General features: G+C 28.1%; 9 protein-coding genes across 9 annotated transcripts; 2 read left to right on the top strand and 7 right to left on the bottom strand.

Annotated features, from left to right (window-relative positions):
- Nucleotides 1-272: 272 nt before the first annotated feature.
- LOC103571442 (nucleolar complex protein 4 homolog) lies at nt 273-2,740 on the top strand. The gene is made up of 4 exons (XM_008549609.3): nt 273-442; nt 551-653; nt 787-1,612; nt 1,687-2,740. The coding sequence occupies exons 1-4, from the start codon at nt 299-301 to the stop codon at nt 2,171-2,173; spliced, it is 1,560 nt and encodes a 519-aa protein (XP_008547831.1). The 5' UTR covers nt 273-298; the 3' UTR covers nt 2,174-2,740.
- A 63-nt stretch (nt 2,741-2,803) lies between these two features.
- LOC103571461 (probable serine/threonine-protein kinase mps1) lies at nt 2,804-9,633 on the bottom strand. Its single transcript, XM_053740558.1, has 3 exons — nt 8,124-9,633; nt 4,884-6,423; nt 2,804-2,981 (listed from the first exon to the last, which is right to left on the bottom strand). The coding sequence occupies exons 1-3, from the start codon at nt 9,248-9,250 to the stop codon at nt 2,958-2,960; spliced, it is 2,691 nt and encodes an 896-aa protein (XP_053596533.1). The 5' UTR covers nt 9,251-9,633; the 3' UTR covers nt 2,804-2,957.
- Nucleotides 9,634-10,027: 394 nt separating this feature from the next.
- Nucleotides 10,028-14,533, top strand: LOC103571443 (mitochondrial uncoupling protein Bmcp). Its single transcript, XM_008549610.2, has 7 exons — nt 10,028-10,426; nt 10,503-10,650; nt 11,953-12,232; nt 12,445-12,563; nt 13,991-14,051; nt 14,155-14,241; nt 14,315-14,533. The coding sequence occupies exons 1-7, from the start codon at nt 10,354-10,356 to the stop codon at nt 14,438-14,440; spliced, it is 894 nt and encodes a 297-aa protein (XP_008547832.1). The 5' UTR covers nt 10,028-10,353; the 3' UTR covers nt 14,441-14,533.
- Nucleotides 14,534-14,625: 92 nt separating this feature from the next.
- Nucleotides 14,626-24,235, bottom strand: LOC103571444 (protein FAN). The gene is made up of 16 exons (XM_008549612.3): nt 23,960-24,235; nt 23,647-23,880; nt 22,372-22,564; nt 22,074-22,259; nt 21,928-21,999; nt 21,628-21,836; nt 21,393-21,555; nt 19,755-19,909; nt 19,327-19,505; nt 19,120-19,251; nt 17,836-18,036; nt 16,766-17,033; nt 16,466-16,696; nt 15,247-15,335; nt 14,907-15,158; nt 14,626-14,814 (listed from the first exon to the last, which is right to left on the bottom strand). Exons 1-16 carry the CDS (start codon nt 23,971-23,973, stop codon nt 14,720-14,722), a joined length of 2,673 nt encoding a protein of 890 aa, XP_008547834.1. The 5' UTR covers nt 23,974-24,235; the 3' UTR covers nt 14,626-14,719.
- A 1,557-nt stretch (nt 24,236-25,792) lies between these two features.
- LOC103571445 (phosphatidylserine decarboxylase proenzyme, mitochondrial) lies at nt 25,793-27,323 on the bottom strand. The gene has a single exon (XM_008549613.3). The coding sequence runs from the start codon at nt 27,184-27,186 to the stop codon at nt 25,945-25,947; it is 1,242 nt and encodes a 413-aa protein (XP_008547835.1). The 5' UTR covers nt 27,187-27,323; the 3' UTR covers nt 25,793-25,944.
- A 912-nt stretch (nt 27,324-28,235) lies between these two features.
- LOC103571446 (outer mitochondrial transmembrane helix translocase) lies at nt 28,236-32,371 on the bottom strand. Its single transcript, XM_008549614.3, has 6 exons — nt 31,817-32,371; nt 30,870-31,112; nt 30,425-30,626; nt 28,994-29,190; nt 28,726-28,904; nt 28,236-28,654 (listed from the first exon to the last, which is right to left on the bottom strand). Exons 1-6 carry the CDS (start codon nt 31,970-31,972, stop codon nt 28,489-28,491), a joined length of 1,143 nt encoding a protein of 380 aa, XP_008547836.1. The 5' UTR covers nt 31,973-32,371; the 3' UTR covers nt 28,236-28,488.
- Nucleotides 32,372-43,618: 11,247 nt separating this feature from the next.
- On the bottom strand, nt 43,619-46,721 carry LOC103571447 (uncharacterized). Its single transcript, XM_008549615.3, has 3 exons — nt 46,516-46,721; nt 45,562-45,747; nt 43,619-44,378 (listed from the first exon to the last, which is right to left on the bottom strand). The coding sequence occupies exons 1-3, from the start codon at nt 46,574-46,576 to the stop codon at nt 44,164-44,166; spliced, it is 462 nt and encodes a 153-aa protein (XP_008547837.1). The 5' UTR covers nt 46,577-46,721; the 3' UTR covers nt 43,619-44,163.
- Nucleotides 46,722-65,213: 18,492 nt separating this feature from the next.
- Nucleotides 65,214-71,106, bottom strand: LOC103571450 (adenosine deaminase 2). The gene is made up of 3 exons (XM_008549616.3): nt 70,627-71,106; nt 67,981-68,572; nt 65,214-66,011 (listed from the first exon to the last, which is right to left on the bottom strand). Exons 1-3 carry the CDS (start codon nt 70,838-70,840, stop codon nt 65,303-65,305), a joined length of 1,515 nt encoding a protein of 504 aa, XP_008547838.1. The 5' UTR covers nt 70,841-71,106; the 3' UTR covers nt 65,214-65,302.
- A 23,084-nt stretch (nt 71,107-94,190) lies between these two features.
- On the bottom strand, nt 94,191-101,572 carry LOC103571451 (serine protease inhibitor 42Dd). Its single transcript, XM_008549617.3, has 8 exons — nt 101,376-101,572; nt 101,087-101,306; nt 97,635-97,714; nt 97,345-97,527; nt 97,049-97,259; nt 95,314-95,513; nt 94,896-95,229; nt 94,191-94,804 (listed from the first exon to the last, which is right to left on the bottom strand). Exons 1-8 carry the CDS (start codon nt 101,442-101,444, stop codon nt 94,668-94,670), a joined length of 1,434 nt encoding a protein of 477 aa, XP_008547839.1. The 5' UTR covers nt 101,445-101,572; the 3' UTR covers nt 94,191-94,667.
- Nucleotides 101,573-115,606: the final 14,034 nt, after the last annotated feature.

Genomic DNA, 115,606 nt, shown 5'->3' with positions numbered 1-115,606 from the left:
TGTATTAATTATTAAAACAAAAAATTAATAGAATTATTTTTCATTATAATCAATTTTTATTAATAAATTAATTTACTCTAAAAATATATTTTTAAAAAATAAAATTAAAACTTTGCGTATTTAAATTGTGCGCGCATGTGCAAATGAAATATATATATCTATAGGTATATATAATTGTAAATTGGTCTTAAAGTTAGCTTTAGAATTTCTTTTTTTGAGCGACTGTACAGTTTGGGGAGACAAAAATTTAAGATTGAGTTTTTTTTTTACAGTCCTTTTTGAAAACGAGACGAGCACAATGGCTGCAATCGAGACAACAGATCCCGGTGATAATTCACAGTTTCACAAAATGTCAGCAAAGCAACTTAGACACAAAGCACAAGAATTTTTAAGCTCGAGAAAATATGCAAATAATCTTGTTGACATAATCAGCCAGTGGGAAGTAAGTTTAATTTATTTAAAATATATATTTTTTTATGTAAGGTTATGTTTTATACTTTTTATTTTATATATTTGTGTCTATAATTTATTTTTTTCCATTTCTTTTTAGAATTCTTGTAATTTGTGTATCATGACTCTGGAGACAATTTTTATAGAGGTTTTAAGACGAGGCGATATGTACTTGGAAAGAACAATAGCACTTACTATTTCCGGTAAATATAAATTCAATTAGCTATATTTAACATCACTGTATCTTCAAGCTGAAATTTATTTCCTGTGTCAGCACAAGATAAATTTATTTAAAATATATCTTATAATACTTTTTATTTATTTATTTTTTAATAGAACCAAGTCCTGAAGTTAGATATATAAATTGGTTAAGAGATTGCTATGAAGAAATTTGGGTTAAAATATTATCATGCTTTGAAAGTGATAAAATATCAACACAAACTCAAGCTCTTACAACAGCTATAAAATTAATGGCAGAAGAAGGAAAATATCCAATAGATGTACCAGAAAGTCACGGATATATATTTCCAGTACATCGATTAAAATCAATTCTTATGACGCTATTGTCACCTGATCGAGATAATTCAAATATAATATCAAAATTTGAAGAAATAATCGGATACAAAGATGCATTATATTATGTATTAAAAACTCTTCCATCACTAACTCCTAAAAGACAACCACGTAAATTATTTATTAAAAACCTTTTAGAACTCATTAATAGATTGCCATTAACAAAAGAAAATGAATACTATGCAAGAAACGAAAACCAAGAATTACTTTGTTATTTACCCAATTCATCAGCAAGTTTTACATGGGATCAATCATCCGCAAGAAAATCTTTAAATAAAGTTTGGGCGTGTGTAATGCATTGGGAACTAACACCTCAGCTACACAAATTACTTTTAATCGTTCTTCTTGAACGGGTAATCTATCATTTAGAAAAACCTATACTGTTAACTGATTTTCTTATGGATTCACTAGATGCTGATGGCCCAATTGGAGTTCTTGCACTTAAAGGGGTTTATATACTTGTCACAAAGCATAATCTTGAGTATCCTAATATTTTTACTAAACTTTACGCCATGTTTGAGCCTGAAATTTTTCACACCAAGTATAAAGCTCGATTATTTTACCTCTCGGATTTATTTTTAAGTTCTACGTAAGTTATAAAAATAACTTTTATTATTTACATAAATTTAGCTAAAAATTTATTTATTTATTTAATTATTTCAGACATTTACCAGAAGCACTGGTAGCAGCTTTTATAAAACGTTTGGCTCGTTTAACTCTTGTTGCACCTCCAGAAGATATTCTTATTATTTTACTATTTATTGGTAATCTTTTATTACGACATCCTGGTCTAAAATGTCTAATAGATCATCCTGAAGGAGGTGAATTATCTGAAAATCCCGGCGTAGGAGATCCTTTTCTTATGGAAGAACGCGATCCCCTTCAAAGTAACGCTCTGTTCAGTAGCTTGTGGGAAATTCGTGCTTTACAAAATCATATTTTACCAAGTATAGTAACAGCTGCAAGATTTATTCGTAATCCTCTGCCTTCTATTGAATATGATATGGCTGCTGCATTAGAAAAAACCGGTCAAAACATTTTTAACAAAGAAATTAAAGATACTGTAAAAGATATTATGTTAACATTTGAACGACCGAATTCTATGTCATTACCAAAAGGAGAAAGATTATTTCAATATTGGCAATTATAAAATGCGCATTGAGTGATTGTTTTATCTATAACAAATTATTATTATTCATAATAATATAACGAAATAATTATTCTAACGGGTACTCATTGGATCGATATCCAAACGCATGATCGGTAGAATGCGTTTTTAATGTTTATTGAGTTACTGATGGCTAGAGTAATCATGCTCGTTTCAATAGTACTCGTTAGCAGTATTTAAAAAATAACTGATTCATTTTTTTTTTCAAATCTATCTTCAGTAACTTAAGAAAGTTAACTATTATTTTTTTTTTTTAATTTATGCGGCTGTGAATCATTCGTTATGACGTTTGAAAATTAATAACGCATTGAAAATTATGAGCCACAAAAAAAAATCATTTTCAGTTTTGTTTCAATTGTTTTATTTTCTAATTGAGTTATTTAATTATAAAAAATATATGTATCTTTAGAAATAAGTATGTTAATTGATATATTTAATTAGATAATTTGCGACTATTGATATAAATATTATATTTGTTTGCTTTTGTTGTTTGTAAAAACATTTATATTCACGTATAACAGATAATAAACAGTTTAATTTAATAACTAATTTATTTAAATATTTATTTTAAAATTATTGTGAAATTATAAAATACGTATAAATTTTTTTTTTCTATATTATTTTATTAAATTAAATTAAGTTTAAGTATAAAATTGATGGAATAAATTTATCATCTATAAAATAGCGACGTTTAATTGTATTTTTTTAAGCATTCATAGAGATAAGTTCTTATATATACAATCGGGCTCGTAGATACGTTTTTGATTCAAACATTCCTTTTTTCCATGAGCTGTAAATATAAATAAAAATTAATTAATAATTCAATTGATGGTATATTGTGTGACAAGGGATGAAACAAGACGATTTAAGTTTCAGTGTCAGCAGCCAGTCAGAGACAAGTTAATTTAAGACTAATGGTACAATGGACTATTAGTGTAAGCGTAAATTGTTATTTGTTATTTATGATGAAGTAAAACAATGAATACTATTTATTTTTTACTCTGATTTTTATGAAACTTAATCACAAAATTAGAAATGTCACTTAGGTAAATAAAATTAGTAAAAAGTTTCTAATAATCAAATGAAAAGTACCAGAGCTAAAATCAAGAGAGACACTAGTTTTCAGCGAGTAGAAACATTAATTGTTTCTTTCCAAAGGACGCAAAAAATATGTTCTGCCTGCTAACTGAAGACATTCGCTAATGACGACACGTGTTTTAGATCCAAGATAAAATATCCCTCGACGTTCTAATTAGCAAATTGTCTAACTGATTATTTTTCATAGGTGACTCTGTGCAATTTTCAGATACTAAGTCTGAGAAAATATCAGTTGAGTAACCTTAACAAAAATACAATACATAAACTAGGTATGGAATTGATTTTTAGATGAAAAAAAATTTTTAACTTCTTTTTTTTCGCATAAATGAAGGTTTTTCTGAAATGGAGTTAGATAATTTGCTAATTAGAACGTTGCTCTGATAAAAACGTATTATTGCATTATTTGGAAAATTGTTTAATTTTTAATTATTTTTCAGTTTACAGCAGACGCAGTGCAATGAATACTAAAATAAAATATATGTTTATATGAATGTAACTTCTGAAGTTACTTATACAATTTTATTAGGAATGTAAAATCGTTCCCTAGTTATATATAAGTATTGAAGTAAATATTTAAATTAATTTATGTATAAAAAAGTAAGATAAAGGGTCTTTCGGGATAGGAATTTAAAATAGTGAAAAACTGTAAAACTTGAACTAATTAAAAATAAAAATAATAGTATATTGTGTGACAAGGGATAAAACAAAATGATTTTAGACTAGGACGCAGTCTGAAATCGTGTTTTATCCTGAGTCACACACTATATTTTTCATGATTACCTGTATCGGAACTTGAAGATTCAGTGTCAGCAGCCAATAAGAAACAAGTTAATTTCAAGCCGATGATGCGGAGAACTGTTAGAGAATAAGAAATATGTGATTTACAGTCACTTATTAAATAGTAAATAATACAAAAATATTATTTGTACTTATTTTTTAGTAATTTTATTTGTTTAATTAAAACTGTCACTTAAAAAATGAAATGAATAAACTGAAGTGACAAGTAAACAAATGAGAGTAATAAGGCTGCAAATGAGCATTAAATATATCTAGCACAGGGCAGAAACATAGTATATTACACACCTAGGGAAGTAAAGTAAGAAATGTCTCAGATCACATGTAATTGTTAGCAGAGGCGAAGCCGAGTTTGTCCCGCTATGCAAAACGAAGTTGCCGCTTTCCGCCTCCGTCAACGAAAAAATTCTGTTTCTTCCTAAGGGAAGAAATGCGCATGTTTCTGCCCGCTATGAAGAGATTTGTGAATTACGAATTCGCTAGCAGTTGTTTGCAGCATCGGCTTGAAATTAGCTTGTTTCGACGGACTGTAGAGACACTGAAACTTCAAGTTTCGATCCTGGTATCATGAAAAATATTTTTCAGTTTACACGGGAAAAAAATCCTATTTTGTCAGGGATATTTTCTTGGGCTGAAAACAAAGTGGACTCGCTAATATTTGACCGTGGCATTGAGCTGAAATCATCCTGTTTCAAGTGGCTGTAAAGATACTGAAACTTGAAGTTTTTATGCTGGTATCATAAAAATAATTTTTTATACAATAAATAATAATAATAATAAAATAAAATTTTTAATTTACCTCAATAAATTGACGCCATTCATTTTCATCTAAAGACTGTTTTATTTTTAATATAATATTTGATGGAATGTTCGGTGAAGAATTGTTATTATTTGTTATTGGTATATAAGGCAGATTTATTAAATCTGCGACTGACGGCCTGTCTTTTGGATTGTAAGTTAAACATTTTTTTATAACGTCTATTAGAATAGAAGGTATGGGCTCGGAATTGGGTGGTAATTTAAATGATATTTTAGTTGAAGGATTTGTTATAGCACCAATTTTAGCCCAATTTTGACGTATATGTTGAAAAGGTGTATACCCGTATACTAAAGAGTATAAAATGCATCCGAGAGACCAAACATCAGATTTATAACTGATTTTATACTTGCTATTTTGATTTGATGTATCATCGACATCCATCAATGCTTCAGGGCTTATGTAATTTAGCGTACCGACAGTTACATTTTTTACAACTGATGTCATATCACCATGAACTGTCGAAGCAATGCCAAAATCAATTAGCTTTAATCTACCCCGCACTAATAAAAAATTAGCTGGTTTTAAATCTGAATGTATAACACCATGATCGTGAATGTACTTGACAGCAGTTAACATTTCAGTCCAATAATACAGTATCATTGTAACAGGTAATTTTTTTTCAGCACATATTGTTTTTATAAATTTACTTAAATCTGTGTCACCCATCTCCAAAACAACGTAGATCGTTTGGCCAATAATTTCATAATCGTACATTTGTACAATACAAGGTGCTTGAAGTTTACACAGCATATTTATTTCTTGTATTGAACTTTGCATATTTTCTTTGTCCATTCGTGATAGATCTACGACTTTAATGGCTCTTAATTCAAATGATTTTAGATCTTGTACACGATAAACATTTCCACTCATTCCTTGACCCAAGAAACCTAAAATCATATATTCTCTATTTTTAACAGTAATCGTTTTTCCGTGCTGAGATTTTTTTGTACTTGAAGGAACTGATACTTGAATTTTAACATTTTCTACAGAATCGGAATTTTTGTTAAAGTTTTCTCGAATTGGAGCAGATTCATGCCCAGCTGCTGCATACTTATTCGCTTGACTATCTGAACTTTGTTTTGCTAATGTATTTTTTAATTCATTTCGATGGGTTTCAGCTTCATACTCAGTACATGATGCATGATTTATTTTATATTTTTCAGCTACATTTTCCCCTGTTGTATTTCTTCGTTCAATAATGGGCGTTTCAGAACTATGTTCTGCCATTGTTCTTCTGGTTTCAATAAGATGTTTTTCAGAACCGTAATCTGATAATTGAGGCTTTGATTCAGCTCGACTCGGTAGAGTTTCCCGCGCTGGTGGCTGTCTATTTTCTTTCAGATCTTTAATGGATGGAACGTGTGACTTTTCAGACATAGCTTTTAAATGATCACGATTTTGATTATCCAAGTCATGATTATTTCCATGTGTTTGTAAATTTTTTACTGGTGCTCGATAATCTGATGTTTCTGTTAACGGTCTTCTTACTCCTTTTACTGAAGATTCAGTATTTCTGTACCTATTTAAAATAATAAATATTAAAAACTATATACTAAATAATAATAATTAAAAATTATTTATCTACAATTGGTAAATTGCTAAATTTGAATAACTAGTTATAAATTAAGCGAACCGATCTTTGTTCATGGTGGCCACAAAGAAATGATTTCAAAATTCTCTGATATTTCCCGGTTTTTTAGTAAAGTTTTTCACATTTTTCCTTGATTCAGAAATTTAATTCGCATCATTAAGATATTCAAAGTTTTTATTATATTTTCATGGTCAATAATTATAATTGAATTTGATGAATAAATCATGCGAGAAAGCAAAAAAAAAAAGTCAAAATAATTTAACATGGCCTACTTTTGATTATTCGATGTTAAAAATATGTAAGTTACAATATTTAATAAGAAATTTTATGATTCAAATAAATTAAAAATATACCAGCCACAAAAATTGAGAGATATTAAAAAAATTCACAATCTTTAAGTGATTTTCAACGGCTGTAACTCAAAGGAAAATGGTCGTACAACAAAAACAAAAAAGAGAAATTTTAACTTCAAGTGTCTAGTTTTGAAATTTTTTCACTATGCATGGTTTCGGAGTAATCAAAAATGATCGAAAAAAATTTATTGAAGCCGGTAAACCGTTTTTAAGACAAGCAAAATTTGTCAATTTTTTTTTTTTTTTTCGATGGTTTTCTCAGAAATATTCAGGGACCGTGCATAATGAAAAGATTGAAAGACTAGGGTTACATTTTGCCTTCTTTGTTTTTGTTGTATGACCATTTTCTTTCAAGTTACAGCCTGTTCAAAATCACTTAAAACTTTTGAATTTTTTTAATATATCTTAATTTTTGTGATTAGTATATTATTGAAAAATATTTTAATTTTTAACTGCCGCAATTAAATTCCCAAATACTTTTTAAAATTCCCTGACATTTCCATGATATTTCTCGGTTGCATTAAATTCCCCGATAATTCCCGGTTTGTGGCCACCCTGTTGTTTAGACTGGTTTTTTATTTTATAATTTACAATACAAAATTTTGTATTATCAATTATAGCTTCCAAAATTCAAAAATTATAATTAGAAAATAATCCGTAGTGAAAATTTTTCTTTGAAAAAAATTTGATAATCTCATAGCAATGAATTATTTGCATCGTTTTGCTCACAGTAAGCATGTAGCATCTGGTATCTTAAATTATTGTTTATAATACAAGAGTCTTATAACTTAAATTATCACAGTACGTTAATTTGTTCATTATAAATAAAAATAAAACTATTATTTATTTGTCATAATATTATTAATAACTTCAGATAAAAAAGTATTGCAATACATTTTTATGAAAGTGGTAAAGCTTCATATAAACTTTGTAATAACTAGTATATATTTAATTAGTTAGATACTAAATAATAAATTAATTAAGTATCCAACTAATTAATTACGTACTCGTTATTATAAAGTTTAACACTTTCATATACATAAATGTATTGTCATATTTTTTTTTACTTATTTTTCTTAAGATACTGATAATACTACAAATAATGACAGACAAACAATAATTTTATTATTATTATTATAATCTGAAGATGCCGCAGGCTTACTGAGTGCGAAACGTCGTACTGTAAATTAAAAAATAAGACCAGTCTAAACAAGGATCAGTCAGACTGATAATTACTAATTTAAATAATGATAATAATATAAAAATATAAACTACCATTTTGAATCTCGTTGTGTGGCAATTGATTGTCCTGGAGTATGACCAGAATTAAGAAGTCTACTTTGGGACGGTGTATTTATCATATTATTTTGTGACCAATGTGAAAAAATAGTTGCTGGTGTTTGTATGTGAGATGAATTAACATAATCTCCAGTTGTTTTATTTTGTGGTGTTTGAAATATATTTCTGTGTGATACAGATGGTACTGGCCTTTGACTACCAACTGGAGGATTATGTTTCAAAGGAGTTTTTGATGCTAAATGATTTGTAGAAACATTTTGAGGCTGATTAGCAGTCGAGTGACGTTCTAAAGTAGAATTATGTTCTGTTTTATAACCCGTTGTACCATAAGTATGTCTTTCATGAGTAGAATGAACATTACTGGTGGGTTCAGATTTAAAACTAGGCTGTTTAATCATGTAAGTTGAACTCGATAGAATAGAATCAGATTTGGTGATTGTCGTTGCTCCAGATATTTGAGCTGGTGATATTGTAGACAATATACTTGACTGTTTGTTAATTTGATTATCTAATTGAATATGAGATGATGAAGCTATTGAACCAATTTCTATTTTAGCTACATCTGATGCTAAATTGCTGATAGACGATTGTTTAGATAATTTTAAATCATCATTATTTTCATTAGAGTATTTATAATCTTGGTGGATTCTATCATGATTTTGTCGATTGATACTAGAACTTTGAGATGTTAGAATAAAATCTGGAACACTTGCCATTGAATTTATAAGTGAACTATGACCAACTTGTAATTTTTCAACTTTATTAACATTGGATTCATATATATTTTTATTAGATTCTGATAATCTTTCAGACTTTAAACAATAGTTTGATTCTGGATCGTTAACCATCTCAGGTTCATCTGATGGTAAATTATGACAATCATCAAATTCCGATTCTTCAACATCTTCATCAAAATGTTTACTTTTTTCTTCACTGTCATCATTATCATCTTCATCATCGTCATCATAATTTCCACACATTTTAATTAACTCTTTTATTTTAACTGGTTCTGATTTACATCTAGATATACTTTGATGACTTACAGTACCTCCATGTGAGTTATTTTGTGCACTCAATGGGTCATTTTTAAATTCTTGACTCATATTTACGTCACCCTGGTTAATTTACAGTATATATTATTTTAAAAAATATCAACTGTTATTTTACAATAAAATTTATCACTATATTAATCGTAATACTGTTTGTAAATTTATAAATATTGATAAGTAGTCGCGTATAAAAATTAAATAAAACACTTTCTCTTGTCTTTGTTCAGCAAGATGCATCTTTTATATACCACCTGTCCTTCCATATAAACTACGTGTTCACCATATTTTTATATATATTCAATTCATAATTAATATAAATAATTATAAATACAAATTAACACTTTTTACAATAATTTAAAATTTAAAAATTCTTTTAATATCTTCATATAAACATTGTTGTTATTATGACAACATTGAAACCTACGACGGCTGTATTTATGTACATTTATCTACCGGTTCTTTTTCGTCTTCTGTATAGAAATTTAAATTCTTAAAATCAATTTTGATTGGTTTATTTTTAAAATAGACGGCGCAGTTATCGACTTCATGATCCTGAAGTTAGCAGACAATTAAAAATTTTCAGATTATCTTTTAAACAAATTAATTTCAAAAAATTTGAAAATATGCACATGTAAAAAACTAAAAAAACTCCAAGTGTAATTTTTTAAAATGTTTTTTTTTTTTTTTTATAATTTATTGTTTTTAAAAAAATTCAAAAATTTTTAGATGTCGGCTAACTTCAGTGTCATTCGACCTTCAAGGACAATTTTCATGATTTCGCGTAATAAAGATCTGCCAAAAATATATGAGAAATAATTTTTTAAACGCACCTGTCGTCTCAAATGACAAAAAACTGTCCACCTTTTTAGAATAGTGTAAATAATATTAACTATATCATAAAAATTTGTTATTTATTTCTTTTTGTCATTTTGACAGTTTAAATTAATTATATAAATAAGTTTATCATGATTAATTATTTATGAAAGTATAATAATATTTATAAAAATTTAAATCAATAATGTTGAGAAAAGTATGCAATCGGTAGCTAACCTAAAAACTCAATCTCTTTTTACAAGCGTGTATATAAAGTACTTAAAATAAATAAATTTATTTATTTTTTAAATTTGAAAATTAAATTTAGTAAATTATTAATTGTGATGGGCGAAAATAAACCAGTTGGTATAAAACCTTTTATATATGGGGGCTTAGCTTCAATTATTGCTGAATTAGGTACTGTTTAAAAAAATGTTAAATAAATTTTATTAATTTTTTATTGCTTAAGTTTTTATTATTTTTTTTTTCGCAGGTACATTCCCATTAGACACAACAAAAACTCGATTACAAATTCAAGGGCAAAAACTTGATAAGACACATGCTAATTTAAAATATTCTGGTATGGTTGATGCATTATTGCAAATGGTCAAACATGAAGGGTTCCGTTCATTATATTGTGGGTAAGTTATTTTTTTTACATTTAAATAATAAATTATTTACTTTTCTTGCACTGAAGAAAGTAAATTTTTAGTAAAAATAAAAATTTATGTGATAAAAACAATGAAAATTTAAAAATAGTCTGATGGAAAGTCTTGATATTGTTATGATACTGAAGTTAACTATGATCCTGAAGTTAACAGACGATTAGCAATTTTCGGATTTTTTTTAACGTCAATTATGAAAAAAAAAAATAAAATAAAAAAATGTACTTGTAAATAATTAAAAAAACTATATGTGAAATTATTTTTAATATTTTTTTTTTTATAATTTGTCGTTTTAAAAAAATTTTAAAAATTATTAGACGTCGGCTAGCTTCAGTATCATAAGTCTAATTATTTTTGAATTTTTTTTCAAACAAATTATAAAAATAAAAATATTTGAGAAAAATTGCACCTATAGCTTTTTCAATTTTCTACATGTGCATATGTTTTTTTTTTTTTTTTTTTGTAATTCATTTGTTAAAAAAAAAAATCCGAAAATTGTTTATTGTCTGTTCCCTTTTTAAAAATATTGATTGAAAAGAAGAAAAAATGATGAAATTCGAATTCTTTTTAATAATTTAAATTCTTTTGTTTGTATATATAGATATACAGTTTGCATGGAGAGACCGCTTCTCAATATTTTTCAATCAGTATTTTTAACCAGGCTTAACTTCGAAATCATGATATTGTTTTGTATTTTTTATTCATTAATTAAAAATAAAAATAACAATATCAGAACGATAGTGGCTGCTTACTCGCAATTATAAATAAAAATCCATAGAATGATAACATCTGTGATGATGCTCATCTTGATCTGCGACAAAATGAAAAATAATAAATTAATTAATAAAGCAAATGATTTTTGCTTAAAATCCATGGTCTAAAGTGATAATTGTGGTCTATAGTAGTTTGTAAAGTGATGAAATAAATGATTTATCAATATGTACAAACTTGATCACAGCTAATATTCCTGTACTTGACTCTACTCTTAATGAATTCCTGTCCAACTTTTCTCCGACCGTAAGTTAATCCCACTCTTCATCAGACGTTTATTAAAATCTTATTCAGGTGCACTTTTTATTATTTTATTTATTTATTTTATTTTTTTAATTAAGTGAAAGCAATAATAGTTATTAATTAAGTTTACCAACTAATTATAACTATTTTTGGTTTCACTTAAATTTAATTATTCATTTTTATTTAACTTTTGTAGTTGGTTAGTATTTTATTTAAAATAGATTTGAATTTTTAAAAATAACTACTTTTTTTTAATTACGGTAGGATCAGTTCGGCAATTTTAAGACAAGCGACTTATGGAACAATAAAATTTGGAACATACTATACGCTTAAACAAATGGCAGCAGACAAATGGGGAACTGATAAGTTAGTTCTTATAAATGTTATTTGTGCAGCAATAGCAGGCTCGATATCCAGCGCTATTGCTAATCCAACTGATGTGGTGAAAGTTCGTATGCAAGTGAATGGTAATCAGCGAAATCTATCTTTATACGGTTGCTTCCATGATGTATACCGGCATGAAGGTGTACGCGGTTTATGGAGGGTAAAAGCTTTTGCTGTATTTTATAATTATGCATGCATAAAAAATTATTATTTCAAATTATCCTACTAACTTTATCCCTCGCATAGAATATTCCTATTTTAATATAATAATATTTAAAGAATATAAAATATTACTTTGTATAGTTTTAATTATAAAAAAAAGAATATTAAAATTTAACATAAGTTAATTATTATGCAATTAATATTTAATAGGGAGTTGGACCTACTGCTCAAAGAGCAGCAATTATTGCGGCGGTGGAATTGCCCATTTATGACTTAACAAAGTTTTGGTTGATACCTCATATTGGTGATTCTGTCAGCAATCACTTTCTGTGAGTAATATTACATTTTACTAACTGTAGTTATTTATTATTAAGTAAAAGAAATTTAATTTAATTTATCACTAGTACGTAGCTAATTATTTGTAATCATATTCATTGTATTTTTAATTAATACTTACAATATTTTTTTTCATTAGTGTAAATACTTTATGGGAGGCGAAAAGGCTTTTTCTTATTTTTTGTAAATCGCAAAAAATTAATAATTTATAAACTAGCAATAAAGTAAAGCAAAAGCAAAAACAGTGATAGTATGGGATATGATAATTTGTACATGGCACTAATAGTTGTTTATACAAGTGGAATAAATTAATCATGTTAAATGACTGAGTGAATGTTAAATAAATGTCTTTTGATCAGTTTTTATTCTAACTGGATTTTCAAGTCGGTTTTGATTTAAACTTAGTTTTCACTGGTCTTGAATGTTATTAACTAAAAAATAACACTTAAAAGTCAAAATAATAGTTTCAATTCTTTACCGAATAGTTGCTAATTTTTTTTTTTTATTTATTTAACGCCAAAGGGCAATGTACAATAACAATTACATACGATATAAAAGAAGAGTAACAGGCGGAATAACGCTTTAAGCGATGGATTGTAATATAGAAATAAAAAAAATAATGAAGACAAAAAGATTGAACGTGGAGGAGTTCATGGTTAGTCGTTGTATTCTAGTACTAGCTTTTTGACAGACGTTCCAAAGGATGAGTAGGGACGACCAAAGAAGTTCATATTCGAGCAGACAGTATTGACCGAATTAAATATTCTGTTGATAGGCCCAAAACGGACAGTTTTTGAAGGATTTTCTAGTATTTAGTAGCCGGCTATGTCGTAGGCTCGTTTGGGGCAGATAAATTCAAAACGTTCAAGTATTTCTAGAGAGTCAATGTACCCGTTGATTACTTTGTAGAAGAACGAAATGTCGTTAACTTGCCTTAAATTCGCTAATTAATTGATGTGAAGGTACTCATATATTGCGTCGGTATCCAAGTCATGGCCTATCTGTCGTAAAAAGTAGGATAGGAACTTGTAGAATCTGCGTTGGATTTTTTCAAGCCTAGTAACCAGCGTTTCGGTATGGGGTGTTCGGATTTATTGTTTATTTCATAATTTGTAATTTCCAATATTTTTTAAAAATTAAGCAATTTTAAAAAATTTTTAAAATTAATAGTAGAATAATTACGCTCGGATTTCTTGTGAGAGTAAAATATATATATATATATATATATACATTTTGGTATGGAAGAAAGTAACTTTTATTGCCTAATAAATAATTTAAAATGAAGAAACAAATGAAAACTAATTTTTTAGAGATTTAGTAAAAAAAATTCGACGTCCGGATTTGAAATTTTATTTGATTTGTTCGGTTTTTAAAATGACTGTAGATTTGAAAATCAAAATTATTTAAATTATATTTTCAGTTCGAGTTTCACAGCCAGTACAGCAAGTGCGATAGCTTCAACACCCATTGATGTTATTCGAGTAAGTTTTCAATAATTAATTTTTTTACACTTTGAATTCATGCATAAAAAAAAAGTGAATACAAATTTTATACTTGAATATAACAAATTTGTATTTATTTTAGACACGACTAATGAATCAAAGACGATCACGTAAAACCATTGAAACATCACCTCATATATATAAAGGCAGTATAGATTGTTTTATAAAGGTAAAAGTATATATTGATATCAAAAGTAAGTTTTTCATACATTTACTAATAATAAATAATTAAAATTTTCTAGACATGTAAAAATGAAGGTTTTTTCGCACTATACAAAGGTTTTGTGCCAACATTTTTACGAATGGGTCCGTGGAATATTATATTTTTTATAACTTACGAACAATTAAAAAAATTGCCACTGTTTTGAAATAAAAAATTAAAAAACAAATTGTACCTGTATAGATAGAAAAATTATATAATTAAGTTTTAAATTAATAAACTATTCTTTAATGCGATACTTGATAATACATACATATATATATTTTTTTTGCTAATAGTGATGAAACAAATCATATAAGATTAATTATTTTAAATATAGTTAATTTTATTAATATAGTGTACAAATAATATAATATATTAACGTAAGTAGAAAAATTATATGAGGAAAAAGATTAACAATTTAAAATTTTTTCATAATTAACTTTTATCACTGATGACAATTCCAAATAATTATTTTTTTATCATTGCCGCCAGTTATCACAAATTTGTTGTCTAGTGTTACGATTATTGCTGTTAATAGTCCTAAAAATAAAATTTATACATTAATTTTACTAATACTAAGTTGATTATTAATACTTATATAGTATAAAAATATATTTATTTATTTTGCGGACCGTTGTGACATTGTAATTTTGATCGGAATGAAGCTCCATGTGAATCCCAAAGTGTTAGATGACCGTGATCATCACCAACTAATAATAATGAACCATTCCAACCTAAAGCCATTGGTTCATTATCTAATGATGTACTGTATATTCTTGTACTTGTTTGAATATCAAATACATTTATTAATTTATCACTTGCACATGATATTATATTTTTACATTCTGAATCAAATGTCATTGCATTTATTTTCGATTCGTGTCCTTAAAAAATATTTTATTTTAGTATCAATTTAAACTTTTTTTTTGTTTTTTTTTTATTAAATTATTTAGAGGCAAATTTTTTTTTTACCTTTTACCATAAAATATAAATTGTACGTATCCATATTCCATATAAAAATTTCACCGTCCTCTGTACCTGATACCAATAATTTTTCATCTCTATAATTATAAAGAATAATTCTTTTGAGTACAAGTAATCTATTTGAGATATTTATTCAATAATAATAATAATAACAATAATAATAATAATAATAATAATAATAATAATAATAATAATATTCATAATAATAACGTATAAAAAAGTTGATTTCAAAAATGTTGTAAAAAGCTACATAATAATGAAATTTTAATATTAAGACAATTCTAAAATTGAGTTGATCATTTTTGAAACTTTAATAAAATTATGTACCTAAAGATCGGAACGTTTTTCGCGCAATGAAAATGATAACTATGTAATTTGACTGCTTAAGGGGTAGTTGAGAGAAGACTACAATTTTCAGCTGATATACTAGCGCCTCTGCAAAACATTTCAAAAATATAGATCTAGTAGATGTTTAAAATTTCATTTTGTTTTTTTATTTTCGTTCTGCAAAAAAAGTTCCAATCTTCAGGTACATATAAAATTAAAGAGTCAAATAATTTTCAACCTCTTGATCTCATTCTTGAGCAGTTCGATAAGTAAAAAAAAAAAAAAACGTTCAGAATGAGTTTTAAAGTTTTTTTTTAACGTTCTTTAAACTAGCAATATTCTTAAATTGAATTATGTTTGCTTAAATAATTATGAAAATTTTGCCAAAAAGTACTTGAAAATTTTTTTAAAATAATGAACTTGAAGTTCAGAATTATCTCAAATTTTAAAATTCACTATTATGAACTTTTTTAAATCCCAAGTAGCAGACTTGCCTTTGAGACATATATAAGATATTAGCTTTTAGGCTTCTTTTTGACATCGATAGGGCACCAATATGTTGACAAAACAATCAGAAATAGATGTCACCGAAAAAATGTCTACTGAAAAGACTTAACACAAGTGACGACAAAAAGTAAATTACAAATAATAGTAAAATAAGTTATCTAAATGACGTTTTAATTGAAATAAGACAGGAAAAACAACACAACTCGTCTCTGTTTCTGGAACCAACATTTGCATGTCGTATTTGTACCAAAAAAGGTCACTTTGAGATAAAAAAAAGTTTGTCTTATCTTTTTAAAAGACATCTTAAAGTTGTCTCTATGCTACTTAGGATGGGAATAATAATAATAATAATAATAATAATAATAATAATTACTTTGAAATACTTAAGCAAGTAACTTTTGAATCATGATCAAGTTGAGCTATCAAAGACTCCTGTGGTTTAATTTTTTTACCAGATTCATAACTATGCCATATTTTAACTGTGCAATCCCAAGACCCAGAGATAAAAATATTTCTTGTAAGACTTTGTTCTAACGATGATACGGCATCTTCATGTCCTGTTAGTACATCAATTATTTTCCCAAACTCTACATCATAAAATATCCTGTAATAATTTCAATATGATTAAATACTAATATCATTAATAATTAGATTAAAATTAATTATTACTCACAGTGTATTATCCCATGAACCAACAACTAATATGTTCTGTTCATTTTTAGTTTTATAGAAAATACATGACGATAATGGTAAATTTGACAATGATATGCTTCGTGTTAATTTTTTGTTTTTTATTGAATAAATTTTCAATACACCATCATGTCCAACGGATGCCATATTATCTTGGTCGTTCATAAAAGTTATATTTGATATTATATCTTTGTGAGACGGAATCACAATATATTGCTCTAATGACAAATTATTTTTTTCTTCTTTATTTTCTGCAACAAAAAAAAATATTTTTTAAAAATGTGAAAGTAATTTGTATTTACAAATTATTCATATTAAATTGAGTATTAATATTCGGGTTGAGTAATTCACATTCACAAATTTTCGAGTTGTCCGAAAAATTCAAATTATTTATTAGTGGCGTGTTGCTTGCCCTCGGCGGCTATTCAAAACGGAGCCGATTAATACCGAAAGAAATCGATTGTCAATTTGAAAATAAAAAATTATTCAATTCTGAATATTCACGAATAAGTTTTTTTATATTTACATATAATGCACGAAAATATCATCATTTGACACAATGATCAAGTCGTCGTTATCGATAATTCATTATTTTTTTTTATTGATCTAAAAAAAAATATCTCACGTTTATCTAAAAAATATATGACTTTGATATATATATATATATATATATATATATATATATATATATATATATATATATATATATATATATATATATATATATATATATATATATATATATGATATATATATAAAACTCGGGTTATTATTCGAACGGGAAATTAAAAATCTCGTTTATTTTCGAAATTTTTCGGACTTATTCCGAGCAGCCCAGAGCAAATAACCGAAAATACGCTGTCGGAAAAATGTGGAATTTTTTAAAAAACAATTTCAGATTTTCGTTAAAAATAAATAAAACTCAACAACAAATATATAAATTAGATATTCTAAATCCAAAATCAATGTTCTAATTCAAACTTGGCAAATACTCGCGATTTTTCAAATAATCACTCTTAAAATTTTTATTATAAAATTAATTATTTTTTTTACCATTGGAAAGAACTGATTGACTTAACAATAAGTCAGATGATAGATTAATCGTATTAATAAGCCGTTTTGGATGAGGTAAAGTAAAAATTTGTTTAGGAATTTGTCCAAACTCCATAATTTGTACTTCCAGAGCATGACGATCATTAATGTCTTGAATTGTATCTAAATCTACAGCTCCTTCGTAACACAGATGAAAAAATACTGAAATATAAAATGATATAAATATAAATATTCATTATATATTAGGGGGATTAAAAAAATAACAACTTTTTTTTCTTCGCGGAAATAGGTTTAAAAGTTTCATTTAGATGTAAAAAGACGCCTGTGAAAATTAGAGCACTTAATATTAACATTGAGAGGTTCCGCATTGCACTTTTCTATTTTCCATAAGAATAACATGGAAAAGTTTTTTTCTGCGTCTTCTGATTTTTATAACTAGCTAACGATGCATCATACAAAAAATAGCAGCAGGCATATTTTTGTAGGAAATTGAATGTTCTACAAAAAAAAGTCTCTTATCATTTTTTGATGAATCTAATTTTTCCAAAGTTATTTGAGGTTGAAGTCGAATTTACATTAAATTTTGAGATCTTTTTACTTTTCCGACGAAACTATCAGACTTATCACAAAATATTATAGTACCTTTTTTGTAGGCATCTTTATTTCCTACAAATTATTACTCAAAAAGTTTTTTCGAATTCCGCATTGTTTTCTAGTTATTTTTATTTGAATGTCTCATAAAAAAAATAATTTTCTGATCGATTTTAAGAGCTTGACATTAAAATAAAAATAACTAGAAAACAATGCGGAATTCAAAGTAACTTTATTGATAATAATTTTTAGGGAATAAAATTTTCTACAAAAAAAGTTCTGTAATATTTTGTGATAAGTCTGATAGTTTAGCTGGAAAAGTAAAAATATCTCAAAATTTGATATAAATTTCATTTCAATCACAAATAATTTTTTAAAAAATGGATTTATAAAAAAATGATAGAAGACTTTTTTTTAAAGCATTCGATTCCCTACAAATTTATGCCTGATGATTATTTTTATGATGCAATTTTAGCTAGTTATAAAAATCAAAAGACGCAAAAAAAATTTTTCCATGTTAATCTTATGGAAAATAGAAAAGTGCAATGCGGAACCTCTTAATGTTAATATTAAGAGCTCTAATTTTCAGAGGCGTCTTTTTATATTTAAATGAAACTTTTGAACCTGTTTCCGAGAAAAAAAAAATTCGTTATTTTTTTAAACACCCTATTATATATATATTATTATTTTTACCATTATCAGCTTTTTCAGCTTCTATGCCTCTTTGCTTGTATCCAAAAATTAAATCAATCCAGTGATGAAGATTTTGTGATACCCAATCACTTTCTAAAGCATTTCTTAATTTTGTAACAAAATCACTAGGTCCTATGAATATTATTTAATATTTTTTTTAATTTCATTTAAAAAAAAAAATGTTTTGGTTACAAAAAAAAATTTTACCTTCTGCCCAAGGTGGTAGCAGTACATCAGCAACTTTAGTCCCATCATGACGAAATCCAAAATCAATAGCATAATTATTTACGAGAAAATCACCATTGTTGGTAGGATCATAAAATTCCGGAACAAGTTCTTTGAAGTCAGACATATTTGCCAATACGTTTTTCCACACGTCCGCTACACTGTCAGGTGTTTTTTTCTTGTTAACGAGCGTAACAACAAATTGATTCTGCAGAGTTAATGAAGCAACCACAGATAGATTTGTTGAAAACATTATTATAACTTTTCACCATCTATTTTTTTTTGTTCATTCATTTACTCTTTCTACTCTCGTATTTATCTTTTTTATTTTTTTTTATAATTCATACCAAGCGCAAGCAGAAAAGTATAAAATATGTTTTGTTTGTTTATTTACTAAAAAATTTACTTACTTATTAAACATTCGATCAGGATGATCAAATCTACCGTTTTGAAGACACAACATATATTGGGGATATTTTCTTACTAAATAAAATAATACAAATCCAGGTGCGCTGTAGTGAGATCCATACAAAAACTTTTTACTAGACATTTCTTGATATCGTTCCTAAAAAATATAATTAACAAATATCATTCTTATTATTCATTAATTAAAAGATATGATCAACCTTCAGACCCTACGTGACTATCTTAGTATCACTTTTTCATTAAAACTTTACCAATTTACTCAGTGATATTTTTTCAATTTTGTTACTATTAAAGTTCAATAAGAAAAATCTCATCATTTGTCCGACAAACTTATTGATTTTGTTAACTTTACAATCACGAAATATTTAAAAAAATCACTAGATTTCCTCAATATCTAATCTCAAAATATTACAAAATTTTAATACGCTTATTATTTCAGAATTCCATACAAATAAAAAAAACGCTTAAGCGGCATCAAAAAAATTGTTGACTTTGTTATATTATTAATAAATAATTGGTTATCATGCCACCTCATGTTAATTTAAATCCAATAAAAAATTAACAATTTTGTTTTGTGCAGCTTTGCAAACACAAAAACAAGTATAAGAACATTTTTTAGTTTGAAATTTAAATATAATTAGAACTATTTATGAAATCTTTGACCACCAAACTGTATTTATATGCCTGCATTTACTGAGTTTAGAAAAATGTTTTTTGATTTTATTTCCTTGAATAAAAGATAAATTGATAAATTTATGATTGTATCTCATATTCTATTATTGTGTTATATATTGTATTTTATTATTGTCATGTACGCTGTATATATATATATATATCACATATAATGTAAATTGATGAGTTTAATTATTGAAAAAAGTATTATTTAAATTGTATAAAGGAACATAAGAACAAAATGTATGTTATATTACATATTTTTGCTTTTGATGGCCGCAAGAAGTCATGACTTCATAGCCAAACAAATTATATTATTTCCCTGATTAAAAACTTCTATTGAAACTAATGAACTCCGATTGAATGTCTATCGGATTTCGATCGGAATTCAGCGGTTTCAATCGGAATTTCTAATTAGGGCTATCTATCTATCCATTTATAAAACTCGATATAGAACTAATTGTCTTATAAAAACCCTAAATTTCGAAAAGATACAAATTTAAGTCAAGACCTTTCAACGGATACCAAATTTAATTACTTTTATCATAAAGAAATTAAACTGATTAAATTTTTTCTTATTCTCTCAATAACGCAGTTGAGAATTTTTTAGATTTATAAGGATTAACTGCCGTGAAAGTTGAATAAAATTTATCGATATTACATGATTATGGATTTTTCATATTAAAGATGTAAAAAATTGAAGCATAATCTTAAATAAAAATACAATGTGATTATTTAAAAATATATGTTCTATGTGATCAATCAAGATATTGAATTGTATTTTAATTCAAAAAATAAAGTACTAACTGTAAATAAAATAAAATGAAAAAATACCCTATGACTTTAATTTTTATGACACTTATGGCTTGGAAATTATTGAAACTAATTTACTTCAAATTAAATGGGAAATTTTAAACAGTGACTATAAATAAATATTATTATTAATTTACTTTTAATCGCTCTAGTCTAGTTGGTTCTAAGGCTCCAATCGGTTTTGTTAGATCACGATAATTTTTTGGATCATTGAGATCTAAAGTAGATGATGAATAATCCTGTATAATCCATGGCATTACTGGATATTGCGTTAAATCATGAAATGTTCGATCAGCTAAACTATAAAAATAAACTATTTAAAATTTATTTATTAATAAATTTATCACTAATTTTTTTGTCATTGCAAATTACCTATTTATATATAGAAGATAATCATAATTAGATAAAGCTCCATTTTGCCATTGTATTGTCATTTGATTTTGTGGCACTATTTCAAGTTTAAGCTCGGGTTGATTTATCAAACTCTCATAAAGTTTATCACGATCATCTTGATTCTTTACTGATAAAAACAAATATTCAACTTTATTCTCCGGTGGTTTTGTCCACTTTATTTCTAAGCCCTGTAATATTAAAAATATTTTTTATTCACTTTTTTTTCTTTCACTCATTAATTTTCTAAACAAAAAAATCAGTTGATAATTAGGTTCTTACAATCGGACGTAATAAAAATCTTCTCTTTAAAATATTTTTAACATTTTTTATATTTATTTTTAAAACTGCATGCTAAAAAAGAAAAAAAAAATAAATTTATAAAATTAAAAAGCTTGATTGCTGATTTTTAAAAAATTTATAAAAACCTGATCTAAATTATTGTATGGTTGAAAATAAATTCGAGAATTAGTTATTAAAACTCTCCCGGGGTTAATAATTAATGGTAATACTTTACTAGCTTGTACTTCAAATACAACTTGCTCGTATAAATCTTCAAGCCAAGAAGTATCAAATTTAAATCTTGACTGTCTTGAATGTACGATAGTCATTATCTGAAGATAATAATTTTTAGTGATAAGTTGTAAAATAATTTTATATCAAAAATATATAAATATATATTATTTAAATTACTTTCAATTTATATTAATTAAATAATTTAATTACCATAGCATTTTGTTCAGCTGTTGGAAGTGTTGAAGCTCGTAAAAGCTGCATGATATGTGGAAGACAATCATCTGGATTTGCATAATTGAACGATAATAAAAAATTTACTTTTTTATGAATAAATTTATAAGGTTCCAAACGATTGCCTTTAAGCATTTCTGCATATTGTTTACAGATAATAGTTAATACATTTCTAGAATTATTGAAAATAAAACAATAATTATTATTAAACTAACAATGAGAAAAAAATTTTAATTAACTAAAAATAAGAACCGGAATCAAGTCTTTCCTCATTTTATTATTAATTGACTAAATTTTTTTAAAAATAAATTTATGAATTCAGCGGCTGTATTTAAAAAAATTTAAAAGATTTAGAAACTTAGAAAGGGTGAGTCACATTAGAAAATTTATTTTAGAGTTAGAGGTAATTTTAATTCGTCACTTGGTCTAATAAAAAAAAAAAATTGTACGTTTTATATTTCAAAATCTTTCTGCTTGTTTGGATAATTTATAATCGTATTATTAAGAATATTAAAAAAATTTTTAATTAATTTTAATAATTTATTATAATTATATCAAATTTTTACTTTCATTTAATATATCGGATTTGAGTAAGAATATGAACATCCGTTTTAATAAAATATATTTTTGTAAAAAAATGATAATGGAGGTAAAAAAAATAATAATTGATTGGAGTGAATAAACATTTCACGTCAGGAAAAAAGTGAATCTGAGAGATTTAAAATTTAAACACCAAAAAAAACATCGTGATAATCAATAATCTATCCACTCGAAGACAAATAGCTGATCTGATCTTCTTCTATAAAATCATCAATGGATTGATCGATTCGCCTGATATACTAGGAGACTTTGGTATTGTCTGTAATAAACCGTGTCTCAGGAGCAATCGAATAATTAACACGCTAAGATCTAATAAAAACTACGTAATTAATGAACCGTACAACAGAATAGCTATCCAAGTCAACGAGTTCGATTCAGACATGAATTTTTTTGGTGGATATATCAGTTTTTCACTGAAATATTAAAAATCTTCTGAATAATTAATCAAGTTTTTTCTTTCCTCAGTCAAAAAATTCAAAGTTGAATTATAATTGAATATGTTTCTCTTTTCAAATCATAGTTTTCCTTATATTTGAATCTGAATATTTTGTAACCAGTTGTATATAGCCGATTGGCGTATGTTATTAATAAATAAATTAATGGAAATAAAATAAATAAATAATAAATTTTGGATAAGAGAAAAAAAATATTAACCCAGATTCATTTTCGTCATCTTTAGCACTTTCAACTGATATGATTTCTTTCATTTGGAGTTTTATAAGCGGTTCATTAATATCTTTATTAACAAATACTAATGATTTTGAACATAATTTCAATCGTCCATCCATCCAATCATGTTTTTCATTATCCGAAAATTCATTTAATTTCATACGCACACTGTAATCTTCAAAAAATATTTCACCTGGTTCCAAAAGGAGCATTGTAAATCTAAAATATTATTTTAAATCAGTATATTTATAAAGTTATTTTCTAAACAAATAAAAAATTTTAATTTGTTAAAATTTACCGTTCTTTATCCATTGTTAATTAAAATTATGTATTTATTAGTTTTGGTAACCTTAATAAAGTGAATCGTTTGATGTATTTCACTACCAAACTATTAGTTAAATAATTCACTTTAGTTTATTTTATGAAATAATTTATTTAGCATAAAATAAAAAGAGATTTATGTTCAATTATTTACAATTACAAAGTAAATAAAATAAAAAACTTTAGTCAATACTACAATATATGACAGCTGTTGACTCTTTTTTTTACTATTTTCAAATTGAGATTGAGAATCACTGATACATGAATCACCGTTTACTTTTTTTTAAGGGAATCGTAATTATACTTACTAAATTATTTATTATGTGGTTTATTAAACAATAGATTTATAAGTAATTATTTATGATAATGAATATATCGTTTAAAAGATGCTTTTTAAAGCAATTGCGATATAAACCCTGATTAAGAAAAATGATTCAATCCATGCTAAGTGTATATCTATGTATTAGTCAATTCAAATTGTTTTAAATCATTTCAAATTATTTTGAATTATTTCAAATCAAAAAGTAAATTTTTATAGGAAATAAATAAAGTTCTCATCATATTATTTTTTTTATTATCGATTTTAATTTGCTTATAAACTATATGTTGAATTGATAGATTTTAGATGAAAAAAAAAATTTACTTTTTGTTGAAAAATTTTAAACTTTTTCCAAAAAAAATTCCAATTCAAATTGAAAAAAAAAAAAAAAAAAGGAAAGTTGAAGTTATTGTTTTGGGTTCGATTTTCGAAAATAGAGTTTTCATTAGACGTTAAAATTTTAAGGCCCTCAAAAATTCTAATTATTTGCAAGATGTCTTAGTATACTGAAGAAAGTTTATGAGAGTTTAGATTTTTTTTAAATTTAAGTTTAATCAATCGAGTTAATTTCTTCCTTTCTTTTTTGTAAAATTCTTTTTCACTAATTGGTTTAAAAATTTAAACGGGTTCAGCCTTGAAATGGCGCAAAGGCCATTGAAATCGGTTTGTGGTTAAGAGTTATCAAGGACGATAAATTTGAAAAATAATAACTTTTCTCGAATAACTCGTAATGTACTTATTTTAATGTTTTAAACATTATTAAATATCTTTAATTTTTACATGAGAACAATAATTTTATAAATTTAAAATACGGGTTCAATAATAAATGATTCTAGTTATAGTAAGAGAATAAATTATATTTTAAAATAATTTTATGATTATATATACCTGAGTCAAAAAACAAATTCTAGTTTGTACCTCAAAAAATTCAATTCCTTTGATTTTTTATTTACCGGACGAAAAATGATACGATATTGGCACTCTAAATCCTCAGTGAGAATTATGAGGTCTAAATGCAAACTCTTCATCGGTTTTAAATTCTAACGAAGCTCTCAAAATCCTTAAAAAATAAATTATCGCTTTCTGGACTCAGAAAATATTTGAGTTGAAAAGAAAATCTAAGTACTTACAAAAATTTATATGTCAAACAAAATAAATTTATTATTATTATTATTATTATTATTATTATTATTATTATTATTATTATTCGTCTTTATATATTCCTGTACAAATTTTTAATAGGTCTCAAAAAAAAAAATTTTTTTTTTAAATTTCTTAAATAAAATATCCAACATTTTGTCTTCAATAAATTTTTTTATTTTCATTGAAAAAATGTATACTAAATTTTCTTTCGGTTAACTATTTTCTCATAGTAACTATTATATTTTTTTTTGAATAAATATAAATAAAAATAAATATTTATTTTCATTTGTTATACTTTATAGAGGTTCTGGTAATTTGTCTGCAAATTTTTAATAAATTAGTCTAAAGTATTTATTTCGGAAATAGAATTTTAATGACTGTGAAAATATACTAGCTTACATTTACACTGAACATACACTTTACACTGTTTTATTTTTGTACTTAATTATTTCTCTTATGATAGACATACTTTTTTATGAATCATACGAAAAATCATAGTTTTATTTACATTTGAATCGAATAAATTTTAGAGCCTCTGCAGTACATTGTTTAAAATTAAATGAAATATTAATTGTTCGACACTTAATTGGTGATTTCGTTAATGCTTCGCCCATTTTAATTACCTGACCTTCTGTTACAGAAAATTTAACATCTTTAGGAGCTTCAAATAAAAGCACTATTGTTGATCCTAATCTAAATTCGCCAAATAGTTCACCCTTGTTAATATTCACAGAATTAAAACATAACTCTTGCCAACTTTCCTCTTCTTTCCCGTTTTTTCTATTTGTCTTAAGAGTATTATCACAATACACCCTTACAGAACCTACATTAGTTGCACCAACGGCAGCATATGCCATAAAACCTCCTGCCCAATCACCTATGTAAACGGCTCTCTCGTTGATTTCGAAAAGATTTGGCAACCAATTAACTACTTTCGGATTCACACTGAGCAATTCACCTTGAAAATGACGGCGAATTTTTATTTTCCAGTCAGTTGCACTATGAAATCGATGATAATCTCCAGGTGCCAAGTATACTGTTAACTGGTATAATGAATTTTTCGGATTTTTCAAAAGCAACTTTGCGAAATGATCATTATTATCATAAGTAAGTTTTTCCTCTTCCTCAAATAATTTTAGGTTCTTTTCACCCAAAAAATTTTGGAGATTATAGGTAACTCCTTTAACTTTGTCCAACTTTGAACATAAGACGGGTCCTAAGTACAATACTGTTCCATCTGCAGGAGAAACAATATTTGTATTTGTAGCAATAGGCCTTGAACTTGGTTTCAGTGGCCTTACAAAAAAATCGGCCAAACTAGGAAATAACAGAAGATCACAATCAATTTCATCTAAATTTACATTGAACAATTTAGCGTACGTATTGTATAAAAAAGGACGCAATCTCAGAGGCAGCTCTATTTCTGCTAACCATCCAAATATTCGGCTTGTAGCTCTCAAAGGTAACAAATAATAGCACTGAATTATTAAGTCATTGACTGTATCAGTCACCACATTAGAATAAGCAAAATTTCCTTGCCTCTTAGCATGACTCCACCGCCAAATGGTAACGACTGATATCCCAATTCCGATAGGCACAATAATCTTCCAGTTTTTTGCAATTTTAAACGATATATCAGATTTTCTACTGAAAGTAGAATTTTTAGTATTATCAGCATAACCGCATCGAGAAGGAATCAACCTTATATGCCGAGAGAATTTTGAAAATTTAAAAAATGACATTTAGTAACAGGACAATTTTGTTCAAACAAATGAAAATCACTTTTATTGGAAAGCTCTATTTCATAACCTCCAAAGTTATCAATTGTCGCACGTCGTACACAACAATTTCATAACCAAAGTATTTATTGTCGTCTCAGTAAGAGAATGGACCTCGGAAATTGCCCCCATTACTGAACATTTATGAACTGCGCATGCGCACAGAAAAATCAGAGAACATTTAGTACATAAAACATCCATAGTGGGAGTAAAAACCGATGACACCCGAAGTTCATTCTCTTGTTGGAATGACAATATTTCTTACGAAAAACAGTGAGAGAACCTGCATAGGTTACGTCCTTTGAGAAATTAAGGCCTAAATCTGGAGCTGTGAATTTTTTTATACCAGTTTAGACCTCAATTAGGTTAAAATCGCCGACAACTACAACATTGAGGCTTAAACTGGAATTTCTTTCCACACAGTTCTCAATCTCCAAAGTCCAGCTTGTCCCTTAAATACCTCACGTAGTATTTTGAGGTTCGAACTGGAATTTGTTTTTTTGATTCGAGATAGTATCCACTAAGTTAATTTCCCTGATTAAACAACTGAATTCAAAATTTTAATTCTGTTATATTCTGTCGAATTCTGTAAAACAGAGTTCAACTTAATTAAAAATTTGAATTTGTATCAAACAGAATAAAACCGATCTAAAAATTTCAAATTCAGTTTAACTCGGATTCAGAACCAAAAATTAGAGAATTATTTTCGAATTAATCAGAATTAAATCGAATAGAATTATTTAAATTCGTTTTAATTTGGACAAATTCTGGTTTTCCTGCTGAATTAGACAGAATTCATTTTTAAGTTAAATACCGAATTAACAGAATTTATCTGAATTAAATAGAATTAAAAATTTAATTGTTTAATTCGATAGAATTCAGTTGTTTAATTAGGGTTGTATTTACTAGTGTAAATGCTGGTAATCAGGTAACGATACTAAAAAAAAAAATCTTTCAGTTATTTCAATTACTTTTTTTAATGTACTATTTATTTACAGTTTCGTATTTATACATACGTAGTTTTTTTACGACCTTAATTTACAATCGAATAACAATCTGAATTGTTAATAATTGATTGGTAAGTGTAGATATCTTAGTTATTTGCAGAAAAAAACAATTAATGTCATAAGTAAAAAAAATGATGCATTCAAACATGTATATATATATAAAAAAAAAAAGAACAAAAATGTTTAAAAATTTTTACAATAGTATATTTAAAGTTTTAAACATTTTTTTAAACGTTTTTATTATAATAGATTAAAGTATTTAGTCTAAATCTAATCTAGCCATACTATTTAAGCTACCTGTTTGTACTTTCGACATTCTCATTTTTTTAAACGCAGTAACTAAATCTTCGTGCATTATTGGTCGCAATGTATCGTGATATTCTTCATCATTGCTATTAGTATTGGCCAACATTTCTGATAGTGAGCTGAAAATATATTATTTTTAAATAAAATATACTTGTATTATAATTTATTTAAATAAAAATTATTGTATTACTTGGGATGATCGCGTGAATAATCACGAACTCGATATAATGATGCAGTTCGACACATTTCATGTAAGTCAGAACCAGAAAATCCTTCTGTTAATTTAGATAATGTTTGTATATCTACATCTTCATCAGTAGGTTCAGCTCTTAAAATAAGTCTTAGCACTTCTGTACGTTGTTCTTCAGTCTATTAAAATATATTTTAAAATAAATTAATAAATAGATTAAGCAAATAGTATGGAAGTAAACAATAAAAGAAAAAAAAATAATACTAACTGGTAGACCAACGTGAAAGGTTGCGGGCATTCGTCTAAGTATAGCACGGTCCAAGTCTTGTGGTCGATTAGTTGCTCCCATAATAATTACAGTACACGAAGGATCAGTTATTAATCCATCCCATAATGACATAAACTGTGCTTTCATCATAGCAGTTGCTTCATGATCTTGAGAATTACGGACTCGCAGAAATGAATCTTTAAATATTTATAATTTACATTTAATAAATTATTTATCGTAATAAAATAATCATTTTTTAGTCATTTATATCTCTACTAAAAACAGGTAGAAATACCTCAATTATAATTTTGCCATCAGATTCTCACCATTAAATATTTTTTACTCAATTTTCTCTTTACCAAATATTGTATGTCCCTGCAACTAGCCAACAAAACTAGCAGATCAGTCTAAAGGGTATTCCAAAACTTTTTGACGTGTCCGTACCAAACATGGTTTTTTCTAGTCATGACTTCGGACCCGAATTGAACGGAAAATTTGCTATGATTTATATTTTTCAAAAATTATAAAAGTCAGCGACAAAGTTTAACAAATACTTTTTTTTAAATAATTTAAAAAAATTATGTGTTTCCATACTTCATCTGATCTTGGACCCAATATCTTTAGCTCACGTCGACTTAGGTACTTGAAATTTTGTGGACTTTTTCAGAAATCCTATAGACCGAAAAAAAAAAATTTGAAATGCCAGCGATAGAATCTTTTGAAAAAATGACAGATTTGACAAATATTACTCGATTTTGGATCCGATAACAAATATTGTTACTATCATAATACAACTCTACCAAATAATATCACTGCCTCACTACATCTGTATTACAAAAACACTCCCATGACTACATCTATAACTACGTATATAGAAGTATTTTTTTCTGTTAGGAATATGATAAAGCAGTAATATTATTTGGTAGAATTTTAATAGTATATTTTGTGGTAAAGAATGAGACAAGACAATTTTAGACGAATGCAAAGTTGACTGAGATCATAATAAGTCTGAAATGATATTTTATCCCGTGCCGCTTTCTCTATTTTTTCTAATTACCTGCATTGAAATATAGAGTTTTGATATTTAGAGCCAGTCGAAACGAGACAATTGAAGACTAATTAAATTAATAATAATTTGGTGGGTTAGAATTATATATGATTATATTGATAAGGTTTAGAATACACAAATGCGATTCTTATAAAGCTGAAATAGTCAACTAATTTACCAGGTAGAAGCTAGATATTTTCTGCCTTAGGAAAAAACTGATGTTCCTACTGGCTAAAGAAATATCGAAATTAGTAGCTCCACTGTAGATTATATAAAAAAATATTTATTGGTGGAAATATGATGACGCCGTTGTAAATTGGATATAACTATTTATGACAAAGATATAATTACATCTTGATCAAATCTAATTATTTAAAACTTACCAATTTCATCAATAAAAATTATACACGGTTGTAACTTAACAGCTAAAGAAAATACAGCATTAGTTAATTTTTGGCTTTCTCCATACCATTTGTCAGTAAGCATGCTTACATCTAAATTTATAAAACAAGTGCCACTTTCACGTGCTGTTGCTTTAGCAATCATTGTTTTTCCACATCCAGGTGGCCCATGTAAAAGTACACCCTGTCAATAAATTTGAATTTTTATTTAATTATCAGGAATTAAAAAAGATTGAAAAATAAATATTTGTTCCCATATAAAAAATTTCTTTCATCGTGTCATTAATATTTTGACACACATATGATTTTTACCACGATTTTATGCCAACAACTTTTAGTTATCTTGATAATAAATTAAAATTTGAATTAACGATGAAAGAAATTTTTTTTCACGGATTATAACTAATAGTTTTTAAATTTAAATAACCTTAGGTGCTTGTGTCAATTTTGAATCTTCAAATAATTCTTTTCTTCTGATTGGAAGTATTACAGTTTCTTTGAGCTCTTGAATAATTGAATCAAGTCCAGCAATATTATTCCATGATACTGGAATATCTTTGGGGTCGATAAGATGAGTTGCAATCATCATTTCATATTCAGTTAATTGATTTGTATCTATTGACAAACTAACTCCACTTGTTTTAGCTAATTTTTTCAACTGTTCTTTAGCCTGTAATAACAAAAATAATAATAATGAGTGTTAATATATGAGTGTGAATGTAGCAGACATCAGACAAATTTAAAATTAATAGTAAACGGAGTAGATAATTAATAAAATAAATTTTTAAAAAATGCGCATTTAAAAAATTGAAAATTTAATAAGTGCATTTTTTATAAATATTATTTTTTTAATTATTTACTTTATTTGTTTATAATTTTAAATTTCTCTGATGTCTGCTACATTCACTCACGTAAATATAACAGATATACGAGAATTTTGAAATTACATATAAAAAAATTTTAATTGATTATTTCAAAGTTTTAAAAATCGTCAGATGCCCGCTAACTTATGATCCTGAAGTTAACAGACAATTAGTAATTTTCGGATTTTTTTTTTTTCACCAAATTAATTGCAAAAAAACAAAAACTAAAAAAATGCACTTGTAGAAAATAAAAAAAAACTACAAATGCAATTTTTCAATGTTTTTTTTTTCGTTATAATTTATTATTTTCTTTAATTTCAAAATTATTTGACGTTTGCTAACTTCAGTATCATTTACTATCATATAATAATATATAATAGTATATTTAAAAAATAAATAAAATGTGCAGCATAAAAATATCAAGTTAAGGTTATACTAGGAAAAAAAGCTTTTTTTTGACAATTACATAGTAAAGATAATTATATATTACGGTAATTAATTATTATCAAACCTTTTCTTTGGCTTTTCTTTTAGTTTTTGCCATAGGATCTATTTGACTTATAAACCATCTCATACTAAAAAAACCTACTGCAGTAACTAAAGTTAATCTTGCAACTATTGAAAATATTTCGTAACGACTTAACCCTCCACCGTCAGCTAGACTCATTTTATTATTATAATCACTTGTACAGGTATTTTAAAAAAATTTTAAATTATTTAATGATTAGTTTTATATACTAATATTGATTTTACAGTAAGTTGATTAAACATGTGATTATTATAACGTATCAATTGAAGCATTGAGTTTTATACACAATGGTGGGAATCACAGACCGGTAGATAAAGAATTTATTTTTTTATTTATTAACGTTAAGACTTTCACTGAATTTAATATTATTTCTTAAGTATAATTAGTATGTTATAAAAATGTGTTAATAAAAACTATCATCATTAGTGGGTATTTAAATGATAGTATAAAATAATTAATTGAAATTTTTTAACTTTAACATGAGTATAATGCGATGTACACTTGGTAAGAAATCGTAGAGCTTGTGTAAAGTCGTTTTGAATCGATTGTTAAGTAAATCGACTTTGTAAAAATTTAAATCGAGATTTTTACCTATCGATTTCTTGACAACAACTATGGAATATGAGATGCGCGTGCGTCAAACGCGTTCTCCTGGTTTGTTCGGATTCTCCGCTCGGCGCACTGGGGCGCTTGCAATATACCCGGAAAAATTTGAATTCATAATTAAATTTAATTAGTAGAAAAAAAGTAAATTATCAATTAAAAAAAAATGTATTAATTATCAGCGTATTGATTAAAGTGAAATTAGTGTGAAACAAATCTTAGTATTTCAAATCGATCATTAATTAATAGAAATTAATGTTAATTTCGTGTGCGAAAAGAGCGTCAAAGTACCCTGGGTGGCGGGTCCGAACACACCAATAGAAATAAAACAACAAAAAATTTATAATTAATAAATTATTTAAAATATATATATATATATACATGTGTATTTTTTAATATATGTATATACGGGCCGTAGTCCCGTGTCTGCAACCTGTCTTGTAGATTATCTTGCAGTCACGGGCTGTAGCGTGTCTGCAACCTGTCTCATAGTGACTGCAACCAGTCTCGCAACACTGATAATTAATACATTTTTTTTTAAATTGGTAATTTACTTTTTTTCTACTAATTAAATTTAATTATGAATTCAAAATTTCCCGGGTATATTGCAAGCGTCCCAGTGCGCCGAGCGGAGAATCCGAAAAGATCATCAGATATTTGGCGCCATTTTTTAAAATAACATTTTGTGTGATAACATTTTTTGCTTTTTACGCCTTGAAAATAGATTATCCATAATATTTTCTTAAAACGAAAAAGATCATTGTTTAATTATTGAATAATTCTGGTAATAATTTTTTTTTTTAATTTTATTTGTTTTCTAGTGTATAGCCGCAGCAATTACGGCCTTTTACACTTTTTGCCTTTATATCGTAAACTGCTTTACTTCTCCTCCTCTGCCTTCCGTTGTGCGGCTGTGGCCCGACTTGTGCTTATACTGTACTGCATCATTACGGTGATGCCCTGCAACCTCCCTAGTGCAATGGAGGTGCAGTGGCTAGGGATATCACAGAGAAAACTTAGCCAGTACAGTTCGGTTTGGGTGCAGCTCCAGTGATCGGTAAAATGGGAATTTTACCGATCACTGTATCTTCATCCCGCGCCTAGCGATCAGAACCTTCGTTCGAACCCGACGTGTGGCTAAACGGTCACCCAGCCCAGTAGTGATCATGCTCGATGCTACTTAACTTCGGTGATCGCCCGAGCCACGCGCGTGCCGAACGGTTGCCTCAGCCGCCTAATAATTCTAGTAATAATTTGATGGTTAATTTTTTATTTGGTAAAAACACATTTTAAAAGGATATTAATAATGCAAGTAGCGATCGTCGAATTTCCTAGCAGTATTTTTTGAATATTGTCATAGATCGTGTTTCCAATGATTTTAAATGCTTTACAACCTTAATAGCCACTTTAGCTTGATATTGACGGTAATTTGATATTGAAATTACCTGAAATTTGCTGTCAATTTGATAGCAAAAATTGAAACTTAAAATTTGCGGTTAATTTTTCTTCAATTTAAAGGTAATTTTTTACGAAAAAAAAAGTCGGTAATGTTCATTCTTACCATTTCAGAAGGTAAGCAAATTTATATGTAAAATTGTCTAGAATTTCACGGTAAAAAAAACCCTGATAGCCAAGTTGGCCGCAATTTGTCGACAACCTGTCGCAAAGTTGGCCTCAGAAGTTGGCATTTACATAAGTTGACGGCAATTTTCTGAGAATTTGTAGACAACTTCCAACTCGGGTAACTGTTGCTAACAAGTTGACTACAAGTTGCTCAGAAACTTGGTGGCTGGTTACGACAGTAGATTGTCGCAAGTTTCTGAGCAACTTGTGGCCAACTTGTAGTCCACTGTTACACAACCTGAAAGTTACCGACAACTTGTCGTCAAGTTAGTCGCAGCTCATGTACACCAACTTCCTGATCAGAAACTCTGGCTATCAGGGAATACTTAACAACAAATTGGCATAAAATTTGCCTGAAAATTAACTACACCTTTTTGTAGTCAACTTTTGATGTGAATTTGCATCCTAATTCGGGCAGTAAATTTAGATTTATTAGTCATTTATTAGTTTTAACCTGTCAAAAATTGGTGTATCCTGATTATTTATTTGATCACTTGAAGTTAATTAGTAAATCTAATTTATTATTATCAAAAAGCATGAATTTGATTAGTTAGATGATTAATTAAGACACTGTTAAAATCAAAATTCAATAATATTTATCGTTAATGTGGTAAAAAAAATGAAATAATAATTGCCTCTTATAAAAAATAAAAAAAGACCACCGGCGAAACGTAATTGTGTTGATGTTTATTTATTGAATCATGAAGGATTTCTAAAAAAGGTAAATATTGAATAATCTTACTATTTCAAATTGCCTTTATTTCAACTGTGCGTGCTAAAAAAATTTATTTATAAATAAAAAATTAATAAATAATGAATAAATAAATTAATAAATAAAAATTTATTAATAAATAATTTGTTGAAGAATATGATTAAATATTAACTCATCAATTTATATAGACTTCCAATTATAAAAATTTCGCATCAATTTTAAATAACCATTTGTTGTATTTTCTCATTTTATTTAAATATAATCATAATGGAAATGAACCACTAACAGATAGTTTGTTTTCCGACTAAACTTTTATTCTGAGTAAACTTTGGTTTTTTATTTGTAATACAATTACTTTCTTGATTTCTTGAGTGCACCCTCAATACGTCCGCTATAGCTTCAGCTTTATAATATTCCCTGATTAAACAACGGAATTCAACCGAATTCAAAATTTTAATTCTGTTATATTCTGTCGAATTCTACAAAACAGAGTTCAACTGAATTCAAAATTTGAATTTGAATCAAACAGAATAAAACCGATTTAAAAATTTCAAATTCAGTTTAATTCGGATTCAGAATCAGAAATTGAAGAATTATTTTCGAATTAATCAGAATTAAACCGAATTGAATTATTTAAATTCGTTTTAATTTGGACAAATTCTGGTTTTCCTGTCGAATTAGACAGAATTCATTTTTAAGTTAGGTACCGAATTAACAGAATTTATCTGAATTAAATAGAATTAAAAATTTAATTCTGTTTAATTCGATCGAATTCAATTGTTTAATCAGGGTCAGTATGTGTATCAGAGAAAAATTCTTTTAATTCTAATTCTAAACAGTTTTGGAATTTTCTTAAAAGACTATAGTTGAAAAGCATGTAAAAACGGTTAGTATAAAACGAATTATATTTCGATTATCATGGAAACTCTCGAAGAACAATTAATTCCCGAGAAATCACTTATCATTATGAGACGATATCATACATTACAGTTGAGCATCAGATGATTGAAAAAAAGCAAAGACAAAAAAAAATCAGACTTACATGCTTCTTATGTTCGTCCACAACGAAGCACCCTAATGTTCACTGTTTATTACATCTAATAAACGTTTTGTTTTTGAAAGTAAATAAGTATAAGGAAGAATGACAGTTTTATTTTAGTCGATAAGTGGAAAAGGATAGAAGTTAAATTATTTTCAGTAGTGGAAAACGCTATTGGAGATTTCATTGTTACTGATGGCAAAGAGAGAAGAGATCTCAGGAGATCTTGTGTGAAAATCCTAGTACTAGTAGTATTCCTCAATCACATAAATTACTGTCGTAAGGATTGAAAAGGGTAGGTTTAAAGCGAAACCCTGTTGAAAAGAAAAGAAAGTGTACTGCTTTTACTATTTCGCTCAAGTATTTTTCTTCGTATCGTAAGCTCAGAAATAAATACCCAGTGTGAATAAAAATCATTACTTCTTTTTTTATTATAATATTCTATTTTTTTTTAAATTATTATTATTATTATTATTATTATTATTATTATTATTATTATTATTATTATTATTATTATTATTATTTTTACTTCCCATTTTTTTTTCATATTGAAATCTTGTGATGATATTCAGATCAGACTTTTTCAGTTCGTTATTGGAAACTATTCATTATTCATGACATTGATAACAAATAAAGTTTCCACTATAATTTATTGTCGTAAAGCTATGCTCGGTTCAATCTGTTGAAAATAAATAAATCAATCTTTGTTAATATTATTCTTGTTATTATTATATATTATTTTATACAATATTTCACCGTGCTTTATTTAATCATTTTTATCTAAATAATACTGATTAATTGTATCAACTTTTCAGAAATTTTTAGACATATAGGGGAGGGAGGGACAAAACGAGGTAGGGGGGACGGGGAGTACTCCCGAATTTTATAAAAAAACGTTAGTTTTTTTAACATTTCAAAATCACTATTGTAAAATAATTGAGCATGATTTTGAATTATTGTTTACTATTATCGAAAAATTTTGTTTTTGTAAAAAAATAGTACGAAATGAATTTGATTTTTTTTCTTACCAATTTACAATAAAAGAACTCGCAGTGTCAAATTCTTTCAGATGGATTTTAATCATCAAGTGAAAATATTTAAAGTTTAAAAAATTTTGATATTTAATTATCTTTCAATTTTTTCTTAATCTAGTACTTTCAGCAATATATAATTGCTTTTTTTAAACATATCTTCTTTGGCATTGAAACAACTTTTTTCTTTTACTTTGAACTAAAGTAGCACACTTGTTTTTGTGACATCTATAAGATGTCTGTTTTTAGGCTGTTTTATGACATATCGATAAGGCACCAACATGTTGACAAAACGATCAGAAATTTATGTCACCGAAAAAATATCTGCTTAAAAGACTTGTTACAAGTGACGACAAAAAGTAAATAACAAATAATTGTCAAATAAGTCATCATCTAAACGATTTTTTAATTGACGTCCTTTTTAAGACAGAAAACACAACATAAATTTTCTGGCTCCTAGAATCAACATCTGCATGTCTTAAATAAGTATATATGTCTTAAAGGTATAAATATACCAAAACAGGTGACTTTGAGACAAAAAAAAAATTTTAGTACTATTTTAGATAGTTAAAATTAAAAATTTAGTATTGTAGATAGTATCATTAAATTCTCTTCGTGTGAATTTCTTAAGCCTATTTTTCTCCGTGTGGCTCTAATCTAAAAATCAATGTAATAATAAATGGATTAAATATTAAGTTGAAAACGTTTTTTTAAAAATTTCCTTTAAAATGCCATACATTTAAACTACTTTAGTGTAAGATAAAAAGTGAGGGAAGGATTTAAACTCAGTAAAATAGTCGAGAGCTCTGAACCGTCTGTAAAGCACACTCCAAGTTTTTTTGTGCTTGAGATGTGCAATGATAAAAAAACAATCAAGTTTAATTTAATTATTCTTGTTTTAATGAATTAATAATACTTCTAATGCTTTGATTATAAATGAAGTGAACAGAATTATAAACATGAAAAATATTTAAAAAATTACTATAAGAATTTTTTTATTGTTCTGAAAAACACTTTGTTTTATTTTATGAGGACATAAAAATAATATTTCCATTTATCAACTATTTTTATTATATGTACTATTCATATTTTATATTACATGGATAATTAGTTATTTGACTGAAAAAAGTCACTATCAAATAATTGCGATGGATTTAAAATATATTGAATCCAGATTAGAGTCTAATGTAAAATCAGTATACAGTAAAAAAAGCGGTACATATTGCAATGAACTCACACCGGTGTATAGATGCTACTTAGCAGTGATATCCAACCGGTATACCTGCAGAGTAAATTAACTTGGAATGGAGTATAAGAGTGTACGTATAAGTGTTTTAAGATTTACAAAACAGAAAAATAATAATAATAACATTTTATTAAAATTACGCAATTGTTATTAATCGGGATAGAAACAATTTTATTACCTATTATATAAGTTATGTCTCTTTTATTAAACTGAATAAATTGCATAATTTTTCGATCACTTCTGAAATTGACTAAATTTAGAAACAATGTAATAATTATTTTTTGAAAGTAAATTCGATGTATTTAACAGAAAGGAGTAATTATTTTTATTATATTTCTTATGTTTTTCACACGGTAATAATTGATTTGAAGGTGATGAATTAATCATTGATAATTTCATTTTTTGCTGATTTAGTTTGCAATGAGACTTGAATCATAAAAATCAGTTTTCCATATTTTATACAATGATATTAATATATATTGTTGTGAATGAATATTCTTTGGATTTATCTATAAATTGGTAAATTTTTCGAATCATTAATTTTTGCCTTCCGATATTTCAACAATAAATCCACTTTCTTTTAACATTGCTTGACATCTTAACATCATGTTCGGGGTTAAATTTAACACTAATAACCTTACACTGAAAAAAATAATCGTTAACGGTTACTAATTAAAATCGATAGAGGTTACCGATTTTTCTTCGGTAGAGGTTACCGATTTCCAATCAGTAATCTTTACTCATTTTAATCGGTAACCGTTAACGAAAAATCGGTAATCTCTACAGAATAAAGAAAAAAAACTCTGTTATATCAAATACTTGGAGCTAATTATACATAACTTACGTTGCCCCGTATATTTTTGTAAACATTGTTTTTGTCGGTTGAGGCAGCTGATTATATTTTTGGGAAAACAAAAAAAAATGAACAGTTACAAATTTAAATTAGTAATTGTTAGTTGTTTGGCTTAAAAGAAGTCATTCTTATTTATTAAAGTAAAAAGTCATATCACTTTTCATAGCCAGAAATATTCACAAAGTATGGTTGTCATTACTAAAATTGATGATAATAATGATCCATTTTTTGGTAAAATTGTGGACATGGTCAGTGTTAATGATCAAATACTTTTTCTCATGTATTCACTGAAAACAATGTATTTCGATGATCATTATCACGCATTTCGTGTTACCGTCAATGATAAAATGGATTTAGTTAAGAATACAAGTTCCATGTCTAATTTGGTACCTTGTACGTTAGTCAAAAAAACTAATTTATATTTTGTAGCCATTCGGCACTCAGTTTAATATTCTTTTGATTATAATAAAAATTTTAATTACCTTTGAATGAAATTAAAACTTGTTGACATGTCACTTATACTTTAGTTGTAGGCCCCAAAAACTGTTTTTTCGGTAAATTTAATATTAGTAGAGATTACCAATTTTTTGGTAACGGTTACCGATTTTTCGATAACGGTTACTGATTAAAATCAGTAGAGATTACTGATTGGAAATCAGTAATAATTTCTCTTATACTTCTCCTTTCACCCTAAAGTATAGACCTTTTTTAGTCCTATAAATTTACCGCCTATCTTTTAATGTAGCTTGCATTCTAAAAACTAACATTTTACTTCCCTCGTGTAATATATATTCCACGTTTATGCTCTTAACCAGGTGCTCTGATATATATATTTTCATTATTAAATATTTTTTCTTGTGCTGCTTCAACAGATTTGCCTAAATATATATATATATATATATATATATATATATATATATATATATATATATATATATATATATATATGGGTGCTCCAAAAAAAAAAAAAAAAAAAAAACTTTAATTTTTTTTTTCGCGCTTTATCCTCTGAAACGTTAGTGGTTACCGAGAAAAAAATCCCCCCAAAAAAAGGGCTCTCTAGCTAAACTCTAAGAGGTCGCTATTTAAATTTTAATTTCCCATCTGATTAACATGTAAAAATTTATTTTTTCATTAAAAGTGTAATTACTCGTAACCTGCTTAATATTCTCTAAATTTATACATATATCTTCAAAGTTGATTCCCCAAGCTTTCTAAAACCCTATGACAAGTCAAAATTATCGCCAATTGAAGCTAGCGAAAAAAAAAAAATGAAAATTAACAATTTCATTTTGAAAAACAAAATCGATACTTTTCAGATAGCTTCAGTTAGCGTCCTAATTATGATAATTATGACTTGTCATAGGGTTTAGGAAAGCTTGAGAAATCAGCTTTAAAGATCTATATATATATATATACTGTATATATAAATTGGCAAAATATTGAGCAGCTTACGAGTAATTTTGAATGAGAAAATAAAATTATACATGTTAATCAGATAGGAAATTAAAATTAAAATAGCGATCTTAGAGTAAGCTAGTCCATCTTCTGGAAAGATTTTTTTCTCGGCAACCACTAACGTTTTAGGGGGTAAGAGCGAAAAAAAGTTAAAGTCTTTTTTTTGAAGCACCCTAATAAATATTATAGCTTAACATTATCTTTTTGTTTTTATCGTTATTGTGTGTATTGAGTAATAAAAATAAAAATTAATGTCTTAGATTATTCCTTGTAATAATCTTTTCTTAACTTTGTTGGTGAGCTACATTTTTCATAATTTCATAATTCAATGAATGAATTAAATAAATTCATATTTAATTTTTTACAATTTTTTATCACCTTAATAATTTATTAATTTATATATTCAAACTCTATTAATTTTTAAATTTATTTTTATTTACTCAAATATTTTTTTTTTTTGTTATAAATATTTATCTGAGGTTAATTTTAATTAGAAAATTATTTATTAGCATTTTTTCGTTTTCTCTTTTTTTAAATATATAAAGTTAGAGATAGTTAGTTGTACAAATTTGCACCGTCGCGTCGTATTATTCAGCGTGCCATTCATAAAAATAAGTCCGTTTTGTTGCAAGCTTTTAGTTGCAGCACTCTCGACAGATTTGGCATTATTTATTCCTTATTCACTTCTCTTTACATTTCGCTAAAATATTTTTATTTCTTTTTATTATATTATAATTTGAATATATATTCATAAAAAAAAAAAACGTTAATGCCTAATAATCATTATTACTAAAAAAAAAAAAAAATTAATATTAAAAAATTTTTTTCTCTAGAGCTTACAGGAAAATAGCTATTTTAATTCACTTGCAAGCACCAAAGGCTTTTCCTCACTTTATTACTTTAAAAAATGTTTTTTTATTTTTTAAATTCTCGTGAGTATTTGAATATTAATGATACTACAGAGTACTTTTGAAATTAGGTTTTCATCGCGTTTACTTCTAGCGTTACTCGAGTTACTTGAACAAAAAGTTGCCAAATGAATTATATTAAAATTGCATTGTGCGATAAAATAATCAAAAGTTTAATGTGTTAAGGATGAACCAATTTTGTAATGTTTCAAAGTATTAACTAAGCACCTAAAATTATATATATATCTACAGTATATATGTGTATATAAGTTAACCCTTCTGTAGGAACCGCAACGAACTAATTAATCGGGTTATAAAGTAATAACAAGAACAAGCGTAGATAGAGCAATATATACTCTTATCCGTAAAATTAAGTGCAACGGGTCGTGCCAAGACCAGCGATAGCTCATCTTCATCTTCAGCTAGAACAGCTTCAGGGTTTCTCGTCCTATTTCTATCTTACTCATCCCTTAAAATGCTCTTCGGTTTCCGCTTTTATTACTGCCGCTGTGTTGATAGTCGAGTAAACCAGCAAAGACCCTTGGGTATATATTCGTTGACCGCGTTCAAATCTATTTCGACATTAAATATCATTATATTTTGGCATTCAATCATTTTGGACATTTTAATTAACCGTCAAAAAAAATGTTGTCGATCCATGTTTTGATTCAGTTATATTTTTTTTTTTAATTTATATTTCTACTTATATTTAATTATGATTAATAAATATAAAAAGCATTGAAATAATAATAGAAATTAAATCGTGTGATTTTAAATATTTTTTTATTTGATTCTACATAGTTGTAGATACAACATGATGTTGTTGTAATAAAGTAGATTTTATCTTAATTCACACTATGGCTAAAAATGTAAAAAAGTGACTTAAAATAATAGTCTTAATTTCCAGTTAATTAATTTTGAAATTTAAATTGTGTACATAAGGATATGGAATGAAGGAGAAGTAAGGGGAAAGATTGTATTTAGGTCGGTCGTATTTTAACAGAAAGCTGGAAGATCCTTAGTATTAACCGGGTTCATTTAACTAGGGTTCAATTTACACAGAATGCAACATCTAATTAATCCAACTACTTAGAAATATAAGTATCATGTTGTACCATATGATATATACATATATGTATGCAACAACAATGAGTCTAAGGTGATTTAAATCAAAGGTAAAGTTGTGAATAGTCGGTTGTGTATATGTATATAAAATAGCCAAAAGGGCTTAATAATAACGTCTCAAGTTAACTAAAAGGACCCAGTACAAGCATGCATTGGTGGCTTGGGGAGAAGATATAATAGATGAGGAGAAGCCTAAATGGTCCTGGTATTGTTCATGTATACTAGTGTTGCTTCTCTCTACCCTAACATTAATAGTCTCACGTGACGTAATTAACTCGCGACCGCTGAATTTCCGGCATTAACATGATCTACGTCATGGCGATGGGGAGATCACACAAGATTTAGTTTGTTTTGGTATGATAAAAGACCAGAAGTAATACGTTGATAGTTATATAGATATTGTATATTATTAATTAAGAAAAATAATTAAAATTATTTTTATTATTAATACTTGATTTTATAAAATCTTATATACAACAGAAACAGTATAAGTTATTTTCATTATCCAGTTATAAATTATAGAATTAAATAAAAATACCATTTGGCAGCCAGAATGGAAGGTAGATTTTTCGAAAATTTTCAGCACTTTCTTAACTTTTTAACACGTTTAGTTTAAAACTAAGGCGGCCCTTGTTCATTTTTACTAAGGTTGAAGCCAATTTTTGGAGGTCAGTTTTTCAATCCGAGATTCTTAATCCGCGGGCAGTTATAATTTATATTTATCTATTATTAATAAATTTAAATAAGAGATAAGTTAAAGAGGCATATGACACTGGTATAGGGACACAGTTACTAGGTGAAAATATTTGGCCGATAAAAGGCCGAAACAGCTTAATTTGACCAAAATCACGTTAAAACTGGAAATTTTATTGAAAGAGACCGAAAACACGCCGAAAATTTCTTAATTTTATTATATAGGCCAATCGGCCGAAAATTTTTTATTCTTCTTAATATAATTTTTTTTCAATAACATTATCGCGAGTAAAAATCTTTGACCAAAAACAGTATAGTTTTGACAGCTGGATGAAATAAATAAAAAATCAAGTAATTAAAATTTTTTTTATTATAAATAAAATACAAATACAATAAAAAAATTTATTTATACAGAATATAAATAAAACTAAAATATAAAAATTTTTTTTATAATAAATTGATCAAAAAAATATAATTATCATTATAATTTCAATAAAGAAAAAAAAACGGACGGATTTAATATTTGTAAATCTCAATTTAAATATATTGTATAAAATACGACTAAGTAATGGACGGAGTGATTAAATCTAGTATTTACATTTAATATTAAGATTTTAAAAATTTAAGATTCATTAATGACAGAAAGACGATTATAGCAACGTAAAGTAAAATAGATTAAAATAATAATAAAAAAAAGTGATTGTATAAATTATTAAAATGTTCAATGGCTTAGAGATTTATTGTCAGCTTGAAAGCAGTCGTGTAAGAGTAATTCAAGCATGTCGCTGAACTTTTTCATACAGACGGAATATCCTCTTTCAATTTCAGTTTTTATTATTTTGAAATACTTGGCGAGTTTAATAATCGTCTTTCCATCTTTTTATTCATATATTTAAAATCTTATATTGTCCTTTAAGAATAGACGATATAATAATAAGATACTATGAACACTTTTATTGATCGTTACGAGTATCCTACTTTTTTTTTGTTAATATATTTCTATAGAAATATATGTCTACTTGAATTTAAGTTATTAACTTATCTTATAAAGTAAATTGTAATAAAAGTTGATATTACAATGGCTATTGTTAAAGATGACGATAGAGTTGTTGCACCATTACACGAATCATCTGAACAATAACATCGCTGCCAATAAACTCCGTTTTCGTCGACACCCCAATTACAAACACCTGTAACTCCGGTTTCTGCAACTGATGCACATCGTCGGACTACTTGTCTGAATCTTCCATCCCCTGGAATAATTTTTTAATAACTTAATAGTTTTAACAATAACAAAATAATTTAATGTACTGTATTGTAATAAATAAATATTTTCACCAAATATCGCACAATTTACATATACACTGATAGAAGTATTTATTTAAGCCAAATAAAATTTATTAATAGTTAATAAATGGCTTATTTGAATAGAAAAAAATGGCACATGAAGTTAATTAAGTTGGGTTATGACAAATAATTCATAGAACTGTTTGATTTCATTTTTTTAAAGAAAATGATACACACAATTAATTTTAATTGACAATAAAAATTACTATGCAAAATATAGAAAAAAAAATGAAATATTATAATAAATCTTTGTTAACGATCACACTTATTCTATTTGAGGTTATAAACATAAAGTGTCACGGTAGTCAAATATTGCAGTGAAATTCATTCAAATATGAGATTTACTAGCTATTAATAAATCTATATTTGAGCCAAACAAATACTTATTCCAGCCAAATAATTCTGAAAAACTGTTTCAAATAAATACATTTACTACTATCAAATAAATACTTCTATCAGTGTATGCTAAAAATTTTCGGAGTGAGCGCGGATTAAATTCGAAGTAAATCTTCTTAGAGTGAAATTTATTTGATTCCCTCAAGTTCATTTCAACATTAAAATCCCGGTTCGGAGTTGATTTGAACTGAAGGAAAATCCTCGTTCCTCCGAAATTACTCCACTAAAAAAAAATTGTCTATTCACTTCGTATGACAAGTGATTTTTTGTTAGAGCTCTGGGATTCCGAGCTATGGAGTGAATTCAGATTAAAATAAAATCCGTATTCACTCCCGATTTTTTACAGTGTACAATACTCAATGATGTCAACTTTTGACATGTTATATATAATTTCTATGGAGTTCGTAGTTTTCGAAAAGTCACTAAATTAAATTTTTTATTTTTAGTCTTATGTATTATAAACTAAGTAGACGTTCAGTTTTTTAAAGGTTTTAATATTTCAAAGATTATATAAAAAATATTTATAAATTTAAAGAATTTTGTCAGAAAAGTAAATAATTAAATAAGTTAGTGTCAATTAGGTCTTTTACTAGAATATCATAATTTGATATGAGTTATTTTTCTAAAATTTTTGAAACAAAAAAAAATTGTTTTTGTAACTATTGGCGGTAGTGGATAGAAAAATTGACTTACAAATAAATCCCTTAGGACCTTGTCGTACTTCTTTAACGCAAAAAGACCCAGGCATTTTGGATTCCTCATCGTTGCAATCGATTGGAATATGCTTGTTTCTATCAAAGTGTTCATAGGCACCGCACAAATCTTCTCTTTTAGGATCTGTATCGCTACTGCATTGGTAACAACGAACAGCTTCCGTTTCTATAAAATTATTCAATATATGTAACTAAAAAAAATTTCACTTCAAATGTACAATAATTATATGTAAAAAAAAATTAAAATTTATATTATAACAAAGACATCAAACAAGTAATTAGTTGTATAAATAATTAGTACTGCAAGTATAGAGTAAATACATAATTAATCATTTAATAAACATTACACACAAAATTGATAATTAGATTATTAAAAAACAAATATTTAGGCTCTTAACGAGGTAGACAGTCCGTGCTGAATAAATTTTATTTCATTGGTTTTTTTAACTGATAAAACTAAATTATATAAAAACTGAGAATTTAACAAATTCATAGAGATAGATGTAATACAATTATAATTGTAGCTCACGGCTTTATTACTGTACTCATCTATAAATTATATAAATTTAATTACTTCAGATTATTTTTATTGAATATATTTAAAAATACTAAAATAATTATTTAAATTTATTAACTTTATAAATTTCAATTAAAAAGAATTATTATTTTTTTTTTAAATGTTTACTTTTAAATTCAAAATTTTTTAATTAAAATATTAATAGATTACATGCCCACAATATTTATATTAAAATTTAATTTTGTTATAATCGATTCAAAATTTATAAGAAAGTTTGTTTATAAGTTGCGTTAATAAAAATAAAAATAAAAAAATAAACACACCTTTGTGATGGTTTTAGAAATAAAGATGGTGAGCAATGAATGTAATCATATATGCTTAATTATTTTTGTATTAAAAATAAAAATAATATCTTACCAAAAAAAAAATATGCTGTTAGCACGGAAATGAAAAATATAAATTTTGGAGAGTGCACCATGTTGATATGAAATTTATGTTTTTTTTTATTTTAAAGACAGATCAGGCAACAGACTTCCAACACTTGTTGTGCCTTGTGCCTTTACTAACTGTATAAACACCTGACGTCATTACTGGGCGTCGTCTTTATGACTCCCTCGACTGCGATGTCAGGCCGTTCATGCTTTTGTAATAGTCCCGTCATGACTATACTGTAGATATATATTTGATATTTAAACTATTTGAATATAAATTGCTTGGTTGTATTTAATAATATAAAGTTTTTTCACAAATTACATGATATACTCAAAAATTCAATAGAATGTTACTAAAATAACATAAATAAATTATTTTAATATTATTTATATTTTGAACACAATATATGATTTTTATACTTAGTAGTTTAAATTTAAAGCTTAATTTTTTTAAATTTTTAATAGTTTTTATAATTCTTATAATAACACATGGAAAAAAAATGAACTTTAAAAATTAGGGTTTGAAATTATAATCCGGCACCTAGGTGTCAATATTACTGAATTTTAACATTCCAAACAATAAATTTTATAACATGTCACTATGGGTAAATGTACTTTAGAATTCTCCATAATTTGTTAAATCTGTCATATCATTAATTTTTGAAATGATAAAAAATATTTTTTTGTATTTTAGATACTATTCGATTTCTGATACGTCAATAATCAGCCACTTTTTGGTAACACCGCTTATCACGTGGAAAAATTTTAATACACTGTAAAAAATAAGATACTGACATCAAACTTCCTCAAAGTTTGACAAATTTTCTCTTCAGTGAAATCTAATTCGTTTGAACCAACGAAAACTAGTTTATCTCAAGAAAATTATTTTTATTGAATTAAAATCTCTACACGGAGAAAAAAGTATAGTAAAACATACAATACTGTAGTAAAATTCACTAATAGATATGAAAAAATACATTCTGTATTGTATTTATTACTAAACGTTTAGTAAAATTTACTAGTTAGTAATAATTACATAATAAGATATTAAAAATTACTATGCGTAATGTATTTTTTGCTAAGACGATTATATTTTTTACTATTCGTATAGTAAATTTTACTATAAGTACTATTAATAAATACAAATTTAAGAAAGTTAACTTTCTAATACAATATAGGATTTGTTACTATACAAAATATTAAAAATTACTATACGCAATGTATTTTTTGCTAACACGATTATATTTTTTTACTATTTGTATAGTAAATTCTACTATGTATAGATAAAATTAAAAGTTGGTGGGGACAGCATAAACAAATACGTATTACAAGTTCTAAAAGTTTTGTCCAAAGGAGACATCAGATTTAAGCGAAACTTTTGAAACGTTTGACTTGACAACTTCACATGTTTCAATGAAACAAAAGTAGTTTCCTACAATACCGAACGTGTCGTGTCAACCGACGAGTTTCTTGGGGAAAGAATCCAATGAAGTTGTAGGAATAATTTCACGCACTCACATTGAAACCGAAAAATATTCGACAAGAATTTAAATGTGTTCGTTATAAAATATCGAAGTATATTTGAATAAGTCTTTATATTATCGATTCAATAGAAAAATTTATAAATAAAAAGTATAAGGAATTGATGGTGTATATCCATTCAATATGAAAACAAAGTACACTGAGAGAACAATTTATTTGAGCTAAATGAGATTTGTTTGAGGCAAATATATCCCATATTTGAATGGACCCAATTATTGTTGATTTGAGACAAAAATATGGTTCATTTGAATGAAATAATAATTTTTTTATAGTTAACAAATTTGTATTTGATAGCGCCACCAGCCGCAGTGGAATTTTTTTTAACCAAGATTTGTTAACTATAACCAAATATATATTTGAATGAAATAAATGATTTTGTTCAGTCAAATAAATCTATTTAGTTGGCTCAAATAAATTGTTCTTTCAGTGTACTACAAGCACAATTAAACTTAGACTTCCCTACTAGATGCGTACGCTGTGAAAAATTTCCAACAAATTTTACTATGGGCGTATTGTTACACTGGACCATAAGAAAACTGGTACAAAATTTACAAGTATCCCATAGTAAACAGTATGCGCAGACGATACAATTGGGACCTATGCGCATACGTTTACTATGGGACACTTGTAAATTTTGTATCAGTTTTCTTATGGTCCGGGGTTACAATGCACCCATAGTAAAATTTAATGGGAATTTTTCACAGTGTAGTGTAGTGGTAAAACGTCTGACTCTCGTGCGTAGGGTGCTGAGCTCGAATTCTATGGATTTACCAATATTACAATTATTTAATTTTTCACTAAAAACTGTGAGTATCTAAGGATTATTTGTAAAGTATAATCGATATAATTTAATTGTCCCAATAAACACCGCCCGGGTCAAAAATAAATACTTCATTTAGGCTTGGTTTACTGTCGAAATTCGGAGCCGTTTTTCACAAGACAAATCTGACTTTTTCTCGCCTCCGGGCGGAAAGCATCAACTTTCGTCCCGCTGTGCAAAACGAAGTTGCCGCTTTCCACCCCCGTCGACGAGAAAAATAGTATACACTCCTCGGGAAGTAAATACGAAAGCCTCGGCTTCGCCTCAGCCATCAATTACATGTGATCTGAGACATTTCTTACTTTACTTCCCTAGGTGTGTAATACACTGTTTTTACGGAGATATAAAATAAATTGAGTTTTCGTCTTGGTTTAGACTTAACTAGCTTACTTAGTCACAATTCAAGACGAAAAAGTCTAAATCAAGTCGAAAGTAAGATGAATGACTGTCGTGCTCGAAGTGAAGACAAATAAGTTCAAACTAAAATGACAAAGTTCAAAAAGTTAAAAAAAATTTAATTTAAGTCGAAGAAGTCGAGATCTTATCGAAAAATCGTTGGTAAATCGATAACTTCAAAAGAAAATACAGTGAAGCGAACCTGAATCAAGTTTTATTTTCGACCCGGGCGTTTTTAAGTATTTTTTCGGATATTTTAAATATGAAAGCTTTGATTTGAGTCAAAACTCATTTTAATATTTATTTTGATTACTTACATTGATTTCTAACGGAAATCGAGCTCGAAGAGCTCGAAAACAGCGACAAGTCTTGGGTCTGGTTTGCAGGGTCAACCGATGCCCAGATTTTTTCTTTATTGATATGGTTCTGTATATTTTATTAACGTTGTACCAACTATAATAATAGTTTAAATTTATTGATACAATAAATAAAATATCTACTTTTGGAACTCCACTAGTCTATGTAAGTTTTGTCGTTTAGATAAAAGTGCAATTGTTCCCACGGGTAGCTTTTCTACTTATGATCCAGAAGATTTACAAAACGAATGTATAAAATGATAACAAGAAAGTATAGCGTGTAAAAATCTTAACATTAACCTCTTCTATGCTATTGTTAAACCCAAAGGTGACATTTCTTCTACTATATATCAGTCGAATAGTTTTTATCTCATATTTTTATTTGACTATTTTATCGATGATTACTTGTATAAATGTATTTATACAGAGTAGTTATGTAAATATTAAAATATTATGAATTAAATAATTGTAATAAACGTTTATTTTTTTATATTTAGATAAGAAACTTTCATGTTGAACAAAAATTTGTGTAGATTATATCATAGCTTATTTTTTCTAATAATAAAATGCACAATTAATTATGTAATTTTTCGTTGGGATTTTTTTTTAAACATTTAAATTAGTTTTCACAGAGAGAAGTTAATTGTATTATCCACGATACAAAATTTTTAATTTTAACTATCTAAAATAGTAATAGAATTTTTCAGTGTTATAATAATTAGATTAACCATTGAAAATGATAACAGTAATAAATGATGGTGGTGACGATTACGATCAAAGATGCTAATTCTAACTATTAAAGATTATATTTGTTACAACCGAAGATGGTAACTGTTACCATTCCAAGTTGTAAAAATTCTTAAACAAGGAAGGATAAATCGATATAAATTTAAATCCTTTATATATATTCATAATATGCATATGCGTGCATGTATGCGTGGGTATATGTATGCATGTGTGTGTGTGTGCGCGCGTGTGTGCATATGTCGCATGTAGACAAGCTTCAGACTGTAACGTTGATATTTAAATTTTTTATTAGCTAAGATGGTAATCATTATTTGGGCTGATAGTAACTATTACCATCAGATTATTAAGAATTACGATGTTGATAATAGTAGCAATTATTTAAGATAATAAAAGTTACAATTTTTGATTATCATAAATAATTGTAAATTTTACTATATAGATGGTAAATACTACCATTCAGATTATTTATTTAATAATTTAAATGATATTTTCTAATATAAAATTCAGTTCAAAAATTGTATTATAACTCGACGATTTTTGCCCTAAAATTCTCTTTGTGTTGTTAACAATAATTTTTTCATTTTCGAAAAAATTATAACTATCATCATTTTTGATGAAATATTGCATTATTCATTCATTAATTGATTGTATTAATTTTTCATCATCAAAATTACTTATAATATCGTAATGATTAATACAACTGAAAAATCCTTGTCATTAGATATTACTTAAATTTTTTTCCGATAGGTGGAAATAGTAGTAATTTGTACAGTATAGAGATGTCAAGAATTGTTATTATCGATATACACAAATTCAATTTTCGACGTTGTGTTATGAATTTTAGAAAAATTTATTCCAATACTTGTATTCGACGTTTGTATGAAGAGGAAATAAGAGAAATGACATTTGCAAGAAAAAAAATTTAAATAAATAAAAATATACCTGTAATACTTTTATGCGCACATTTTCCCTTGACAATATCCCAGACGTAATCGAGTAGTTGCCTCATGCATCCGATTCGCATCGCGTATTCCAATAAAGCAATCGGCGTCAAGAGTTATAACATACAAGAAAAAAAATCGGTCACGCATGAACATTTGAACCTTTTTTTGTTTTGTTTTTTATTTTTTTAGTTAGAATTTTTTCACTGTCCAATAAAATATCATTGTATTGTTAAATCGAAAAAAATTTTTTTGACGAAGATAAAATATGATTTAATTCATAATATCGACTGTCGTAATACTAAAAAACTTTATGCTTGTAGTAGTTTTATCTGAGATAAAATGAACTAAATAACGATTGCCCAAGCGAGTGGATCGAGGTATTCTCGAGTGGGTGCAAATAAGAGTTGAAAGGGTTTAATAAGAGAAAATCCGTTTTTATCGCTTGTTACGCTAGTTAGTTTCGCGCTCAAGCTTCCACTCGTGCCAATAGGCCAATAGACTCTTTATTCGTATTGAAGCACTTTCCGAATATATCGGTATCAAATAACGATCACCACCAAAGCTAACTATCAATTTACAATTTTATTTTATTGAATTGATCGTAAAATTTTAATCCATTTAAAATTTATGTATTCTTACGGAATTTTATTATCTTATATTAATATGAATAATGAAATGAGATTAGAAAAAACAGAGATATTACACAAAGAAAAAATTATGGAAACCCTTTCCAGTATACGTTTATTAGATGTGTCATTTAATACCATTATACACGAAAAAAAAAAAAACTTTCAGAATTCAGGGGAATTTTAACATTCCACATAATAAATTTATAATACGTGTCGTCAATTTTTCATGTATTAGTAATGATTTTTAAAGTTCAAATAGTAATTTTTCTTGCAAAGATAATAAAATTGTTTGAAATGCTATAGTGTCATAGTAAAGTCGGTCCACATTGATCACCATCCGAAATTCAAATTAACACATGCAATATTTTAGTTTTATGGTTTAAGAGTTTCTTTTTTATATGTTGTAAAGCTTCGAAATGTGAGTTTCCTTCAAATTTTAGTTAAGATAATTTACAACTTAATCCTAAAATCCTCTAAAAAATTATTCCTTAAAGTAAAATTTAAACTTATTTCTCCAGACGATATCGTCCAGTTGTACTGAATTACTTTATTGCCGTTTTCCTTTAGATGCCTTCCGTCCTAATCCTATGTCGATATCATATGATGTTTCCAGTTTTTTCTAAATAATTTCTAGCCTTTCTAATGTCTCACTCTTTCCTCTTGTCTATCCTTTCTCGCAATGTCTCCTCCTACTTTAAGGGTTGTCACTCCTACAATTGCTGATTAGATTACCAATCACAATGTCACTTTTTCCACCTTTTCTAAATAGTAAGATTTTTACATACAGTTCAAGAGTCCTGAGGTTTAAAGGTCTCCCAAGACAAAAATTATAAGACAGTTACCACCAAGAACGCAAACCGTTTAGTTGAGACTTGCCTAGTTCTTATCCTTACCAAAAATTCAAAGCAAATTCTATTTTGAAGTTATTACCGAGTTTGTTCTTTTATTATATTTACTAACTTTTTAATTAATTTTTAGATTTTATAAAATTTTACCAGGCCATTTTCAGTGTAGAATTTTGTCTCGGGTGTACAATTTTTATGCAAACAGATTAGACATCCTATTGCAATCTTTTTTTTTTTTTTTTTTTTTTTTTTATAACTTCGATGAGAATAATATTTATTTTCACCAGTTGGGAATATATGTAACCTGCACGATATGTTCATTAGTAAATCGATATATTATCATAGTACTTTTTGATAATTATTCTGTAAAAGTTACATTAACTTGAGAAATGTATATACAACAAAGTAGTATATGGAACAAGTTTGTGATTAAATCTATCGGTACTATTTTGCATTGAGTCGAAGAAAATAGTTTATTTTTATATTTACAACAAGCGACATTTTTTTCAGTCTGTTGGTTAATATAATCAATATTAATTTTAATAATGTACTAATGCTTCTAAATCAAATTCAAATTCTCATTATGAAACTAATTTTCATTGCAAGTTATACAATACAGCGATATAGTGTATTGTTAATAATTGAATTTATAATACGACTAGCGAATATTTATTTAAAAAATTTTACTTGGATTATTATTATTTATAAACATTATTTACACAGTTGCGTGTGTTTATCTTAAACATTTGATAATTGAATCTGCATTGCGTAGAACGAATTTGTACATATCAAAAAGTTTATTGTTTAAAACAAATTTTGTCTATTTGAGTCGTAAAGATTGGCCCCTAAAAGATCGATTTCATAAAAATTTATTGAACGCGATCGAATCTGGTTTCCGGCAAAAAAGTTTTAGAAGTTTAGTTAAGAATCCACTGGAAAAAGAGAAAAAAGTTGATCGAATAAAAAAAATTTTAAAGTATGATGAAGTAGACGTGATTGATCTTGAATATTTCTATATATTTTTTGCATTTATTCAACTTTTAGCAGTTCTTATATTTGGCATTGAATTTTTGGTTTCATGATATCGGCGTCGAAGGCGTTAAATGATGTTTGTTATTCAAATAGTGGGTTTTTTGTGATTAATGGCTGTTCTATAATAACGCATGATTCTTCATGTTATTTTAAGTAAGTTTTCAGATTTTATGAATTTGGCATTTTTCATTTGCGGTTTATTTTTTAGGTAAATTTTTTTCAAAATCTAGGTATTGTATTTGTCCTCATGGTCGATTTTTCAAGGATTTTTGTCATAACCTATTATAATTGATTGAGTAGAGTTCAAAAATACCATACGTAAAAAAATTTATACATGTATGTATATATATTGAAACGTGATGAAAAATTCGACATCGACTCGTGGTTTGGAAATCGTTGCGCCTACAATTCTTATCAGATTCTAATGAAATTTCCTACACTTATTCTATGTGTAATTATCACGTTTTTGTTCGAAGATGGGCTAAATCAGTTGATTAGTTTAGAAGTTATAGCTGTTTGAAATTTCCATGATTTTTCGAAAAAATCAGTTTTTATCCAAATTCAGGTTCATATAATCTTAAAACTAATACTCGTAGACAATTTTCGTAAAAAGTATCCGAAAGCTTGTCTGATAAGCTATAATTTATCGTCTTAAATTTTATGTTTTCGCCATTTCTTCCAATAATATGTTGGCCTTGAAAGTTTTAATGGAATCAAAAAATTTTGAAAATCTGGTTTTCATTCCTCATAACTTATTTATTTTTCATTATAATCCAACTTCGTCAGTTGAATTTCATTGTGAACAAAATAAGCTGTAAATTCCATAGCTATCTTATATTTTAAAATTATTTCCTTCATTGCTTATGGTGTTTCAAATATCCCTCCATGCCTTATGATTATTACTGGTCTTGTCATTACGATAGCACCCACAGTTCTTATCGGATGTTAATGAAATTTTCTACATTTATTCTATAGGTGATGCTCTTGATCATGTTCGAAGATAGGCTGAATCGGTCGAATAGTTTTGAAACTATAGCTGTTTGAAATTGTCACGATTTTTCGTGAAAATCCGTTTTTAATCACTGTTAAAGTTTATACAACTTTAAAACTAATACTCATAGAAAATTTCCGTTAAAAGTATCTAAAAGTTTGTCTGATAAGCTATAACTTATGACCTTAAACGTCATGTTTTGAATATTTCTTCCAACAATTTGATAGCCTTGAAAATTTTAACGGAATCGAAAAACGTTGAAATTATTGTTTTCATCCCACATAACTTATGCATTTCCAATTATAATTCAATGACGTCAGTTGTATTTTATTGTGAACAACATAACCTGTAAATTTCACGGCTATTTTATACTTTCAAAGTCTATATATGTATCACGCTATCTCAATTCAACGACATTATGACGGTGACCCTTTCCGATTTATGTGATTTTTCCATATGTTTCATACATGCAGAAAGAAGTCTTGAGCTAAATTTTCAGCTTTTCACCTCCATCCCTTCCAGGGTTATTATTTTTGCTTAAAAAGGATATAACTTTGACCATAAGTATAAACTCACGTCATGGGGGCTCAATTTGTTCAATTTTTAAAGCTCTTTCTGAAAAAAAATTCAAAATCAGAAACCAAAAATTTCGTAATGCTTTTTCGGCCATTTTTAGTCAAAAAATTAGTTTTCTGTTCAATAAATAAACATCATCACAATTACGTTTCGCCGGTGGTCTTTCTTTATTTTTTATAGGGTCTTTCATATTTTAGTTAGGGTAAAGGCACCAATTATTGACTCTATAAGAGATACGATTATTATTTCATATTTTTTACAATATTAACGATAAATATTATTGAATTTTGATTTTAACAGTGTCTTTATTAATCTTTTAACAAATCGAATTCATACTTTTTGATAAGAATAAGTAAGATTTACTTATTAAATATAAGTGATGGGATAAATAACCCGAATACACCAATTATTGACAGGTTAAACACTCGACTGATCTATTGACATGCTATGGCTCTAATTATTGAAACCCATAATGCGCATGCGTCATTAATCTGTAGAACTAAAGTAAGGAATAAAGTCTTCGAATAATTTCTAATTTATTAATTAATATTCAACCAATTAGACAAATTTCAATCCCGAAACTATTCAAAATATTTTCTAATCAAACGAAAATTAAATCGATTATTCACTTTTTTTATAACAATTCAGTAGTAAATACATGACAGTGTGGGTTCGCCAGAATTGTCGTTAAGGTTTGTAACAGACTTATGTTTAAAAAAGAGACGTTACGGCGCTGTCTACTAACCTGTCAATATGAGATACAACTTCAATATTACGTACTAATTATTGACATCCACTATTTTAAAATTAAAAATCATAAAATTTACTGTAAATATATCATATTGTTAATTTTTCATATTTTATTTTTTCATAAAAAGAAAGTTGATTTAATTAAATAGAAAACAATAATAAAAAATCATCGTTTTGAAAGACTGACTTTCTAATCAGAATAGTTAAGAAAATTGACGCTTACAAGCCGTTCTGATAGACACAAATAAATTTTATTTTATTTTATTAATAAATATTTGATATTTTTCATTAACAATAATTTTTTTATCAATTTTTTTAATATAAAGATTGTTTAAAAATGCATGCGATTATTATTAATATAGTAGGTAATTAAATATGTCTTAAAATAAAATAGGGTGTCAATAATTGGACTCTTGTCAACAATTGGTGCTTTTACATTATCATGAAAAAATATAATCTTGTAAACTCAATCTTTTACATTGTTGTATTTTTCTTTAATAACTCAATGTAACCATATATCATTGATATATACATAGGAATAAATGCATACTATTTATATATATAAGCAGGTTGTTATTTTCTTAAAGTTTAAAGTCTCCCTTGTTTTATTTAGCATTATTATATACAAAATCTTGTCATTACTTTTATGTAATATTACTTGTTTTCACAAATTAAAAAAAAAATATTTCGAAACCATATGGTGCAGCTTCTATTTAGCAAGAAAGTAAAAAAAAACTTCAATGGCCAAAAAAAAACTTGAATACATTTCACGTGTGCTTGGATAAATTATTCAAAACGGTTTTCTATGATCCACAGTGTTGTTTCTGCTGTCTGGCAGTTGAGATCTATCCTTGTGTATTTTATTTTTCTTTTTTTTTCTCCTCTTTATTTACTTTTTCTTCTTGTTTTTTTGTTCTGTCCGCCACGGAGACTCATTCATCCACCACGTGCGGCTCGAGGTATCCTTCTGTCTCAGCGCCGCGAGCTACGACAGCAGAACCCTGGGGAATTCCTACTTTTCTGACAACCACCGCCACATTTATCCCATCTAGCATTTTCAGACAAGCTTACAAAGGAAGTCAAAATCCAATAATTCCGATAACGCTTTGGGTACTTCATCTATATAGTCTGTATTATATATAGTGTACTGAGTGTATGTTTAAGAGTGTAAGAGTACCATAGAGGGTTGATATCGCTTACGGGCCAATTCACACTCTCTACTTGTTGTATATTTATCAACGCCCGTTATATATTCCATCGTCAGCCCTAAATTTCATATTTAATCTCATTGCCTCGGATATTCAATTATTAAACTCTCGTATTCATCAATTCTCTTTCACATGTTCAATTGTATTTTAATTTATTTTCTTGCATATTTTGATGGTCTACTGTTCTCTAGGCATTTTATGAAGTTTGTAAATGAAGAAGTGATGAGTTTTTACATTAATTTTTTCAAATTTTACTTTTCGTTTTATATTTAATGATTTTAATGATGAAAATTTGTTTTTATGCTCATACTCGGGAAAAAATAGTTCAAATTCACGGAGAATTGATTTTTTCATTATTAAGATCTATGTAGGGAGACCAAAGCACGATGACCCCCCTAAGACTAACTATTTTTTTGGGCTTTTGAGCACCAAGTACAAGTTGTTGTGATCTATCTAGAATAAAGTCATCATAATTTTTCCATGATGTAAAAAAATATAAAAAATCTGACCGATCGATTTCAAAATCGAACCAGATCAACCATATCAATCTAAGATTGAGATGGTTGAGGTAGCAATCGGCACGTTTTATTGATTCTAGAGCTGAATAGATTTTGGAATTGATTATTGATGGTTGAGATGGCATTCGACGCAACTTATAAAGTTTAAAGCTGATTAGATTTTAGAATCAATCCATCGAGCACATTACAAGTTATCCAAAAAAAAAACATTTTTGGAAAAATTTTATTTTTGGAATATCTCCGAATGCACCGTGCCGATCGAGTTCAATTTCTCGCATCTTGCAGGAATTAGTAAGCCGTGATGAATGCCATCTTGAAGATCAAAATCGGTTCATTCGTTCAAAAGTTACAGAATATTTACAACAGACGTACATACAAACTTCTGGTCAAAATTAGATTTTCGAAAATCTAATCGAAACCAATAACTTCCCTTTTTTTTGAAAATTTTCAATTTTTTTAGCGAAAAGTTAAAAAGTTAAGTCGATTAATGGTGTCTATCAAGAGTTATCGTATTTACGAAGTTTCATACGTAACAATTTAGTTTAAACTTATAAGATAACGAATCGACTTAATTCTAGGTTCAAATTGTTCGTTAATAAATTCTTTTTATGCTAGTATACAATTTGACATATTTTGGTGTAATTAAAAGAGAGTAAAATTATTTTTGTGTGATTAAAATAGTCGAAAAACCGGTTATAATGCATTCTCAGCGCGAAAACGATCAGGAATACCCCAGTTCACTCTACGGGCCAGCCCTAAATTTCCCTGTTGTTTTCAAGCTCAAGGAGCTCGAAAGCATTATTGTGAATTTATTTTTGGAACCTTTGAGCTCAGAAGCACTCTTGAATGCGTTTGCTTTTTAAGCTTTTAAAGCTCAAACAAGTTACATTTTATATGAAATTTTGAAATTTTAAGAATCGAAAATAATTAATGAACAAGCGTTTTTTAATTTTTTATCCACGATTATTATATTTAATGAAATCACTGTACTTGGGCAAAAATCAATGTAAATGATCGAAATAAAGATTTAAATGAGTGCTGACTCAAAGCAGAGAGTTGATATATAAAATATCAAAAAATAATGTCAAAAACGGTGTTTTTTCTATTGTTTTTATGAAAACATTATTTAAACTATCAAAAAACTACATTCTATTACGCGGTAGTCAAAAGAGACTATAAACACAGAGCTGGTATGATTTTTGGACCATTTGGTTAATTATATTCTGAGTTATCCGAGAAAAGTGAGGTAAATTGTTATTTATTAAATTTCTCGACGCCGATATCTTTTGAGCTAATCAACCGATTTTGACGTTCAATGTGGCAAAATAGTTTCTTAGGACATCAAAATGTCGGCATCTGATGAAAACTCGATTTTTGAAAATCGGGATGAAAGCTTTCTGAATTTTAAATAATTTACAATTTTTTTAGCGGGAAGTTGAAAATTTAAAAAAACAAAATTTTTCTTGCGCGGAAAAAAAAAATTTAATTTCTACTCGTAAAATATATGTTAACCTGATCATGACATAATTGTTTGATTTAGTGCGTTCGACAGATATCGTTTTCGTCGTCTACTCTGCAAATATGTGGAGTAATTTTCTTTTTAAGCTTCAGAATTTCGAATGATAGACTCGTAAAAAAACATTGTCATAAAATCTTATTAAACTCTATAATATTGTAGGAATTCTTTCGAGTAAATTTAGATCAAAATTTAATTTTGGATTTCCGTCCAATTTTTTATAGTGTAGATCTAAAATTTAAAAAAACTAGATCTATATTGATCTAATCCGATTTTGTTAAATCTAAAATATTTTTTTCCAGGTACATTTATCTTTATTATTATTAGACCTTATCAAATCCATTGACATTCATGTTTTAATAATTGTAGTCTCAAACAAAATTCCAAATTTTTTTTTTATTTCTATTTCTAATTAACTTTAAAACACGTTTAACTAAAGTAAGTGTGTTATTTATCATAAATCAATTATGTTACAGAAAAATAATCTACGTGCACGATAAGATAAGAGATTATAATTTTAATTTACTTTGGAATTTTAATTACTTGTAGGAAATGAGTCATAAATGAAAAGACTTAAATAAGATTTCAAATAATATTAGAATAGTAAACGAGTAAAAAAAAACAATTAATTAATAAAGCAAGTATAAAACATGTTCATTAAGTGGAATCTTTGAATTAATTAAATTTGTTAGGATAGAAGCATTAGATATTGCGTTAAACTAAAAATAATTTACTCCATTAAGGTATTTGAAAGTTTGAATAAAGTATAGCAAATACAATTTTTTTTATTCTTATTATAAGTATGAAGACGAACAACAATAACATTACACTGAGAGAAAAGTGCTTAGTAACCTGAACTATGCAGCGATAGATATAAAAATATAGTCTCCCTAACCAATTTTTATTGTTACTGGAACTATGTACTAGTGTGAATCAGCACGGAAAAATAGTTACATTAACTAAATTTAAGAAACCATTTTTGCCTTATTATGGTCACTACAAAACTTTAATCATTTTAAAACAAGACTTAGTAGTGAACACAATATAATCTTTATCGTTTGCTCAATTAACATAAAATAGATACAGTAACTACGTTAGCTTAGTGACTGTGTGATAGTTGGTAGAAATAATTTTAATAGATGACACAACTAAGAATTTAGTTGTCGTCTCATACAATATCATTTATTTAGTTCCTTTTACTACTAACAAAAGTATCAACCGTACTATTTCATGTTAGTTCTCTAAACAGTCGATTTCTAGTTAATTTAATAATTATAGAATATTTCTGCTGACTAGTAATCAAATTTAAAAAAAAATTCAAAAGAGAATATCGTTATAAATACCATTAATATTTAGTTTCCCTGCCTCTAAATTGCATTCCTAATGCCAAAAGTGCGTATTGCAAAACATAAGCCAAAGAAGCGTATCAAACATTTTTTTTTGCTTATCAGTTCCGAATCGTTAAACATGTGGAGGTCGATTAAAAAAGTGAAAAAAAAAATTTTTTTATACCAAAAGGGCGTGTAAATATTTTTTGTTACTTAGATAATTCCCTCCAAATATGTGGGGCTTTTGAGCCAAAGTCGTAGCGTATTTCGCCGTACTTGAAGTCGTGGCGTATTTTGGCTCAACTCAAACCAAGTTGACTCACAGGTTTCTTTTTATCAGTGTGTGTAGAGAAACTCAAATTTGAAAGCCGTGTTTATAAGTTTTCATAACGTACAAATAAATAACCTTATGAGTTAAAGAGAAACCCTTTATAGCAAAATAATCAAACAAGATGTTTGAATCGAAGCAGTTTTACGATTTTCATATTATAAAATAATTCCAGCTATTAATATTAATCCTACATATATTTTTAAATTATGTGCTGTTTTTGAGAATTATAAATATACAGAAAAAACAGATAATTTGAATCCTGAAATTTTTTTAAAAATCGATTCGGGAAATCAAAATTTTCTTGCCCTAAATAAATAATTATCTTGAAATTTTTATTTTTAATTCAAATATTTTTTCTCAAGTTAACATATTCTTATGCTTAAAGCGAAGAATTTTTACTTGTTTCAAAAGTTTTTATTTCTTAATATTAGATATTTTTTTGAAGTAAGATATATGAGTTTTTGTAACAATCTGCACTTTTTTGTTTGAAGAATATAAAATTTATCGCAATGAGTACTATTATTTAACGCAAGAATTTTTTATGCTACAACCAAAACAAAAAAGTTGCTTAAACTAAGAGATAAATGTCACCAGAACAAAGCAACAACAGCGGGAGTAGTTTGGTGCTCGCCACCAGATCGCGCCCACCTTTTGTATAGTGTCCCTGGTAAGAAACTTATTTCAGAAGTATTATATTCCAAGCTTGAGAACGATCCTGGCATAAATACTTCTCTGTTATCCGACAGAGTGACAAGAATCATTTTTGATTGTAATATAGTATATACTAAATTACATTAAGACATTAATATTTAATATTAATGTTTCCTAAAATAATTTTTGTTATAATAAAAAAATATCAAGTACGTTCAATGTGAAAGAAAAAAAAATTTCTAAATTTGTCACGCAAATATTAGCTAGTAAATAAAAAAAAATCCAGTAATAATGAACCAAAATCTGCAGTACAGATCGCTAAATAATTTTATTTCTTGCAGTACTAAATCATGGAAATGGTAACTATGAATGTTTAGTTACAATAAGTCAAATCAGTACATTCTCAGAAAGTTCGATTTTCTAGTGTGTACATCTAGACACAAATACTTATTCCTACAATTATAAATGATTTGAAGAAATAAGTGTACATTATTAACATCACTATAATTTCATTGCTCATTGGACTAAGAATAAATTATTTACTACAATATAAATTATAGTTATGTTAACTTTATCTTAGTATATGTAACTGAAAATAGTAAGAATGACTATGTAGTCGAAGATTACTTTACTATGGTGTATTAGTTACTGAAACTGATTTAGTTTAGCTGAGTCGTCTGTGAACTACGATTTCTTAGTTCAGAAAACCGATTTTTTCTCTCAGTGTATGTTCAATGAGCGTTAAATTCTTTTTGTATTCACCTATTTAACTCTAATTGTTATATAAATAGAATAATAATATAAATTTGTAAAGAATATTTATACATCAATGAAATTAAAATTCAAAATTCAAAAAGCTAGAGGATAATAAGCTGTGTATCTTTATTTTTATGAAAAGGACAATTTTTTTGTTTGCCTTAAAAAGAAAGAGCTTCTACCACGATTGTTATTTTAATTCGACGTTTTTTTTAGTCATTAGCCCTTCGTTTTTCTTGTGCTTGGTGAATAAGCATTCGTAGACAGCAGATTGCCAGAGTGCAGTAATTCTACTTTATTTCTTTTCTCACCGGTTTTCTTTTTAGCTCTTTACTCTTTTTACTTTATATATATATATATACATTGCTCTTTTCTTACCGTTTTTTTTTTTTTTAGTTTTTTTCGTTTTTACTTTACTTGTCAAGACTTCTACGGAATCTCATTAAAACTATCTGAACATAAATGAAAAATTTTTTGTTTTATTTTCATAGCAGATATTATTCTTTTTTTAATCTTATTTATATGTCAGTAAAATAATAAAAGAACATACACGGAGAAAACGAGTCTCGAAAATATAGTAATAATTACAATATTTTAGTAAAATTTACTAACAGAAATGAATAAATACATTTCATTTTGTAATTATTCCAAAACGTTTAGTAAAATTTACAGTTCAGTAATTATTACAATATGCAGATTTTAAAAATTCCTATACGTAATAGATTTTTTACTATCATGATTGAATTTTTTTTAAACAGAGTTGTAAATTTTATTACATTAATTTTTAATAAATACAATACAACGGAAAGTATATTTTACAAAGCAATATTGTAAATATTACATTTCTGAGATTTGATAAATTATTGAACGGAATATAAATTTTGCTATTCATGAAGTAAAATTTACTACGTGTATTATGAATTTTATTATGCGCATAAGAAATACTACTAAGTACATAGTATACAAAAATTACTAAACGTTTAGTAATTTTGTACTATGTTGAAACCATATCGTTGTAACCCGGCGTGCGCTCCACTCAGTTCTGCCCAAACGGCTTTGGAATAGTGTGTACTGTTAACCTGTCTTCAGGAAGCATAACCTATAAAATTGTATAGTGATTATTTGAGTGAAGGTGAAATATATATGCGTGTGCTTGTGATTAAGAAAAGTGAAAATGGAACTGCCGGTTATAGACGCTCCTTTGGAATCTAACAGCAAAATGTATATTTCTAAGAGATGGTCCTAATTATTATAAGTTATTATTATTTACTTTTTAATATTTATTATATTATTATATATAATCATAATTAATGTCTTTTCCTACAAATACACAACATATTGTACTATGACAATAACTTTTTAAATTAAATGTTTTGTTATAACAATAATAGCAAATTGAATCATTTATTTATCCTTTATAGACTCACTGAATTTTTTATGATGAATAATTTTTAAATTAGATAAATACTTATAAATCTAGTTAACACTAAATTGTCAACTAGTGTACAGTCAACTATGCTCGAATCAATGATTTCAAATTAATTAATTATACTTTAAAAATGTAATTGTTTATAAATCTTTATAATAGTCACATATATATATTTGTTTATAAGTATGAAAAGATTCATGTATTAAGATAAAAAAATGCATTATGCATTTATTAATAATTCGTATAAATATATTATTTTTTACAATCAGTTAATTTTAATTCTTACTTTTCAAATTACGGAAGCTTATTGTAATTATTAATTGCAATTATTCCTAAGCAGGTTTTGTACTATTCCATATTTGGGATGTATATTTTACTAAACAGTATAGTAAATATTCCGATATTCGTACTTTCAAAATTACTAAACGACTTACAATTATTACTAATGAGGTTTTATACTATTTCATATTTGAGATGTATATTTTACTAAGCAGTATAGTAAATATTCCTTTATCCGTATTGTAAAAATTACTAACCACGATAAGTAAAATATACTAATGTGATTAATAATATTTCCTATATTTTCAATAGCGGTTCAACATTACAATCTAAATATAGTAATTTTTACCCATATTTTTTAGTAAAAATTACTATATTTTTTTCTCCGTGTAGGGTTAAAGATAATTTAATAGTATATTGTGTAACAAGGGAGTAAATAAGATGATTTCAGACCAGGGTGAAGTTGGTTTCTCGAACTGTAGTCGAGGGTTGACATCACCAGCAGTCTGAAATCGTTTTTCATCTTGTGTCGCATATTATATACTTTTCATGATTACCTTCATTGGAACAAGTTTCAGTGTCAGCAGTCAGTTTCAAACAAATTAATTTAAGACCAATGGCGTGATCGATACTATTAGCGTAAGCGTAAATTGTGATTTGTAATGTATGATTAAACAGAAACAAAAAATACTATTTATCATTTACAGTCATTTTTGTAAAACTTAATCACAAAGAACTGTCAGTTAGATAAATAAAATTAGTGATAATCAAATAAAAAGTATCAGAGCTAAAGTCAAGCAAAACACTGGCTTTCAGCGGCAGAAACATTAATTATTTCTTTTCAAAAGACATAATAAATTTGTTTCTGTCGACTGACTGGCATAAGCAGCTTACGCATTTGCTATTATTTTTCTGTCGCATTGACCTGAAATTAACTCGTATCGACTGGCTGTACAGACGTTGAAATTCGAAGCTTCGATACTAGTATCATGAAAAGGTTATTCATCAGTCAATAAATATAAACTTTGTTTTTCGATGTTTTAATAAAAAAAATTTTATTTAAAAAAAACATACATTCTAAGAGAGTATTAAAAAATTGTCTATTTTTATTAATTTTATTAAAAGTTAGTTAATAATTTGAATAATTTATGTTATCAAGAAATTCAAACCATTTTCTTGTCCAAATTTCGTAGGCTTTTTGTTTTTCACTAGCACTCATACTACTATAAATTATAGAATTAATAGCTAGTTGTTTTAATGCTCTGATATCTGCATCCCTTGACATCATTCCCACAAAAGCTTCATAAAAATCATAACTGAGTGCTTTTGAGCCCCACAAACCTGGATCGTCATTTGAAATAACAACGGGAAATCCTTCAGCGAAGAGTATACTTGCTGGATGATTCCGGAGATCTCTAACCAATCCTAATACTTGATTTGAAATAGGACAAATTTCAATAGCTATTTTTTTTTCCATTATTATTTTTAAAACTTGTGGATGCTTCAAAAGTGCATAACCATGTCCAATTCGTGTAGTATTTAATAATACAGCGTCCAATAAATTTTTGTCAGATTTTAAACCAAACCAATCTGTTTCACCGGCATGGAAAAAGAAATTTACTTCATTGGTCAAACGTTGAAGTTTATCTACATATAAATTTAGTGGGTTTCCTTTGTCTTCTTGGCCGACGAGATCAAATCCAGCAAAAAAATTCGGAAAAGTTCTTTTCAGTTCAATTGTTATGTTAATATACTCATCCAAATCTGATACAGACATTATTCTTAGTGGTGCAAATATTATTTTTACACCAATGAAATCTGGGTGATCTCTGATAAATCTAAAAAAAAAAAAGTTTTATCAATGGTCGATTGATGTTTATTGTTGAAAAAAATCATTAATAAATGCTGTTTGTGACTATGGTAGTTTTTTTAGTGATTCTATATTAATGATCATTTAATTACTTAATATTAAGAAGTTATTTAGAAATAGCATAAAGAAATAACAAAAAAAAACAACTTTTGTGTACTCTCAAAGCAAATCAATAAAAACTCATTAATAACAAAAATTAATTATAAGTGTCAAATATAATCTTATCTTTTATATTTGTTAATAACATTGTTCTGTTGAACTTCCTCTATAGATTATTGTCAATAAAAAAAATTTTCCATTATACATTTGTATCGGAACTTAAAGTTTTAGAATTTCTACAATCAGTTAAAACAAGTTAATTGCAAGCCACAAGCTACTATTAACGAATGAGTAAATTGGGAATCCCTTCAATTACAAGGCAAGAACTATCATATTTCTATCCATTATAAGTTTAATTAAATGTTTATGTCAGTCCAATTACTTTGTTAATACAAGTAATCATGAAAAATATAGTGTATGAAAAGGAAGAAAAAATAATTTCAGACTTCGGGTGATGTTAACCAAATTCACCATAGTCAGAAAAAAATCTTATTTCAGCCTTTGTTACACATCACATTTATAACTAGTATATTGCATGGCAAGGAACAGTGAGGTTTCAAACCAAGGTGAAGTTAGTCCGAATTAAAGGCGAGAGCAAGAAAAACTATAACTTTTTTTAATTGATTTCATATTATTTTTATATCTTTTCAAATACAACTTACAGTTTTGTTACCCGGAGAGAAAATTATGGTAACAGTTACAATATATTATAGGAATGGTTCCCATACTGCGTGGTAACCGGTTTTTTTCAAATGTTGATTATAGGAACGGCACCCATATATATATTATGGTAATCATTCCTATAATTATGGGTATTATTCTCATATGGTATCGCAATAGTTCCTATGGAATTATGGTAATCATTACTATGTACCTATGGGAATAGTTACCATAATATTATGGGAATGGTTACCATAATATTATGGGAATAGTTACCATAATATTGTAGGAACAGCTACCATAATATTATGGGAATAGTTACCATAATATTATGGTAGTGGTTACTATAATATTATAGGAACAGTTACCATAATATTATGAGAATAGTTACCATAATATTATGGGAATGGTTACCATATTATTATAGGAACCGTTACAATGTAGTTATAGGATTGGTTCCTATTTGCTTATGGGAACTATTCCTATGAGTATGGTAATCATTACCATGATTCTTTCACATGCGATATGGGAACTGTTACCATAATGATAGGAATTGTTCCCATACTTATGGAAACTTTCCCAGAAAGTATGGGTCTATTTCCCATAATCCCAAGTAATCATTACCATAACGGTATGAGACGATATTTCATAAACGTACTAGGAACAGTTACTGTAATTTTTTCTCCGTGTAGTTATTAAAATTAATTTTATCGTTATTAACATATCGTCTCCTTTCTGGGTAAATCTCGTAACTGCAAAATTATAATTTTTTCAGAAATCGATCAAAATATCTATTTTGGTACACGTGCGTTAATAAAAATATTAGAATTCAAAAGTCTCTTGAACATTCTGTTATAATTATTAAAATTTGAAGCTTTTTTTACACAACACTCTGTTTAAAAATGTTGATTGAAAATAATAAAAAATGATCAAATTCGAATACTTTTCAATAATTTCAATTTTTTTGTTTGTATATATACAGTTTGCATGGAGTGACCGCTTCTCAATTCTTTTCAATCAGTATTATTAATCAGAGTACTAAAGTACGTTTTTCACTCATAATTTGAACTATGAAAGTAGTCGTTATGAGGTTTACCCAGAAAAAAGACGATATAGTATAGAGTAAATTGGATATATGATGATATAAATTTTGTTAAAATATATCGAATGATTTTTACCTTTCAGTAACTTCTTTATAAATTCTAACAACGTCAACTGGACTGTATTGAGTTCCATTCAATTCATAAAGCGGTGGTAAAGTTGAGCGTAATTCTAAGTATAGAATATTGTCTTCATATAATTCTTTAAGTCCCTGATAAAAATGATCTTCATAAACTGGTCTGTATGTTAACATTGGTGTTATTAGAATAAATATATTCATGAATTTATTCCATGCAGAATTTACATCAGGATACATAATATCTGGATTATTAGTCATCATTGAAAATTCTTTACGAATTCGTGAATTTATTTCAGTTGCAAAAGTTTCATTTTTACGAAGTTCTTTAAGTAACTGCCAATCACAATCATTTGTAGGTGTATCAAAAAATTTTAATTGTAATTTTTCAGCTTGAGTGCAAATATATAAATTGTCTCGATATGTTACATTGTGGTATAACCAATCATCTGAAACTATAGCTGTATCATGCGCATGAAGTACTGCACCTTTAGGCATTTTTTTTATAATATCAAATAACTTTGATTTCTTGATCTCATTTCGTACTTCAATAAAATTTTTTGCTGGAAAAAATTTAGCGCGACCTTCAAATGCTAAAAAATAATTTTTAAAATATACAAATATAAGATTAAATATTTATTTTATGAAAAAAAAAGAAAAAAAAAAATAAATAAATAAATAAAAAAAAAGAATCTAGTGTTTCAATTAAACATTCATTTTATGAAACACTATAAAAATTTTTTTCGTTATATAAGTAATATTTTCGATTGTATATTCATAAAAATAAATCAAAATTATAATTTATAAGGCATTTGATTGTTTAAATGCCAATATTTATTCCGATATGGTACATGTTTTTATTATGTTCTTGTACAAGCCTTCAGGAAAAATTACGCAACTCATTCCTGTTAGTAAAATTTTTTAGTTCTAAGTTTTGGTAACAAGTTACTGATCTCTTTAAAAAGGCACTAGTATTTTTTCTTTATCATTCTCAAGTGAGCGAACATGGTTATCTTTATTGTACTTTCAAAATAAAGGAAACTTTGCTCACATTTTTCTCTTTAACAAATATAAATTTAAAAAAAGAATAAAAACGTAAATTGTTACATAATAAAGTAATGTATATAGAGATTCGTTTTTTATTTTAGATTTAAAGTTTGTTTGAGAGAAAAACTTGGATCAAAATAACTAGAAACCGGGTTTAAGATTTTTTTCTTGGGGCTTAAATAACTTTCAGTAAAAAAGTTTTTTTTCTGTTCAATAAAAGAGTAATTTATTGATACAAATGGATGAAAAACAAATATTGTATTTAAAATTGAAATAATTAGGAAAAGTTACTCGAGTGATGTTGAAAGAATTGAATTTTTGTAAACATACAACATTAAAAAATTATGCTTTTCAAAACTACTTATTAAAAGGTTTAATTTTTATTGGTTTAGAATCAATTAAAGGACAGTTGAAGAGATATTGGAAAATTAAATCTTACAAAAATTAAACATTGATTTAATGCAGTTTTCTAAAATATCAAACCTTATGATTTCATCCCAAACTTCTATTATTTCATTTTCGATAAATTATTTTGATTGTCGTAAGTTCAAGTAAAATTGGTCAATTTGAAATGTATCGCATTCCGTTTAAAAAACTTAACTTGCAGAGTAGTTGAATCAAGCTGACGTCGAAGGCCAAGCAATTCAACCAATTTTTATAGATTATCAAATTTAATAATTAAAATGAAAGATAAAATAGAAGGTGAGATAATTTAAATTTGAAGAATTTAATGCTAATTTGATTTTAAGAAAATATTGTATAAGTTTTATTTCATTAATTCATTTAAATTTCATTGGCAACTTAAAACAAAATATAAATTTATAATATTTAAAAAAAAGAGTCTTGACGAAATAAAAACGATATTGAAAATTTTTGTATTAGTTTATTCGGGTAATTAATAGTACGTTTTGAAAAATCAAACAATAATTGTAAACGACGCTTTTTTTAAATTTGCCGTTTTTAAGCTTTGACAAATCCGATCATATTAGTCATAGAAAAATTATATTTTAATAGCAAGAGTAGTTGAAAAAAAAAAAAAAAAGATTATCAGTAATTACTAATATATTTTCACTTGTAATATATTATCACTATTAAAGATAAGGTCAGAGCAAATATGATAAGTAATAAAATACTTAAAGAAATATTTGAAAATTAAATAATTCCAGATTTCTTCATTGCAATTGTTATGTAGAATAAACATTAAAGGAAAATGAAATCAGATCAGTGACATTAATCTATCGATATACTCATTTATTGATTATTTAGATGATTATGAAATTGACAGTTTCAAGAATGCAGATTACAATATCAACTAGACATTAAAATAATGTGCATCAAAAATATTAAAAGAAATATTTTGAAATTTTAATAGAAAAATTCTCTTGACTAATAGTAATTAAAATTATGGTTTGTAAATATTTGTATTCCAACTATGAAAACATTTAGTATTTTTGTCGAATATAATATTTATTTGCTCTATCTACGTTCTGATACTATTTCTTATATTTAATAAAATTATTTTTTAAATTATAAGTAATACTTATTAGATTACTTCGGATGAAATTATATGCATAAATAATTATTTGTTTTGTTTACATACCATCATCGATTTCTTTTCTTTTTAATGTTAATAATAAATCGTTTGCTAAGCGTTCTCTCGGATCAAGTGACAAATTGCCACCAAGTGAGTTTCTTTCTTCTTCAGTTATAAGCGCGGCACGTTTGGTCCAATAATCTTGATTATTACATTCTGCAGTAATAATGGAAATAATCAATTGAACCAATAAATTTAGAATTACAAATGTGCCTTTCATTGCTTCGTAGATACTTTTATTAGTTTAAAAATTTCAATATACAAATTGGTTCAAATTTTTCAAAATAATTATTATATTTAAGAAAATAAAAAACGACAGCACTTATATACGAAACAGATAGTCTATTGATAACTCTGTAAACTATCACGACCAATGATAATAATAAAGATATTTACAGATAAGTCGCGCTTACTGGCTAAGTGAACCGTTTACTAGCTAACTAGGCTATGTGTTCAATCCTCAACTTCCAAGTACAGTACTATTTATACTTATTCAGTGTATGTATCTTATATTAATGACTGTCACGGGGAACCAATCGAAACAACACCAAGTGTCACGTGTTTTGAATAGCTTCAATAAACTATGATTTTAAATAAATATTCTGCTGTAATATAAACAATTCGTATTATTAATTTTTCATAAAATTAAGTGATGTTTACATAAAAAATATTTAAATAATGTATAATGATTATATTTAAATAGTGATCGAACAAGAATTTATAATTAACAACATAGATCATTTATAATATAAGAAAACTTTAAGAAAACATAACTAATGTTGAAAGAAGAAAAGGGAAGGGATAACGCGATTGTATACAATTTGCTATAGCTTGAAGATTTTGTAGCTTAGTACGGAAAAGAGCTGACTGAAAATTTTTAACTAAAAAAAAAAGTTTGAAATCTATATATATATATATATATATATATATATATATATATATATATATATATATAATTAATTTACACTGTGAAAAAAAACAGAGTAAAAATGAACTTACCCCAGTGTCGACTTGTTTCTTTGCGGTGTTATTTACACGGATAGAAAATTCCACTAAAATTTACAATACTAAAATCGTAATAGTGGACAATACTTTCAGTAATATCATTTTTTAATATATCTTATTTCAAAATTTACTATGAAGATTACATTTTTTACTATTTAACATAGTAATTTTAACAAAAACTTCTTGGATTGAAAATTACGATGTTAACATCGTAAAAAGAATAAAATAAAAATTACAATTCAGAAACTATATTTAATCCTATATTTATCTTTCTACTTACTTTTGGATAAAATAAATATTATACAGTGCTCTTTTTGTTATAATACGATGTTACATCGTAATTTTTAAATAGTAACTGTGTCTACTGTAAAAATTTTTTTTGAAATTCTTTCGAAAACAATATCTCTTGAACGATTAGTTTGATTTTGATAGTTGAACGAATTTTCTGATTTTCACGTTTTTAGCGGCAGTTGCATACTTTTATCGAGTTCTAAACTCGTTAGATTTCGGGATTGATATATCGGACGGTTTTAAAAATATTTGAGAAAAACACACAGACACATATCGTTCGGAAATTTCAGTTTATACATCTAAGAACGGCTCATTTGAAATTTCAATTGTGTATTTATAAGCCGAGAGGAAAAATAACTTTTAGAAAAATTGTATCTTCTTCTACAATAATTATGTTATTGTTAATTTTCAATCTAACATAAATTGAATCGAATTAAATTATTTTGTGGCAATCTTAACGTTATAACTTCCGTTTTCTACAGTTTTTTGTACTTTACATAGTCTTTAGGTTATATTGCAAGCAATTTAAGCCCCTATTTTCTTGGGTATTTTCCATATATTTCTAACAAACTACTTTAAATTTTTTCGGACTATGTTTTCTGACCATCTTTTCTTTTTCTATTTCATACCGATTCAAGCAAATCAAAGCAACCCTCCCCTAAGTTAAAAAAAAATTTTTTTTTAGTCAAATTTTCAGGAGAGCTTCTTGTCTCAGTGAGATTTTTCGCCCCTTCCTCGACTAAGTTAACAAAAAAAAATTTTTTTTTCACTTTTTTCCTCTAAAACTTCAAATGCATTTACCTCGAAACTACTTTTTCAAAGTCCGTGAGCTCTGTGAGCACTGATATTTAAAAACTACATTACCGACTCATTTCAAACTTGGTACACACTTTCTACGTATAAAATACCTCTCCTACGTTATCCCCAACGTTAAGTTTTAGAATTTTTTTTTACATCAAAGGGGTTTTCCACCTACAAAATGGCGCAAATTTTCGTAAAAAATAGTAGTTTTTACTTTAAATGACCATAAAAAGTGAAAAAATGAAAAAAAAAAAAAAATACCAATCAGAGAACATTGGGGAGAGGATTTTATAATGCTTTGACTAAGTTTCAATGATTTTTTATTTTGAATAATTTCCAGCTAAAATACATTGCTCACCGCAAATCGTCTATTTCAAATGACGTTCTTCGAAAAACTCCGTCACTGGGTTGTTTGTGGATATTTTCGTATGAAAAAACTACTTAACGTTGTTGAATTCATACTTAATAATGTTCAAAAGGTTTCAATAAATTTGCTCAATCCATATGCTTCAAAAAAATTAAAGAAAAAAAAAGCGTGTTTTTTTCACGCTTTAACCTATACCCCCCCCCTCCCAGGAATTTTAATTTGATTTTTGAATAGCAATTAATATTTTTTCAATGTCTAAATTACGTTTTATTTAAAAATTAAATCAGAACATCTTAAACTCTACAAAATAAAATTGTCATTTACATAAAATATTACGTCATTATTTTATATTGTTAAAACTTTTAAAAAGTTGTTAAGTTACAGCTGAAAAACTTATAACATTATGAAAATTATATTGATTATCATCATTTTTTAGAGTTGCTACCAGGTAAGCCATTTTGAAGCTATAACATACTTTGGATGAAATGGGAAAAAGTCCATTTGTTTTTCGTACAAACTTTGGTGTATCACCATTTACGCCTACGAAGTTTAAAATAAAAATAAGCTTCATATGACATACATTTTCAGAGTGGAATAAAATTGATCACAATTACTTAATCAACCGACGTTTCGTTCTTTACAAAACTTTAATTGCGAGAAAAAATGACATATCGTCATATATAATTATATTGAATTTTAGCGAATTCTTTTCGATGACCACTTTTGAGTGATGTCTCAGCGTGCAGGTGCGTGAATCTTTTAAAATTTCGTACAGTTGTGTTGGTTAAGTAATTATTGTTGGTATTATTAGTTTTCACTCTTATGACAGATTAAAGTAAAACTTAATTTTATTTTTCTGGAAAATCCTCAAGTTCTTGAGTATGATAAAAAGTCATTTTTTAAATTTGAATATTTATTAAATTACTCAATTCCAAGCTATTGTTAAAAGTGATTGTATACAAATAAATTTGTGTTAATAAAAAATAAATATTCCTTTAACCTTTGACTTTTAACTTCCCTAAAATTAAAAAAAAATTTCGCTGCTAGAAACGGAATACTTCTCAACGTATTAAAATTAAATACATATTAGCCTTGAAATTTTGTTATTGATTGTATTGACAGTTGTTATATTAATAAATTAACATCTAATTAATAAGTCTATTAATACTGAATGATATCACAGAGCTTTCGAAGAGCTATATATATATATATATATATATATATATATATATATATATATATATATATATATATATATATATATATATATATATATATATATATATATATTATGATTGACAGATATGAAAAATAGAGAAGAGTTTATCATATGTGAACTTGAAATATAAATAAAAACTTTTTTCTTATTTCTTAATTCAACTGATTATTCTAATGTATATTATAATGAGGTTTATTCGATATGATTGATTACTTGACAGTATAAAATTAGTATATGATAGCATGTATGGAAATATAAAAAGAGAAAAAAGAGTAAATAAATAATTTATTCGTCTGGCGGGACACAACCGTCATCTAGTGGCTTGCAACCGACGCTGCGTAACCGTTCAAAGGCTATGACGAAGTGCCTCAAGCGGAATGAATATTTCATGGAGTAGCCATCATGGAAAACCACAGCTACCCATTCTCTATTTCACTTTTCCATCTCTTTTTTCCACTCTTTCTCTCCTTTTTCAGTCTAGTCTATTCTAAATGTAAAGTAACTATCAAAGAATTTTCAATTCCCATTGAAAATATATCGAGTACTTTGAAAAATCCGTATTCACTCCGGATTCACTAACGATTTTTTACAGTGTATAATTTCATTCTGCGGAGTTTTTTTATAACTAATATTTTCCGAAATACTTATTCAGAGTGAATTTCACTCCGAGGGGATTAAATTCAAATTTTCCTATATAATCTTATAGACGGAGAGAAATATACAGTAAAAATTACAGTATATTATGGAAATCATTCCCAATTCTGTATGGTAACAGGTTTTCTTGAAATATCAGTTACAGAAATGGCACTCATATATGAATTATGATAACCATCCCTATCTATCCTTTGACAATCTATATTTTGAGTTAAAATTTTAGCAATTCGATTTTCCATTTATATACGATGGGAAATTTTTTTTTCGGTTTCAACATTGATTTTTTTGATATTAAAAAAAAATTTTTTTATTTATCTGAATATTGTAGATTAATCATTTTTTAATGAATGTTGATAATGATAATTTGGTAACACAACCGATTCTCGAATATCAAATGTGTATCTTAGAATTTGATAATGACAAGATATCTACATCATGTATGGAATACTCGATTGTCAAAATCTCTGATATTTTTATTGTTAAAATTGTAGAGTTTTTTTATACCAAAAGCTGGGAAATTTATAAAGTTTGTGACATAGAGTTTGTTATTGTTTCAGACCACTTCATGTAAAATAAAAAAGCTTTGTCAATAAAAATTTATATATAAAGTTTAGAAAATAATAGTAAATGATATTATATATATATATATATATATATATATATATATAATGAACAGTATATAATATTATTTTTATGATTATTATGATTACTAATATTATCGTTATTATTATTTCACTGCTGAAGAAACAATTATCTACAGTCGTTTCATTGATTTTAACTTTACATTAAATGATGTAAAAGATACTTTTAGAAGTGTCCAAGTAACACAAAAGCGTATGTCAAATTCAACACTCATCAAGAGCTGCAAATAACATATGAGTGTGTCGAAGTTGAAGGTTACATTTTAGAGGATTTTGACATATCATATGCGTTACTTTTAACATACACAAGTGTAACTTTTTCTACAAAAACGACGTTAAAGTAACATATAAAAAAGTGTCAATCGATCGTTCTACACAAGGCAAGTGTCGATTTTGACGAATCCTTTTTTACTGTGATACGTATATGGTATTTATCACCGTGCTTATATACACTATCGCATGGAGTACCATAAGTATAGCGTGTATTACCATATTTATGGCATTATATTCGTTATGAGTGTGACTGCAGCGCCAGACAAAATATGAACTACGGGAGGCTGTCAGAGTATGTTTTTATACGTATGTCAATAGCAAGAAACATAAAAATAAATAAATATTATAAATAATAGTAAAAAAAAAAGTTGTAAAAAATATGTGACAGTTTTATAGTAATTGCAGTTTTGTTTTTTAGCTAAACGGACCATCAATAAGTAAGTATAATGATAAAAAATAAAAAAGATTGCAGTAAGCATTTAGGTTAAGTTGTTTGAAATTCATATCAAAGACAAAATATGATACTAAGGAAAAAATCAAAATGAAAAATAAATAATTAAATAATAACAAAATAAATATTTTCACGTGTGCTTGCTTACAATTTTAGTAATAATAGCCTCCCGTAACTCCGCAAGTAACCACTGCAAACGCTTCAGTCAATTTGATTTCCCCTACCATGGCTTCACTCAGAGCGAATACTATTCGCTCTAAGTGAAGCCATGGTAGGGTAAATTTAATCCACTGAAGCGTTCGCAGTGGTTACTTTCGGAGTTACGGGAGGCTATTATTACTAAAATTGTAAGCAAGCACACGTGAAAATATTCATTTTATTACTATTTAATTATTTATTTTTCATTTTGATTTTTTCCTTAGTATCATTTTTTGACTTCGATATGAATTTCAAACAACTTAACCTAAATGTTTACTGCATTCTTTTTTATTTTTTATCGTTATACTTACTTGTTGTTGATTCGTTTAACTGAAAAATAAAACTACAATGACTATAAAACTGTCACATATTTTTTATAACTTTTTTTTACTATTATTTATAATATTTATTTATTTTTATGTTTCTTGCTAGTGACATACGTATAAAAACATACTCTGACAGCCTTCCGTAGTTCATATTTTGTCTGGCGCTGCAGTCTCTCTCATAGTGAATACAGCATAGTAGAAAATGCTACAAGTATAGTGATATACGCCATACTGATGGTACTCACTGCAATAGTATGCCAGCATGTTAATAAACGAAATATATTTCTTTCCGTGTAAGGTCCTCATACGTACTTAGGATCCGTTCTAATGTGAATCTAGGATTTAATACTACATGTGACTGTATGCAAACTATTTCCAAGAATATTGTAATCATTACCATAATTCAATTACCATACGATATAAAATCTATTAGTATAAACATAAAAATTGTTCCCACAGTTTTTGTAATTTTTTCCAGAAATTATGGGAGTATATCTTATAATTCCAAAAGTTTTTGTAACCATAACGTTATGGGTTGATATTTCATAAACGTACTAGGCACGGTTATCATAATTTTTTCTCTGTATGTCATTGAAATCAATAAAATATATACATGTATGAAAGTTTTTTCTTAAAAGTTATTTAAGATTTTGATTAAACATTTGGTGATTTTTTAAAGAATATTTTATTTCGTAGCGAGCAAATCATTTTTCATAATAAATAATTTTTAAAGAGATTGTAATTTCTTTGTTAAAAAAAAATATGACTGAAAATTTTCAATAAATTAATTTTTTGAATTAAGAATCATTTTTTTTTTTTTTTTTTCTATAGAGATAATTTTTTTTTCTAGTGTAGGAGACAAATTATTAATCATAATTGGACTCACTAATTTCAATGTGTTTTAATTACATCAGTTAAGTCGTCTTTGGGGTGTGGCTTAAAAGTTACACCATATTTCACGGTCACAAGATAATTCACTGTATGGATATTCACGATTAGTCGGTGAGCTTATGGCAGTTGCGTTTTTGAACTTTGTTATCGAACTTCTGTATCCGTTGGTTGCTGAGTTACTTCCTTTTTACCTCATATTCCAATTCTCAGCTGCTAAAATAATGTACTGATGAGCCACGCAGAAGAGCAATGCAGGCAGCTTCCGGGGATCAGATTGAGTTAACAGACCGTCTAATAAAAACTCTTAACTTTAAAATTTTTGTATATAATTGATGCGTATAGTTATCAGTTTTTTTTCTTGGTTTCTATAGTCATACTTTATTCCTGTCAAACTTTTTTCATTTCCTCTAATATTAATTCACTTCTCTGTATTATAAAAACAATCCATTTTCATAAAATTTATTTTCTACGGTTTTTTTATTTTTAATGCGGTGAAAAAAAAAAAAATTCTAAAAAAAGAACTTGGAAAAACGGAGAATTGTAGATGATAAATTCATTTTATCTGTTCTTCTGTTGATTGAAAATGACGGATGAAAATGGAATGCAAATAGCTGTTTATTATTCGGTTGCTTTTGTTTTTCTTTTCCTGTTAATGATGATATTTTTTTTCAAAGAGCTCGGAAACGGCAGGAAATTTTGGGGCTGGCCCGCAGGCCAACCGATTAAATTCCCGGATACTTTTCGAAATTCCCTGACATTTTCTGGTTGCATTAAATCTACTGAGAATTCCCGGCTATTTCGGTTTATGAACACCTTAATTTACCTCTCATGTACACCGTTTGGTGTATATGTATATGTTTTAACAGTGGTTGGTTAAGACCGTTAAGTAGCACCACTACATCGGCGTAAGTTAATCTTAACACTGCACCGTTGTTAAAATAAGTCCATTTTAACACTGTTTTTATATAGTGTATCACTAATGGGTGAGGAAGTTTTGAAATCTCAGAATTTTTGTCGAAGAGAAAATAAATCAGATTCAAATCGTAGAAATCGTCGAAATTTTCGATTTTTCAGAAATTTTTTTATATTTTTCATCAGTACCAAAATACGAATTAGTCTAAAATTTTAGAATTAACCTGGCCTAACTTTTTTTTTACACGGACTGCTTAGATAAGTTTTCTTTAGCCAAAAATGTTTCCGTTGTATCAAGCGATTAATTTATGAACAACTTTCAATAAAATTTTTTCAACGAAACAATGCTTTCTCCTCTAAAGAGTTATGTTTTCTTTTCAATGTACCTTTAAAAATTCAAGTCTATTGAATTGTTAACTATTCGGTTATAGTGTAAGTAATATTATTTATTGTAATTTAGTTTATTAAAAATTCATCAACGTTTGAATTCAAGATAATATTATCTCGAAACATGTTCTTAAAAAATTTAAAAACTTATTCTAATACAATTCTAGAACAACTATAAGATGAATTTTAATCGCCTACATAATTTTGTGCTATCAACTTAAAGTAAAATTTCTATTTTAAATAATCTAATATTACATGGATAGCAGCAGATATGAAGTAAGATACTAAAGAAGTTGGCAAAGTAGAATATGAGGGTAAGAGAAAGTTTGTTGGAGGATGCAATTTATGTTTATCGTTGAAGCGGCTCGATTTCATGTGAAAATAACTCACCGGATCAGACGCTTGATATTCCCTATGCAAAAAACGATTACATCGATCGCAGCAAAGGTTACGAGAAGGTGATTTTTAAGGGGGTTAAAGAAGAGATGGAGGTATTAACAATGCCATGGGCAAAAAAGTAAGGTGAGTAAGCTTAGATTTGAACGGTAGAAAAATTGTGTTCAATTTTTCCTTTAGGGTACATGGAAAATTTTAATTTTTTGCAAAAATTCGTTGAAATCTATAGATTTCAGTATACTGCTGATGAAAAATTTTTTGTTCGCTTTAAAGTATCATGAGTAAGTCAAGAAAAGTTTGAATTAATTTTTTGATAGAATACTTGTTGGAAAATTTTCAATTTTATTCTCGCCCATTTACTCATCGATGCATTGGTTTTTATCAAGTCTTATTACTGTCATGATTGCTCTTGCTCTTGTAGGTTCTCTATGATTTCTATTGAGTGTGGAAAATAGCTACATAAGAATCATATATATGTATATTTTCACCCTGGAGCCATAACGTTATTGCCTCAACTTGAATCGTTTCTCATCCCTTTGAGTGAAGTTTCTCTCTCTCTCTTCCGAAACTCATCGAACCGAACATTTTGTTGGGAAAAACTATTGCAAGTTTACTTGCAAATTTATTTGCTCAAAATACTGTACATGCATGTATTGGAATATCATGAATTGCGTGAGCTATGTAAGGAAAAAGGTTTTTATTAATCACTATGTTACTTTATTTAAAGATAATAAACTATTGCAAGATATGTTTGAGTATATGACTGAATCTAAAATATTGGTAAATATTTAAATACAAGAATAAAGAATACAGATTTAAATACAATCAAAATAACATGAATAACTTATTATATGTTTGTTGTAAATAATTATCGTATTCTGTCCTAGTAGAAATGAAATCGAGTTTATGTCTAGTAACTGGCCAGTTTTACTAGACTTAAACTAGAAACTGGCCAGTGGAATATCGAGTTTCTGTCAAGTAATGGGCCAGTTTTACTAAAGATCCAAGATAAACATGGCAGCTTTGAAAAATGTCATTTTTAAATTTTAGGTTTTGAGGTTATTAAAATTATGAACTTCTCGGAGAAATGAAATGATTTTTTAAAAAATACCGAGACAAATTAAAAATTAATTCAAATTAATGTATCTTTTTCCAAATCACTCAAAAAATTTATGTGCAATAGATAGATAACGCCTCAGTTGTAGGTGGCGGGATTTCTAGTTTTCAACCGGGATCGCTGGTCAGTTATTGGTTTGAAATCGAGTAAAGTCTAGATTATTTCTACTAGGGTTATGAGAAATATCGAAAATTTTCTTTAAGATAAGTTATAGGGAATATTATGCTCTACAAAAAATATCTTATAAAACTTTCCGATAAAGTAGATGGTTGCGTCAAAAAATTTAAAAATTGTAAAAATTTATCGTCAATCTAACTTTAACTTCGAATAACTTTTGAAGAAATAAAAATATCGAAAAATTATAAGAGACCTTTTTTATAGATCGTCAAATTTTCCATAAAACTAGGTCTTGAACATTTAAAAGTATTGGTCCCATCGTGAGTTACAAAATTCCAAAGCTTACAAAATAAACTTTTCCATGTTATTTAAACAGAAAACAGGAAATTACGATGCAGCAGCTCTTAATATTAATATTAAGAGCTCAAACTTCCACAGTATTTATTTTCGTCATTTTCAATAATATTTTCGATATAATGAAGAAAAACAAAAATAGTCGATTTTTTTGAATCAGTCTAATGCATACATCTCTATTTTCATCACTTTCCTATCAAACTTTGGAATAAAACAATAAAGAAATGTTTCAAGTTTTTTTATGACAATCATTTATTAATCAAATAGTATTTCAACAAAAAATCATAGATACTCTCTTACATTTGAAATGGTGCAAAAAGTAATTATTCACTGCCTAATAGTGATGATCACTTTTTGTTATTATAGCTACTAATAGCGATGATTTGGTTGGTTTCACTTGTATATGATTCTTTATCGCTGTGATATTTTCAATATCGAGCAAACCAGTTATGCTATCGAAGACACAATTTTTAACTTTGTTATTGTTGATATTTTCTTTGTAATTTTCGATATTTCTCACAAGTCGTAAGTTATTTGCAATTAACTAAAAATTTAATATAATTAATTTTAAGCAACAAAATTTATATTATTTAAGAAAATTTTCACTTAATTGCAAATAACTTACGACTTAACTTAGCAGTTTTTTTTTTTTATTAAAATTAATCGCAATCATTAATGTAGACTCATTGACACTCGTTTTTTCGACTCAGGAGAATAAAACTTGTTAATAATTTATTAATGATTTTTCTTATTATAAGTTGTAAGTATAAATTATATAAACTTTACTATAAAAAAAAGTTTACGCTGCAAAAAACTTAATTGACGGACAAAAAAAAATGGAGCAGAGTATTGCTATAGTGTCAGTTAAATTATTGCATAAATGATAAGCACGCAAAAAAACTTTTATGCGTAGTGTTTGGAAGTATGAGAAGTTAAATTTATTCAAAAATATGTTTATATATTTATTAAATCAACTTGTTAGATGAATGTTCAATTTTCACAATTAAACTTCATAAATTGGATTAATTCGATTGAAACGAATGAGATTGTTGAATAGTGCTGAATGACGTGGTTTCTAAATTACTCTAGACCCAGGTAAACGTTGAGAAATTTTCATGAGGTCAAGTATAGAGTATTTATTACATAGCTTCTGGGATGGTTAGTTTGAAATAAAGTGACTTTTCCTCTTGCTCCCTGTACTGTACGGTGGCTCGTAAATATTCCTAGGCAAGATTGGCCAATAAATTTTGCAAACTTTCCTGGTCGCTAGCATTTTAATGGGAAGCTTTAGAGAGCTTGCGCACACTTGTACCAAAAGCAACTCTAGTATGTCTTTTGCTTTATTTTTTTCCTTAAAATTCATAGTTTTTTATTTTTTTTTTTCGTGGGAGTTTCTTGTAACTTTGGCTTTACAGTCATGATTTTTGTGACACGGAAAAGCTTTCGGTATCATCTGTTCACTTGAAAATTTCAAACAACTGATACACAAATCAATGAATTTATTTTCTTGTTATCGGACAAACTTTTCAAGTTTTTCAAGATATAGCATGTTCAATAAATGGATACAATAAAAAGAATAATAATAAACAAACTTCTAATTTCAAATATTGATAACTTATTAGTGAACATAAGAGGCTAAGCTAATTTTTGACAATTTGTTTGACAATTAATTAATATTCATTTTATTATCAATAATTTATATTTTCTATAAATTTTAAAATTTATAGAAAATATAATTGGCATGCAAAAACTTATTTCTTATGAGGACTTCATAAGGTTGCCTGATAGGGGTCCGATGAGGTCTTCAACGCAAACAACTATAAGGGCTTTTTAAGGATGGCCTTGTCAGGTCCTCATGAGGCCTTACTAAAGGAAAAAAAATTAATAATAACAAAAATAAAAAATGGCAACTAAATGTTTCATTAATTACCGGTATCAAGTTTATCAATATTAATAATTAAAATTAACCAAAAAGGAGTCAGATGGTGATTTTCACAAAGGTTTTTGCATCAAAAGATACAAAGCTACTAAAAAAAAAATTAGGCCAAGTTATTATATTTTTCGGAAGTTATCGAGGTTCCGAAGATTTATACAGGACAATTGACAGCACTGGTTTCTTGGAATAAAATAATTTATTCTAAATCAATGAAATAATAAACCGACTTAATATCGGGTCGAAATTATTTCTTAATAAATTATTCTTGCACTAGTATACAATTTAACTCATTTTAGTATAATCAAAAAAGTGTAAAGATGATTTAACGTAAGTAAATTAGCCGAAAAAATAATTTTGATCATAAGGCTCACACAGCGCATTCGCGCTTAAGGTGTGCAATAAAAGTAATAAAAAGTATTTTCATAAAATTATTTAGTTATAAACTCCATATTTTTATAAGGTACCCGCGGGTAATAAGGCCTGTCGGGTAATAAAGCCTAAGTGACAGAAATGATATTTAAAATAACCGCCTCCGCTGAAGGCTACTCTAGTAGAAGGGACCTGCATAGAGATGTTACGAAAAATTTATAGAGTCCCGATACCACGTTCCCTGTCTTCTATATTTCATCATCCGTCATGTGCTGTCGTAGCGCAGAAGAAATTATAAAAAACAATCTAGTCTTCTGACCCTTAAAAAAGAATACTGATAATTTCAAGTGCTGTTCAGCAAAACAATCTAGTCTTCTGATTCTTAAAAAGTATTGTTGCTAAATATAAGTGATGATTCATCTCTAATAATAATTTTATTAAGTATAGTTAAGCTATTCCAGTTTGTTTAACCCGTAGACCTTATTACCATACCATAGTAAAATAAGGCCTATTCGTATAATTTTTGTAAAAGTATAATATTTTGTTTGTTTATGGTAAAAATTACCATTACTTCATTACGTTTTATGGCTAGTGTATTGAAATAAAAATTAATGATATATTTCGATAATTAAATGCAATATTTTTGATTCTATTCATAATCTCCCTTAGCCAGGTCTTATTACCCGCAGGTACCTTAGTTACAGTACACGTCTCATCTCCATAAAGAATACATATGTTTTGAAAAATATTTTATTTAAATAAAAAAAAAGTGGACGATACGGAATCATCTGTCATAGATAACGTAAACCATTTGATCACATGCTCAATACATTGCTCACGTATCCATTAATCCCATAAACGGTGACGTGCTACGGAGCTACCATAATTCTGTGCGACCGATGGTCTCCATGCGCTGACATATCGTTTGGAGTGAGCGAGAGTTGCACACACACCATACTGCATCAATCGATCTGGAGTTTACGTCAACCCTTTCATCCACGACTCATCCGCTCATTATCCATCACGTACACATTTACCCTTCATGCACAAAATTAATTAACATATCATTAATTCTCTAACACCCATTAACTTATTAATTTAAATTAATCAGCAATCTATGTTATTGAATTTACTAATGATTAAATTGTTTAATTAATTACAACGTATTGACTGTTATAATCTCAAATATTATGGCTTCAAGTAATGCTTCTCATCGAGACAAGTTAGAATAGTTAAATTAAGTTGGCTATTCATTCATCATGAATTGCATTTTCCATTGGCTTTTATATTGATGCATTGTCGTCTATTAATGGAAAACTTAGTAACTTGCGAAGCGTATCGAATAATAAGTTGATCAATCATGCTTGAAAGGAATGGCACCATTGGAAAGATTAACACAAAAGTTTTATATTTTTATAAGTATAGAAAAGATATTGGTAGGCGGAAATAATTTCATATTCTTATTTCTATACTATTTTCTCTGTTTTAACTTGTTCTCTCGAAGCAAAGACAAAAGAACGTAGCATTACTCAGATATAACGAGGTAGGCGAAGCGCGCCAACACGGAAAACAGAGTAGAATATTTAAGAAGCAACTAACAGGAAAGGTCTCAAGAGTCTGGGATTCCCACTCTACTAAAATTCTACTCTATCCTCTTATCTTTTTTTTTGTTAGAAGTTTCTCTCCATTTCTTTTTTTTTTTTACTTTTTTATTCTATATTTCCTACTTACACTTTTGTAAAAAGCATTTCGAGTGCACGTATCTCGTTAGCGAATCATTAGCAACTCTTTTGGCAAGCCAAAATAGGCGACGAGTTGTACGGAAACCTCGAGCTAGGCGCGTGGATCAGTTTAAATTACAAAAAAAAAAAGTATTTTTTTTTTCATAGTTATTCGTACGCTAACTTTTTTTTATATTTAGAAACCTTATCTTTTTTGAGTCTTTCATCTATTCATAGAGAAATAAATTATGCTAACCATTTTTAGTACATTTATGAAATATCCTATATCGTTATGGTAATAATTGCTTGCAATTATGGGTTACACGTTCACAATATCTAGAACAAAGACGGCAGAGGCAGCCGGTCGGTTCTCGTGTGGCTCGGGCGATCACCCAAGCTAAGCAGCATCGAGCATGATTGCTACTTGGCTGGGTGACCGTTTAGCCATGCATTGAACTCGAACGGAGGTCTCTGACTGTTAGGCGCGGGATGAAGATCTAGTGGTTGGTAAAATGGGAATTTTATCTATCACTGGAGCTTCACCCAAACCGAATTGTACTGGCAATGGTTTTTTCTGTGGTTTCCCTTGCCCCTATACTCCCACAGCCAAAGTGGGAGGTAGGGTATCACCGTATTGGTACCGTACAGTATAAGCACAAGTCGGGTCACAGGCGCACAATGAAAGCAGAAAAGAGGAAGCAGTTGCGATATTGAGGCAAAAAGTGTAAAAGGCCGTATATGCGGCTATACACTGGAACAATTAAACAAATATCTAGAACCAATTTTCATAACTATGGGAACTGTACTTATTATTGTGGTATTAGCTACTGTGTCGTATGGTAATTAAATTATGGTGATGATTCCCATACTTTTGGGAATAGCTTTCAGAGGCCGATAGTATTAAATCTACATTGGAACGGTTCTTACGTGCATATGAGAATAAACTCTTTATATCATGGGATACATTACTATAATATACACTGATAGAAGGATTTGTTTAGGAGTAATAAATTGATTTATTAAATTTTTCTCAACTGACTTTTTTGGATTTAACAAATATTTAGTAATTATTAACAATATTTATTATAATGAAATAAGTAACTTCTTTATTATTAAGAAATATTTTTAATGCTAACAAAGCCTTATTAACATAAAAGAAATATTTGTTAGCACCAAACAAGGCTTGTTAATATTTAATAAATATTTCTTAGACGAATTTGTCGGTAGAGGGCTACACACGAGCCTGTAGTGGTGTACAAGTATTAAAAAAGGTATATGTGTGTGTCGTTGCGACGTCATATTGTTTACTCCGTTCTAGCTTGCATTGTTGGTTAAACGTAACCTACAACTGAAGCTCTCATATACTTAAATAATATTTATATCAGAAGTATTTTGTAAATTGTCATCCATATTATAACTATGAAAATATGGAAGCCTTGTTAATTTTATTCAGTTCAATTTTAATCAAATATAAAACCATTAAAAACACATGTACTATCAAACGGATTTTATGTTATTTCTCAGCGTAGTTTAACATAAGAAATTTTAATTTGTTTATTCTAGTTATAGTGTTAATTACTATGAAATTGTATTTTGAAATTAAAAGAACAGAAAATTTTATACGATGGTTGTTTTAGTTATTTTTGTTTATAAATACAAATATTAATGAATGTGTGTAGCTGCATGCAAAAACATATATAGATATATATTCTTGAACTGTGTGATTTTATGAATTAAATTTTAATAAATAAGTTAATAGATAATTTCTTAAATATAAAAAAAAAATTTGTTCAAATAATAAAAAATATATTAAATATAAAATATTCATTTATTAATTATTAAAAAGTGATTCATTAAATGTTAAAAAGTGATTTATTAAATACTAATAAATCATTTTTTAAATGGAAAGAAATCGTTTATTAAATATTAACAAATCGTTTATTAGATGCTAAGAAATATTTATTAAATACAAAAAAATGATGTTTAAGAAATGATTTGTTAAATATTAATAAATATTTCTTAAATAAAGCTCCGTTAAGAAATAATTTGTTAAATATTAACAATTTTTTTTTAATACTAAGAAATCCTTCTATCAGTGTATGTGAAATATTTCCATAATATTATGGTAACCGCTCTATACAACTGTGGTAAACGTTACCATATATTATGGTAATATTTCCCATAATACACGAGTATCGTTATGATAATAACATGGTAATAGTTACTATAATAGTACATGGAGAAAAAAAATAGCAATTTTTCCTATTGTCATACAGGTATTTTTCCAACGTTGACACAGGAAGTTTCATTACGTTAACATAGGAGTTGTCCCTATGTTACATAGTAAAACCACTGTGTTACATTAGAAAAATATCTATGTCAGTATAAGAATATTTACTATGTCAAGATCGAAGTCATACCTATGTACGTGAAATTAAATTTCTTTCTGTTCAAAAAGGAGGGACAATTGGCCAATGCATGCCCATTGAATACAACTTACTTCTCAAAGAATATGGATGAAGATACACCCAGCACATCTGAGAAACTAACCTAGGAAAATCCTTTACTCGTTAATAGTGCCCTATGTCAGGAACGAAGTAGTATCTGAGCGTATCACCATCAATTCTCTGCTTGAAATGGTAGTAGAAAGCATCAAGGTTCCCCAAAAGCTTATAGTATGTAACATATATCTCCCATCTAACGACCCCATAGACCTCGCGTTGGAACCCAACAACCCCGTACTCCAGGTACCAATACCCTTTATTATCACGGGCGACTTGAACAGTGACCACCCAATCTGGAGCTCTAATAAAATAGACAACCAGGGAAAATTAGTTAAGAAAGGAAGTGATTCCTAAGATCTGATTCTACTTAATGACGGAACCGAACACACATTTCTCCATAGCTACTGGTAACACAAGTGCCATAGACTTCAGTATAAGCTCTCCCAGACAGACATCAATTAACACCATTAACTGTCTCAAGCTACTCGAAGACCTATCCAGAAACATCACCAAGGTATCAAAGCAATCTATAGCTAAGACTGCTAACACTACTCTAATAAGAAAAGTCCTATGATGGTCTGAGGACTGCAAAACAGCCATCAAGGCTGCAAAACAAACATTCTATAAATATTACAAAAAACAGTATCTGGAATTTCAGATTAACTACAAAAAACAGAGCGAAAGACAGACAAACAATTAAAAAAAACAAAGCTGAATCATGGATTTACTTCATCAAGACACTCAACTTTCAAGCTTCAACCAACTACATCTGTGTTCGTTAGAAACATCAGTAATAATAACTACAGCCAAACCTTCCTCAACCACAAGACCAAAGTAGATTCAGAAAACTCGACACATTTGCCTAATGACAAGTCCAGATACAAAGATGGGATCGACTAACAATTCTCTATAAACGGGCTCAACTGTGCAATGGGTTCATGTAAGTCCAACTCCCCAGGTCTCGATGGCATACCATGTGCTTTCTACAAACATCTCTCAAAGGATAGCAAACTCTACCTACTTGAGCTGTTCAACTCCATATAGATCTCTGTGTTTTCCAATGTGTACAGACGAGCGACAGTCATTTCTATATCTCAACCCAATAGAAACCAATAATTACCCACAAACTATCAATGACTTGCACTCACATGTACGGTATGTAAAATCATGAAGAGAATGGTTAAACAGCGTGTGAGATAGTACGTGAAAAATCATAACTTCTTATTTCATGTACAAAGTGGGTTCAGACCATACGCCTTAAAAATATTCAAAGACCAAAACAGCCAACTAGGATTCGTTTTATCTGACTTTGTCCTCACTACAAGCAAGAGAGAACATCAACGACTCTGACCCATTAATACTATGCATATAAAAAGAAATCAGACAGCCAGTACTAATAGGAAGAGACATTACACTAGCATGGATCTGACAGCCAAGAAGGTGACGTCCATCCCAACCACTTCAACTGCTAAAACTCTCTACAAAGACTACAATAGAGTTATCCACTTCCTTAAAGAAGCTTATTAAAATGCCAAGTGGTTAGAAAACAACCTGTCGCCGATTTACGCCTGCCGCGACAACATATGGCAAGCTAGCCTGCTTTGTGCTTTTAGAGCCGACCAAGTTCTCTTGACCAGGCTAACGATAGACCACATTAATAGTACCCATAACCACCTCCTCAATAAAGAATCATCGAAACAATGTCACTTCTGCCTACCTTTCCCGCCAACCATATACCACTGGTAAACAGAATGCCCAAACCTCACTCAACAATGCACTGTCAATAAACTCGCCGACACAATGCATGGATGCCTGGACCACATAAAACAACTCACTAAAGAAAAATTTTCTGACCGATAATGACATAAAACCACTTATCTAAATAACAAATATTTCTATTAACGTCAAAATTAACATTCATAAATATTATTATATATGTATAATAATGGAAAAATAGGAATAAGGAAAAAGTGTGATATTTACGGTATAATGAAGTTTATTAAAATAGAAAAACACAAACTTCATAATAGTTACAAAAGAAAAGTCTAGGCATGTCTTGCCTGATTGCTGGTTAAAAACCTTCTGCCTGACCCCGGTCAACTCTCTACATTCTTCCATCCTGCACCCTTCAACTCTGCACCTCAACCCCCACTTTCTGTACTGTCTTGACACCCCCAAGATACATATCTCAGGTCTTTCACGCTTTCTCTCACACATACACGCTCTTTTTTTCTCTCGCTCTCTAACTGTAGTTTAAAATTCTTACTTCCTGATCTCAAAATTAAAGCCTTATACTATCTTAAAAGAAAACAGACAAGCTGGAACCTTAAATAAAATTAGTATGTACCCTTTTTTATGCTACATATGTAACCGATTATTAATTTTCACATATATATGTAACTTGTTGGTTTTTAATGACCCTAGCTGTTGAAGTGATCTAAATATCAATAAAAAAAAAAAAAAACAAAAACGTCATTTTCTAAACGCTTATTGATGATGATTTAATGCGGTCGACAGATGTCGTTTCGTTGCACTCCCTGCCAATAGTAGTATAGAAACGATTGCCATTATATTATGGGAATGATTACCAATCTCTTACAGAAAAAATTACCATATTGATATAAGAACTATTACCATAATTCGATAGAAAACAATTCAATATCGTATGGACATGACCCATATAGATAACAATGATTACCATAATTTGTATGAGTACTGTTCCTATAATCGAAATATCAAAAACACCTGTTCTCATACGATATAAGAACTATTCCCATGAAATGTGTAATTGTTACTGAAAATTTCTCTCCGTGTATGCATAATTACCAAGGATGATCCTCAGAATTATTTTTTTAATTTAACTTGACAACAAGTTTAGCTTGTTGAGGTTGAGTTGACATTATAATCGCTTGTACTTATAAAGTTTAAAGCTTACGCAAGAATTTCTCATCCCATTTATTCCTGTACACGTCACTTGAGAAACTTGTGCGGAAAGTGTGTCGATCGATAGTTCGCGGAAGTTATTTACTTAAACTCTGGTATATTCTATCATTGATAATAGATAAAAGAAAAAGAGACTAAAAAATATATTTGTATATATACATACATATTAGACTGTCAGAAAAAAAAGTTTGTTTTTTTAAATTAAATACATTTCAAACGCATCAATTGCCACCTGGAGCATCAAAATCGGTTGATTAGTTCAAGAGATATCGTCGAAGAAAAAATCCTAAAATACGGTTTTTTACGAATATCACTGAAATGACTGAATTAAAAGTTTCGAAAATTTCATCAGTTCTAGGATTCAATAAAACACGTCTTTCACCACCTCGAACATCAAAATCGGCTTATTCGTTCCGGAGATATTGTCAGAGAAAGAAATGCTAAAATTCAGTTTTTCACGAATATCTTTTAAACGACTCAATTGAACGTTTCCAAAATTCAATCATTCCTAGAATTCAATAAAACTCCCCGATTGCCACCTCGAACCTAAAAAATCGGTTCACTATTCCAAAAGATATCCCTGTAATCTCCTTGACTCGTTCAAGATTTGCTCCAGAATTAATCAATATTGCCTTTACGGTAGGTGCATTATTTGTGTAGGATCTATAAATTTGATATATTTATGAGTGTATAGCGGACTAGAGGATCAGGCTATAATCCAAAAATAACCAAAGTTAAGTAACATCGACGTGAGACATTAATTCGATGGGCGACCCCTTAGTAAAATAGTAGTTAACCGATAGTTAATGTTTTTTTTTTTTTTTTTTTTTTTTTTTTTTTTTTTTTTTTTTTATATTGAATTTAACTGACATTTATATTAATGAAGACAATAAATCCTGATGTAATTACTCAGTTAATTAAAAATTTACAGATATTTTAAATGAGATTTTATGAATGACTATGTTCATTCATTCATGATTATATATACTTATATATGATTACATATGAACAGATCTGGCCAATTTTCAGATCTAATAAAATATAGAGTCATGTATAATTATGTATAATTATACAAAAATATTTTTCATCGGAAATTCAGGAGCGTACTTTTTGTACAATTTTTCGAATTTTATAAATTATTTTTTGAGCACAAAAAATCCTAGTATTCGAGTACGCAATTAGAATAATTATTTTTTCAAGGTGTTTAGTCTGTATAACAGTTTCTCACTATTTCTTCGTAACAATGAATATTCTAAGGTACGTAGTGCATAAGAATTTAGACACACCTTTTGTCAATCGAAAAAAGACGTAGAGTACTTTAGCTTGTCGTCTACAAACGGAAAGCATGAGAGGTGCTTTTATCTCATACCTGCACCGGACGTCGTGACAATGGACTGTGAAGATCACGTCGTTTCTCATGGCCAGAGGCCGTAGCTTTTCTGGATTTTCCACCCATGACAGTTAGATATTACTATATATACTGTACTCCATCTTTTTCGCGGATGAAATTACTCTTTTACGATTTTTTCTTTTTCACTACTTCTCTTCTTTTACTTCATCTTTGACTTTTCTTTCTTTCGCACTTCTTATGTCTTCCAAGTTTATGAGTAATGTTAGTAAAATAAAATTTATGTCTATGAACGTGAAAATATATTAATATTACTTTTATGAGGTAGATTTCTTTAGGAGTCGGATTATTGCAATGGATCACATGATAGAATTATCTAAGAATTCTGACACTATATGTTTTATTTTACCTAATAAAGTCAAAAAATACCATCCACTTAAAAGTTCATATTGTAAACGTCCGTTTCTGATTTTACGACTTGAAAATCGAGCGCAAAATGTAACTGATTCTACGGCCATCTATAATAACAATTCTATGTTAATTAACACTCCTCAGTCACCCAGGGCCATGTCAGAGGCCACCTAGATCAATTTTTGTTTGAATTTAGACGACAGTGAGGTAGTTCCTCTCCTCCAAAATTAACATATAAAAGGTCCAGCAAACACTTGTTCGAAGACTTAGGCCCTGGCCATCACCTAGAGTGGACTGAGGACGCTTAGCGAGGTCCTACTCTAGCACCAGGATTCATTACAATTTATATAAGTTGGGCTAACGATAAGTTCATCATATCTAGTCATTGTATACTTGGGTTCAAGCGATAGGAACATTATCCACGCATTAAATATTCTATTACTCTACATTTATAATTTTAAATTTGATTGAAAAGTTTTTCTTGTGATAAATTTCTTTTGAGAATATCCTGGTCTTTGTAAATTGGTTTGTAAAACCATAAGTGAAATTCTTAAGTGCGGTGTTGTGAGGAGTGTTTGTCAGCCAACAGCCCAAAGGAACCTGATCAATCCACGGGAAAAAGTTTACCATCGAGCCCAGGGTGTTCAACGATGCATCGACGACCTATTCCTTCAGTACGTCATACATAATTAAACCAGATAAGATTTTTAATAGTTTTTTATATACATATATTTACACCTGATAATATTCTCTCTCTTCAACGCGACATCAATTTAATACTTAATTTAGTTCTCGCGTCCAATAAATATTTGTGCGTATAATTATACAGTTGTCGCTGGACACCGAGTTCGTTAATTAATTATATATTGAAATTTCATAATAAAGGGGAAACTTTGTAGCTATTTGGGAACTTTGGTTAAATAAAGTGTAAATCTTATTGTATTTCGTATTAAATTCAATTATCACCAGTGTCTCGTAAGTTAAGTATATTTCAGCCGCGTGTCCGGTCAGGACGAGTCTACTTACACCTTGAGATCTATTTTCCCGTTTCAGAACCAGCAAGAAAATAATTGTAATTTATAATTATATTCATAATTTAAATTTGATCAATTAATTTATTTGGGAAAATTTTGTTAACTGTGGTTCGTAGCTACTGGACACGAAGTAGTCAGGGCCCACGGTTATAATATACATACATGTATATTAGGGTGCTTTAAAAAAATCGACTATTTTTTTTCGCTGACACATCTAAATACTGTTGCATACATCGAAAAGAAAATTCCCTTAAAGTTGAGTCCTTAATTTTAATTTTAAGTACTTTCGAATGCCATGTATTCACACTGAATTTAATGAGTATTTAGAGGAATTAGACCACTGAAGCTAATTGTAATATGAGAAAGTGAATAAATAGAGTAATATAATAATCATTGATTATAAAACTTGAACAGGTGTAGTTACTTATAAAGAGCGATGAATAAAAAAATGCTGGAACAATGCCGCAGATCGATGCTGACGTCAATGAATTTGAATTTTCTGATTAGCTCAGAAGGCTAAGATGGCCGCCTAGTGTAACCGAACTTTATGATTGGTGGAAAATTTAAACTATGCATAGTGAGACCGGGAAGTGCTGCCCCAAGTGGCAACACCAGTAATGATTAATAATTCAAATCTTAGCTATTACTAAACAATAAGTTACCGCGTATATTTAAATATCAATAAAATACATCCGAACTTACCAATGATGATAACTTTAAAATAGCATTGAACTTATTATCAGTTATTGACACATAATTATAACATTTTTTGAAGTACTTTTGGACAATAACAAACTTAATGTACAGTTTTTCAATAAAAAATAAACGCACGTTTCAATATAAGGCACCGTAACCTCAAATACTTCCAATATTGTAAATAATAAGCACTCGCGACAATACGCATGCGCGTGCTGTAGTCGCCACGGAGTTGAAGGAAGTTACTATAGTAACGAACCTGCAGGTTCGAGCCCAGCAGTGACCGGGATTTTTTCATTAATTAAAATCATTTATAATTCCTCTAAGTGACGTTTCGAATATATCAGGTTACATTTCGGATTGAATTGAAATTATCTTTTTTTTTTCGCAATTTAATATTTTTTTAATGGGGATCCCCGGGAAAAAAAAGGTTCAGATTTGATCATATATAATTATATATGATCAGATCTCGCTAGATAGAGACAATTTAAAGATCTGACCAGATCTACTTTGTCAGATCTGATCAGATATAATTATATGTGGTCAGATCTAAACCTTTTCACCCGGGTAATACCAACTATCAAAAGTTTATGGTGTTTTTTTATCTTAAAATAACTATACAGTAATTATAATTATAAATAATTAATTTTTTAATATATATATAACAATGTCCAATTGCTCACAATTAAATATCGACAACACGACCAGTAAAAAAAACAGTGTTACTGTTTGCAATAAGAAAGAAGAATGGATGATCAGCATAAAACGAAACTTTTTCTAACGATGGAGAGCTGCGTTTCATTCTGTGGTTGTAATTTGATTCTGCAAAAATAATTTCGTTACGTTTAAATTAATAATTATTATTGTATCATAATTACAGAGATTTATGTCAAAATATTATATCATTTCTTACTAATAATAGCTGCAGTTTCGGTATATTCTTCGTTTACGTAGATCGTTACTTGTTGAGTTACCTTATCCATTTTTAGCCCGGAACTTAGTTTTGAGATCCCGGAAAAGTCAGCGACTTTTTGGAATGCAATTTTCATTCCTAATTTAGGAAGCATATCTTCTAAATTGATTGTATTGTTAATTCTGAATTTTGGCAGTGACAAATCCACTTGATGTAATTTACCGTTAAGCTCAGCAAGTTGTAATTTGTGTATTTTTTTTTCAATAGTATCAAGCCCATTGATTTTTTTTGGTAGAATGATAATCATTCTCATTAAATCATCATCATAATAATTCTTTTAACGATTAGAAATGCAAAAAAAAAAAATAATAATAATAAAGTTTATAATTGAATTAATTTAAAAGAAATCTTATTATACCTCGTAATCTAGTATAACAAATGTTGCATCAATGTCAGGAAGAACACCATATGGTGTTTGAATAAGTTGATTCATCATGGGTACTTCTTTGGAATTTATATCATTAAGATGGAAATTCTTTAAGCGAGTATTTGTTTTCTCAAACGTTGAATCCCAAACTCCCGTAAAAACTAACGCATTGATGAGAACAAGCATATTTGCTGAAATGTTATTTTGTAGATTTAATATAATGCAACAAATTTTCGGAGTAATTCGGATGAAATTTGATGCCATCAGATGGACAATGGCGTAATTTTAAGATCAAGATCACAAGAGTTGGTTTTGCGTCTTGTGTTCCTTTCCCTTCCTATCTCCGAATATTATCATGCCGTGGGAAAACTCGAAACAATTCATGGTTATTTAAGTATTTATTGAACCTTCAAGTAAATTGGATGTAATTTTTTAAATTAGGTTAAAGAGTGAATGTACAATGGATCATTTTTTATATATTTAATGTTCATCGAGTGAAGTTAACTCCCATGGTGAGATTATTTTAATATTAAAACTCTGGGTCCGAGTTCATACGGAGTAATACTTTTTAACTTCCATCAAGAAAATCGAGAATTAAAAAAAAAGGGAACCCAAGTAAAAATGAAAGGAGGCATGGACTAGCGCCTCGCTAGCGTCGCTAGAAATCATTGCCAACGATAGATGACAAACGAGGCGACCCTCGTTTATTTTTACTAGGAAAGTTATTGGATTCGGTCCGATTTTCGAAAATCGAATTTCAAACAAATCTTGACGTTTTGAGGTTCTAGGAAGCTATTCCGACTAATTTCAAGATGATGTCCGAGTGCATATATGTATGTATGTATGTATGTATGTATGTATGTATGTATGTATGTATGTATGTATGTATGTATGTATGTATGTATGTATGTATGTATGTATGTATGTATGTATGTATGTATGTATGTGAGTACTTACACACGTACGTATGTATGTAAAAATCTGTAACTGTTCAGAGATATTCCAAAAATAAAATTTAAAAAAAAATATTTTTTTGGATAACTTGTAATATGCTCGATGGATTGATTCCAAAATCAACTAGGCTCTGAAACTTTATAAGCCGCGTCAAATGCCACCCCAAACATCGAAATCGGTTCATTCGTTCAAGAGAAACCGTTGTCGAAAGAATTAAAAAAAAAACTTTTTTAGTATTTTCGAAATTTCTGGAAAACGACTTGATAAATCAATCTTAAAATCTGATCAGCAGTGGAACTCAATAAAACGCGTCGATTGCCACCTTAACCGTCTCCATTGGCTACTTCGTTCGAGAAATATCGTTAAAGAAAAAAAGGTAAAATACGTTTTTTTTCGAAAACAAAGTCATACAACAGTATTTTCGAGCTCGAAGAGCTCAAAAACGTATTCACAACAATTTTTCGAGCTAAAAATGCTCGAAAACAGCGAGAAGTTTTGGAGCTGGCCCGCAGGGTCAACTGATCGATCGATATTTTTTACACACACACATTTTTGCAAAGTCAATTATTGATAATTCATAATATAATTATTTGTACCTTTTCTAAAACATAGAACCTCATTTGAACCTCTACAGTGCTGAAGCGCAAATAAACGCAACATAGAAGCCTAATGAGATTCGATACTACGTTCATTTGCAGCTTAAATTTGAGGTTGAAATTGAGGTTCAATTTTTCTACCTAGATATAGATTAGTACTTTTTAGAAAAACTTACCAGGCTTTATGATATCTGTTATACGATGATGAGTTTGTTCCACCCACCAATTATTTATTTTTGTCGCAGTATTGGTAGAACTTAAAAAATCAACACTCTTTATTGACGATTCAAAGGTTGTATTTATGAAATTCATAAAATGTGGGTCGATTTCTATATTTTTTGCCGCATATATTTTATGTGTCAATTGAACTTCTGATGAGTCGATTAACTGAGCAAATTAATGCTAGGTATTAGAATATTAGATATAAAAAGTTAGATGTTATAGTAATAAGACGTTTCATTTAATAACTTACGTCAAGCATTTTAATCAAAGACTTTATGCCCATTTCGTACGTAATGTTCTTAGTATCGATATGTAACACTGAATTCATTTCTTCGGCATTGTCACCCCGTGCACCATGAGCTGCCATCATAAGTACCATTGCTGCACTTAATGGCGATGAAATAAAACTTCCATTTGTATTTTTTGCAATCACCTTTTTAGACAAATAATATATACTTGTGTAAATTATATAATTATTCCCACGGAATCTATTATTTCTATAGATTTATATTTCCTTTTTTTAGTAAACCATTTGATTACCTCATGTAATTCGAAGGAAAATTGATTAATGCTGGTTGAAATATCCAGAATAGCCTGCATTTCATCATCATCAATGATTTCTATAATAAAATTTGTACTGTACAAAATATCGTTCTGTGAACCATATTGTGAATTATTTTGTTCAATAATTGTGATTACTGAAAATTTATCGAAACTGGTCGAATAATACTCGTTTAGACTGAGTCTTGGCTCTTTTGTCACTTGCCAAGCTTTGGCAGCTATAGCCTAGGCTTTGTTCGATAGTTTACTTTTTTTTATGCCGGGCCCCGGGGACTGACTATTCGTCCAAGCTTCAGCCTAGGTTAAAATTTTATTTAACAACAATATATAGGGGGGGGGGGGGGAATACAGGGTACTTAAGGAAATACTAAAATTTCGAGGACTCAAAAACGCTAAATCTTTTAGTAGATTTCATAGAAATCTAACTATTGTATTCTTTAGTAAATTTATGAAACTGATAGAATCCATATTATTACTGTGTAACACTTTTAAAATCATGATCTTTCAATTCAAGTGTCTATATTCAATTTGGTTTTATTTACAGTGTATATTACTGATTTCAAGTATGACACTTAGATCTATCATAATTGAAATTTTAACCTAAATTATTTTATTTAGTTTCGTATTAACTATTAATTCTATAGTAAAGAACATAGAATACTTTTTCGTAGATAATTTTTTTCTCTTTAACTTCAATTTTCGCGATTCAACTTATCATTCCGATAATTTTTTCAATTTTGTAATTTCAATTCTTAAATACTTTTGCATTTAACTTAAAATTTTTTGTTGTATAACCTTGAGAATATTCGAGAATGTTAAAAAAAAAATTTATTCGGTTATTAATGTTTGTTTGAAAGGATGAAATAATTAAATAATGAAAAATCTACTTCCATTTCAGCTGCCGAATAGCCTTTTTTTCTTTTTTTTCTAATGATATTCAAAATAAATAGAGAAAAATTTTCAGTTGCCTGATCTTCGTAACAGATTTTCGTTACATCGGATAAAATTAATTTATAAAAAAAAATAATTAATTTAATTTAATTAATAAATATTACGGGGACGTAACAGGTGCGATCATCTTCAGTTCATCACCCTTAAAGATACTGTACTATCATTATAAATATTTTGTTTAGTTATGTACCTCAGTTTTTATAAGTTATGAAAAAAAATTGTACTGTACTCTTAAGTTTACTCATGTTTTTAAAATATTCGACAGACTTTAACAAAGACATCATAAAATTCAAAATTCGGAAATTTATGACAGACAAATTAAAATAGTTGACATTGTCAAATGATCCCTTTAATGACCTAGACGAACCTTCGACACAAACGGACAAATTTTTTACAACCCATCTGTTTATCAGATGGCGACCAGATTTTCGATTTAACAATCTTCTCACATTTAGTTTAAACAACCCTTTTTTTTAAATAAATAATACCCTTTCCAGAATCCTCTTATTTAACAACAATTCCCCAACTCCGGTAATTTTGCACCAATCAAAAACGGAAATACCCTTCCCGAAACGGCACTCTTTGACTGATGATAGCTTGCCCGGGTCGAAATATTTGGACTGATTTTAGTCTAAGTGCACTGCATTTGGACTAATTGGTCTGTATTTAAACTAGTTGATCTGTTTTTGGTCTTTTATAAAAATTTTAAGCTGTATTGATCTGCTGTTTTAAAAAAACAATTGCGATACAGAAGGACAAAACTAGATTAATTCTGGAACTTAGAAAAATTTTTGTTCTGAAATTGTGCAAGGACAAAACTAGATTAAATCGTGGACTTATAATAATTTCATTTATGTCTAGAAAAAATTTATATAAGGTATTCTAAGGTCTAGAATGGATTTTTTTTTGTTTACTATTTATTTAGTGTCTATTGTTTAAAAATGGCGGCAGTTAATGATTATCTGACAGCTATATTTTTTAGTTGTCTTGATAGAATATTAATAATATTTACCGAAAGTAGTAAAATTGGGGTTAAAATCTCAACAAAAATTTCTTTAATTCACTAAATAAAATCGAAAAATATTCTGACATTAAAAACCGTATCGAAATATTCCTCTGTGACATTGTAATACGAAATAGCAACAGCACGTTTCAAATATCAAGAAAATTTAAATAATCCTCTATATCTAGATAATCCCGAATCACTTCCCATGAGCAGTAAGTTTAATTGAACTTTATTCATTCTTGTTATTTTTAATAAATCATGTAGTAATTAATTTTGTCCATAAATGGAAATGATAATTTTTTTTCTTAATTATTTGTTGAATTCAAATTTATTGCTTTTATATAACGCTTTTAATGAAGCAAAGAATTGAAAAAAAATTTTGTCACGTAATTTTTTTTTTTTAATTAAGATTACTCAGTGTCGCACAATCTTTGAGTTCCTTAGGATAATTCATTTTTTAATGGCAAGGTTTTTCACCAATTATTCTTTAAATTAAGATTTTCTTTCATTTTGAATATAAACTTATAATAATAAATTTCTGTATTTATAAAAATATCTAACAGATGATGATAAGGAATTGAATAAGTTGGAGGTAGAAGAAGCCAGAGAAAAATAGTTGATCATTCTCAGAATGTATGTTCAAAGAGAGTCTCAGTTAATAGGGTGCACTATCAGAAGAAAAGAAGGAGGATAAAGTTAAATTTTTTTAAAGTAATATCTATATGTTAATTGAGGCTAATTTATTTATTTAAATATTATTTTATTTCAATGTGCAAAAAAATATCAAACTTTCATTAATTTTTTTCTTTATATTATTTATCATTATAATTATAACAAAAAAATTTTAATCTGTTTTTGATCGAATATAGATCAAAATCAGACTAAAAATAATTGACAGAAAAAGTCTGATTTTGATCTAGATTAAAACAAAAACAGACTAAAAACAATTGACAGAAAAAGTCTGATTTTGATCGAAATAAGAATAAAAACAGACCAAAAATTATTGAAAATAAATCTGAAAATAGTCTAAATAAGGAATAGTAAGGGCAAAACTAGATTAAAATTTACATATTAATTAAATATAAATAAAAAATAAAATTGAATAAAAATAACTTAAAATTTTTAGTTGATTAAAAACAGATCAAATTTTTCGACCCGGGTGACTTAAAAATTGAACAAGCAGTTACTGACGAAACCTCTGACCACGCTCGCTGAGCGTCTTATACCTGACCGTTACCGACCTTTATACCGATCAAATTATTGTAAAAGTATAGTCAGTTCTCAATTTAATAAATCATTACAAAACGAAATATTTGTGATCTTTTTAATTAAAAATCACAAACTTCTTGTTAAATTAGTACCAAATTAATTTGCAAGAAAACATGTTTAAGGCTTAAAAATTTAAGATATCTTTGTAAATTTATTATGTGTCTCTATGAGATAAATTTTCAATAACATTTAGTAAAAAACTTACTAGGAGAAACTGTTGTAGTGCTGTCATTCGCTACTGAAGCCATCTGAGAAGAAATTTTTGGAGTAACAGTTGTTTTTAGGACAGTAGGACTAGTAGTAGTAGTAGTAGTAGTAGTAGTGGTAGTAGTAGTAGTAGTAGTAGAAGTAGTAGTTGTAGCAGTAGTAGTTTTACAATTTCTGTTTGTTATCCAATCCCAAAACTTATTGTTTGATACACATGCCTTAATTATAAACCATTAATATTTTAATATAGCAATTAAACTTTGCATTTTCAAAATATTTATACTTACTTCAGGTCCACTCTTCGATGGCAGAATTATTAAAACAATTAAAATTATTAAAAAAGTAGATAGTTTCATTTTGAAAATTGTTTTAGGTTTAAATAAGCACTCCTAAATAAATTCTGCCATTAAATACAACGTATTTATGTATCTTACCAAATTTATATTCACGGATGTTAATTGAGAATGACGCACGATAAATAATTACTTATCAACTTTTGATAAAATTCTTTGCTTTATATGATACGGATTCGGCTCAATTAATTATTTATTTATTTTTACTCTTATCATTTGTTTAACAAAAAAGTAACCGTTTTCCTGGTTACGAGTTTGATACACTAATCTATCAATTATTAAATATTTATTCTCTTGTGAATAAGAATAGCCATCACGGTAATGTTTTCGTGCTCTTTGGAAAAATAATTTCAAGAAGTCATAAACAATTATCAGGAAGCAGTTCTTCAGTTTTCATTTCCCATTATTTTTGATGGCATAAATTGATTCAGATAGTAATCAATAAGACAGCTTGATATGCATATTGATAGTTAGATTTACAAGTGAATTCAAATTCTTTTAATCATTACAATTATTACAAAAGAACTGACATTTAACCAACAAAGGGTATTAGATGCTTTTAGTTTGTCACATGAAAAATTTAAGTAGAGATCAGAAATTTGAAATAGGATTCTTAAAGAGATATGGAATTTTCTAGAAAAAAAAATTAATTTCCGAAATTCAAAACTTTAACTAAAAAATTATTTGAAAAAGAAGTTTTCGGTTGCTTATAAGGTAAGATATTGGTTTCACTCCAATATTAGAAAATCGGATTTTCATTAGATGTTGACATTTTGGAGTCCAAGGAAGATATTCTGACTATTTTCAGAGCGAATTCCGTGTGTGTGGGTAAACTTTCTGCGAATGTTAAACTGGTTAACCGATTGGAATAGTTTTTGTGGCTATCAAAAGAACTTGTTAGCTATCAACTTTCCTAAAAAAATTCAAACCATTTAATAGTATCAAAGAAAAAATTTTAATTATAAATATATTGTTTCTTCAGTGACTATAGTCTTTAAGAAAAATTCCGTAAGTTCTCGCTTAATCACTTACAAACCATCATCAATGATCTGTTAAATTTTATTAAACAAAAGAATGGATTAACAATACATACTTTTAACTGTAAAATCACTGCATAATTTACTGCAATAGGTCCGTTAGTTTAGAATTCATCGTCAACAAAACAGTGAAGAAATTACTGTTTTCCAACACTTTTTCGGATATTTCATATTTCGAGGTCATGATCTAGTTCGAATTTCTTTTTTCTCTTCATCAGGATTACTTATATTTAGTTCTGCTGAATCTATGCGTTTTCTACAAATAGTCATACACAAAAATTGAAAGTTTTATGCTATCAAACTTTTGAGAGTTTTTAAATTTTCGTCGTTCAATGCAATAAATAACTTTTTTTGTGCTCTTCAAGAAAAAAAAAATCTGTCGGTTGACCCTGTGGGCCAGCCCCAATACTTCCCGCTGTTTTCGAGCTCCTTGAGAGCTTCAAACATTGTTGTACATACATTTTCGAGCTCTTCGAACTCGAAAATACTTTTGTATGCCATTGTTTTCGAAAAAACTCGTTTTTTAGCATTTCTTTCTCTTACGATATCCCACGAATGAGATAACCGATTTTGATGGTTGAGTCGGCAATCGATGTATTTTATTGAGTTCTAGAGCTGATCAGATTTTGGAATTGTTTGGTTGAGTTGTTTCAAAGACATTCGCAAATAACTGCTTTTTACTATTTTTTTCTTCCACGATATCTCTTAGTCAAATGACCCGATTTTGATGGTTAAGGTGGCAATCGACGCGTTTTAATAAATTCTAAAGCTGATCAGATTTTGAAATTGTTACGTTTAGTTGTTTCAAAGATATTCGCAAAAAAACGTTTTTTATCATTTCTTTCTCCCGCGATTTCTCTCGAATGAATTATCCGATTAAGATGGCTAAAAAAAACTAAAAATAAAACAATGTTTTTTTCGTAATTTCGAGTCTACTTGATCAAATGATCTGAAATTTTCAGAAAAGTTGATGGCCAACAAGCTCTTTCGATTGCCATCTTAACCGTCCAAATCGATTCATTAGTTCAAAAGTTACAAAGAGTTTACATACACACACACACACACACACACACACACACACGGGCGCGCGCGCGGAAATCATTTCGAAAATAGTCAGAATAGCTTCCTAGGACCTCAAAACGTCAACATCTGATGAAATTTCGATTTTCGCAAATCGGGGTGAAAACAATAACTTTCCGAATTTTTCGAAAATCGTCGATTTTCTTAGCGGAAAGTTAAAAAAAACGAAACCAAGAGTCTTTATCAGCTCGAAAAGTGATTCACAATAATGTTTTCGAGTTCGAGGAGCTCGAAAACCACAGCAAGTTTTGGGACTGGTCCAGGCAGGGTCAACTGTTGTCTACATGTTTTTTTTCCTCAAGATGTTACTCGTTAACAAATACGTATTTTTTATCAATCGGCTTGTTTACCTTTACATTAAAAATTAAATAAATAAATAAACAAAATCAATATTGTCAACTGATCTTATTTGAGGGAGTAATAAATTTATGTCGTGTAAAAACTCTCTTCAAAATCCTATTTGATGATAAGTAATATCATAGTTATTTAGGGAAACCAATATTCACAAAAATATATCGCAAATTCATATCCTATTCATAGAAATTTCCATTTTCGTTTCACCATACACTATTAATGGTAATCTTAGTGCTCGAGCAATAAATTTAAAATTTTTCATTTTACATACATATTTGGTTAAATCCTGCACCTGTTTCTATATTTATAAACTCATATCTCCAGATTTTAGTTTTGAAAATAAAAAAAAATCTCAGAATTTATTGTGCGATATATTGGCACGAAAAGTTTTATTTATTTGATGAATCAAATATTTATTTACGCTGCTTGCAGAAGACGATTGTGTTAGAAACAACAGATGAAGGTAAAGAAAAAAGGGAAAAATATATAACTGTACCAAGCAAGTAAGAAAAAAAGACAAAAAAACATATTTGATGGTTATTCCGAGCAACGTGTGTAAGAGAACTGGGGTTCTCAGACTTTGGGAGAATCAAAACGAGCCCTTTCTGTTAAAATGACCACTCGGTTATGTCCTTATCATTCAAAAGGATCCAACAGTTTACTCTCTCTGCTGCGCCTGTTACGTGGCTTGCGTATCTACAACTTACATCCTCGAATAAAATACCAAGAATTTCCTTGTTCTTTTACCACCTTATTTCATACCATATAGAATTCTTCTTACCTCTTGAGATCGTACACCAATTGACTGTAGAAATCACCCTCCGTGGAGATATCATTGCTGAAACGTTCTCATACGTACTTTGGGTTTTTATCGCCACATTATCACGTATATTTTACTTTGTCTAATACTCTCTGACAGAGTGCTAACATGAGAGCTATTGTTTGATAACACACGGAATGAAAAGAATTTTATACTTTTATTTATATCTGATTATACGGATAACAATGACGAGCTATTAAAATCCTCCGCAAAATAATTATCGAGATAAAAAAAAATTTTCAATGTACCACATTATTAAAACAGACTCAAAAGTATAAAATAATTTTTCAGAGCCTCATGGAGATTTAAAAATACACACAAATTTCGAATTTCTTACAGATAGTCCTGAAAATTTATAATTGTGAATTTTTAATAGCTATTAACATACTTATTAAATCTAGAACGAAAAATGTGGGGCGCATGCAACCGATAATTGATGCATTAGAAGTTCAACTAACAACTTTAATGCATTGCAAATAATATGGACCGATGTGTAAGTTTTCTCATTAAAAGCTCTCTACACTTCTTACAGTTATATATTGCATGTGCCTCACGTTTTGCGTTTCAAATCTTACAAGTATTTTCATAGCTATGAAAAATTCACAATCATAAATTTTTAGGACTATCTGTAAGAAGTTTGAAATTTGTATGTGGTTTTGAATTTTCATGAGACTCACATTCCTATTTTACCGATTACTGAATCTTCAGTCCGCGCCTAGCGCACAGAGACCTCCGATTAAGCTCAATGCATGGCTAAGCGGTCACCCAGCCAAGTAGCAACCGTACTCGGTGCTGCTCAACTTTGGTGATCGCCCGAGCCACACAAGAACCGATTGGTTGCCTCTGCTCATCTTACGTTTTTTTTTATTTTTAATCAATTATCTTACAAATATTTTGATGACATACATAGTTAATTTCCTTTTCGATATCGCAGGAAGATAGCATTTAAATAATATACAACTCATTTTCGGAATATAGTCGGTAGCTGTACTAGTATGCCATATTTGTCGGTACCATGGTACTAAACTGCAGTTTGGTCATCATTGTTTAGTCACCATAACATTAATATTGTCAGATTTACTTTTCTAATCAAACTTAGAATTTCTAATATTTTCATAAATATGCATTTTAGTATACTTTTAACGTCATTTTATTGGTTTTATTTTTTAGGATCAAAAAATTTCTGAAATTTTAATTTTTTTGAAAAAAAAATTAATTTTTTTACTCAGTATCGATTAAATTTAAAAGAATCGATTTTTGGGATTCGTTAATCGATTTTAAGAATCGAAATTTATAAAAAAAATATCGACATCAAGAATCGATTCTTAGTCTTAAGTTTCCATCCCGAAAACATTGTGCTTCCTGTACAAAGATTCACTTACCCCACTAGCTATGCAATGTACTATTAAAATACGTTCAAAAGTTTCTCACCATTATTTTATCTATAAAACGTTTCATTTTTTATTTACATATTTGTTTCTTCAAATTTATTAGGCAAATCGAATTTAAATATACAAACTTCAATACAGTTTAAGTTTGAAAATAATAAGCCAAGTGCGGATTTCTTTAGATAATCGCAAAACACGAAAGTGAGGTAAAACTTGCTTTGCTGAACTGTGTGTGAATGCGTCCATAGTACGTTGCTGATAGTTTTTGGCTAATTTAACTTCGACGATAAACACAGACGTAAACCGTTCATCACAGAGTCCTTCGGGGTTACTGTGAGAGGGAAAGAAAGTAAGAGGGGAATACCCAGGCCAACAAGACAAATTGCACAGTGCACCCCCCGGGCCCGTACTGTCAGTATCTTTGCAATTCGCAAGCCTTAAGATTACCTTCTTGCTCCCTTAAATTCTTTCACTCTTTCTATCCAATGCTAGACTGTCTCCACAAACCTTTTTTTTCGTATCCTGAGCTGGATATGTGATTGCGTAGGGTTTTTGTTAACTTCAAATTTTTTACGATTTGTTCTTTCGCTCCATTCGACCGTAGAAACCCAAACCCCATTTTTTTTAAGACCATCAATATTTTACTTGCTATTGTTTAGTTTTTCAATTTCTTGTACACAGTTAAATGCTTATGAAATTAAGTTTTTTTTTTGTATTTATCTCAGCTTTTGTAACGCTACTTCATTTTTACACTATTAATTAGTTATTTGGTGCTAAATTTTTAATGTTAGCTGTGTACTGCAACTTACTTAGAATTATATAATAGAATTGAGTATTTTATATAATTATGCAAGTAAATTTTATACAAACTCAAACAAATAGGAAACTCTCATGGATTATTTATTTTAATAGTAAATATATAACTTATAGAACTTAATTATGGCTGTTTGGAGTATACTGCTCTAATTATTTATCTCCTTAGTATAAAATACTTATAAAAGTATATGAAATTTTCGAAAATAATATTTATTATGCATATCGTCTAGAAGTGAAATAGAAAGTTGGGGTAAAAACTTACTAACGAGTATGTCTATTATTCACAATTTTGTTAAAATACCATCTTTGATGCTCAAAAAATGATTTCAAGTGACATGGAAATACTTCCTATGTCTGAACTGATCCGAATTTGCTTTTGAATTTTGTAGGACTTTTCATTGTATCTTCCTTTGATTCACTTTATTTCAACAAGAATTTTCGTTCGATTTCTTTGTTTTATTTTTCTTATTTATTTATTGCATTTTATTGTCTACTTGAAAAACACGTGGTGATACGTTAGACTGCACGATGTAGAATGGAAGTAATGGCGGCGACTTCTTACTTCGTTGCCGCTCAGTGGTGACGTGGACAGCGTAGCTGTGCAAGCGAATTTTCCCATTAGCTTAAAAGTGCGCCAACGAGTAGTAGTTAGTCGACAATTTCTCTAATTGGCCGGCTAGTAGTGGCTTGACACGGCCATGAGCAAGAGCAAGTACATGCCGGGCCCAAATAGCGAGTGACCCGGCACTATTCTGAACTTGAAGTCAGATACTTGTTCGTGTGCTCCCGGACGTAGCGAAGATACTCGAAGCGATTCAAACAAATTAAGCTCGTGACTGAACAAATATCATTTCTTTGTATTTAACAAATATTTCTTACTATTTAAGAAATGATTTCTTTCATCGAGTGATTGGGAGTTACGTTATTACGTTATTAATTTATTAATATAAATTCAGTTTTATTTAAATTTACACAATTATTAATTAATCAGTTTAAAATAAATCCCCTGGGCTTTTATTCTTATACGGTAAGAAATATTTAGCGGATATCACTATGCCAGTATAGGCATGAACGCCATACTGCATGGTATCGGAGATTTTTATACGTTGTAAAATTATATGCATAGATGATTCGACCATTGCAGGAATAGTAACATTGGCCATAGTTCTCGCAAACGCCGCAATGTCAGTATGGCTGTCAGGCCTATACTGCGTTGCCGTATCCACAATGCTTCTGGCCGATAAACCTATTCTAACGACATCGATACAGTAATACAATAGTATCGTTGATCGACATGCCAAAAATTATGGGGGAAAAAACTAGTAGCATTGTGCCCTTGGCATTGTAGTATGGGTCTCAGGGCCATGCTGTTTCGCCATGCTTGCTATGCATACGTGTGAGCAATACAATAGCTCCAGTACTATACAGTATAGTAAATAACGCCATACTTCTGGGACTCGCTACAATACCGCCTTGGAATATTTCATATACTGTTTTAGTATCTGTATTGAGACCATACCAGCATGGTGTTAAATGCCATGCATTTCTTACCGTGTAGTAACTTGTAAGTTCCCTGTACTTTAAATTTAAGTGAGTCCCTTGGACTTTTATCATCACCTATAACTTCACACTGTTGCTCGGGCCTTTCTACGTTGCTAAAACTTATTCACTACTTAATTCATTAGATCCTTACATCAGGCATAATTATTACAGTATTCTTTATCTATCTAATTTTTTACTATGGACTGACAGTTTTGAATAATTATTTAGTAGTTTCATCACTGGTTAAATTCTACCATAAGAATTCTATATCGGCTTTTCTGCCGAAATAAAGTTATGAACAATCTTTAATTAATTTGTGAACAATTAATTCTGGCTTTTCTGCCGATAATTACATTCATAATAATTAGTTAAATTATTTCAATATAAATAAATATATATAAATTATTTCAATATATTCAAATACTGATATTAATTATTAAATAATTTATAATTAATTCTGGCTTTTTTGTCGAGTATTGATTTTATTGAAAGCATTACTTTATTAACACTAGTTTTCATAATTTTGTGCTGAGTGATAATTAATTAATTAACTCTGGCTTTTTTGCCAAGAATTAATTCTATTCAATTCACTTTAGGAAATGACGACCCATGCAGGAGTTCAGCAGAATTTTCACCGAGTTTTTTCACATCATTTACCTCCCTTAGATAGTTTAAACGTTAATGATCATGAACTCTACGAGGTTAATAATAATAAAATTTTTTTTAAATTAAATTTATTTGTTCCGTTGACATATGCGCCAGGTCTGGCAACCAAGCCTGGGCCCGTTGTACTTTCCTCTTTGGGGAGTCACGATTAGAAATATCTGACCAACTCGGCTGCCCAATTTCAAAACACAGTAACTGACAACAATAAATTTTTTTTAATATGTACACAGTAAAAAAGGATTCGTCAAAATTGACACTTTCGTGTGTAAAACGATCGATTGACACTTATTTATATGTTATTTCAACGTACGTCGTTTGTTTTGAAAAAGTTACACTCGTGTATGTTAAAAGTAACACGTCATGAGTGTCAAAATTCTCGAAAAAGTGACCTTCAGTTTTAACATACTCATATGTTATTTGCAACACTTGAAGAGTGTTGAATTTGACATACGCTTTTGTGCTACTTGGACACTTCTTAAAAGTATTTTTTACATTATTTAGTGTAAAGTTAAAATCAATGAAACAACTGTAGATAATTGATTCTTCAGCAGTGATATATTAAAAATAACGATAATATTAGTAAAAATAATAGAAAAATAATAATAATAAAAATAATAATATCATGTATTGTTCAATATATATACATACAATCATTTGTTATTATTTTTTAAAAATGTTCTTAAAATTAATCCAATAAAATTATAAAATGAAATGGATAATAAAAAATGCCAGTCGATCATCACAATAGTGTGGTTACACGATGGGTAGCTCGTCGTACTTCCCCCTCGGAAAAACAACCGAGGCAATAGTTTTAACTTTGTACTTGAAATTATCCGAGAATTCTTTTGTTTCGGTCGAAATTATTTTCATCATATTTTGTGTGTTGATTTCACAGTAACATATAAAAAGTGTTACTTTCGTATAAAATAACATTTTTGTGTGTTAAAAAATCAATCGATTGTGACAGTTGAAACAAGATAAATATTGTATGTTAAATTGACACACAAAAGTGTTGAAAATTTAACACTCAGAATTTAAACATACACTTTTTTTTACACTTTGACGATTCGTTTTTTACTGTGTATTGAATCATGTCCAGAAGACTCCACTGGAACTAAAAATCCTAAAAAATTGATTTTGAAAAATTTGTCCCTTATTGTGTTTTGAAATTTGGCTGCCGAATTACTCGAGGTTTTAATTATTTTTCAATTTTGCTACAATAAATATGATTATTCAAACTTCCTGCTGTGAATTTAATTAATTTACCTCGGATTTTTATTGTTAGTGTATCTCTCACAGCGTCTCCAACAATTTTCTTGGTCTTTACTCTGTCTTCTCTCTAAAAAACTTCCAATTCAACTTTTCGTTCGCTCGTTTAATTCCACTGTTTTTCTCCATTGTTATTTAAGACCTGGGTAATATTCACAGATGTACATCCGTCTACTTTGTCGGCTCGATCGACTCTCTCCATTTCAGTCACTATCTTATGCTTATATCAGACTAACTCGAGTATTTGTGGTAATTATCGGAAAATCGACTCCTTACTAAATTATAATTGGGACTGACGTCCGAGCTTCTTCAATTAGCGCACCCAGTTGAAAACCTGATTCTGGTTCCCACTAGAGGTTACGGCACGGGTAACTGACCAACCACGGAAAATCACGATTATTCTCGATGATACATACATTTTACTTCGTGATAATTTGCCCAAATAATAGATATCATTAGTTATAAGTATAAAAATTGCTGGTATTTTAATATGAAATTATTCATTAAAGATTGAACATATTATTTAATTTGTTTTTAATTATATTGTATTGTGAATATAAAGAATATAATAGTGACAAAAAAAGTCAGGACAGTGTAAAACGAGCGAGACCAATAGCATTTGCATACAAAACTAATCTCAGGATAAATTTTCACAGCTTTTTAATTTACTCATATATTCTGAGCGCGTTTAGCAAAAGTGTAACGAATTTTATTTTGTGCCCACTGGGAGACATAAGGTTAATGAAAGTCAAATTTCTATAAAAAAAAAATATTAGTAATAATAAAAATAAAATTACATTGTATAGACAAAGATTGAGTGGACTCGAAAGAGGGTTAAAAATGGAGGAAGTAGAGGCGAGAGAGAATCATTGAAATCACTCTCGTGAGTAGCTTTTGTGAATTCAAAAGTTGCGGCCAAACGTTTAACCATCGATTGTGTCTGCGACCGAAAATTGCCTCCACTCGACTACCCTAGAAGAATAATCTACTCTATTCTATTCTCTGGGCGTACGATGCCGGAAGCTACTGCGGGACCATCGTCGCATATGCAGAAAAAAAATCGTGAACTATATTTGAATTTAACTATAAACGTTGAAATTCAGCCAAATTATTGGTTTGTTTCATCAAGTTCTTGACTTTTTCCGTTCAACTAATTTTTTTTCCTCAAATTCGAACACGAAAATCTCGTAGATTTGTATCTGATAAGTTTACAGGGCTTATGACTTATTAAAATAATAGAAAGTATGTGAAACCTATTGAAAAAATGAACTTGAAAATTATACTAAAACTAGTTTTGCTAAAACTATTTTACTTACAACACATCAAGGTCAAGCGATTTTCTGGCCTTAAAATTACTCTATTATGTTAATATTTCATCAATAGGATAATAATATTTCACGTATATCAAGAAAAGACTTGAGAAAACTTATGTAATGTTTTTTCAAAAACATTTGTTTTGCTAATTTGAAGAAAAAAAAGTTTAAAAAAATCTTACTTGGACGTCCGGATGTCTGTATGTTTTTTTTTTTATTTTGTTCAGAATTTTCTCAAGATAAATCCTTTCGATATTCACTATTGTGGTTTCTATAGTTTTTTTTTTTATATTTAATTAAAAGTAATGACTGATAGCATTTTTGTATACAAAATCGCGTATATATATTTTTCCGCTGGTGCTACCTCCGACGGATATTTTTCCAAACATATATATCGATATATTTCTTTGTGGGTCTTTTACCGGTGCTGCATCCAAGCGGCTGATTTTTGCACAATTCTTTTTTAATTTTCTTTCTATTTTTTTGACGTCAAATGTTGACATAAATAGTGGCGTAATAGTAGCGAACAATTTTTTTTTGCACGACTCATGATGCGAAGCATCAGAGAGTGCTTTACGATCGAAAAATTTTTTTCGCCTCACTTCGGCAACTATTTCAATTTTTTTGTGACAGACACTTGAAATCTACGACATTTAGCCTCTATAGCCGGTAGCTAAAAATATTAGATAAGATACAGCTGGTAAAAAAGATACCTAATCGTTCTAAAAGTGACCTCATCATCGGATCAAAAAATATTTTTTGGTTAAATGTGCGATAGCAAACGACCAAAAAATATCGAAGTAACTTAACGAGCCATCTTGTGACAAAATTTATCATCATTTTAATTCGTCCACTTACCGACTTCTCTCTAATTTTCAACTAATACTCAAAACAATCTTACCAAATAAATAAACGCGGATTTATAACCTGCCATTTATAGGCACTAAATGTAGTAAATTTCAAATATCTGTCACAAAAACTAATGTATTTATCCTTGTACAATCGAGTCTAAGACGCTCGTGTTTTGTTTCTCTCACCTTCGGCTCGATTACCAATCTTCACACTCGCGTCTTAAACACAATCGCACTCGATAGATAAACTACTATTTTGTTTTACTCTTTAATTTAGAAATACAAGCTATTTTGACTTTAAAACTAAATAAACGTTATGAAACGTGCACTTTTTAATATTCCAAACTTTTTAAAATTATTTTTTTTTTTTCATTTAATGAAAGTTTTTCTGTTTCTGAAATAAAAAAAAAAGTTTATCGATACTGAAATCGTTTTGTGACATAATTTCACGGAGAAACTATTCTTTAATTTTTTAGCAATCGATAATTTTGATTTGAAAAATACAATAAAATGTTAAGTTTTATTATAAATTAATATGATTTAAATCATGAATTTTTTCAGAAACAGGTTTTTTTTTTTTAATAAGCTATAACTTTTTTAAAAATATACACGGAGAAAAAAATATAGTAATTTTTACTAAAAAATATGGGTAAAAATTACTATATTTAGATTGTAATGTTGAACCGCTATTGAAAATATAGGAAATATTATTAATCACATTAGTATATTTTACTTATCGTGGTTAGTAATTTTTACAATACGGATAAAGGAATATTTACTATACTGCTTAGTAAAATATACATCTCAAATATGAAATAGTATAAAACCTCATTAGTAATAATTGTAAGTCGTTTAGTAATTTTTAAAGTACGAATATTGGAATATTTACTATACTCTTTAGTAAAATATACATCGCAAATATGGAATAGTACAAAACCTGCTTAGGAATAATTGCAATTAATAATTACAATAAACTTCCGTAATTTGAAAAGTAAGAATTAAAATTAACTGATTGTAAAAAATAATATATTTATAAGAATTATTAATAAATGCATAATGCATTTTTTTATCTTAATAGATGAATCTTTTCATACTTATAAACAAATATATATATGTGACTATTATAAAGATTTATAAACAATTACATTTTTAAAGTATAATTAATTAATTTGAAATCATTGATTCGAGCATAGTTGACTGTACACTAGTTGACAATTTAGTGTTAACTAGATTTATAACTATTTATCTAATTTAAAAATTATTCATCATAAAAAATTCAGTGAGTCTATAAAGGATAAATAAATGATTCAATTTGCTATTATTGTTATAACAAAACATTTAATTTAAAAAGTTATTATCATAGTACAATATGTTGTGTATTTGTAGGAAAAGACATTAATTATGATTATATATAATAATATAATAAATATTAAGATGCTGTTAGATTCCAAAGGAGCGTCTATAACCGGCAGTTCCATTTTCACTTTTTTTAATCACAAGCACATGCATATATATTTCACCTTCACTCAAATAATCACTATACAATTTTATAGGTTATGTTTCCTGAAGACAGGTTAACAGTACACACTATTCCAAAGCCGTTTGGGCAGAACTGAGTGGAGCGCTCGCCGGGTTACAACGATATGGTTTCAACATAGTACAAAATTACTAAACGTTTAGTAATTTTTGTATACTATGTACTTAGTAGTATTTCTTATGCGCATAATAAAATTCATAATACACGTAGTAAATTTTATTTCATGAATAGCAAAATTTATATTCCGTTCAATAATTTATCAAATCTCAGAAATGTAATATTTACTATATTGCTTTGTAAAATATACTTTCCGTTGTATTGTATTTATTAAAAATTAATGTAATAAAATTTACAACTCTGTTTAAAAAAAATTCAATCATGATAGTAAAAAATCTATTGCGTATAGGAATTTTTAAAATCTGCATATTGTAATAATTACTGAACTGTAAATTTTACTAAACGTTTTGGAATAATTACAAAATGAAATGTATTTATTCATTTCTGTTAGTAAATTTTACTAAAATATTGTAATTATTACTATATTTTCGAGACTCGTTTTCTCCGTGTACTTTTCAGGACGTTGTTTTTTTTAAAATTGTCGTTGTGCAATGTAGTTTTTGAAGAAACTTAGAAAAAAATTTCCCATTAATGTTAAGTACATACTTTATATTACTAATCATTTTTTACTATCACGCGAAGCATGTGGGATCTGCTAGTTTAATACATGGTTGTTAACTTCGAGAATGAAAAATCTTTCATTTTTCGTAATAAATTAAATATTTTAATTGTTTACTTCTGTTGTATCGAACCGAAAATTAAAATACAGTTATTAAGTTTTAATTACTATAAGTTATAATTATAGATTCAGTTTGTCGAGTGGAAGAGTGACTGATATTGAAGATACCAAGATAGTTTCTCTTAAGATCCATAAACTTGAGTTTAACAAGACTTCCAGTTGAACGGTTCAAGAAGTCCAATAGCGTAATAGAAGCAGTAGTATAGTTAGTCCGGATATCCTTCGTGACGATGAGATACCGTATTATATATATATATATATATATATATATATATATATATATTTTCTCTCTTTGACCATTGCCTTTGATTCAAATGCCCAAAGGCTAAAGAGGAAAGAGCGTCATGACATAAAGCGACTATAAAAGCTGCAAGAAACCAATATCAGGTTTTCTCAATGATCGTCCATTCTTACTAAACTGCAGTAGTGCAAAGAATCCGTTGTATCATATATATATATATATATATATATATATATATATATATATATATGCATGAATTTTACATATTCTCATCCTAAAAGCTATGGAAAGCATCGAGAGAACTTTCTTCATAGTCTCTTTAGCCGTTTCACCTTAGATTCAACATAGAATTTTTCCTTTGAAAAATCAGAAGCCGGATGCGGCGTTGTGCGGAAGAGAACCCTCTTACCGGAATATTTGCTGCTTCGTTGATCGCGTTTGATGAACGGATTCCC

The sequence above is a fragment of the Microplitis demolitor genome, chromosome 7 (genome assembly GCF_026212275.2).
Source record: "Microplitis demolitor isolate Queensland-Clemson2020A chromosome 7, iyMicDemo2.1a, whole genome shotgun sequence".
NCBI classification, from domain to species: Eukaryota; Metazoa; Arthropoda; class Insecta; order Hymenoptera; family Braconidae; genus Microplitis; species Microplitis demolitor.
This window is presented reverse-complemented; position numbering and strand designations above follow the sequence as displayed.

Excerpts from the sequence above, each read along its gene's own strand:
- LOC103571443 (XM_008549610.2), top strand. The coding sequence starts at position 10,354 with ATGGGCGAAAATAAACCAGTTGGTATAAAACCTTTTATATATGGGGGC. Across the intron at positions 10,427-10,502 it reads TTCAATTATTGCTGAATTAG|GTACATTCCCATTAGACACA; the intron begins GTACTGTTTAAA and ends TTTTTTTCGCAG. Across the intron at positions 12,564-13,990 it reads TCTGTCAGCAATCACTTTCT|TTCGAGTTTCACAGCCAGTA; the intron begins GTGAGTAATATT and ends TTATATTTTCAG.
- LOC103571451 (XM_008549617.3), bottom strand. The coding sequence starts at position 101,444 with ATGAAACTATCTACTTTTTTAATAATTTTAATTGTTTTAATAATTCTG. Across the intron at positions 97,260-97,344 it reads CTTTGATTAAAATGCTTGAC|TTAATCGACTCATCAGAAGT; the intron begins GTAAGTTATTAA and ends TAATTTGCTCAG. Across the intron at positions 95,230-95,313 it reads TTGTTATACTAGATTACGAG|AATTATTATGATGATGATTT; the intron begins GTATAATAAGAT and ends AATCGTTAAAAG.
- LOC103571447 (XM_008549615.3), bottom strand. The coding sequence starts at position 46,576 with ATGGTGCACTCTCCAAAATTTATATTTTTCATTTCCGTGCTAACAGCA. Across the intron at positions 45,748-46,515 it reads AACAGCATATTTTTTTTTTG|AAACGGAAGCTGTTCGTTGT; the intron begins GTAAGATATTAT and ends ATAATTTTATAG. Across the intron at positions 44,379-45,561 it reads AGGTCCTAAGGGATTTATTT|GGGATGGAAGATTCAGACAA; the intron begins GTAAGTCAATTT and ends AAATTATTCCAG.
- LOC103571445 (XM_008549613.3), bottom strand. The coding sequence starts at position 27,186 with ATGTCATTTTTTAAATTTTCAAAATTCTCTCGGCATATAAGGTTGATT.
- LOC103571444 (XM_008549612.3), bottom strand. Across the intron at positions 19,252-19,326 it reads GCTACCACCTTGGGCAGAAG|GACCTAGTGATTTTGTTACA; the intron begins GTAAAATTTTTT and ends TAATATTCATAG. Across the intron at positions 15,336-16,465 it reads ACTTGCTTAAGTATTTCAAA|AGATGAAAAATTATTGGTAT; the intron begins GTAATTATTATT and ends TTATAATTATAG.
- LOC103571450 (XM_008549616.3), bottom strand. The coding sequence starts at position 70,840 with ATGAAAGGCACATTTGTAATTCTAAATTTATTGGTTCAATTGATTATT. Across the intron at positions 68,573-70,626 it reads AAGAAAAGAAATCGATGATG|CATTTGAAGGTCGCGCTAAA; the intron begins GTATGTAAACAA and ends ATTATTTTTTAG. Across the intron at positions 66,012-67,980 it reads TATAAAGAAGTTACTGAAAG|ATTTATCAGAGATCACCCAG; the intron begins GTAAAAATCATT and ends TTTTTTTTTTAG.
- LOC103571442 (XM_008549609.3), top strand. The coding sequence starts at position 299 with ATGGCTGCAATCGAGACAACAGATCCCGGTGATAATTCACAGTTTCAC. Across the intron at positions 443-550 it reads ACATAATCAGCCAGTGGGAA|AATTCTTGTAATTTGTGTAT; the intron begins GTAAGTTTAATT and ends ATTTCTTTTTAG. Across the intron at positions 654-786 it reads AATAGCACTTACTATTTCCG|AACCAAGTCCTGAAGTTAGA; the intron begins GTAAATATAAAT and ends ATTTTTTAATAG.
- LOC103571461 (XM_053740558.1), bottom strand. The coding sequence starts at position 9,250 with ATGAGTCAAGAATTTAAAAATGACCCATTGAGTGCACAAAATAACTCA. Across the intron at positions 6,424-8,123 it reads ACACAACGAGATTCAAAATG|GTACAGAAATACTGAATCTT; the intron begins GTAGTTTATATT and ends TATTTTAAATAG. Across the intron at positions 2,982-4,883 it reads AATGGCGTCAATTTATTGAG|CTCATGGAAAAAAGGAATGT; the intron begins GTAAATTAAAAA and ends TTATATTTACAG.
- LOC103571446 (XM_008549614.3), bottom strand. The coding sequence starts at position 31,972 with ATGAGTCTAGCTGACGGTGGAGGGTTAAGTCGTTACGAAATATTTTCA. Across the intron at positions 30,627-30,869 it reads AATTGACACAAGCACCTAAG|GGTGTACTTTTACATGGGCC; the intron begins GTTATTTAAATT and ends ATTTATTGACAG. Across the intron at positions 28,905-28,993 it reads CCTTTCACGTTGGTCTACCA|ACTGAAGAACAACGTACAGA; the intron begins GTTAGTATTATT and ends ATATTTTAATAG.